Genomic DNA, 144,179 nt, shown 5'->3' with positions numbered 1-144,179 from the left:
GGAAAAACAACAAACAAGCCCACAAAAATTTGCTTTAGCCAAATATAATTGGTTTTATGGGGAATTCCAAAGTTTGCACCAATTCCATCACGCATGTTTTGATCTCACAAATAAAGTGGCTGCCACCCAGAAAAACTCCTTTTTAATATATACATCCATTTGGGCTCTTAAATTGAAGAGTGAAAGCTTTTTAAGGTTTTAGTGAAAAGATTCTGCAGTTATCCAAAAGGGCAGGAGCAGCAGAACTACTGCTTCAAAGCAGCTCTCATAGTTTATATGGTCTTATTTTTGCTTTTGTCTGATATTTCTTTAGCATTCTTGTTTAATATAAATAATGCTTGTGTGTGATACTGATACATTCATTTTCCCAGAACATTATTAAAGTTATGAGTTTAATCAGTTGTAGGAATTACATCATATTTGCTTTCAGTCTGGCAAACTGAGGTAATTTGAAAGGCCATGTTACCAATTAAACAGATTATGTGTAAGGCTTTCTTTAATCACTCTACCAGCAGATCTCAGAGGAGCATTAGGATCTTTCTATTTGAAATTTATAACTATAAAGATGAAAATAATCTACTTAATGCTCGATGCCAGGATTTCCGTATTTCTTCTTCTAGATTAGTTTATGCTACCTTATTTATTTCCACATCACTCGATGCCAAGTGAATGCATAATGTATTGCTCCTCAGTCTTGATGTATCAACGCTGATTTTCTGCCCATCTTTAATTAGATCTGTTGGTCTGGGAGGAGATACATTAGTTAAAAGTTTGTTCAGCTTTAATTGTCACTGAATTAAATACTGGGAGAAGGGAGAAATCTTCCATGAAGCTCAGCCCTGTTAATGTGCAGTGCAGCAGGGCTGAGCAGAGGGGAGGGATTGCCTCACTTGATCTGCTGACAATTCTTTACCTGATGCAGCCCAAGACATCACTACCTTCTTTGCAGGAAGGTGTCCTGGTTTTAGCTGGGATGGAGTTAATTTCTTCTCAGTAGCCGGCACAGTGCTGCATTTTGGATTAAAAATGACTGTGATGTTGATAATACACTGAAGGTTTGGGTTTTGCTAGGTTGTGTTTATCTGAAGTCAAGGGCTTTGTTTATTTGTGTCTCATGCTCTGCCAGTGAGGAGGGACAGCAAGGAGAAGAAACTGAGAGGGAGCACAGCCAGGCAGGGAAACTGGAACTGGGCAAAGGGATAAAATACACCATGAAATGCCTTGTCCAGTACATAAACTGGGAGTGACCTGGAATGAAGGGCTGGGGGAAGGGCAATCTGGGCTCACAAACAGGGTCTGGCACCAGCCAGTGCGTGGTGAGCAATTGTGTTGTGCATTACTCTTTTTTTCCTTTTTTTCTCCTTTGGCTTCAGTTATCAAACTGCTCCTATTTCAGTCTCCAAGCCTTACTTTTGATTCTCCTCTCCATTCCAACGAGGGTGGCTGAGTGAACAGCTGTGTGGTGCTAAATTTCCACCTGGCCTTTAAACCACGACACAAGGGCACATTACTGTCTCATTTACCCGGTTTGCTCATCATTTTCAGTGTTTTGTTTCTGTTGCAATTCCTGGAGAAAATGTGGTCTAAAGGTCAGCTTAAATGCCACCTGGACTGCCAAACAGGTCATCAAGCAACTCCCACAATTAGTAGGAGATGGTCTTTAAAACCTACAAAGTTTTTGGTCTTGTTTTCTCAAGCCATCAGGGAAAAAGAATCTTAATGGTTCAGCCCTAATAATGGAAAGTTACAGACTCACTTCTAAAAAGTGATGATTCTGCATTAGAAGTAAAGCTAATACTTAATTGAGCAAAACTTTTAGCAAAATGAAACAGCTGAATCAGTCTGGAACAATGTAGTGTTGAAACAGGAAGGGAAAAAATCAAAATATTTACATTTGGAAGAAGGAAGCAATTCAAATGTCACTGTGTGAATTTTTGTTTAGAAGATCCTATTATCAAATCAATAGGAGCGAAAAAAAAGAAAAGGAAAAGGGAATAATGGTTTAGATGTAGGTGTGGTCTAAGGCAAAAATTTTACCACAATCTCCAGTTAGCCATCAATCATAAAATGCACACTGCAGTTTGTGGGATTCCGTTTCCTGTTCTCTGCTCACAGTTCTAAAATACTGCCCGCAGCTGCACGAAAATACAAGGTACAGGCTACCCATGTGAGCTACAAAGGACTCTGAACAATGCACCTGGCTGACCATTTCTTTAGTGCACCCTCTTTTCCATAAACTTTATTGGAAATGGCTTTATATTCTAATTCTCATTAAAGAGGAAAATATTGAATAACAACTGAGCCAAGAAAACAAAGAGTCCCCTTGAGGCTTCTCCTTGTTCCAATGATTCTCTTTTTACAGTTACTCTTTTCTGATACCTCAATTAGTCAGATTTTTTTTTTTTCACACATGTGCTGCACCCCTGAGATCTCTTCCATTCATTTTCTTCAAAGTTTTAGGGAAGTGAAAAAAAATTTCAACTTTATGTGCTTTTATGCTGTTCCTGCTATTCTCAAAACTCTTTACCACCTGCTAATGTAAGAGCTGGGTGGTATCCACTCCCTCCACACTTAGTAGATATCTGTGGAAGACATAGCAGATTCTCACTCTAAAAGTCTCTGAAAAATAGTTAGCAAAGGCTGTATTAAAATTTTATCAAAGGGATTGAGAATTCAGTTTGAAAATCAACTCACTTTATTAAAATATTGTGATAATCTAGAATAAAAACATTTTCAAACTATTTTGACTGCTTTTATCTGCTAGGCCTCCAGCAATTTCTCAATTAAATTGTCCTTAAATACTGTTTATGGGAATGTAATGCAGATCAGCTTTTTTCCTGCCAACTATTAAAGCAAGCCACTTCATTCATACAATTCATCTATTCAACTGCAACAGGGATTATTTAATTAAAACTTTTCTCTTTGACTGATTTCTGTGTTTCAGTTCCCTTTCCTTTCCTTCCCCTTTTCTTTATCTCTCTTCAGTTGTTGAATTCACTAAAAAATTATTGCAAGAAATGTCAAACTTAGCGTGTTACTCATTTGAGGACATCATTCATATGGCTTGCTTTACTCTGTGTATTTATGTGTAACATGAGCTCACAGAAATCTCTTATCTTCAACAAGTTGCTCTCGGGTTTTGGACTTCCCATTTCTGTGGTTTGTAGGGCTGAACAGAAAGAACCAAGCAAAAAGAAGTTGAATGACGTCAAGGCTATTTGCTCCCACTGTGAGGAACACCAAGCTGGGGAGGCAATGAACTTGTGAGGTTTCCTGAGGAAACTACCTTGCCATGGCAACCAAAGGCTTTTGAGAGCCCACAGATGAAAAAGTTGGTTCTTGACTTCTGGGCTGTAGCTCCTGTCACCCCTCTCATGCCTCCACACCAAAGCTCTAGATCATGCAGCTCTAGAATTCATGATTAAAAATCTTAGAGGAACCTTTACAATGCCTGCAGCAGGCAAAACCAATAGTGACACACCTGCACAGCAATAACTTTCTCTCGGATTTCCGTGAAGGAATGCAGCAGATGTGGAATCATCAGAACCATGTCACTGCAGTCCTTGCCACCCTGGGAGCCAGCAAGTCCCTTTTCCATGGAGCACTGATAGGAGCACAGAGCTTTAACTAATGGCAGAAAATGTTCTAGATGAAGACAGAGAATGCTCCTGCATTCTCTCAGCAGTCTTTTTGTTTTCACTCCATAAATTCATGAAAGAGCCGTTCATTGTACTGGTGCTGTGCCAAGGAAGAAAGTAATTCATGGTTTTGACCTTCAGTGGATTGGGACCACAATGCTTATGCTAAATCTCTCCTTTGCCATGACTGACCTCAGGAAACACTGAATCTTCACAATTTATTTCCCTGTTTAGTTCAGGCATAGAAAAAATACTGCAGAGTTAAAAATTATTGGTGAAAAGTGTCTCTGTCAGGTCTGATTAAATGGGATTAGATTACTAAAAAGCTGACAGAGGAAGAATAAAGCTTTACACCACATTTCCATTTGCACAGTACAATCTATATTATCTCTTCTGCAACCACAAGCTGTCTGAGCCTCACACTTATGTTGCCCCATATTAACCAGATTTTAATGACTATGCTTGTGCACTTCTGCAACTACAAATTGTTTATGTAAAAATATAAGCTATAAAACCTAAAGGATTACTATCCCAAGGAGGAACACACTATAACGTTCTGGCTACAGATCAGAAGTTCTTTGCCACAGTTGCATTCATATAAAAAAATTTTGTCCTCTGTCCAAAAACCCACCCAGAAACAACAGAGGGCTAAGGTTAAGGGTAGAATTTTTAGCATGTAATAATAGCTTACCACATCTGTTAGACTAGTGGGGTAACTTCCAAAATTCAGATATGCTTTGAATTCCAATGAATAGTATTCAATAGTATGCCAAAATGTTCTTTCAAAAATTACTGCAACTAGGTGGGGGAAAAAAAAAGGCAGCAAAATTTGCACGCAAAACTCCTTCAAATAAACTATATTAAAAATTAGTACAGTTCAAGACTAGAAAGTTCTCCCTTAATAACTCTACAGGAGCACAGTCTGGAAACCAGAAGCCACTATCACTTCTGGCTCATATCCATTGCTGCATCTTTTGATTTATTCCAGGCTGATTTCAGACTGGTAAGCAGCAGGAAGTAGAACTAGCTTTACGTTTTACTCAGTCTCTTTTGCTGTATTTTGGTGATACCTCCACTGCCAGTTTCTTTCAAGCATTCTGTTGCCTCTGTTTTCTACCCAGCACTTGAGCTCCATCACTTCTGCAAGCAGAACTTCCAAAGCAGGACAATTAGGTTTGTGCCCAGCAGGAAACTACAGGCAATTGTACAGGCAGCCCAGGTACAGGCAATGCTCCAAAGGCAGTGGGATTTAGGAGCCAGGCATGCCTTGCTCACCCTCCCTGCTCTGCACCCAGCTGGCACTTCTTAATATTTAAACCTCATGCCTGGCTCTTGGTGCCATGTCTCTTTATATGCAAATACACACTGCTCATCATCGTAACTAAGACTTATTTTCCAGCTCTTATCAGGAAAGGAAAAACAAATCAATAGGCAAAAATATCAATCATGCAATTTCCAAATCCTAACACCACTAAAAATCTGAAAAAATCTATACAGATTTCAGTATTGGCACACAATAACTTATTTTACTATTTTAAAATGGATTTACTTTCGGTTCAAACCTATTCCACTAAAGCCACACTACTTCTTTTTTCTTTGTTTATTTCTGATCATATTCTGAGTCTGCTGCATTCTCCATCTGCCTCAACAATGTCTAAAGAATGGGGTTTGCATATGGCACACATCTCAGTGCCAACAACTGGTACCAGCATGACTCTTATTCCACCATGTTCCTCTTGTCCTCCCCTCGTCTCGTTTCATTTCCCCCAGCAGCTCAACTTCCTCCCTTGTGTTACTATGCTGTGGTGTTGGTGTATAAATATTTGGTTTCTCACTGACTACACCCAGTCTCTGACATGACAAGTAGTTTCTTTAGCACCTATGCTGCTCCCTCTTTTCATCAGCATATTCCCTTTGCTGACTTTCTGTCCACTGGTCAGATTCCTTTGCATTTTATTGTATAGTTATTTGCTTGATTTAGGCTCTTGGTGAGTAAATACTGAGCCTCAAGATCACACAAGTCTTTATTTCTTCCTCAGTTTAAAGTTCATATTTCTCTTTATCATTGCTGAGATTTCTCCTGCTATTGAATTAATGACTATTTTTACTAGGTCAGCCCTTAGGTTTTTATCTATTTTTTTTACATGGCCTGCCACAGAACAGTTCATGATCAGTAATATAACAGGCAGAAGGGCAACATATCAGTTCTCTACGAGTGTTGAGGTTCCTGGCAGAAAAACACTGTGGTGGCAGGAAGTCTCTAAGGCTCAGATATGACCATAGAGTAGCCAGTTCTGATGTTCAGGCTGGTTCATGAACTATAATTTTTAGACATGTGCTCAGTCTTATTTTTTAAGTCTACTTTAAAGCATTTTGCAGTCTCATAGTTATACTTCCTCCAACTTTTTCAGGTCATTAATTCTTATAGTACTTCCTCTGCATCATAATAAATTCTTCTTCTTTGGCATTAGTATGCTCCAGCTTTTGCAGACTCTTATCACTATTCCGTCTGAGCTGTCATTTCACTTTTTCCTTCCAAGTCCAGACAATAATTTTGCTGCCATGCCTTACTCTAGGATTTTTGCTGTTTATGTGAGCCTTACCAAACATGCATTATTAAAAAGTAATGCTGATTTTTTTCCACTGTCTTATTTATGATTTATAGTTTCATTACTGAGTGAAGCCATAGAATTGTAATACTCCTCTCATTTGGATAACTGACTTATGCACTGATTTTTTTTCTCCCAGCTTTAGTCTCCCTGCATTGTTTCTTACAGTGCAGTGCACATTTTGAGGGTGAAGAAAGATCTTTTTCTGTGATGTCTCCATGTCACACATCATTAAATGACACCTTGGTATATTAGGAAGACCACAAGCATTAACCAGAAAAGAACATACAGTGGGCACAGCACAATATCTTGTATGAATCTAGAAAATAAAACACTGGGGTTTCTTTAGTTGACTTCATTTCTTTTCAAATCCTTAACATGGAAAAAGGTACAAAAGGTGGTTTGGTACCTACACGGTACAAAGAATCTTGAACAGTTTGTTACTGTGCAATTATCCAAGGTTTCTAAATTTGCACTTCAAATCTCAAAGGTTGTTCTTATCATGAAGTTCTAAATAATATGTAATAATGACAGCTCAAACAAATATTAGGTATCTTAATGAAAAGTCAACACTGATGAGAGAATATTTCCTTTAGCAGCATTTGACAAAGACCATTTGGCTCAGAAAAACGAGGGCCTATGGGCTTGCATTAACCTCCAACTGCAGTGCTGATTTGCAGATGAAGTGTTCCAAGTTTTTTAATCTCAGGAAAAAAAATTTACAAATAGCAATTAATTTTCCTTTGCAAAGGAGAGAGAGAATATTAGAAAGACTCTCTTTGTCCTTTTCTCACACAACATTTTTGGTCGTGAATTTCCTTGCAGTTCTATTCCTGTGCACCCAAGACCTGGAAGTCACATTCTGAATACTCACCATGAAGTGTGTGGTCGTCAGCTGTGAAAATAAAAATAAAGCATTTCGAATTTATTTTCTGGCACATGAGTCCATCTTTTCCTTCACAGACATGAAAACAGACATTGCACGTGCCTCTCTGTGAATGGGATAGAAGGGCTTAGAAATTCTTCAAAAGCTCTACAGGGAATTTCTACGTGGTGGAGAGTTGGAGTTTTTCCCTTTTTTTTCCCCTTTTTAACAAAGAGGTATTATTTCCACTTACAAGTGGTGACATAGAAGCTCAATAATCTAATCTAATCTAATCTTATCTATGGTTTGATGTGAGCAATAAAATGAGTAGCAGAGAGGAGGTAAAGAGTTCCAGAAAAGAGGGAGAAAAAATACAAAGGAGAAATGTAGAATAAGAGAAGAGGGGAACAATCAAGTGGAGAAAGGACAAAAATCTTTCCAGTGACATTTAACACTGGAGCACTTTTAGGTACAAATAACTGTGCAACAGATACCAGAGCTGTGCACTGTGAGCACTATTGTATATTTGACTTATTTTGGTGTGAGGGTGCACAGCATCCCCTCAAAAAACACTTCAGGTGCTCCAAAGGAAACACTGGCTGCTCGCAGAAATCCTAAGAAACCTGGAGAAGTTCCAAGACTTGCTTTTATCTTTGCCCAACCACCTTTGAAACAAAATCGACCAAAGGAGAATGAAATCTGGTTCATTTCCTCTGCCTGTATGTTTCAGAACATTTTTTCTTCCTCCATTCAAGAATCCAGCATCTAGTTGTTGTTTTGTTTTGTTTCTTGTGAAGTACTCTTAGGTCATGTTATTACCAAGAATGAGAACTAAGAAAATGACAAAGCAGAGCTAAAAGAGAATGACAAATGCTATATAAGAGGTTTAACTAATAGCTCCAGTGTCCTCTTACATCTCTCTTTTTGAAGGATGCCTGGCAGGACTCAATTTCATTTCAACGCTGCAGATCACAAAAAACAATTTATTATAGTAAGGAAAGGGGAAGAAAAGGAAGCGACAAGACTGGCTATGTTGGAAATCGCCTTTTAGTGAGGAAAGAAAATTCTGAAATAAATATGTTTTAAGGTTCAGAGATTGGAAATAAAACACACGTTCCTATAATTTTAGATTATTGCTTGGGTTCCAGGTCAGTCTTATGTAGATAGAGGCATAGTTCCATGTTCTGGTGGCTTAGTAGCTACCACGTATATAGCTCTACCTATTGAAGTCATGTAACTATATCTATTTTAAAAATCATATTTTTAGGTCTGCTAAATTTTGAAATGAATTCTTTTCTGTGTGTTTGCTGCGTAAAGTAAGTAACCTTAGGTTTTGGAAAATTTCAACCAGAATAGCTGTGTTTTTTCAGAGATAACATTTGAAAAATCTGGTGTTTTATTCAATTATCCATACTTCTGAAAATGGTTTTTTCACCCAATTCTTCTAACACCCACATACTTTACAGTCCTGTTACATCAGGAGCATGCCATAATCCACTTCTCTGAGTGCTGCTAAAATTCTAAGAGCAGCTGACTCCCATATTCACCCAATGGCTCTTTGCATGATTAACAAATATTCCACCTCCACAGGGCATGCCCAAGCACAGGGCTAAGCACAACTATCCCCAAAACAGCCACACAAACTCCAGGGAAATAAAGAAGCTGCCAGAGCTAAGGAGAGGACAAGAGTTGACCTACATGCAAGTGAACTGCAAAAAGAAGGATGTGGAAAGACCTGGCAGGGAGAGAAAGCCTGGGCTGACTCAGTAAGGAAGGAGGTCAGAAAACAAGAGGGAGATCACAGCATAGAACAGAAGGAATAGAAAAGCTCATCCCTGTGTTGAAATAAATAAATATTGCAGCTGTGTCCACGCTCATAGCCCTTCTCTGCTGCCAGAAGCCATGTCCCAGTGGAGGTACAGTAAATGCAATCCAGAATAAGGTCGCTGTAGAGCAGTGACTCACTATCAGATCTCACTGTCTGTGTCTCACTGTCACATGCCACTGCCTCATTTTCCCTCCAGCAATGGTCTGGTTACAAGCATCAGCTTACCACAGATAAACAGTTAATGCAAAGACTGTGACAACTCGACTGGAGAAGGAAAGGCTCCAGGGGGACCCCTTAGATGCCTTCCTGCACTTGAAGGGGGTTTATAAAAATAGGGAGTGACACTTTACACAGGCAGATAGCGGCAGGAAAATGTTTATAAATAAAAGAGAGGTTGAGATTTGTTATTAGGAACACGTTCTTGACTCAGAAGGTGGTGAAGCACTGGAGCAGGTTGTCCAGGAAAGTTGTGGATGCCCCATCCCTGGAAGTGTTTGAGGCAAAGCTGGATGGGCTCTGAGCAATCTGGTCTAGTGAAAGGTGTCCCTGCACATGGCTGGGTGTCAGAATTAGATGCTCTCTAAGCTCCCTTCCTACTCAAGCCTTTCTATGATTCTATGAAAATGAGGAAACACCAGTATTCATTGGTGTATATTAATAAATCAGTTAATGCATCAGTTCCTTATAGATGTAAAGGAACTACCTTCACAATTTCACAGCTAATACTTTATTCAGCATGCTTGCTACAAAACACTCTGGGAAGGCAGAAAAGCTGTGAAGTAAAAATGATTACTCTGTTGGTAACACCTATAATCCTCACAGACACTGGGAGGTATACAGCAGTTACACCAAGGGCCTGCAGGAGAAAAAGATGTGCTCAGGATTGAGAATTAAACTGAATTCCATTCTCTGCCTCGTATTTTCTGCCTGAAACTGGAGGAGTGGCTTGATCTCATAATTTATTTTTCTAAAACAAGTGAAGTCTGCATGTTAATTTCTGGGTATCTCAACTGCAGCTCCAGTAAAGAAATCATCTCATTGGCTCACAGCTGCAAGTGAAGTTTGAGAGAGCTATACTCTGAGAGTACAAAATTCAGTTTACTCCTACACATTCTTAAACAAGATTTCCTGCATGTTTCAGATGTGCCAGAACTACTCTGTCTCAAATCAAGCTAATTGTTTCTTTTAATAAAAAAAAACCTCCTGGAGGTGATAAGATTTGCTTGTCTCAGGAGCCCTTTGTGAAGAAGAACTGCTTTTGAAGCATTCAGGCACTATAGAAAAGTACAAGTCCTCTCAAAGCACATCTTGGTCATCAGACACAGCCCTAAACACCAACCATAGGAAAATGAGGCACAAGCAAAATGCTGAAAAGATGCTTGTTAAGTGAGCAGTATTGTGTATGTCATGCAGCAGGCGTCCCTGGGGTCCTGGGAAGGTTAGGAGTGAAGGAAGTATGTAATATACACTGAAAAAGAGAATTGTAATCAGATGTATAAAGAAGCTTAAAAAATGGAAGCACAGATAAACCCATTTCTGCTATTTCCTACTGCTTGAATGCTTGGCTTTGGGACTGTCTTAATGTTCTCTTCAAACTTCATATCTGTAATTATCAGCTTATTTCTGTTAATTTATTCTGTTAATTTCTTTTCTAGTTAATTTCAAATGCTTTCTTGGGATACTTAATGGGGCACCTGGGGTCATTTATTGCCAGGTTAAAGGCAGTGACAGTGAGGAGACCAGAAATAAGCAAGAGGGAGAGCAAGCAGTGAGTTTTAAGCTATGGAGATGTGCATATTCACATATGACTAGTAAGGAGAGAGATTAATAAAGAACAGCCCCAGAATCCTCCATTTTCCCTGGAATTTCTGGATTATTTACCAAGTTCACATTTAAGCAAAAGAACCAATCCCAGTCAAACTGGCTGTGTTCTCCAAGAACCTCTACTGCAAAGACAGAATTGAATGGACACCACTTCCACATGTTGGAGCATCTCTCACCAACAAACTTCATATTTCCTTCATCTAGAATAAAGCAGAGCCTCTTGCTAAGGGGCTGAAACTGCTCTGCCTGCACACACCCATCTCCAAGCAAGCCTAGAAAATTCTGCTGTGATTTTCTCCTCCAAACACCAATTTCACTGTGAGGCACCACTGCAAGGCAGAGCAGCATTCAAATGAAAATGCCACTTTAATACCTCAGCTACAGTATTTTCAGACAGTATCTGGGCTCTTAAAAAAAAAATAAATGCAGCAAACATATTCCTCCTGTACTGCTCGGTGGGAGGAAATCCTTGTTAAAAATATAAACCCATGCATCACTGTGGAAGATTTTCTCCTCCTGCTCCACAGTGGACATTTTGCAGTCCCAACATCCCAAATCAACTGGGGAATGTCCTGATACAACTAGCAGGAATTTTGGTCTTAGAGAGTCATGAGGAGGTGAAGACAGTCGATCACATGTGCCAAGAGAAAAACAGAGAGAGAAACTAAGGAAGGCTCTGTGCACTATTAATAAAAATTTTATCTGATTGCACATCAGCTGATTGTCACTACAGCAGATTGTAACAGAATTACCTTAAGTTGACAGTGGGAAATTACTCCAAACTGGGAAAATCCTGGGTTCTGCAGGTGTTTTAAATGTTTTTCTCCTTAATTAGCAAGCACTAAAGGCAGATCAATCAAGTTACATATAGGTGACAATCACCCAAAACATGAACTAGTAAAGATTCTTCTGATTAATATATAGATGGACTTAAAGAAAAAATATCCTGCAGGACATATATAAAAATTTGAAATTTTCACGGAATGAAAGAATGAAATTAAAGGACCATCTAATGTAATACCTTAAGTGAGCAAAATGCGGCAGTCTAATAGGGAAGAGAAGACCTGGCAACATATATTCTTTCAAGTACCAAGAATCAAGCAATCCACCTATATATCTGTTCTACTTATAGAGCTCAATATTACTGTTCTAATGCCATTTCTAAAGTACTGTTCAAATGAGTAGGATTTCTTTTCTTAATTAAAAATCCTTTTGCATTCCAAGCTGCCAATCCAGCATTATTCATCAGAAATTTAATTAACATAGTAACCTCTAATAGTGAAGTTCATTTTCCTATTAGGTTTACTTTTCATTCTAGCAATATTTCTTTTTTTTCTTTTAGTTTCCTGATCACTATATTCAAAGCACCACCAGTTTTTTCTGTTTCAGAGACCTGAACTTTATTTTAGTGTCCTTCATATTTTATAGTTAATGAATCATGGGATTTTGCTGTTACTTTTTGACTGGCATGAAGTAAACTAACTTAGGATGCTGTTTGGCATTCATATCAGATATACTATATAATTCCTATCTCAACATTAAAACTGCCAAGTAAAATAAAAACCACACTAATTACATTTTCTCCATCCACCAGTTTCACACGGCAATATCTAGTCAAGGCTTATTTTATGGGTACTTATAATGGACAACAATTGCTATTTATTTGGCAGTCCATCATCATCAATTCACTCTAACTGCAGGCTACATTGGAGGATAAATTTGTCACTGCATTACAGCAAATGATTGAAAGCATATTGTTTTCACTACTGTTTATTTCAGATGAATATATGTTAGAATTTAAGGAGGAAGAACATAGTGAAATCTGATCAGAATTCTGGGTCCTGCTCTTAAATGCAAAGAAATGTTCACTGTGTAGTGGCAGCAAGTTAATCACCAGCATTCTGTGTGAAGCTGATTTAATCCTGGCTAAAACCAGATGCCCAGCCAGATGGGCAAAACACATGGAGAACCCTTCTCAGAGTCATGGGCAGGATGCAGAAAGTGAAATTAGAGTCCAGTGTTATTCATCTGCACCCCAAAACTTCACTGTCCATTTTTCAACAGCTCCTTATTCATGGGTGGTGATTGCTACACTTCCATGGCATAAACCTCCTCTTCCCAGTCACACCCTAAGCTGTTTTTCTCACCCAGGAAATAAACCACAAGCAGGTTGCTTTGCTGCTTTTCTGGTTTCAACACTACCTTATTTTGTAATGCATTATATAATTATTGCTCCTTTCTGGCCTGTTCCCGTAACGATTCAAAAAAATAAAAAAATTTCCAAAACAAGTTTATGATTCATTGAGTGGGGGAAAAAAGAGAAAACACGTAGGAAACAAGTGATTGTTTTCTCAAGTGTTAAAGATCTTAACTTGTCTTTTTCCACAGCAAAATATTTTTTTTAAAAGTTTGCTTTGAAGAAATACAAAACCAGCCCCCAGACACATGCATAGACATTTTTGTACCTGCACTCCCTATGCTATTTTTTTTTCCAGGTGTTTTCTGTGTCCTCTTGTAGGCTCCCTTGTTTTTTGGCTTGCATCAGCAGGATTAAAGCCTGTGGTACCCTCCCCATAACAAAACCCAGAGTGATTTAACTCATGCTTTGCTCTTTCAATTGCTCTATGTCCAAACACCAGCTAAATGTGATCAATCGATGCCTAGAAAAATCAAATCTTAAATTATTTGCACGCAAAATTCTGTGGAGGTACTCGACATACAACATTTTAAAGCAAACGTCAATAAACGCAGAAAACAAATTGCAAAAACAAACTTTTATATAAATGTTGGAGCACAGGGGAGACAAGATTTGAGAGAGCTTTATCCAGTGGATTCATATTTTAAGAGCTCCTGGCTGCCAAGACAGCACCTATGTGTTAATGAGGAGCTCTCTGTTGTTATTTTTAATCTTGACTACCTGCAGTTAAATGCCAGGCAGACACCATAGAACTGTGAGCAGCTGCAACTTCTGTTCCAGGTCTCACAGGTGTTTGGTTCGTCTGATTTTGTGTAAAAGCAAACAGAAAAGGATGTTATTTTATTTTTTTAAGGGTCCTAGAATAATGTAAGCGTTTGAAAGGATTATTTAATTTAAAAGTTTATGCTTATTTTGAGATGAAACTGAAGTCCCAAATGCAAGAGCTGCCCTTGCAAGCAGGAAAGTAAAACTAAAGGCAAGCCTGCAAGCTGGGGCATGTTATTTCTTGGGAGCTGGTTATGGGAATGCTGTGAGAGCTGCAGGAATAGCTGAGCAGCTCTGGATTCAGCTGCTCCTGCCTGCTGTGGCACTGAGCACATTCCCACCTGGCAGCTCCACACTCACAGCAGCACAGCAGAGTGCCCGGCACTGCAGGGCTCCAAGCGTGCCCAATGCACTTTTCCAGACATGGAGGACACACTTTTAAAGCAATTTAAATTTAGGGAATCAGCCTTTCTAAGCTACCAAGCCTGGGGAGTTCCCTGCTGTTCCCTTTCCATACTGTAACTCTCACCAGCTTCCAGGCAGTCACGAGCCATTCCACAAGTGCTTAGGCTGAGATTTACCTGAAACTGAGAATTACAGCAAGCACTGCCTGAATTCCCCTTGAGCACACTGTTTTTGTTTTTGCAGGTGTCATGGCTTTGATTTGTCAGTTTAAATCTACTGGGTTTTATATTTTTATATATATATATATATTATATTTATTTATATCTTTATATATATTTTCTATATTTATTATAGATCTATATATTTTAATATATTTATATATTTTAATATATTTGTTATATATTTTTACATATATTTATATATTATATTTATATATTTAAATATAATCTTCTTCCCAGGTGAAACCAGCACAGCAGAATACTCTTTCGTCAGTGAAACAACAAAACAACAACAGCATTCAAAAATCAGTTCCTATATTCTCCTTCCAGCCATTTAAAAACACTTAGAGAAGAAAGTAAACCTAGCCTTGACTCACTCTAATTTTTATATCTTCCAGTTACAAGGGTATGTCATTGTCCATTTGCACACAAATCATATGGGCAGCATGCAGGCAGGACTGTTTTCAATTTACCCAGTGGGATTTGTTTATCTGTTTGTTTACTCTGATTTATATCAAATGACTACTGCAGGCTTAATGTTCTATAAACAAGAAAATCTGTCTTTTCTGTTAAATAGCACACACACATCAGTGTGCTCTCACACAGATAGCTTTCCATTATAAATTTCTCCAATAAAATTATGTATACATAGAAATAGGTACAAAACTGAATTCCTTTATTCTGAGCTCAGGTAAAAAACTTTAGTCAAGAAGTTTCCAAAAATACAGAGAAAATACCTCGGACTGCATAGTTATAATAAAAATAATTTTGAAATAGACAACCACTTATTTTTATCATATCAACATTTAAAGTTCTTTAAAGCTTACTAGCTATGATTTATCTGTTGTGATACAAAGTTGCTTTTTCATAAAGTGTAGTTCTTATAACACAAAAGTATCTGGACTTTTGTCATGGAATTATTCTGCAACAATTTAAAAATTATTTTTCCAAGCGCAAAAAACCTGGAAAAATCCTTTGTGAAAGAGGAGTTCTCTGTTCCTTAAAGGGCATTATTCAATTTACTAAAAAAAATTTAAAAAATAAAATTTACTGTTTGGCTAAATTGTTCTCTTTCCTAGTTAACATGTGCATGAGTAATGCCAGCACATCCTACAAGCCAGGTATTTATCAGGGTATTTTCTGCCACTGAACAGACAGACCCCAACAACTGTCCTTCAGCCTCACATTCTCCAAGCTCACTCAGAAGATAACCAGACACATCTGGAAAAGACAAGACAGTTAAATGACTCAGGGAAAATTATCAGATCTCCAAAAATTGTCTCCCTGATGCAATAAAAATGTCTTGAAAAGAACAAATGAGTCATGTTGCTATAGCAGGAGAGCAGTTTGCGTGGATTGTAGCTATGCAGTGTAATCATGGAAAACTTTGTGGCAGGGGGATAATCATCCTCATGGAACCCATGCAGGCTTTGCTGTTATCTCAGTCGAGCTCCTCACAATCCAAGGCTTCCCTTGGCCTCACTTGTTGTGAGCCACCACACTCAGTATCTGACAAATTCCTTCACTCACACACACGTCATGCTTGGCCAGGATTATTCCAGCCAGGGAGACTGAGAGGGAAGCCACGGTGTGCTGCAATTCCTTTGGCACTTTCAGATGTTTGCTTCTCTGATGCTACACTTAATAAAGAAACACCTGTAGAAAGTGGTGACAATCATTTAGAAGACAACACTTCCACCTTCTCCCATCAAGTATTTCAACTGGAAGAAAGAATATAAGATATTTACACCTTTCTTTTGGCAGGAAACATCACTTCCCACAGAAAAGCAGGTTGCAGGCAGAAGAATTATGTCTATTTTCACAGATAAACGTTTGGCCCCTCTTTTCTCTAAGACCTGAAATGACAGAGCACAGATTCACCATCAGACAGCAAACCCAACAAATGTATGCCTACAGAGAACTAAACCAAAACTGACCCATCCAAACCAGGAGGGATTCAGCTGAAGGCTCTGACTGCCAACAATCTCATTTCAGCTTTGAGAGAGATTAGACCTATGGCTTATATCCTTTGAATGGTTTCTGTTCCCACTACTAAATATCCTCAGAAAGTCCAAGTACAAAATTCACCACGATCTTGAGAGTTAAAAGCGTGACCAGATTTCTTACCATTGATGGGAAATACTGATTTTACTGTTCCACCAAAACCGAAGAGAAAGATGATTTTTATTTAGAGGAAGTAATAACTAATGAGGCATGGCCTTACTCCTGAGCAAGTCCATGTCAGATTTCCTTTCAGAGGAATGCATGCTAAAAACTCCACCCCACTGAGCCAGAATCCTGACTCAAAGGGCAAATGGGCCTCTGAACCCCAGAAGGGAGTTTCTAACCAGGAATTTCAAGTTTTCATATACCTCAAGGAATGACTAAGGTAGAATTCCAAGCACAGAAAGGAAGGCCAGATTTAAGAATTACTTCTCTACTGGCCTCTATAATTCTGCCTCAAACAACCAGACTGACTTCTAGCCCATTTGTCCATGTATTGCAGGATGCTTAAATGTCCAGATGTTCCTTTTTTATCTGAGACTTCTCTCATTAGCTTCCAAGATTTTCAGTAATTTTGACAGCCCAAGAGACTAAGAAATCCTAGGGCATGAATTAGGAATATAACCATTAATACTGGGACAGCTGTGTGCAAAATATATGTGGAAATATGGAATATATGTGGAATATGCAAAATATATGGAAAATCTCTTAGAAAAGCATGTACCAAAGTCTCTTCTTTCTGGAAAAAAGAGTGAATAAACTGACTTGTTTAGTAGCACATATTCTCTCAAAATCTGTAAAGCAGAGTGTTGAAAGTCAGGAGTGACTAATTTGCCCCTTCATAATGTTCAAATGCTGGATGGCAAGAAAAAAATCAACTTCTGCATTCAAAGCCCACCAAACAAGAACCATCAGAATAAAAACATGACAAAAACCTGTATTCTTCCTTCAAGTGTAGCTAACATTTACTCCACAAGATTTCATCGGAGTGAGAATCCTCCTTGCATGCACCTCTGATCCCAGACTGAGGAGCTTTACATGCTGTTCTCATGACAAGTGGATTCTTCTTTATTCCTTTGAGAAGGAAGAAAAATGCCTTTCTGAGCTTTGTCAGCCTTCATGCAGTGGTCTGTTTCCTTCTTCTATATCCACAATTAATGGCAATTTCAGACAAGAAGTCAAATAACATCACTGGAGTGTGCTCTCCTGAGTATGGTCCCATGGCTCTATTTTAAGGCAGCAGAAAACACAATGTATAAGCACACAGACAGCAGCAAATGTTGCATTGTCTGAATTAGCAGATGTCCATGTCTGGAAAGTAGGTGAACTGAGGCAGCACATTTCATCCTGAAAATATGACTTCTGTTTGTTAAAATGCAGTTAGTCCAGCATGACATGAAGTCATTGGGAGGATTAACTCATCTCTATTTCTGTCCCCATGTAATACAGGGCTGCAGTCAACATTTCAAACAGTTACTTTCAAAGGAAATGTGACAAGCATAAAGAGGAACTATTAACCTTCTACTTTTTTTTCTTCTTGATTTCACTCAGTTTGCCATGCCAGGCTGAGTCCTTTACTTTCAGAAGGAAAAAAAATCTTCCATTAAGTCTCCAGAAATGTGTTCAGATTATCAAAACAAAGACCAAAATAGAAGGTCTTAAAAATTACTTTACCAAAGAGATCTCACACTAATTGACCTATGAGTCTGGAGCTGTCAAGAGATTACCTGCTCTGTGTACTGAACAATTTATAGTCTAGATCACTGTGCATTAACACAGCACAATTTGCTGATCTATTAAAAAACCCAAATCTAGATGACAATCCAAATAAGTTTTGGGCAAAAAGACAGGTGTTCCAAAAAGGTTCTGCCATTTAAACAAGTGGCTGTGATAATTCTGTCTTTTCTTATACAAATGCCAGAGATTTAAATAGATAAATTATGGAAAGAAGTGTCACAGTTGAATAGGTTTACTCTGAAAAAGGTGTACTTTAAAGATATAACATGGGCTGAAGTGTGAGCTAGTAACTTGTACAAGGTATGTATTGAAAATGAGAAAGAAGCCCCTGCAGCAGCTGAAAATATCAAACAATATGAAATTGAAAATTCAGTTGCTGAACGCTGAGCTTCATTCTCAGAGTTTGATTCTCAGAGCCTGCTGCATTTAGGGAAATATGGTATTTGTCACCTCTGGAAGAAAATTACACAAGAAATTCCCTGAAGTGGAAAGAAAGGCACGCACCTCCTCAGAACTAATCAGGGGAGTTAGCTATGCAAACAATTTCATTAGTTATCAGACTGCTTTGGATAATTAAGTCTCATGAGCCAGGGTGCAATCACCGGAAAATTCCCTCCCTCTCCCCACCTCTGTGTTTAACTTTGAATAGATCCCTCATGTGTCTTGTTCCCGTTTTACTTTAGCTCATCTGTCATACCACACTACAGAGAACAGGATGCAGAGGTGAGCTGTCATCTCCCAGTCTAAATTCCTCGACCAAAACAAGTGACTGGAACTCCTGTTCTAGTGAACCTAGGCTCTGCATCTGAGTATTCCTGCACTCAGAAAAGACTCCACAGAGATAACTTAACTTACCTCCGTATTCAGAGACTGGGAGCCACAGAAGAAAGCAGAATAGTGGTCTAGGTTCCTGCAGGTGAAGGTGACCCGAGGTTTGGATGGATCCATAGAAGTGACAGCACACCAGATCGTTGCACCAGGCTTTTGGCTGCACCATGGGTGCACAGTGGAAGGCTGCTAACCATTCCCTGGATCAGCACTGGGGAAAAAGAGCTTGGAATGAACAGAGCTTTGCAGTTCTGCAAACAGGCCCAGTTGTCAGAAAAGAAGGGAGGGGAGAGAGCATAAAACAACAACCACAAGCATGGTCAGCTGGGTAGGAGAACACCTGAAGATGCTGCAGGGCTCCTTTGGCCATCATCAAGGCAGCTTGCTGAAAAACTTATTCATCTTGCATCTGCCAACGGGCTCAGGAGAAGGAGGATGTAGGCCTGAATCTCGGGACTGCCATTTTCACATTTCTATTTGAAAATCTATAATTAAAAGTATGTAGATCTTTGTACATCCAAAGGGTCTCTCCCAGGAGATAAGCTAGAGACATTCAGGGTCCAGTGTCTGTAATTTGCTTTTCTTAACAGATGACTTTCTGCAGTCTGAGAAGTTTCATGAGGAATTTAAATAGTTCTGGAGCTATTTCTCCAGGTAAGAACTTTACTGCAAGTAACATGGATTATTTTCTGTATCTTTTCTCTGTACTGACTTCTTGGTCAAAGTGAGACTGTTGCAAGGCAATGTACTCCCTCAGAAATTCATTTAAGCACCCTGAAAAGAGTGGCTTTCCTTAAGAGTTCTCTTCTATACAAATTTATAAAGATGATATCTTTTTTTGAAGCCCTCTAAGGGTTTCAGCAATATTGCATTTACGATTCACCATGATTCTTTGGGAAGTACTGTCTCATCACATAAGACCCATCCAGCAAAATCCTTACAGATGCCAAAACAGAGCAAAGGAAGAAAACTGCCTCAAGGGAAGAAGGTAGGAAAAGAGATATGGGAAAAGAAGATGAGGCAGTCTGGAGAAGAGAACAGTGGTACACACAGCTTGCTGGAACTGGAAAGGTTGGCAACAGGTAGGACAGGTAGATTCTGCAAAGCAATCTGCAAGCAGAGGCCTTATGGCTACTTCCATGGAAATAAAACAGCTACCCAAGAACCATTCTCTGGTTGTACTCAGCAGAAATGTTCCTCTGGCTATCTCCCCCTGACTTCAATGACCCCTGAGTGGAAGATTGAGCTGAGGGCTCTTGCCTTGTTGACCACCACAAGCTGACCCAGCACAGCAGAGCTTCTGTTCCTCCTGGAGTGTGTGAGAACTGCAGAGAGGAGCCTGGTGCTCCCAGGGCAGAGTGCATTGGTGCTGTTAGAAACACGCTGGCAGTCACAACAATTCTGCTGCTGGGACGGGACAGCAATGACAGCACTTTTCTTTCTCAGAAACAGACTGCAAATAATGAATCAGTGAGATGTAGTAACAGATGAAACATATTATTTATGATGCACAATGGAACTTTTCTCAAGAAGATACAGCAGTGTTGACTCTCTCTAACACACTGCTTTTCTTTTCCTTAGCTTATTTACTGCCACAGAAATTAATCTGCTGTTTTAAGGGTAGCAGTTACTTTGGTGGTTTGGCAGTGGATCTAAATGTCAAGGATGGAAATCCTGACATTCTTAAAGTTTAAGATAGTAAATGTATTCTATTATGGGCTGAAGATAAAAAAAAAAAAAAAAAAAAGCCCCGTGGAAAATTCAGGTCACAACAAGAACCAAGTTTCTCCCAAATCTAGGGGAAAGCTATGTTACAGGCTTTGATTCCTGTGTTTTTCTCCCCATACTAGAACTTGAAAACTTATTAGTGATGTATCTGTGTCCTTACTTAATTGCAAATGACTTATTTTCCAGACATCCTTCTCTGCATCACTCCATTATAAGGTAATACAGTAAGTTAGTAGGTGGATTTTTAAAAATTGTTTTAGGTATCAGCAATTCTCTTCCTCCTATGTAATTCTGTTTTCTGTCCCTAGTGCAGGCATATTAAGACAGTTTTCCACACCCTTTGTTGCATTCCAGAAAACAGAGCTTACTTTACAGTAAATTAAACTGAACTTGCTTGATGAAATAGGTGCTAAAGAAAATTTTAACATCAGAACACGAGGGTACGCCTGCTTAAAATTCCAGCAGATTAATAATAAACAGTACACTGTTGAAATGCAGCCTGGAAAGTTACAGCAATTTCCAAAATTCCAGAAAGAATGAATGATACCCCCACTGGAGGTTAATCATTCTACCTTAGGGATGACATAAAATAACATGTATTTAGCTCTTAGAAATGCCTTCCTCCACCCTAGTGTTAATAATTCTGAAAAGATTGTCTTCTGTGTAAAACCTGGATTATGTTTTCTTCCAGTGAGAGCAATTTTATACAAGAATCTGCCATACAAGGTGTTGATACCTGGAGAAGAGATTTGACTCTCTGAAATGTCAGAATTGAATAACATGGCTGGACAAGGTACAGGCAGAAAATCTTTGAAGCACAGTGTTGCCATGGGGAATACACAAGTGGACAACACGAAAGCAAACTTCTTCCTTGGTTCCCCAGACCTGCTGTGCTTCCTACAGTGCCAGCCAGGTCACCTGCACCCCCATTTCTGATATTCATCTCTAGTCTCTGGCACAGGCTTCTTTTCTTGGAAATCCATAACTCTCTCAGCAATCTCCTTCTGGAACTTTCTATCTCAACTGCCTGGGGCATGTACTTCCCCTCCAGACAATTTATCTTCCTTGGAATACAGTGGGAATTGCATTCTCATCTGTTCTAAAAGTCAGACCTAATTACAGATTTAATTACCTAATTCTGAATTACAATAAGGTTAATTAATTGTTAATTCTTATTTGAAATAATCAGCTGGAATGGCAGTGGGGAAAAAAAAATCCATTGTGTGGCATTTTATAGCAATTAATTTGCTTTGGTGTTTAAGATCAAAGGGATTGGTTTGATGATGTTCTTGGTTTAAGACAACAAAGCTGGCGTGTTGCAGTCAGCACCAACATGTGCATGCATCTCTTGCTTTCCTCCCCTGCTGTTCTCCTGCCCCAGTATCAGCCTCCTATTCACTACAGAAATGTTTTATTGTGCACATACAAAGTATTTAAGAGATGCCTAGCTAATTATCCTTCGGTTTTGGAAAGTGATGTATACTGCAAAAAATCTGTATACTTTTAGTGAGATTTTTGCATTTTTTATGTCTAGGTTGAAGGCTTTTACATTTAAGAAAATAAAAAAATTCATACAGAAGAAGTAACTATATATCACATTAATTTAATATGTAAAGCACTTATACTGAGGAGAACTGTTTAATTTTAACTCTTATTTCTACTCTAAATACTTAGTAAAGAAGAGGATTGTCTTCTTGGCTGGATGTGTTCAATATTAGAGCACAATTCTAATTTACTGTTTGCACACATCTTATACAGCTTAGTAGCAGTTATGTGTTTTTCAGTTCCTGATTTTGAAAAATTTCTGTGGTTTTTTTTCATATCATCAGTAAATCATCTGGTAAGCACCTGGTGAGCAGGCAGTCCTTGGAAATCTGGGGTGATACTACGTTTGAAGTTTGGAGTTTCCTGGGCACCTAAAATTAAAACTCAGTCATCTATATGCAGTTAGTTTTGTGCCAAGACTTACTAGACAGAACTTTCCTCCTCTTCAAGTCATGATCCAAATCTCCAAGTTAAAAATAACAGCAATTGATGCTGAAGATTGGATGAGATTTAATCAAAAGTGAAGATGAAAGTGTCTCCTGTTTCTATTCCATTGAAATTCAGTTCGCTGCTATGAAAGATCTGAAGCCTACCAGAACAATAATAAAATCAAGCTGTTTTCTAGCAAATCTTTTGCTATCCAGTTGAGAGTAGCATCCAAAATGACTTCTTACCTTTTACAGAGAAAGTACAAAGGTCCTGTCAAAAAACAAACATTCAATAAAAAAAAAAGTATTCAAGTTTATTTTCTGGGGAAACAAGGAATGGCAAGTCCAAGCCTAACAGTGGTTTCTCTCTGTGCTTTGTGATGTAACTCAGCAATGAGTTTGTTGTTTACATGTAAGCCTCTGTTATTTTACACACCTTTGGGTATCCCACCTGGTCTCCTGAAAAGCAGCTATTGTCCCCTATTCCTGTAGCTTTTTTATTTTTTTTCTTTTTTTAAAACCAGATGTAAAGGGCCACTACAATCACCACATGGCTTGAGGGGGTAAAGAAAAAAATTAAAACAGTAAAAAAAAATTATAAACCGTGCTAGCTTCAACAATGTATCTTATGTATCAGTCGGTGAACTGTCCCTAACAAAGTGATTTGGCAGCAGTCAGAGGAACCCTGCTCTAAAATGTAAAACACATTATATTATGAGTCCTGCTTTAGTGAATCTAAAAGAATTAAACCAGTTTATGGATAGACAAAGGAATTCTTTTGAAGGAGTGGCAAATCCTGCTGGATTACATGAACAGTTTACAAAGGAGGAAATAAAGTCATCTTAATATTTCTCCCTGCTTTACAGGCTTTCAGTACTTAGCTCAAAACAAACCATTCCAAGAGTTTTCTGGCTAGGCAAATGAATACAACAGCTTACACAGATCTATAGAAAACAATCACCAATTCTTGCTTAAAGCCACTGCTTTACTCCTTTTGCAGAACTGTGAAGATAAATATCAACCAGTTTCTGTCACAGTGCTGGTAAGCACAGGAGATAGCTTCAGGGAGAAAAAGCAGGAGCAAGGATTATCCAGAGCCAGAGGGAAGTGGACCTAATGTCTGAAAAGGGACAGCAGCCTGGGCTTACAGAGAAGGCAGCAGGGCTGTGGGGTTTTTGCCATCAGATTCTCAAACCGCCTGAGATTTCAAGACCTACATCTAACAAACATGAACCAAGTGCCTCTAGATCATCTCAATCACAAACAGAATGAGCTAAACACTAGCAACATCCAGACTTCACATTGGTGAAGTAGTGGAGTAATTGTTATTATTTAATAACAATTTGGTTATTAAATAATAATGGTGGTAGTGGTGGAGAAAGTTTTATTATTTAAGATACGTATGGGGCACTGTTGAAATCAGCACAAGGAAAACATAGATCTAGCTCCCTGATTTCTGGGATCTTTAAAGTGTCCCCGAGTAGCTGGACTAGATCATAGAGTCATTTAGTTGGGAAAGAGCCTCAAGAGCATGAAGTCCAAATGTAAACCTATCACTGCCAAGTCCAGCAGTGCCCCATCTACCTGTCTTTTACTGCCTCCAGGGCTGGAGACTCAATCATTTCCCTGGGCAGCCTGTCGCAATGCCTGACAGCACAGATGCAGCTCCAGCCACCACCATGTCCAGGCTCAGCCATCCAGCCAGTTTTAACCCAGGGAACAGCTCAGCTGTCCCAGCCATGGGCAGCCAGCTTCTCCAGGAGGATGCTGTGGGGGACACTGCCAAAGGCTTTACTAAAGCACACGTGGATGACATTCACAGACTTCCCTTCTCCCAGCTAGATGGGTCAATTTGCAATAGAAATTCAGGCTGGTCAAGCAGGACCTGCCTTTCCCAAAGCCCTGCTGGCTGGGCCTGATGCCCTGGGTGTCCTGCATGTGCTGTGTGACCACACTCAGGACACTCTGCTCCGTGACCTTCCCTGGCTCTGAGGTCAGCCTGACACACCTCCACTACCCTGGGTCCTCCTTCCAACCCTTTTTGGTACATGGGTGCCACTTTTGCTGAATTCCAGCCAGCTGGGACCTCCCTGTTTAGTCAGGACTGCTAGTAAATGTTTGAGAGATGCTTCAGCTTTCTGCTGTGTGCTCAGTTGTTTTCTATGTCTTCTCACAGTTTGATTGCTTGAAAAAGGTGAGGGAGCCCCAGGAAACCTGGGACACACGAACACAAAGGGCTTCCTCACGGATATTTCACATTATAACTGGAAGCCAAAGGCAGCTTTTCAAGACGTAGTTGGAGCTGCTATCCTAATCTTTACAGTCTCTTGGCACCTCTGTGGACAGTCCCAGCACTGTTTTTATCTCAAATCTACATTCTCTTTGCATGTTAGCAAGAAAACAGTCACTAAAAGAAGGATAGATAGAAACTCATAAAAATTTTAACTCTTTCTGAGAAAGTTGAGTCTTCACAGGCTTCAAAATAAGTTGAAGATTTCTTTCAAGTTCAAACATGCTTCCATCATAAAAAGGTCTGTTTGCATAAGGATTTCAGAGATAATACAAATTCTTCAGAATTCACGGTGAGGTGAGTCAAGGTTTCCTGGGATTGTCGTAAAAACTGATTATGCATTGCCAGATAAGAAATTCCTCAAATTATTTAAACAGCTGACACATAAGTGACCTCTTACTTTAAAAGTGGTGGTCAGTACTAAAATAATCTTTATGCATATGCTTTATTATTTACATAAATCTACATCTGAAACAAATCTTGTGCAATTTAATATCTTTGGAATGTTCTTCAGAATTCTAACGAAAACATTTTCATGCATAGATATAATTCAGGATTTTGTAAAAATATAATTGTGTTTATAAATGTTTTGGTACACTAAGTCATTAATTCTTTCAGTACACTGAAATTAATTTTAACTGAAGGAAAAAAAAAAAGGAAATTGAGCAAGAAGAAAATTAGATATTGTTCTCACATTGTTGAGAGTCTATTAAAAGGCTCTTTACATTTCAGGTAATCTTTACATCTCCTACTGTTGGTGACAGGGGCACCCACTCCAGAAAACTTACCTAGCAGTTGCAACTCCAAGCAAAGAAAATTGCAATCTATGGTTGTTTAATCTGTTCTTCACTTATGAAACTCCAGCCAAGCATTCTAAATTACCACAAAAATAACGGCAAACCACATGAAAACAATTATTTTTAATACCACAAGAACTTCAGAAGAAACCCCTAAAACTTCCAGAGTCAAAAGAACAAATTCGAGAATTTCTAATTAGAACTTGTGGTTGCTATGGGGAAAAAAAAAAGTCGCTTATAACAAATCCACATTTTTCTGTATTTAATTGATCTAAAAACTGAAAAAAAAAAACCCCAAAACAAACACTCCTCACCCTCCCTCTCTTTGGGTATGCAAGAATACAGAGTTCTTTTGTCACTGAGTTCTCCACAGAGTTACTGTTTTCATGTCTTAATGTCACTTTCTGCCACTAGTTAGGCAAACTCTTGTCCCAGTGGAGCATTACAGCTATTCAGGACGGGAGTCTTGGCTCGTTGGTTGGTTGGTTTTTTGTTTGTTTTGCTTGTTGCTATTTTAGAGATGGCATTTCCTGTGCACATTTCCTGTGGCATTGATGCCACAATTCTGAAATTAAGAGTAAATTGTCAATTAGCCTCCATGACCAGTTTGATTTAAATGGTATACACAGACACACACTACTGAGCTGTATACAGTGCACATGCACAGGAGGACAGTTACCACATCAGACAGCTTAAAAATTAAACTGGACTCATGCTTAGAAAAGCACTGAGAAAAATAATGGCTTAGCCTAGACCTAAATCAGTCCCAATACCATATGTTTTCTAGACTGTTACATTTATCTCTAAGTTAACTACTCTGCAACAATTGCAGGTTTTACTTAGTTAGCTGTCTTTTTATTATTTAACAAAAAAGAGTTTAAAACCTCTTCAAGTGCATTGGACAAATTATTCTCACACAAGACTCTTCCTCCCTGCACAGCCCCCAAATTCTGTGATGAGGTAGGTACAAGAGAAAACTGCTTTCTCACCCAGAGATTGCTTCACAGATTCTTCAGGGCATCTCTCTTAGCCAAGAGTATTTGCTCCCAGCTCTCGTTGCACCTGTCTCATCACTCCTGTTTGAGCAACACATGCAATGTTGCAATTATTGCCTCCAAATATAATCGGGGCAGGTTTCTCTCAGGCCTCCCCCAGTGTTGTACCTGTACACACACAGGGAAACAGGGACGTGAAAGCAGAAATGCTGACGTCTCAGCAGGGGAATTCAGAAGCCTGCCCCTGTTCATCCTGCAGCCAAAACCTGAAAGGCTTTAAGGAACACGGCTGAAAAAGCAGCAGACAGTCTTTACCAGTCCATCTCTGCACACACACAGATTGTACATGGGCCCACACACAGGGAATTATGCATTTCCTTTAAAAAGAAGTCCAAGAAGTAAAAGTCCTTTTCTAAATGCATTATGGAATATTAAAGTTTTGAAGTATTATTTCCTTCAGAGTTTGCCTATGACAATTACACAGTCAGATCATCTGCTTATACTTTATGGCTTAAAGAGATCCAGGCACTACTTGATAATGAATAAAATAGAGATAATGTTACACAAAAAGTGCTGTTCAAATACAGGTGAAAAAGACTCATTTCTTTTGACTTTCTTTCATCTCTTCTACCCTCCACAATAGGGATTGCCTTCAAAATTAAAGATGCCTTCCTGCAATTGCTTCAATGCAGTCATTGGCTAAAGTGCCTCTGTCAGCTCAGACTACGCTTAAAATTTAAGCCATGTGCATAATATTTGAGACAGCCCTGACAAGTGAATTTCAATAATCACTCCTATGAGTATTATTTAATTCAGTAAGAGGGCCTCGACCCTCTGTTTGTGGCTTCTGTCTGCAGCTGTCAGAGAGCATACAAATACATATGGATAGCAGCCAAGGAGGTACCTCAGAGCATGGTTTCAGGTAACTTCACACAACCAGAAGTGTTTCTTCTGCTCCAGCCTGGGAGTCACTCAGAATCATTAGTCCTTCTTACGAGCTTCAGTAAGACACCTGCTTTGAGGACTGTGATAGTTCTAGTAGATTCAAAACATGAATGGACAGAGGAAAGACTCCAAAGTTACCTGAAAAAAGCTGCAATTCCTCTGTATTTGTCAACAGAGAAATGCAAGGCGTTAAAAACCTCTGATGAATTTCCCTGGGCACAACCAATTAACTTCTGAATTGACTCCAAAATAACTGCAAATTAGTTCTCTCTCTAAATACTCTTGGGGGAGGGAGGGTGGAATTTGAATGTTACTTTCGTTTGAATCTGTGCCCTGTTTGTACTCTAAAGGCATAGTAGAATAGGTGCTGTAGAATTCCTTCCTAGTATCCTAGAAGGAGCAAGTAACATACTGCACTCAGAATATCGGGTTGAAATTCCCACTGTAAGCCATAAGTTTCAAACTTCAGATTTTCCTGATCTACCCAGGGATCTGTGGTAGTTCCTGTTCTCCAGGCAAGGAGGAGGAAACAGCATGTTGCTGTCTGCTGAAACCTCCAGAAAGTCAGTGCATGCTGCTAATGCAGACTGGGACATGACACAGCAAGTATAAGCATCTGCATGAGCAAACTGCCTCCTCGGATATGTAAGCTTATAATTTATTTGGCAGAGAAGAAATTAAAGGTGTACCAAAGCTACAAAATAAAACATAATTATTTCTTAAAATAGGAATTAATAGATGGTTAGGTCAATGGAGAGTATCCTTCAATTGCTCAGATCCCTGCAAAGTGAAGTGAAAATTCAGTGAAAAGTGTACTGTAATGCACATCACATAGACAATGCAAAAATCATGAAACTGCAGGAGAGACTGCTGCTCTAACAATTCACTTCATTCTTCATACAACAGAGAGCAGAAATAAAAATGTTCACAGCTGCCCTTTCTTCCTGTCTAGGTGTAAGCCACGAGAAAAGCTTCCAAAGTATAAAAGGGAATCGTCTCTTGTTCTCTTATCTTTTAAGGAGATAAATCGTGGCAGTCATTAACACAGCATGAATCATTTTCCTTAGTACAGGTACTGAACAAACAGAAATGTCCGTCATTTTCCAGCTGGTTATTTTCTCATAATGACACAAATATTTAACTTGACAGGTAGGGCCATTATTATGGAGAAAGGGAAGAACAGTATAGTTATTGTATCTGAACCATTATGTACCATGACACTTACAAGCTGAAACAAAACTGACGTAAAAGTAAAGGAGCACAAACTGAGTTCAAGCAAACAGTGATGGTTTTTCATTGATAAAGATGAAAGATGCAGATTTTGTAAAGTAAACATGCAAAGTAGTCTGTCAAGCTTCCAGTGATTTTCATCCCAGTTTAATCAACACGTGATTTCACTCAAATCCTAAGTTTCTGTTTCTTGGACATGTTTCTACACATCTCTAGCAGGCTACCATGAACATCCTGCTTCACTCAAGCATGACTACAAAGAAAGAAATCCAAGTTTAAAGTTCAAAACTTATATTAAACTAAATAACAGGCTGAAAGACACTTTCAGTTTATCAGGTTTTTTCCTGTTTAATATATTATGGATGTAACTGCTACCCTGGCTTAGAGAAATCTGCTTTCTATGCCTTCAACATTTTAGAGAAAACAGAATAGAATATTACTGCATATGAGTCAGCAGCATGCCCTGGCAGCCAAAAGGGCCAACTGTATGCTGAGGTGCAGGACACAGCATCAAGCTGTATAAAGATAAATTACAGAACTTTTATTTCATAAGGAGTAGATTGCAGGAAGATAAAAATCCCCAGAAGTCCAATATTCTGACATTGCAAATAGGGATTAAAGTGTGACACACAATTCAAGATCTGCCAACAATCACAAAAGTCCAAAATAGCTACCTTTTTTTTTTGTTTGTTTCGATTCATGCCTCCTGTAATGGAAACTGATACAAAGATAGTAAGTATCCTAAAGGCACACATTTCCAGCACTTATGAGTATACTCCATTCTCATGTTTTTTTAAAAATTACTCAAAAAAGTAGTCTTCATTGAATTTCTTGCTTTGGTATGTAAAGAACAGGCTGTCAGAAGACATTTGAAAGAATAAAACACAGAAAGCTAAATTTTTCATCTGTGAAAATTTTACTTTGAGGAAAATCTGCTTCAAAAGCGAGCATACTCATTACTAATTATTCACTTTCTGGCAATTTACCCATTGTTCCTATCCCAAATCATCAAGAAGATACTGAATATTTAATCTGTATGGGCAGGTATTTGTTGTCTCACGTCTGCTGAAGCGGTAGATGTTACCAAAGGGTACATTTCCTCTGAATTAAGGTGACCTGACTGCTATCACATGTCTGAATTCCACACATTTCCTTCACAGCCTTATGACTGACAAATTCTATCTGCTTCAAACAAGAAAGCCGGCAAAGCAGGCAGGTGTAAAGGAACTGCAAGTCAAGTTTGTGTTCGCCTTGCCCGGTTCTGAAGCTCCAAAAGGTTTGTTGAAGCCGGAGAAGCTGCCGTGCCCTCTGGTACAGCACAATGGATGTGAGCACGCATCCCATTCCCAACCCATCCTCTCATACCACAGCGCCTTCCAGTGGCTCCGAGGGCGCAGGAGGAGCACGAGAAGGGATGGCAAAACTGCAGCCAGGCACAGGGACAGCGGCCATGCAGCCCTCACCTGCGGGAGCACCACCCAGGCATGCCGGGGAATGCACAGCACCACTGCAGCAACAAGCCAAAAGCAGGAAATCAGATTTAGAACTGGCCTGAAAAATATCCTGGGCAGAGAAAATGCAGCAAATCACGAGAGCTTCTTATACATCAAGGACAATATACAAATTGGTCTTTTTTTTCCACAGTAATATGAGGGTGACAAACAGCTTTGGAAAAATTGGAAGTCAACCATTTCAAGCTGCAAATGAATCCTCAAGAACCAATTTTTAATATGGTTTATCAGTAAGAAACTCTTGGAAATACAGAATGGTTATGTCCATTCCTGCACAGTAAAGTGTATCTGGTAATCCAAAATCTCTTCCGCCAGTCGAGCTAATAGTTTGTGTAATTTCTGGTATCAGAAGAAGCTAAAAAAGCAAACTCATTTAGCCAAAACTCTCACTTCAGTGTTCAGTAAAGTTTGTCTTGCAAGAGCTGCTAATTTGTTGAGCTGCTGCCGTAATTAATTCCTACAAAGCATTAGGAAAAAGCAGTTGCACAAACCAGAATAAGACAAACTCCCATAATTCTATTGACAATTTATATTCTCATGAGGTCCTGTAAACACAGTAATTTCATACATTTACATGCAATATGTGGTTCCATATTTATATGTAAGAAAGATACCAATCTAATTCTGTTAAAATTAAGTTCAGGCCACTGCACTTGAGCCTCCAAGTTACATTTCCATACATACCAACGATGAAACACTTTTTACTTACATCTACATTCCATCCATGCAAAGAACAGAATTAATCAGCAATTATTCAGTGTGCAAAATTTGACCTTTCATACTGGGACCTCTATGAGAACACTGCTTGCACAATTAAGTTCTGGTTTTTTTTCAAAACTTAAAGGAGGCTTTTAAGAAAGATGGGAACAAACTTTTTAGCAGGGCCTGTTGCAATAGAGAAGGAGTGAGAGCTTAAAATTGAAAGTGGGTAGATTCAAACTAGATATAAGGAAGAATTTTACAGTGAGCGTTGTAAAAGACAGAACAGGATGCCCAGTGAGGCAGAAGAGCCCCCATCTCTGTAAGCATTCAAGGTCAGGGTAGGTGGGGCTCAGAAGACATCTCTGCTCATTGCAGAAGAAACTTGACTAGATGACCTTTAAAGGTCCCTTTCAACCCATATTATTCTATTATTCCCTTTTATAATTCAAATAAAGTTTTATTGAATGTTTTTACAGATGAGATCGACTTTCCTATGCAAACATGTACCATTGCTACTATGTGTTTAAAGAAATGTGGTATGTTAACTTTAAAGTCTTTTAGCTTTACAGTAGGAAACCTGGCTATTACAGAAGACTAAAATCCATGAGTGTTTCACATTAATTCATAAATTAAATAGTTTTAACTGTCCATCTTCAGCTATTTACTCCTCTATACAGAAAAACAACCCTAAGTACATAATAGTTATCTATGTTGTCAAAACAGGAAGCAATCTTCACTGAGTTTAATTTAAGGCCAGTCGCATTGGATTCTCTATATTGGCTTTCAAGGTCTCCAGAAACTTTGAAGCCAGTTCATCATCCACCACTCGACCATCACTCGAGAGAGTCACTGTCATGAGTTGGTGCTGCTCAAGTTTCTCATTCCCTTCTTCATCTTCCACAATCCTGAGCTCTGGTCTTGCTCTGCCCACAGCGAGGATACAGGCCTGAGGAGGGTTTATGACTGCTGTGAAACCACTGATGCCAAACATGCCCAGATTGGAGATACTGAAAAAAAACAGAAAAGAGTTTCAGTAACATCAGGAATTACATATTCCCTACAAGAAATAATCTATATTCAACAACTACTATGATTTAAATCCCCTCCAAGGCAAAACTCATTAAGGTAAAAATAGATCAAATGTTTCTGCAATTAAAAATAATGCACCTTTTCAAAAGTCTCACTTCTTTGCAACAATATGTTGTTGCACTGCACACACTGAAGCCAGAAAGTAAGCCAGCAAAGCAATGTCTTGAAATATATTTTGCCTGTCCCTATTCCAAGCCACATGTCTTTTAGACTGAACCTCACAACTGCAAGTTACAATGGCTGCTGGTAACCACTAAGCCATAAAATCTGGGCATCTAGGTATCACTCAGGCACATGAAAACATCTTCTGCCTGTGTCACCCCCTCTGAAGTGGTATATTGGGAAAGGGCTTGGACTCTTCTGTGACAAGTTGTCTGTGGAGAAAGCTGGCCCACCATCTCTTTCTTTCTGGTGGCAAGAAGTGGAAAAATGATTAAACAGTACAGTCCAACCATCAAATGGCACCACTGCCATGTTCACCACTACACCACGTCCTTAAGTGTCACATCCACCTGCTTTTTGAACACTTCCATGAATGGTGACTCAACCACTTCCCTCGACAACCTGTTGCAATGCTTGACAATCCATTTCATGAAGAATTTTTTCCTGATATCCAATCCAAACTTCCCCTGATGCAACTTGAGGTTATTTCCTCTCCTCCTGTTACATATCACCTGGGAGAAGAAACAAACCCACACCTCACTACAGCTACAGTCCTTTCAGGCAGAAAGAGGGAAGAGTGATATGGTCCCCCCTGAGCCTCCTTTTCTCCAGACTAAACAATCCCAGTTCCCTCAGCTGTTCCTCACAAGACTTGTGCTCCAGACCCTTTACCAGCTCCAGCACCTCAATGTCTTTCTTGTGGAGATGGAACCAAAACTGAACACAGCACTCGAGGTGTGGCCTCACCAGTGCCAAATACAGATTAAATTAACCTCTACCAAAGTAATTGTTTCCCCCTGACACAAGACACTCAGTCTAGGTTTGGCCCTCAGAATTATCACATGGAGTTTCATCCTAAACAGAGTAAGATTTTAAAAGAAAAGCATTAAAAGACAGTGGAATAGCTCAGGATAAAACAGTTCTGAACAGTCTGCATGTATTAAATGCTGCCAGAGTTTTACCTAAAAGATCCTCCCTGGTACTCTTCTGGTAACAGTTTTCCATCTCTGGCCTTCTTTGCTAGAGCCTAAAGAAGAAAACAGGCAGAGAAAAAGAGAGAAATTAGTGTGTTCTAATAGACTAATTGTTTCTATTTCAGTAAGACATTTTAAGTACCATACAGACATTAAGTCAGCAAAAGTCCCTGCTTTTGGATTTAGGGAAGCACCTCAGCCATACTGTTGTTGTATCTGCAGTGATTTGGCAACAGGACTAGGACACAAAATTTTCCCACCAATACTGGCTGCTCAATAAAAGCTGTTCTCTCACCTTACAAATATTGTTCCAGTTTTTACAATGGAACTGCCATTCTCCCTGGTGGTTTCGCATTATCTTGCAAAATACTGATGAGAAATTCACAGTATTCCTATCGTATTTGTTTAAAGAAACTGACATGTACCATTTCAGAACTTTCTACCAGATTGAAGGAATTTATTTCTCCCAGTTAAACATTCAACTACCTTTAGAAGGGTGCCTTTAAGGCCACTCCTGTGATCTCCATTTCATTTATGAGACTTTCCTTTAAAATTCAACAGAAGAAATATATTCAAATACTGCTCAAGAAGTCCATACTATGTTCCAAGATTGCAGAATTGCACAAAACTTTAAAATTCATAGTAAGCATGTCAAAGTTACAAGGATACACTGAGCTTTATTTTAGGCTTTTTCTCATCCCCTGAATAATTAGTGAAGACAATAGCCATGGGAACAGCATTCAAACAACAGGGTCAATATAAGCGTGATGCATTTGTGCAATTGCATTACTTGAATGATGAAAATACAGTGCCAGGATGCACATGACCTGGAAAGAAGTCAAAATTAACATGCAGCAGAAGGGGATATATAAGCAACGACACAAAGAAAGTGCCTGCAAAACTACAGGGAGACTGAAACTCTGACAACTACAGGGAAGTAGCTGCAGTTCCAGTGTGTGCCTCCCCCTTGTGCATGGCAGGTACTCATTTATTTCAGTAATTCAGTGAAGAAGTTGAAAAACAAAATGGTGCTGGTGTGGACATCTATGTCACACACAATCCACTTGAAAGGCAAGGGGAATGCTCACTATCATGGCCCCATTGAGTGTAACACAAGCTGCATTTCCACCATGGGAACTGCAGGACATTGATTTGTGGTAAGAGAGGTTTGTCAATACCACATACTATTACAGGTATTGTGGATGATAATGAAAACACAACATTGAACAATGCTTTTCCTCTTGTCATTCCATCACTAACCCTCCAACAACCTCAGCTGACCTTCCTCCTAAACTGCCTACTAGTGTAAGGAATTGTTTTCACAACATATTCAGCATAAAGTAACCAATATGAACTGGAAAAAAATCTTAAAAACACCCATTTATGAATGTTTTGTGGTATGATCCATCTTTTTCTGCTATAACTTTTTGGCCATTCCTCTCTGTCAACACAGACTATGATGGTTTCTGTAATTTTACACAAAAGGCAAGAATTCACAAAGTGCAGTGGTGTCTAGCTTGGGGACAGTTTCATGCCCTAGGATCTGCTTCCATTGCATTCCTCAGATACTGCAGGCCTTCGATTAGCACTCATTAAATGACAAAAAAAAAATACCTGTGTTGGGACACTTAATCATTCATTATACTTTTGCCTGCCAAAAACCACTCCTTTATCTGGCAACAACTGTCACATATCACTCTGACTGGCACCTGGTCTATGCAAAATACTGCTCATTAGTCTGAGGAGTTTAATGTTACATCCTTAATTGAACTGCATATTGAAGTAAAAATGCAGACAGAAATATGTTCCATAATGTAACTGCAAAGACAGTAAAAAACCCAGACAAAAAATTTTCACAAAAAACCCAAAATCTCAAACCCCAAGACTAGAAATACTAATGGAATTAGCATTAAAGCAGGCTTCTCTTGAGATTAAAGAAACACAATTATATTAAATTGCAAAAGCAGTCTAGCCACCATTTGACTAAATAACATGTTATTGTCGATTAAAAATGAAGAGAGTTGCAAAATTAGTAAGAATTTTCAAGTGTAAGTAATGCTGAAACTGCTTTAGATCTACTGCCTTTGTTATTACTGATGTGTATCTGGGTCATGCTACATTTTCTGCTACAGAAAACCATCCAGCTGCTCTATTCCTCAGCTTGCTGCACATTTCAGACCCACCTTTGCAGAGGCAGCAATTTCCTGGATTCCCTTGGCAGCAGCATCTTTGATGATGGGCGTAATGAGCCCTCGGTCGGTTGCCACGGCAATGGAGATGTCAATGGACTGCAGCCGCCTGCAGGCTTCCCCATCCCACGTTACATTCACATCTGGCATTTGCTAAAACAGACACACAATAGGAAAAAAAAACCAAAAAAAACCAACAAAACAGCTGTTAGAAGAATAACAGTGCAATCAGTTGTTAAGACAAAGGAAATTCCTTTAAGATACATAGCTACACACAGGCATCCGCCAAATAAATTAGCTTGCATTGATTTTATTTTTATTTACTTTGCCAAAAAGCATGGAATGTATGCACCAGAAACTAAAAATGGCAGGACAGACAGAAGTTCGTGTTGATAGGGAAAAAAACCCCAAATTACTACAAATTTCTTCACTGATACCACCATATGATGGCCAGCATGTAGAGCTTCAAAGCAGTGCAACTTCTCCCACAGAATAAATCATAGGATGCTGAATTTTATAGCATGGAAAAGGATATCCTACTACACCTGCATGTTGTTTTTCAGTGGTACCTCAAGCATGATTCTCAACAAATAAAATATGCTGCAGATACACTCACTGTTATTCAGATGTTCTAAAATGCATCAGGTTTTTTTTGTGGGTGGACTAAGTTAAAATTGAGATATTTGCTTATATTTATTTCAGTTTTTTTAGTTTAATGAAGTGAACAAGGCATTCCAGAACAAAGTATGGGAGGGATGCACTATCAAAAGTGACTCTACTGTCTATCTAAAGTAACTGCACTCCTAGGAAGTATGGTGGTACTCTGAGTTCCTATTCTTCAATACCAGAATGCATAGTGTAAAAAAAAAAAAAAAAAAAAAAAAAAAGAGAAAAAGAAGAGAGAAAAGAATAAAAAAGTATGCAGTATTCTTTTTTTGCAAGCTAAATAAGCTTCTAGAAGTCCCCATGGTTTATACAGTTGTAAGATGCCCTCAAGTGGGTGCTGTACAAGTATAACTCTTTATAGAAAGGAATTCAAAAGAGATGGTAGGGACACCATTTGTCACTTCAACAATGAAAGATTTCTTTTTAAATTACAGCTGCCATAGGAGCTGTTGTTATGAAGCCCAACCACTTGAGGATATCAGCCTGGAAGTTTTTCTTCCTCCATCCTTCTCCCTCTTTGTTCCAGAAAGGAGAATGGCTCTACTGGGCTGTCACCTGGTGAGACCACTGGCACATTTCACAAAATCCTGGCTTGTCAAATGGCAAGACCAAGCTGAAACACAGAACCCATAGCTGGACTTGTGATATCCTAAGTGAAGGAGAAATACAGCATGTTCAAGAATCAATACAAGCAGTATCCTGAGGTGTGTGCCAAACCATCATAAACCATCAAAACAGTGGCAGTCAGCTCGTTAAAGCAAGAACACTACATTTTTCACTGTTCAGAAACAAAATAGTAACAAAATATTCTCTGAAGAATGCCCAGAAAAATGTCAATGACACTGCCTCATTTTAAACTTGATGTATTTGCACCACTCAATTTCAGGTGGGGAAATGCAGGTAGAAGCGGGTTTTCTTTTTTTAAAGCAGTTGCCCACATCTTTTCCTGAAATACTGACAGAAAGCTTGATCTCAAACTTGTTTCCTGATACACCAAGTTAAATATGTTGTTTTGTTTTTTTTAATGTATTATTTTAATAGTCAAACAAATGCTAGCATAGATGTCCAACAAAGCAATAGGGTAGAAGAATTTTATTGATTACTTCCATATGAACACAATATTATTATCACCTCAAAAACTAACAAACCCCTTGGAAGACAAATCACAAAACCTCTTGCTCTCTGTCTCCTCTTCCTTTCACCTGCTCTCTGGTACAGATATAAGTTATCCACACTCACAGCAGTTCATGTTAAACTCTGGGTGCCACCATTTCCTCACAAAAGGTTTCATTAGGCCACTAAAAGAAGTTTCTTGTTAAGTAGATGTCTAATAAAAGCAGAGCACACATATTTAGCTCCTCCTTTTGTTTTTGGCATTAACTTGCAGTTTTTTCCAGTTTAAATAAGGCCTCAAATTTCTCTCAGGCACTTGCTTATGAACTTGAATAGAATCATGTCTATTTTCTGTCCAAATTGCAATTATACATTAAGCTATACCTAAGCTATATCTCTTAAAATTATACATTAATATTTAGTACATGTTCGGCTAGAAATCCATTAAGTTTTTCAGTCCAGTGTTCTCTTATTTCCATACATCCATAGGAATAGTACCCCAACTTAAACATAACTTTCTCTCTCAACTTTTAAATAGTTCAAATTATCCTCACAAATGAGAAAAACAGCTCTCACATCCTTTCCAATGTTTTTGTATTATTGTGAGGTAATCCAAGCAATGAGAATTCCTAGCAATGAGCAAAGAGTGGTTGCCAGAAGAATTTTTATTTCAAAGTAGGCATCACTGAATGTGCCACCAGAATACACATGGTTAGTCTGCTGACAAAGCAACTACTGCAATTTGCAGATGTTAACTGCAGTAATCAGATCTTCACTAACAACTTCTCACTTTCAAAGTTCACAGCATAGACAGTGAAGAGAATTTACCTGGAAACCTAAAAAAACCTGACAATAAGCAATACAGAATTACCAGCTTTACTGTAATCCCAGTCATATCCTCCACATAGACTCACAAAATACTTCTCTTGTCTCCTTGGCAGTTTACTATTAAAATGTATTTTTAAAGTCAATTATTTTCTTACCTTCAGAGTAACTGCTGTTGCCTTGATAATAAAATCATTTACAGATACTTTAATGTCATCTGCAAAAGGAAACAGAAGAATTAAAAAAAAAAAAGAGTAACAGTCATTGCTCGTAAGATTTGCTTTATCAGCATTTGTGTGATAACAAGATTCCAGTGATTCAGCAGATTTATTTCTTTGGAGCATTAACAGAAAGCCAATTTATCTTCAAACTCCAATAATAAAAGCAAGAAAACTTTTTCCCCCTTGGGACAAAAAGCATATCCATCAAGAAAAATCTCATGCAGAGATACTCAGGAGAGTTTCAGGAGACTGAAACTGGTAACTAAAATCAGGAGTGGCAGCAGAAGCAGGGATAATAGATACAAAGCAGATTAGGCCATAAGATTACTCTGAAATGCATGACATTTACACAATATTAACCTCACCATTCTCACAATTTAAAAAAAAAAAAAAAACTACATTACCCTTCCACCACCGTCACTACTGTCAGCAAAACTGATCAAGCAGCAGAATTACTTAATTTTCAAATCTGTTTTATGGCATGTAACACATATACCTTTAGAAATATTTTTGCAAGGGAAAATAATTTATAGATAATGATATCAAGTGAAACATTCTGAAGTCACCACAAATTTAAAGGAGTGAACCAAGTATCCACTTACCACATAACTGGCCTGCAACATTTGCCATGATTAGTAATCTATGTATAAGAAGAGAAACAGCATCCAACAGAACATAATGGAACTTACAATTACTATGCTGCACTGACAGAATTTCACATCAGACAAACCTGCACCTTGGTCATCAAATATACACTGTTTACATTCTACATTCCTAACCCTTGGCAAAAATGTCACTGTCCAATAGTAGAGCAGGAATAGTTAAATGAGCCACATCTGATAACATTTTACCCTGCATCACTGAAATTTATAGTAGTAGAAAATATTGTAATTTCCACCAGAGGAAACAAAAATCTACCAGGACAAGCTTTGCAATTCAATTTCATGCAAAGACATATGGCTTTTCCACCTCTGCATTTAAAAGAAATCTTCATTAAGAATCAACAACAGGATAGGTGTGAAAAATTTTGAATATTCCTAAGATCCTTTTTGGTTCATTCCTTATGAACTGCTGCTGTTTAAAGAAAATATCAGCATCAGAATGTGTCTTTGACATTCACTTGTGAATAAGATACCATTGGTAAAAATAACAGGTAGAAAAATGACCTGAGTACTACTGCATTAAAAATTAGTCACTCAAAACTCCAGTGGAAAGAAAAGCAGCTCCTGTATCACCTAGGAAATGTGAATATACTGATCAAATTTAATTTTAGACCACACAAACAGATAAACAAGCATGGGCTAATCACTAGTACAGAACAGTTGGCCTCAGTTTCTCAATCAGTAAAGCAATAAAAATGTAAATTAAAATTATTATGCCATGTTATTCTGAATGCAGAGCTGACATGGCTTAGGAAAGCTACTATTTGAACCTATAAGCTTTCAAACCATGACATCACTCATGAAGCCCAAAATTCTTCATTCTTCATTCTTGTGATAGTGAGGTAATGAGGAGAAACATCTCCAAACCGAACTATTGAGAACAAACGACACAAATGGTACCAGAAAAAAGAACTAATGGAAAAACACTGAAAAGAATCCACATGAAATTGCTTATATACTTTTCTCTTGTGCAGACAGCTATAATCTCCCATGAATGTCTTCAGTCTTTAGAACTAATCTGTGGTCTTAAAAAAAAAAAAAAAGCATAGCAGGAGAAAAACCATCCTGTTGTTTTTTCACTCTGTGAAATAACACACCTTCAGATTTTTTTACCAAGTTACAGACTTAGCAACAGCCTAGGAGGTGCATGTCTGCATCACCAAACAGAGCATCACTACTTGCTTATGCAGCCTGATCACTGTGCAAAATAAGACTTCAGAGTGATGTGTGAGTTGCCAAAGTAACACCTCTGTCTTCCTGTATCCTGACAAGGTGCCCAGTTCAACAATTTCCAGGAACTACAGCTTGAGTCCAACATACAGAATACTAAAAAAAATTATTTGAATGCATAGTGGTCTACCTATACAAAACCTACACCTTCTGGGAAAGTTTATGTAAACAGGACAAATTATATATTAGCATAACCACACTAGTATTACCACATATTCAAGTAAATCAGACTACTAACCTTTGGCCAATTCTTTCCTTAATTTCAAAACAGCATCAATGGCACAGTCAGCAGCAGCATATGCATGAGGTATGGTGGTTTTAGACTCTGTTAACCTCTTAGCAATAACTCTTCGGATGTTGCTAGCTGGGATTTCTGTGAATGTGCCCTGAAAGAAATCACATGCTGTGTATTAAATGGCAGGACAGCAAACACACTTCCCCTTTGCTGGAGGTACTCCAGCATTTCTGCATTATCAGCAGTGACTCCTGTCCACATCAACTACCCCCTACACACCCAAAATGATACATTCCAACTACAATCCAACATTCAATTCATATGGCAAAGACCATTGAGTGTTCTTGTCTATTCCTATCAACTGGGATCAACACAACAGTTTTTACAGAATAATTCCACTTTACAGTACAGAATTAATCTTGTTTGAAAAAAAAAATCCAAATGCTGAGGTATTTATTTTCAGCCAGAGTATATGAGCACTATTCTATCTTCCAGGCTTGGCATATTGCTCAGATCATGCTTTGCTCCATTGAAATTATAAAAACAGTTCCTTGGTAAACTACTGCTTTTTCAATTCCCTGTGTAGTTCCTTAAGACAGGCTTTACTGCATCTTTTCTGCTATTATTCTCTCTCCTTCAGATATATCCAATAATGTTTCAATGGCCAATTTCTTCCTAGAAGCAGGTCAACTTGCAAGAAATCTCTTAAAATATTAGTCACTAAAGAAAGCAGGAAGATAAATGATTCTGTAAAACATTATTTTGTATACTTAATCTTTAGCACACATCCCCTGAACATAAAAGGATTCACAGAATCCTTAGTGCATATTCAATAGGACTCAACACACAAATTGCAATACGTATGTTTTGGGGCAATCAGGGAAATGTTTTATTCTGTAATGGATCTAAGTCTGAGCTTTTGAGTTCTTTGTTTGGCTCTTTGTACAGTGCAAAAAAAAAAAAAAAGAAAAGCAGCATTTTCTGAATATTATGAACTGTAGCTTCATTGTAAACTTCAGCCTAAAAAGAGATATCAAATTTAGTTCTAGAGCCAGAAAATGTTTTTCACAAAAGCTTTTCAATTTCTACTAATGTATATTCCAGCCAAGGGCATTTATTCTTTAAGTTCGATTTTTTTTATTTTTTCTGGTATTTCTAACATTTCAATTTAAGATAGAAACTTATTTAGGTGCCAGAGTTTGCACAATTACTCTCCAAGGCAACCAAGAAAACCTTTCCTTCCTCAATTCTTGATAACTCATTAATGGACACTTAGATCTGGCAGAAAGGCAAACAAATCAAGTACAGTAAAAATAAATCATAATTCTAGTTTCTCCAAGGCCCGCAATATAAATTTTTTCATCACTTCAATTTGCAAGCTACACAAAATAGTATGCAGACAATCATTTCAAGGATTCACAATTTTAATTGCATTATCTTAGAATCACTAAAACCTGCACATCACTGAGCTTGACATCTGGGTGACCTTAGTTTCCTTCCTCTCTCCAGATGTAGAAATCTCAGAGCTACTGAAGCAGCTCAGCTGCAGCAATGCTGAAATCTTAGCAGAAGTGTTACCAGTGCAGCAGGCTGTCCTGGGGTGGAAACTGCTGGAATTGCTGGCCTGGGATAAGAAGGCATGGCTGTTGCTGGTGAAGGAGAAGGCACTGCAGCAGGAGCTGGAGAAACCACAGGTTTCAATTCACTGGGTTTACCTTTCTGCTTCTCTTGCAGAAGTTTGAGAGCATCCCTGGTGATTAAACACAGAGAAATATTAACAACAAGGAAACTATCTAACAATTACCAAAGTATTACTATTACATCACTTATTCTATTTAATTTGCCACTTCTGTACATTTAAATTTCTGTTGTCAAACCAAACATTAGGAAGGCGATTATTATTAAATGATTGCAATTTTTTGTTGCCTTTGTGGTATTTTTAGAGTAAAACCCCGTTAATTTCCATGGATAAAGGGCCTGAATATGCAGTAACAGAAAATATTTGTGTTAAAGAAGCATAAAAATCATGATCAGTGAGCATGCAAAATGATTTCTGAATTGCATTAACAATTGTTCTAAATAAGAGTACATTTATTCAGGCTATAAAGTCTCAAGTAAAAGCTGTTTCATCTGTTATGTTTGAAATAATCTGAATTTAATGTAATTACTTAGTGCTAAGTGAAAATTAAGTAGCACATTTATCACTCATTTCTCTGCACCTTTCTGACATGAATTTTCAGAGTCAGGCACAGATGTTATAGAGGCCCATACCTCCTAACACCACACTGGAGAAACAAAGCATTCTCCAAGGATTTTTTACTAATATTTTACTAATACAAAGGTTTTGAAACACAAGCCATAAATACTAAACGAAGCCATCTAATTTCAGTAGATTACTACATGAGAGACTCTTCTTGAGTGACAGCCAAAAGTTTGTTACTAAATTTTTCTAAAAAGAACAAAATCTCAGGACATTTTGCATTCTTAGTTCTTCCTAAAAAGTAGCACTCCAGAAACAAGAACTGAAAATCAAAAAGCTCTACATAATGCCTTTTACAATTGCTGACTTGCTTCAATTTATTCTTACCTTCAACACATACTTCAACAAATGATATTGAAAAGAAAAAAGTGAATGAGCTCAAGATAAAACTTCTTCTTATTAAAAGCTGTTACTTGTTTTCCCAAATTAACATGCTAGTCAAAATTTGTTTTAAAATTAAATGTTTAGTATTTGATACAACTACTGTACCAGGAGAAAAAAAAACCAGATTTGATAGAATAAAAATCATTCCCATGACAATTTGAGACATAAAAAGTACTGCATGACATAATGCAAGCTTTTTGGTTAACATATTAGAAGCTACCAAAAAGTTGTTAAGGGTTTTCACTTGGCAGTCATAGGAGACACCATCTGGTTTTGGTGGTTTTTAGTGTGTTAATTGGAAAATATATTGCCAAAATTGAGCTGATTTGCAGATTAAAAGATTCACTCAAGACCTTCTGAAACTAACTTGTATTGTACAAAAGACACATATATAAAAATCAAAGTTCACATCTATTTGTTATACATACATATGAACAGAGATTCCCCCATCAATTCCAGATTATTTAACAGGTTAAGAAAAACAGGTACAGCAATGCTATGACTGTCATGGCAAGCCTGAATGCAAGGAGAGTTAGAAGAGGCATCAAAGCAAACAAAATTAAACAGGTTTAAGTACAAGTCAGGTAAAAAGATATTTTATCACAACTGGAAAAGGAAGGGTTGGTCACATCTTTCCTACAACTCTATTAACTTCTATCAACATGGGTCAGTAACAGAGAAAGAAGAGAGGTAACAAACATGAAAGAGCAGCCTGCTTTGCAGAAAAGATAGGGGAGTTTAGTAAGCATTTATTAAACAAAAATATGCTTTACCAAACTATTATTATTAGAAATATGCAGATTCTGACAACACTCTTACACTTCAGTCTACCATTACTACAGAAGTGTGTAGTCTTTTCACTCCATGCTAGCCAAAATCCAAAGAATGATGAAAGCAAACTGAGTATTTTGTGTCCAAAATATACTTTTCATAATATAGACAGGTTACACAGACACCTAAGAACCATCAAGGATCCAAGAGTGCAATGAGAGATGCTTGGATTGACACAAGCTTCCTGTGGTGACAGTTACTATTACCAAGTGGTACCCAACCCCATATTCCCTTTTCACATGTTTACACCTATTTACTCAAAATTCATAGATTTCCTGGAAGAAGGCAAAAGGTTAGCAGAGATTCAGGCCACATCAGAAACTCCCAGCTATCAGACTTACTGCTCTGTCATTATAGAAGGAACTCCCACCTCCCACATGGCAGCTAACAAAGAGATCCCAAGGTCAGTTCATGTTCAATAAATGCACATTTAATTCCATTTCCAGAAAAACAGCACTCCATGTGTGTGCTGTGCCTTCTCTGCAAGCTGAAAATGCCTGAGCAGCTCAGAGATCCCAAGACACACTAACTTCAAAACAGCTGGGAGCAAAATAGCCTCAGAAAAACACAGTTCTCAGTAACCAGCCTTTTCATGGCTGCATTTATAAATCCCTAGACCACTATGAAATAGAATGGGAAAGGGCAGTATTAGCTGAAACAATCAATTTTTTGTACTGGCACACCAATTTTCTAGGACATTTTTGATGAAAATTATATTAGGTTTTCTAAGAGGATATTACTTAGAAATAACAAATTAAAAAACCCTGCCCCTCCATTTAAAAAAAAAAATAAAATCACACACGAAACCAACAACAACAAAAAAGGCAGGAAAGATAAAAGTAATTCAACCTTGAACAGACACGTAAGAGAAATATAAATAAATAAAAGTATACAGATAAATAAAATAAAGTATTGCTCTACTAAGGGAGAGGGTCATGACAGAGAATGCCAGCTGGAAGTTCCAACTGCTGTTCCAAGCTTTACAGTGAATTGAATTTCAAGACAGAAAGTTGGGTGAAGGAATCTTGCTTGCTTACATAACTCGCTATCTTTCTTCCTTGTAATCTGGTGAGTGCAGCAAAGGAAATATTTCCCTGAATATCTGCAGCAGCTCTCTATAAAAATCTGCATATTTCATTTCAAACTGAATATAATAGACTCTGTAGGCATCTGAAAGATTAACCCCATTTCAAAAGAATGGTTAAAAACCCTCAGACATTCCTCATCTTAAATTGGCATTTAATAGTCAAATGTTTTGTACGAAGAAAAACAGTTTTAAAAAGAAATTATTTTGCTAGATAATTCTCATAACTACAGAAAAATCTTTGCTACATCTCCATGACAACAAGGAAATGTTAATTTGTTAGCTCAAAGTCCTAGAGGGTTTCCACCTGCCATAGCCTCGTTACACACCATAAATTACCATTACACTTACATAATTAAGAAAGAACTGTCTCTGATGATTTGCTGTTACATAGCACATTCCATCTATTCAATTCCTTATTACATCTCAACTCAGCCAAAGGTCATAAGAACAAAAAAAAAAAAAGGAAAGCTTTGAATAAACTGTCTGCCACTTTTCTGGCTCCAGTTCCAAGTTACCCTGACCTGGTCCTGGCTTGGAAATAAAATAATAGCAGCCAACAAAGTGTGTGTAAGTGAATGATAGTATGTGTCAAAAGGAATAATTTACTGAGAACAAAAAGAGTTATTTCTGCCAAAATCCTCACTACCAATAACATACATTCTCGTGTGAAGAGAATGCATGATTTCAAGGCTAAATACACTGCATCTACCACATTTTTTACACTCAACTTTCTCAAAGTCTTGAGTGCCAATTGGAATACTCAGAAAGGTATAAAAAACCACTATATCATAACAAACCACAGCTTTGCAAACAAACATTCTTTAAATGTTTCTTCCTAACAAACATCATAGAGAGGAAAAAGAAAAACATGAGAAAAACAGAAATCTGAAATTTCTTACTGTTACACTTCATTGCTCCTCCCAGCCTAATAAAAATAGGAAAAAATTAAATCCTGACAGGTTTCAGAAGAGAACTGCAGCAAAAAAAAATAAGATAATGGACTCCCTGAAGAAAAGGAGTTGAAGGCCACTGGTATTTTATTTTGGGTCTGTATGCATCTTGGGAAGCAAAACTCTTGAGATCCATAATGGTAGCTAACAGTGGTGCTTAGGAAGCAATAGGCACCATGAGGCTGAGCTGCAGGAAATGTGACAGCAGTACCACATAGCTAAGATGGGACTTAAGAAATACAAACATATTTTTTGGGTTTTTTTCCTAATTAAAGGCTTCTTCAAATACTTCCTAAACCATTCTCCCTATCTTTCCAACAGATTTTTCAAATTTAACTAAACCCATCCATAGCAATACATGGAACAAAGACACGGCTTTTTTAATAAACAAATTTTAATCTAATGGAAGTTGCTCTAGTATCAAAAGTTGTAGGTTTACCAAATTATCTACATACTCTTTAGTGAAGATTCCTCGAGGCCCAGTAGGTGTAACATTGCTTGGATCTAGTCCATGTGTCTCCAGAATGTTGCGAGCTGCAGGACTTAAACGAACCCTGAAGAAAAAATGGGAAAAAATAATAAATTATTTAAATAGCAAGATTAATTTATTTCATTAATGTACATCATGATAAACTGCATTTCTCTCTGGTCAGCTACAAAGCACAGTACATTGGTACAGAGTACCCAGTGCATTTTAATGATTTGTTTTCTGATATGAGGAGAAAAGCCAACATCTAGAGAAAATGTTTCAGAATTCTTAGATACAAAGCAACAACATGCTCATAAAAGAATAAATACTTGCTTTCAAGTCTTTCCATAAAATCTCCTATTCATTATTTCCTAAAGGAGACTATATTTGCATGACATTGAATTTTAAGAATGGTCCATTAAGCCCTTGCCAAAAAACCCCATGTCATAAATGATCATTTGTTTCCAAACAGGCTGATACATCTCTAAGAGTTGCAGTGAAATAGAACTTCTGATGTTCTTAGGTACTAAAATGAAAGACATAATCCTTTCAAGGATCCTTTTGTGGATCATCCCCCTACTACAGGTAATGCCTGGGCAATGACCTCAGTTGTCTTCCACTTGCATGACAAAAGCCTAAATGCTGGCAGCACTTAGAACACGACAAACCAGACAGAAACGGTAATGAGGTTTGGGGGGGAAAAAAAAAAAAGCACAAATAAGGAGCAATACCTCCACACGATGTATCCTGAGACACAAAGTGATTTGAATTATTGTTACCTGACTAACACTCTGGAGCTGACCACTGCTCCAAGATGTTTGCAATGCTTAGAATACCAACAGATCCAAACCAAACTAACAAAGAGCACATAAACCGACTGGTTTAATGTTTTCAGAACAGTGGAGTGCAAAAAGCTTAGAGTAATTTTTTTTCTAATATCAAAAATGCAAGAGCTTGGAAGGATTTCCGAGTGTGCCATTTTTGTTCATTTTTTCTCCTCAAATAAATAGAAAACAAGTAATAGGTACACCTAACATCTGATGCATAAGTACTATTGTCCATCCTGTATTAGCACAATTTCTTCTCAACTATAAGCTTAGAATCCTTCATAATTTAATTGCAGGACAGAATAAAAGCACATTTAATTACAGTAACATTATGTTGTTTGAATTGGTTTACAGAGCTTATGAGCAAAGAAATAGTCCAGGCCTGCAAGGTTTATCACCTCACTCATACTGAAGCACTCTCAAACTAACAGCCTACTACTGGGTAAAAAGAGACAAAAATATTTCTTGGTTTAGTTCTACTGATCTAATGAAGAGTCCTCTTTCACAACAAACATAGAAACTTACTGCAATTTCCCAGGTTGATGTTGCAGTTTAGGAGGGGCTGAAACCGCAGGAGCTGCAGGAGCTGGGGCAGGTGCAGGTGGAGCCACAGGAGATGGAGCACCAGCATCAGCTGGTATTTCAACCTGCTTCCAGTCCTGTCCTTCCTCTACCAGCAGGCCAATTAGTGAGCCCAAGCGAACATTTTTGCTTCCTTCTTCTACCTAAATTAAGAACATTAAGTTACATATTACATTGTCTGCTCTAATATGACTAAAGCCAGTAGATGTCAAAGTTTCAGGCATATTAATGACAATTCATCAGTAAGATATATCCCATTTTACTGCTACTTTTAATAAAATATTTCAAGACTGAAATTAATTATAATTGCTATTATAAGGAGAGGAACATTAAATTATGCCCCAAATCCCATACACCCAAAGTTAGCACTCAGAAATCAAAGTAACTTTTTATACACACAGCCTTTGCAGCTCAGAACTAGAATAGATGAAAAATTGTTACAATTTTGCTTTTTATCCCCCGGATTTTTGAGTCACTGCTACATTTTCATTACTGACAATAAAAACAAACCTCTGCATAAACCTCAATGAACCCTAGAATCTCAGATGCAGAAAAAGGTGAAGTAAGTAGAAGGACTTGATATTTCTGGGATGAGAGCCTGGACACAAGCCAAGAGTGTGGATTTGCAGCCCAGAAAGGCAAAGGCAAAGGCAAGAGTGTGGTCAGCAGGGTGAGGGAGATGATTCTGCTCCTCTACTCCACTTTTGTGAGACCACAGCTGGAGTGCTGTGTCCAGGTCTGGGGTCCTCAACAAGACATGGACCTGTTCAGGGTGGGTCCAGAGGAGGGCTACCAAGATGGCCAGAGGGCTCCTGAGGTTTGGATCTCCAGGTGCTCTCAGCACCCACTCGTCAAGTTATTTTCTTTCATGAACCAAGCAGCGAATAGTTGCTACAAAGTTATTTATTGCAGAAGCACATCAGTCTCAAAAGCAGAAGGAAAGCAAAGAAATGGCCAAAGCACATGGCATAAAAAGCAAGTGGCAAAAAGCAATGGCATAAAGCACCAGCTCTCCCTTATGTGTGTTCTTTTATAGAAACCTCCCAACTAGCTAAGACACAAACTCTGACCACTACTTCTTAACCTGTTAGAATTCTAGTTTCTTAGCATGCCAGGCTATGTATAAACTACATACATGGCCTATCTTGTTCTAACTGAAAAATGTAAGCAATATTCTTAACTATAACTCTATTATGTCTGAAGCCAGGTTCTTGGAGCCTCTATGGAAACACTAGTATCTAAAACATTCAACCTTCACTAGAACTCGAACTTCTACACTGATATCTAAGACCTTTTACTTACTAAAACCACTTAAAACTTACTCCATCTACTCACTCATTCCATCTACTTACTTGCTTATACTAAAACTTAAACTTATACCTCTATTTTATGTGTGTGTGGCTTAACATCCTTCAATCCATCCAAAGGCTTTAATTCAATCCCTACACTGATTTCTCTCTGAAGAATTCAGAGAGACCCCTGACTTACTGACTCCAACAGGGCTGAAGCATTTCTCCTAACAAAGACAGACTGAGAGAGCTGGGGTTGCTCAGCCTGCAGAAGAGAAGGCTCTGGAGAGACATTAGAGCAGCCTCCAGTACTTACAAGGGTCTTACAAAAGGGAGGGAGACGGTCTTTTTATACAGGCAGGAAAAGGGGCAATGGTTTAACCATCAAAGAGGGCAGGTTTAGATTAGAGAGAAATGCTTTACTCCAAGGTGGTAAAGACTGGAACCCTGTAAGGGTTGTGGATGCCCTGTTCCTGGAAGCATTCAGGGCCAGGCTGGATGGGGCCCTGTGCAACCTGATCTAGTGATTGGCATCCCTGGTACAAGATGATCTTTAAAGGCCCTTACAACCCAAAACATTATATGGTTCTATGTAGCCAAGAAGGGTCAAAAAAACCCCTAGCTTTGCTGACAAACCAACAAAACACAGGTGACCATGACAGGGAAAAAAAACTGGAGATAAAGTGAACAAAGAAGTAGAATTCCCTTGGGGCTTTTGCCACTGCAGCATAGTGCTTTAGTCATTAACAAATATATACTAAAGTAAATGTTTATGGGAAGAATGGGAAGAAAAAGAGACAGAACTTATGCTGGCTCATTCTGTGGTAGATTTTTTTATACAAAGTGGTTTCCACACCAATTTCTCAGTTAGGTCATGAATGAGAAAATGGTGAGATACTAATATTAAGGAAACCTTCCTGTCTGACTGTCCAAGAGCCACTCTGGCAATCACAGTCCCACCACGTGAGCAGGGACCAAAGCCCCTTTAGAGTGGCTGGCTCCAGTGACCCCATGAGCCTCATCTGGCCCCCACACCCAGACAGGGCTTCCTCACCAGGCTGATCCTGGATTTCCCATAGCAGAATCTCACACATGGATCCCTAAAGCAATTTTAATTGTGGCCCAGTAACACAAAACCAGCTCTAGCTGGTGCCTCTGGAAAGGGAGCCTGAACAAAGCAATCCCTGTGCTTCCCTACCCTCAGTCTGTGCTGCTGATAGTCTGGGACAGTCCTCCTGCAGAGCCCTTGGCTCCTGCTGTGTCCCCGTGTCTGGTCCCTGTGCCCTTTGCTGTGCCAAGGGTCAGCACCAGGTCACAGCCCCCTCCTTGTCTGGGGCTCCCACCAAATCTCCCAGCCAGGGCAAACCTGCAGCTCCCACTGCAGCTCCCACCACATCTCCCAGCCAGGGCAAACCTGCAGCTCCCACTGCAGCTCCCACCACATCTCCCAGCCAGGGCAAACCTGCAGCTCCCACTGCAGCTCCCACCACATCTCCCAGCCAGGGCAAACCTGCAGCTCCCACTGCAGCTGCACATCCAGTACCTGCTCCAAGTGTATCCCTCAACAATTAATTACAGTTCTTAAACTATCATTCATCATCTGTTTTATTCCAAATTGAACTGTGAAGTATTTTAGGAAAAAAAAAAAAAAAAAAAGAAAATCAGTGTTAAATTAAGAAGCAACTCTACTGAAAGAATAATCATCATTCTGAAATTACCCTTCTAATACTTCATTCAGTTATTTAATCTTTTACTGCATTTTACACTGAATCAAATGTGATCATTATAAGACTTATGCAGATAGAGAAGAAATATATATGCATGAGTTTCTATTTTACTGTTAGCCTGCTCTTCCTAAACCATACATAGGTTTTACAGTCAAGAAAAACTAAGAAGGGTTACAGAAGTTGAATTAATTTAACCTAATGAACCTCCTATCTTTAAATGTAAAACTCAAAGCAGTAAGCAGACAGTGTGCCCGTTTGACTCAAATTTTCCATACTGAACTCCACCAAGATGATTCAGAATTGTAGCTGGCATCAAAAGAAACAACATTTTTGTCTCATTTCTTTTAGGAAGTGAGTGAAATTCAGCCAGATGCTAGCTCAGATACACAAAACATTGTTTAATTCCCATCCACTACATCACATGTGAAACTTCTGAGTGGCCCTTGGAAAGACAATCTTTTCAATAAGTAATTATCCCATCCACAAACCTGACACAGCTCATTTTCTAAGCCTTACAAAAACATCTACTGAACACCTATATACAGAGCAGAAATATCCACCCAGATGCTGCAGAAAGACAAAAAGAATCACACCTGAGCTAGGGAAAAAAAGAGAAAAAAATCGGAACATTTCTATCTTATTGCTCTCTTGTTATTTTAGTTTCTGAAATATCAGGTTTTTTCTGTATTTTTTTAGGAGACTGGAATAAAAGCCTGTCTATTCTGTACTCTAATTCTTAGGCTCATCATTTCTAGATTCCAAGGATTAAAAGAAGTTATTAAAAATTGGGTTTGCATAATGATCTGTTCACGTTACTCCAATAAAGCTGCCTCTCTTCCCTTATTCTCAAAGACATTATAGTTATTTTCTACCTCCTGGCATCTCCTTCTCAGGTTTAGCTCTTAGCTTTGGATTGTTACTGGATGATATGGATATAACTAAGGCTGAATGTCACTGCTCCATGACACTGATATCATGTAGCTGCTGGAAAGTGTGGCTTTGATCTATCAAAAAACGTGCCACGAGAGCAACACACACAGAGAAATTCTGAAATTTACAGTGCATTTGAAATACAAGACAGGAAACAAAAAAACCCCACAGCTTCCGAAATACTAATGTTACTTGAAGTCATCATGAATTACTATTAAAAAAAAACCAGCAAATTTCAAAATTTTTAATATCTCTCTAGGATTAATTCTTTAATACTTTTGACAGAGAGAATCCCCGTATCTCCCCCTCACGTTATCTAACAAAGCAGTTTCTGCAAATGCAGAGTAAGTTGCCCAAGCTTTTGTCAAGGCTATTAGGAGCAAACTGACATTCAGAAACATTCAAAACTGAAGAAGAGAGATTTAAAAATAGTGAAAGCAATTAATTAAATAACGGCATGGAGACTAAACACAGATTAAAAAACACATCCAATGTGAGACTTCATCCTGGCATAGCAGAACAGATCCTCTGAAACTTATTAAATGTGTTGTTCCATAGCTGAACACAAATTTAGCAACACAAAAGAAGGAAATAGATTTTAAAAACTCTTGTCTATATACACTAGTGCTCAAATGCAAGTTATGCTGTAGAAATTGAACACTAATGACAGTTTTTGTAAGCCCTGAGAGAGTTCATTTACAGCTGAGTTCCATCTTACATCCCCTCTCCTCCCTACCCCAGCCCATCTCTCTTGAGACTTTCACTTTTGCAAAGGATGTTGCCTTTGCTTATACGAAAAAGGAAGATCCCAAACAGAACATCACTTCTCCAATGCTGCCACACAGGAAACCACTCTCCCTTTTCTGTTTTTGCAAAGGATAACTGTGCCAATACATTCTGATGTAAGAAAATGCAGCTGTAGCAGAGATAGGAAGTCTAATATACCAATCCAAAAAGCTTTTATAAAAGCAGCAGAAACACGTGTCTCACTGTGCCTAGGACAGAATTTTCTCATGGCTCCAGGAACCAGTTTGTGCCCATGCCAGTTCTGCTGTTTCCTAAGTAGCTGGATTGCAATTAATACCAGTATGCCTAATTTGTATGATTATGTGATCCATACCTCATGAGTAGATATTCCCAAATGAGACCTCCCTAACCAAATGACATAATATTTACTGAAAGTACACATCTCTCATATTTTTATTCATTTTATTCTAAACTCTTGCATTTCATCCTGTTGTTTAATTACTGTGGAGGGAGAGAAGGAACAGCTGAAACTGCTTCAGAAAATTTCCCACTCATCCCAGTTTTTGTTCTTTATATTAAGCTTAATCAATTTAAATTAGAGGAAATTATTGACTCCAAGAACTGTTCTCTGGGTCAGCCCATCTTGTACAACATTCCACCTTGAATGACTAGCACAGGACAATCTAGCACAGAAATGACACATCCTGGGTAAAGTACCACCCAAAATTCCATTCCAATTCCAATTGATTGTTAATTGCTTTCCTGCAACTCTTTATGGACATAACTCACCAGGTGTTAAGACATACAAAATAACTTAATCAGGTTAAGTAAAAAATCCATTAACTACATACAGAATCATGTACCAATAGTCTGGTACACACATGGCAAAAATAGAGCAATTATTTCCCCCCAGGAATGCAAGCAAGTGCATTTTTCTGAATGCTGAACAGAAGTTTAGTTATCTAAACTAGTTTTTGAGGCAATATGCTAAGCAACAGTCTGAAGTTATATCACCCTACTGAGAAATGCAGGATTCCTACCAGGATTTTAGCCAATATGCCTTCATCACTTGATTCCATGGCAACCACTGCTTTGTCTGTTTCAATTTCACACAGCACATCTCCAACACTCACTGTGTCACCTGCAAAACACAACAGAACTTCAGAATACTTACCTTAATTTCCTTTCAGATTTTTTTAACCATGGAAGACAGATATTCACCGTATAATATGGTAATTCTGGATCCTTCAATATATTTTATAGCGAGTTGATCTCCCATCATGACTTATTGTATCTTTCCAAATAAAATCCCCAAGATTCAAGAACCACAAACTGCTTTGGCAGAACACTGACATGCTCCAAGAATTGATGTTTACAGGAGGCTTTCCAAGAGGAAGTACAAATTTATTTCCAGAACCCTATATTCAGTAGCACTGCCATGAATAAAATACTGAGCCTTCCATATTCACTGCTAGCCACCAGTCAGAGCAAGCTATCTAATACTGCTTGGGACAACGGTACACAGTTCTGTAACTGGTGTCTACACTATTAAAGACATTGAAATTCCTGAGATTTTTATTTGAATGTCTTTGGGAAAGCACAGCTGCAAGATTGTTTAATCTCCTATACGGTTCAGACAGGTTTTTTTTAAACATTCATTCATACTTACTTTGTGAAATAAAAATACACACAAGTGCTATAAATTGCCTTTGCTACATTACACAAATCCAAGATTAATTCTGAAGCATACTCTTCTTCTGCTTTTGAAGAATCTCTGTATCTGCTAGCAGATGATAAAGATATTATGTATCTGGATTATTTCAACAAATCAATACTAACTAGATGCCTAACATTAAAACTGACATTGCATTAAAAACTGTGAGGTAGTTGAATGTTTTGGCTTCCTACAAAATACAGCTTTTATTCCTTACAGAGACGACACATACAAGCCTAAAACATGCCTACAATTTTATATGAAGTAAAATTTTAATATTTCCCCATTACCAGAAATGCTGCAACAGCATTAGATGTCTAAGCATTTAGCTTAACTACTGATTAACTACTCTATTATGCTTAAGGAGCAGAATTAAAACCTAGTGCAGGTTATCACCTACATTTAGGCAAGAGACAACATTATTAAAAAAAAATAAATTTCCCCTTTCAGGACTACATGAACTAGAAAGGGAAAATGAGGTGTTGTAGCTCATTTGTGTTGAATGAAAACATCAAAAGCTCAGTGACCTACATAGTTTTATAAGTCATAAACATTCCTATTACAGAAATTGGTGGAGAAATATACTTCATCTTTTTAATGTAATAATCTAACAGCCACATTCCCGTTTGCAATAACTAGAGCATGAACAGTTTATAAGAGGAAGTCAAAACTCCAGGCTCTATATGAGTGTTTTAATCTCACTGGATCATTAATTCAAGTAGGCCATATATCAGATCATTAGGCAAGTACTTCTCAGCTGTTCAGAAATCAAATTGTTGGGCAAATTGTGTAATTTCCAGAGCTAAGATTGGCAAGCAGAAAGGAGGCTAACTCTGTATCCTAATCTGCATTCTGCACCATTATGAAAAAATCTCAGAGTGAAGTGCTCAGAGCTCAGCAGCAGCACCTCCAGCAGGGGAAGCCACCAAAGACAAACACCTGCATCCCTGTGTTTGTCACACATCACATCTCAGCTTGGCTATCTGAGGCTGTCCACAGAAAACTGAGTGTTGTCTTGCACAGGGAGAGCAAGAGGGAAAATCTTTAGAGAACTTTAGAGAAGTTTCCACTTTTTTTTTGTTTTCCTTTCATTGCTGCAGCCATAAACTTACCACAAATTTGAAAGGCAATTGAATAAATGCAGTATAAAACTTCATAAGAATTCATTTCACTGCAGCATTCAAGTCCTGTGAGTGTTTCAGCACCCAAGTGCAATACAAGGACTACTTTCATTAGAGATTGCAATATTTGTGATAGCTCTTAACTGATGCCCAGTTTGATGTCAACTACAAATGAGCTTTCCTAACAATTAGGATTGGAAAGAGCACTTCTGCAAAGCATATCTTTGTTCTTACACTATACACTGAGAGAGCAGTACTTGCAACAAAAGTTGCCTGAACCAGAGCTCTCTAAGATTATATATAACACCCTTGAAAATTTTTGGGTGAGGTTCAGGTTTGTTTGTTTTTTGATATTTTGCTTCTTAATTTGTTTTTGGTTTGGTTTTAATGGTTAAATTGCCATAGCTAAGCTGAATGGTTAGAATCTCTGCTGAAGCAGAGTCTCCTTTTCCAGGAGATCCAATTGGCATCCAAAACCCTTAGTGCTCTGTCCAACTACAGACAGACAAGTATCCAAATCACAAGACACTAACTGCATTTCTTAATATTGCAAATAAAATCAGAGTTGACTGAACACAGATACTGAAGTCCCTGGAGCTGATGTCTCAAAAGGTAGCAGAGTTACACTGCGTGTGGAAGCTGCCAGCAATGTTGTATCTTCTGTTTTCTGCCCACATTAACAAGAGGATTTTGGCCTCCTGGGCTGTCAGTCTACCATCTTTCATCAACATTAAATTCATACATAATAAATAGAAGTTTTTAGAAACGTAGTTTTATCTCTGTGAAAATGACTTTATTACCCACAGGAATCAACATGAAACCGCATTAACAATGAGAAGGAAAAGTAAAGCTATCAGTTAAATTCGGCTCTTTCCCTTCTGTGGCAGTGAAATTATCTGTCCATCCTGTGAAACCATAAAATGAAAACACTTGACATTTACACAAAGAACAGAAAGATTATCAAAATAGTATTATACTGACCCCTTCTGGTTAAACAGTGGAAAAAACATTTCACATGCAAGCAGCTTGCTTCTGTCAACTGCTTAAAAAGATTTATTTTCTTGGACAATTCAATTGCCAAACGTTTATATTCAGCAATAACACTACTTTTACATGGCAAACACTCCAAACAATCAAGTAGTTAAGAGCATCCCTTACAGAGAGGCGTGTAAGCATTAAATCACTATTTTCTTCAAAATTTATCTTTTTTTAAATATTGTCTTTATGTTTGCTGCCCAGGCTCTTAGAGGAAACAAAAGTATTGATAGGAACTAATTATGGTCACAGGTATGGCCACTAAGACAAAACACTATATTTGGGTTTGGTCTCCTTTCTAAATAGAGAACTAAAATAATTTTCTTTCAAAGGCTAATCGTCAATTAAGATTTGATTTTAATTTCATTAAAATAGGTGTGAAGCTTTCTTTTGTGTTAGGGTGGAAGGCTAGTGGAAAGACAAAAAAGCCCCCATTGTATTGCTTTTACATTCTAACACTTTTTTATGAGGAAAGTGGATTCATTCACATTGGGGAGCCAACTGGAATCTACTCAACTTCAACCATGCTCTCTCTGCTTTCTCTTGCAATTTTGAATGCTGTAATTACTGTAAAACAGGCTACTGTTTATATTTAGTGTTTTACAATTATTGGCAACTAACAAATAAAAGAAGGACTTTGGATCATTCTTTTCTCTTTGCATCATCCTGAACTTTACTAACTGAAGCTTCAAGTTTCAAGAACACCGGCGCAAATTTTTTTTAATAGACATGAACTTCTGAATTGTTCCAGTAAATTCTGAAAAAATTTCATGAGTGAAAGGTCCAATCCACTACTGGAGCAAGAAGCTGTCTTCCAGCCACCTCTCAAAATGTACTGAAAATGCAGGAAAGCAAAGTTCTCCAGGAACACAACAATGGAAGCTGTATCAACCCTTGAAAGGACAAGCCAAAGGAAAAGGCTTACCTAGGCACAATAGGCAAAACGTGTTTAGCTATGCACATTGTGTCTGTCAAACATAATAAGCTTTAAGATATTTCCTTTTCTCCAGATGTATTCATCTCTTTAGCAAATCTAAAAATGCCTGTGAACAAGATATATTCCTACTGCTATCCTAAACCCTGCAATGTGTCCTATACCAACAGCTACCTAGAATCCAAAACTACAGTCAAAATTCAGGTTTAATATAAAATTGAAGAAGAGACAGGGTAGGATTAAACAGGACAAACATCTCCTGACAGAACAGGAACTGCTGACTCTTCTACAGATCATTTTTTATTTACATATAACCTACATGAAAAAAGAACTCGACAGACTTTTTAACCCAGTTGCTCCAAAATATTTTAACAGAAGCAAATAATTGTCAGAGCACAGAGTTCAGGCTTTTTTGGGATGAGTAGGTTGGTTTTCAGTTTGGGTTCTTTTAGGGAAAAAATTCCCCATTTGGTACTAGGGTTGTGAAAGTAATTTAAATTTCTCTCAGTTTTAACTGTAGACTATAATTAAGATATTTAAAAAGATATTCAAAAATACCATATTTTTCATGGTATTCCATAACACAACAGAATAATGAGAGAGAGATTCTCCCCAGAGTCAATGGCTCTCAGACTTCCAAAGCTACTGAGCAGCATGACAACACTGGGAATTAAAAACAGCAACACATTCACACCCTGGAACAGCCTAATGGAAATTTTTCAAAAATATTACCAATGCAAGCTTTTGGAAGACAATTATGGAAAAAACATTTCAAAATGAACAATTTCAAAGCAGGTATAGTTCATGATGACAGCATCCGTACACCAAACATTTTGCTTCAAAATACTGATGTATAACCAGGAAGAATTATCTTATTTTTACAGAATAGGTTTACATAGCTGAAAAATTACAAAAAATGTGACCACAGAAAATGCTATCTTACCTTCCTTTTTTAACCATTTCACAATGTTTCCTTCTTCCATTGTTGGAGATAGTGCAGGCATAAAAATTTTAATACCAGGTGTACCTGCAAAACAAGCATGTGGTATCTCAAATGAGTACTTTTTCAGTGTAACTTTTCTCTCAGTTAATTGCTTAACACAAATGAAACTAAAAGTGCATGAATCTGAAAGATAACGGAACAAAAGATTCACTGTGTTGCTCTTTTTTTAAAGCTTACATACAACCATGCCCAGCAAAGAGCTCAAAGGAAAAATTTCCATTACAAGAGAAATAGAAATTCACAAACCCTGAATTCCTAGACCTGAAGTTTTGTTGATCATCTCAAAATCCACTAAAAGCACTACATCCTCCTATCTCCTGTCCTCCTTCTCCTCCTTGACTCAGGCTGTGGAATTTTTTCAAGATTCAAGCATATCTTTTAAATAAAGCCTTTGTGATCCTAATATTCCAGACACTGATGATCTACCTCTTCCACTGATAAACTTTTGAAATATTTATTTATCCTTTTTACTAGAAAACTCTATCTACTTTGCAGAAATGGCTTGATTTCAAGTTTCAGTGATTTCATCTTGGTTCAGTAAACCCATATGCAGAAGCAGCACTGTGTAACAGCAGGTGTGTGCCATGTTAGTGGAATTCTTCTGAGGGCAGAGCTCAGGATACAGTCCTTGGCTTCACAGCAAATTACACCTCTTGGCATCTGATCCTCTATACCAAAGAGGAGTATTCTGACATTAATATGAGAGATACTACCTTTCTGTACTTTTAAATATAGTTATGATGCAAAAAAAAGGCATCTTTTTAGATCAGTTTTGGAAAAGCAGCTTTCCAGTACCCGATTTTTGAGGTTCTTTCTTGAACTGTGATGCCTGAACTTGTGTTCATTTACAGAACAGAAATAGACACATAGAAGGTACATTGTATACAATGGCAAGGCTCATTTCTGCTTCATTGTCCCAGCATTAAGGATTGTTACCATTCAATAGGAAACAACACTACATTTCTCCTAGTTGCTGTATTGCTTGGAGTAGTCAGAAACAGCTAAAAAAACCTCATAGAAAAGAATAATTTTTTAGGTTTTTTTTCCTTATTATATGCTTTTCAGCCCAAAATTCTTCTCGTTTTCTTCCTTGCCCCCTTTTTTTTTTTTCTTTTCCAGAAGCTGTGCTAAGGCACATGGAGAACAGGGAGGTGATTCAGGACAGCCACAACAGCTTCACCAAGGCATGTCCTGCCTGACCAACCTAGTGGCTTTATATGATAGAATGACACCAGCAAATACAGAAGGGCTATGGATGTCACCCCTCTGGACTAAGAACATTGTTCTCTGTAAATTGATGAATTTGATGGGTAGACTGTTCCATGGGTGAGGAATGGGTTGGATCCAGAGGGTAGTGGTCACCATCTCAATGCCCCCACGGCCATTGGTGACTCTGAGAAGTACTGGCAGATGAAAAGCTGTCATGTGGCAGGTTAAGGCTCACAGCCCAGAAAGCAAACACAGCCTGGGACACATAAAAATCAGCGTGGCCAGCTGGTCAAGGGCAGTTCTGCCTCTCTAGTCTGATGAGGTCCCACCTAGAGAAATGCACCCAGCTCCTGAATCCTCAGCACAGGAAAGACATGGATGTGTTAGAGGGGGTCCAGAGGACAGCCATAAAAATGATGAGGGAGGGAGCACCTCTTGTATGAAAAAAGATCAAGAGAACTGGGGTTGTCGGAGGAGAGAAGGTTCCAGGGAGACCTTACAGCAGTCTTTCAATAGCTACTAAAAAGAGCTTCTAAGAGAGATGGGGACAGGCCTCCTAATTGAGCCAATAGCAGTGGAACAAGGGGTAATGGTTTGAATCGAGAGAGGGAGGATTTAAACTGGGTGAAAGGAAGATATTTACAATGACAGAGATGAAACACAGAACACAGAAACAGGCTGCTCAGAGTGGTGGTGGACACCCCAGCACTGGGACCTAGCAAGGTCAGGTTGGATGGGGTTCTGAGCAGCCTGGTCTATTTGAAGATATCCCTGCTCATTGCAGGGGGGTGGACTAGATGACCTTTAAAGGTCCCTTCCAACCCAAACCACTCCATAATTTTTCTTTTAAATGTGAAATGGAAACACTGTAGCAAACCCCTAATGACCTAAGCAGCCATCAATGATCCTGACATTTTAAAATGCACCAAGAACAGAAAGCGAGTTAGTTATTCCCTAAAGCCCCCAAGATAGCAACACAATCAGGGTCATGCAAACCCAAACACTGGAGTTTTGTGGAAATGAGCTCAATTGCATGGCTGACATTCCCAGAAGACTGCATGAGCAAATACACCTTTTTTTTTTTGTCTCAGTCTTTCCATGGTAGTTTAAGTTTAATATTACTCATTATTGTGATATTTAGAAATGTATCCAGACAACGTTCCTTGTAACACTCAATTCCCATCTGAATTACCTCCATGCACTTTCTTGAAAAAGTTTCTTGCAACCTCTCATCTAGGACTAATATACAGAAAAATGAACCACGTTATGTATGTGAATGCTTATCCGTGTTCATTTACCAAATAAATTTTTGTAGTCTTTGAAGTATGACTGACAAATTAAAGTATGAGTTAACAATTGTCTTATACTATACATATACTCAAAAATAGTTTTTCAGTAACAGCAAGTAGAAAACATTACACATTATAGGATGCAAAGAAGTGTTCTCAGTTTCATCAGTCTAACTTGGCAAGTCTGGCTTTGACAATCAAAAACTTATTTTGAAGCCATATCCCACAAATATCTAGGATTATTGAGAACTAGTGGACAGACGTCACTTTAAAAAGTGAAAATAATCCACATTTTTAATGAGAAAAAAATTAATTTTTGAACATGGTGGTTCAAATTTCTCTTCCAGAAAGAGCTACTTGATCCATTTCCCAGAATATGCTTCATACTTTGGCACAAACACAAAACTGAGCAACAAATTTGTGCCACTGTAACACTTTCCCTTCAGTGTTATGAGCAACTACCACAAAACATACAATCCATTCTGGTCCTTTTATCAAGTTAGAAGATAAACTCCAAAAGCAAGTAGCCATGAAATGGACAAGTAAATAAATAAAATTGGATACAAAGAAGAACACAAGACCTTGTGCATCCATTTAATGCTTATGCCCAGAGAAGTTCACACCTCTAACATAAAGAGGTCATTCTGTTCTTTCTGTTTTCTCTTTTTCTTCTTTCTCTGTGACCGACAAACTAAGAATTCCATTCTGAATTAATTGTTTTAATTATGCAAAACAACTTTTCCTCTATCAGCACCACGAAAAAGGACAGAAACATAGTAAGAAACAAAAAATTCATGTGACATGAAAAACTAGATCCACATGAACCAATACTTCAAATAGCAGCTTTTTCAGAAACAGAAAAGCAGAGAATTAAACATAATGCTAAAATAAAATTTACTTCTATTTACACTGTCAGACTAGGAACCAACAGTGAGTTTTATGTCCAAATGAGCTGTATTTTACCAGAGAAGTTATGACTTCTCATCTTTAATTTTAGAGGTAACAACAAATTTAAGATAACTGGTGTCACCAAAATACACACCACCTTGAAAAGCTGTAAGTACACTACAAGGGTTGAATGAGGAAAGCTTGAATGATTTAAAGGTGTGATCTATCCACCCTAACACTTTAGAGCTTACTGTAAGGAATTAAAAGATTTTAGTCATTTGCATATCCAAATTTAGAAATTTAACTCCAGCTCAAAATAAAATACACAATAGATTGTCCGGGATGAGTGTAGACAAGAGGTACTTAAGAAGTTAAATAATAAAACTAATTTAGGAGTAGCTTATCCTACATTATATTATATTTGCCTTCTATTGTATGTAGAAAGAAGCAAGCTTTATCTAATGAAATTTGGAAACAAATAACATTTATTTCAAGAAAGGGATAGACTTCCCTGTATCACACACAGCAAGTTTTACAAAGGAAAATATTTTCATACTGCAAAGCAGCAAAGGCAACCACTGCTGGAAGGAAGGGAATGTCGAGGTCTAAACCACAATGATTAAACTGTCTCTGAACTGCTACTGAGTTTTATTACACGAGGTTAATGAAAGCTCACTTTTTTGTAAGTGCACTTAAACTCCAAAGAGTTCAGGTATTTCATGCTCAGCATCACACCAGGACCTCATAACAACGCACCTGACCATTGTTTAAATGTTTTACAAGTTGCAACTTACAGAGCAAGTAGGGAAAGATCACATTTCATTTCAGGATCCATAAACTCTTCCCACATCTCTTAGAGACAGAGGAAAACATGAAAGGGTAAATGATCTGCCTGATACTCCTGAAATACACATCTTGAAAGGGTGTTGTCATAACCTCACACCTTGACTTCTATGTAAGAAAGGATGCTAGACGTGCAATTAATAAACTCCATTTTTCCATCAAAAAAAACCAAACGGAATTACATAAAAGATACATCACACACCGTTCTCCCGTTATTTGAAACATTACCAGGAGAATAAGATGACAGAAACGTGGTGGAATTGCTAAACATGGACCAAAAATAAGAGAAGTTCACGGAGGACTGTGTCCCGCGGGACGGAGCCCTGTCCCTGAGCAGCGGCATTAACAGCACGGGAGGGACCGACCGTGACCCTCATTCCCTCTCCCTGTGCAGCTGCAAGGGAGGACGTAGAGCAGGGTGAAGGAAAAGTGGTTTGGATTTTTTTTTTTCTGCCCACCTTCGCATTATCCCGCTCTGATTCTAACTGGCAATAACCGCAATCAACACCCCCAAATAGAGTCTGCTCTGCCCACGACAGTAATCGACTAGTGGTCTCTCCCTGTCCTCATCTCACTGCATGAACCTTCTGCTCTATTTTCTCTCCCCCGCCCAGCTGCGGAGGGGAGCTGCAGAGGAGCTCCGCTGAGTGCCTGACATCCAGCCAGGGTCAACCCTCTGTCCGCAGCAGATCCCCGCAGACATACCTACAGCACGGCACCCGCCCGCCACTCACCCAGCAGATCCCGGGTGCCGTGCAGGTGCCTCCAGCCTGCCCGGGCGGGCAGGGAGAGCCCCGCGCCCAGCGCCGAGCGCCCGGCCCGCAGCACCCGCAGCAGCCGCTCCCCGCCGCCGCTCAGCCATAGGGACGCCGCCATCTTGCCCCCCACCCCCCGACCGCGCCGGGGCTGCCCCGCTGACTGCCTGAACTGAAATAACCCGGCACGCCCCCTGCGCCGGGGGAGCGCTTCAGCGAGCCCCCGTGCCCCGCCTGCCCCTTCCGCGGCACCTGCCGTGGGATTGGCCGTCTCGATCGCCCCATGCTCGGGCAAATACAACCTGACGGGCACCCGCGCCCAGCCTGGCTGTTTATCCCCGGGGTTCACCCGCATCTCCTCTAGTCACTGCCGGCTCCCGGCCCGAGGGGAGGGCAGCGGCCTCTCCATCCCGCCCGCCGGGGCTCGGGTCGGTGCCCGCGGCCGGGGTATGCCCGGCGCTCCGCAGGCGCCCGCGCGGCCGCCAAAGAAGCCCCCGAGCAAGGACCCCGCGCTGGCCTTGCCATGGCGGCCGCCGGCGGGGACGCGGTGCAGGTAACGAGGGCCGGGGGGCGGCGGGGCCCCGCCACCGCTCCGACAGCTCCCCGCCATCGCGGGGACTGAGGCTGTTCTTGAACCTTGGTAATTAGCCAGCAGCTTCGCAGTTGCTAATTATAGGGAGGCCACGGGAGTACTGGTGGACGGCAGGTTGACTGTGAGCTGGCAGCGTGCCCTGGCGGCCAGGAGGAAACTCAGCCAGCAAGAATCCTGGCGGACTCAGTGTCCAGCATTCCAAGAGCAATGTTCTTAAGCTAAAGCACAAGTTCTCAACACGGGGATGAACTTCTTTGCTTTGAGGCTGGCAGAGCACTGGAATAGGCTGCGTAAGGGATGGTGGAGTCTCCCTCTCTGGAAACATTCAAAACCCACGTGGAGGTTTTCCTGTGTCACCTGCTTTAGGTGACCCTGCCTTGGCAGGGGGATTGCACTGGATTACCTCCAAAGGTCTCTCCCAACCCTAACTGTTCTGTGATCCTATGTAAACTCGTAAAAAATGTAAATTTAATACAGTTTCCAGAATGTTGCCAGCTGTCTGGCTGCATCTCCAGGACTCATGGCTTTTTTTATATTAACTGGGGTTGTTCAGGTTTGTTTTGTGATTTGGCTTCTTTTGTTTAGTTTTTGGTTTTTTTAATTGGTCTTTGTTTGGGGTTTTATGTATCATCACAGCCAGAACATGAGCTGGCAGTGCTGTGCTTCATCAAGCACAATAAACACTGAGCACATGGAAGCATCTCCTGGACAAGGCTCAGAACACCTCTCCAGTTTGTATGTGGTGAGAGACCAGCCCAGTCTTCAAAACCAGCAGGGACATGAGAGGTATCAGCAGCCTACATAATGTGGCCTGTCAGGGTCATCATAAATGAAACAAAACAAAGCAAAAAAAAAGAGCAGCAGATTGAGTTGTCATAATAACATAAAACACTGTGACAGAGGTGAAAGGGAAGACCTGCATGTCCATGGTCTTTGGTAAGAGAGAACAAATCTTGTGACTCACTGTCATTGGGGGTTATAAAGATGAGGTTAGAGTAGGAGATTCCAAAAGTCAAACGTGCCCCAGGCTGCCATCCCCAGTAATTCACCTTCCCAGTGTCCTGCCTCATGCTGCTGTTCCATGCTGCCTCCCACCCTTAGTTCTGCAAGTCCCACAGCAGCTGAAGCACTTCTGTCTAAACATTTCAGCAAAGCCATTGGCACCAAGCAAGCAGCTGCCTACCATTTCTGCTGTGTGCTGCTTTTGCTTTTTTGTTATTCTGTGGGTGTTGACAAAATACTCCCCCCTAATGTGGATTCTTGCTGCTAAACAAAATATTTTTCTTGGAAATGTTATTGGATGGGTGTTAGTGACTGATGTGAGCAGTAGAGCAGCTAATCATTTGTTATTTAAAAAAAAACTTTAAGCTTCTAGTTGCTGCAATAAAAGTAATCCTATAAAAAAGGCACACCATAAAAGCAGCTGTTTTACTGTGGTAATGTCGGTAGAAATCTTACCTCTGACACTAGAGATACCTTTGGTTAATATATGGATACAGATATTACTGTAATAAAAATGGAATATTAAAAAAAATAAGATTTTTTTCCTTTCAAAGAAATATTAAAATGGTGTAATTTGCCTTCTGACTAAACTGCATGTAAAGTAACTTTGAGTTGTAAAAATGTAAGAATGCAAAATTCATAAAATAATTTGCATATATTTTCTGTGGTATTTTTTGAGTGCTGTTTAAAAATATATATTGACTAATAAAGTCTGTTCTACTGAAATTTGTAAATCAAGCAAAATAAACCTACAGAAAAACTGATTCAATAAGAAAACTATTAGTCAAGCTTTTAAAAATGGATAATGTTAGATGCACTTATTTTCCCTTTTTTTGTGCAATAGTCCGTAACATAATCCTGCTGGTGTAATATGCACGGGCCAGTGCACTCAAATAAATTTTAGATGAGACCTTTCCTGTGAAAGATAGTCAGACATGCCCCTTATTTGGGGGTTTTGTTTGTTTCAAGCTGTGATGTCCCTGGCAGAGCATAAAGGGCATTATGTAAACATGTAATTATTTTGTAATTGAAGTTCATTAGCATAAATTAAACCATTTTGCTTCAGTATGAAAGTACTAATCCTTTAAGCTCAGTTTGAGAGTTTGAATTCTTAGGTCTGAGGTGTTTCTGATGTTTTTTCATTGATTTATTTAATTTCTTTTTAGGATGGGTTACATCCAAGGAATCTTATCCCAGAGCTTTGTAGACTGTTTTATGGTTTGGGCTGGGTAACAGGAACTGGTGGAGGAATCAGCTTGAAACATGGGTGAGTAATGATGAAAGAGAAATAATGTGGTGAGAGAAAGGCTGGCTGTGTTTAGTATTTGGTGAGGGCATTTCAGTTCCATGAGAAATGTTTGCAAGTTGAGAGTGAGCAAGAAGTTAGAGGGGGAAATGAACAAATTTAACCAATAGGAGAGAGGTGAATAGTCTGAATTAATCATTGCAGACCCTTCAATGGACAGAGACAACTTCAGGGAGTGACCTTATCCTGTCCTTTTCCTACCTTTGTTTAAGGTAGATGAATTGTCTTTAAAGAACAATGTGTTCCCCCTTTTTCATTTCATTGGCTATGGAATTTAGAATGGGTTACATCAGGCTTTCAAATGCCTGTGGTTAAATAAGATCATTCTCAGCCTGGACATTTTGCAGGCCAGATATTTCCTCTAAGAAGGAAATTACTGTTCTACTGAGGTGATTTCTAAGAAGACAAATGCTTTACATATAATTAAAGCACAACAGGTAACAACAACAATTTTTGGTCTCTATCTCCTGCAAAGAAGCACTGCTTTGTGGTTTAATTTGCTTGTCTCCCACCTATTCATAATCCCCAATCCTTTTAGTGGAAGCAGAGCTCCTCTCAGTGGCCACTGAAAAAAAGATAAGTCCTCATTCTGCAAAAAGCCTTGCACAGTGCCTGCAATTCTGTACCCAGTCACAAGGCTGTGACACAACCTTGAAAGAATCTGACCTCTCATTTTTCTAGTATACTCTTGCATGCATGCACAACCATCCATTGCTACTCAAATATGTATATTATATATATGTATATATATATATATATATATATATATATATATATATATATATGTGTGTGTGTGTGAATAAAAGACCCTGAATGCTCATAGTTGTGCTGTTTGGACTTCATGCAGGTCATTTCAACTCCCTGCTTGATTTTGCATGCAAAGCAACAGCAGTAATAATAATGAGATGAATGAACAGAGAATAAATTCTTGTTTTTAAAGTTGTCTGTGGGAAGATCTTTTTAGCACTAATTTGCCATCAGCAACTCCTGTTGGTTGTGGCAAGACAAATGGCATTATCAGAGAATGCACTAATATAGTTTTCCTTAGTATTTCTGTAGCTTCTTTACCTGGCATTGTTAGAAAGGAAAATGTAAAAGAAGAGTTGAAATTTGATTCAAATATAGCAACTGTTTTTACCAGCTAATCTTAATCAGCCTTACTCACTGTGATGTTCATATCAACTATCAAGAAAAAAAAAAGCCAAAATGCCAATTGGACTTGGCATAGCATATTAAAAATGGATGTAGAATTCTTTGTGAGGTATCTTGTATTTGAAGACTTTGTCATCAGATTTTCTCTTTCTGGTTAAGTTCTAAAAAAGAAAAATATCTGATTTAAGAAAAATTGTGTGTCTCATAAGTAACTGAATTTACCACTTAATTTCTCATCTTCCTCATGCAAATGAATCAAGACTAAATTAATGCAATGCCAGCAGCGTTAATTCATGAATGTCAAAAATTGCAAATACGATAAAATCACATTCCTCTGTGCTTCACAGACATCTTACCACAGAACAACGAGGTCTCCCCTGAGCCTCCTTTTCTCCAGGCTGAACACCTCCACTCCCTCAGCTGCTCCTCACAGGACTTGTGCTCCAGAGCCTTCAGCAGCTCCAATACTCTTATCCAGAACTGCAAACATCCATGATCCATAGGAAATGGATCTGTAACTTGCCTAATTATTCACTAGATGTCTCTGTGCTCCTGAATTTAGTATGTGACTGCTGAAGCCAAACAGTGATTGCAATTCAGAGAGAGATTCTAGTTGGGGGTTTTGTGCTAATGAGGAAAATAATGCAAGAAGTGATGCACTTCTATTTAAATTTCTATCATTTAATTGCACTGAATTAGTGCTATCTCTTTATCAACACAAATAAACATGGAACTGCACTAGAAACTTAACCTGCACAGTTGAAAAAAAAGTATTTACCATGTTGAATGTTCCAGATAATTATTACTGTTTATAGATAGTTTATGGAATTTTATGTAATGGTTTTGTCACCTGCTTTATCACAGATCAGTATCTGCTTGTAATTTCTTATTTAATTTTTATTCTGAATTCCAGAAATTTGAGTTCCTGGAGGCAGAGGCTGTTTTTCTTTGTTGGAAAAATAAGGCTGCACTTCTTACATGTGTTTTTAGGTATCTGTCAGGTTGAAAGCAGGGTTTTGTACCCCTGCAAGTTAGAGATTTTATTTGCTTTTGCACAGTTCGGTTGTATTTTGAAAACTATCTACCTGTCAATGTATGGAAAGAGCAAGAAAGGTTTTTAATTGTGAGGGTCCAGATTTGGTATTTCCTTTTCAGTGGCTCAAGAGCTCAAATGCCTGTACAGTGGAACAGTCGTTGCTCAGCTGTGCTTACTGACTTTTCTCATCTGTTCCCAGGGATGAAATCTACATTGCTCCTTCAGGAGTCCAAAAGGAAAGAATACAGGTGTGTTAAACTGTGCTTTTACCTCCGAGCTCATCCTGAGACAGATGAAAGTGCCTTTGTTTAGAGTTTCATTTTTCCTTATGTGAAGTTACAAATTTGTTATACTGTTGATTACTGCTGATTCCTGAAACAACTGATGATTTCTCCCAGCACTCCACTATCACAGCCAGCCAGTATGTGTTTCAGTGGCCAATGTAGACTAGTCTTGACTTTCTCCTTGCTTTAAGTTAACACAAAGCAGTGTGAGAGTGGACTCCAGTCCAGCTTTATTCTTTGTCTGGTTTGGTTGGCTTTACCTGTCTGGCTACAGTTTCAAGTTACACACATAAATAGACACTAACACCTCATCACTGTTTATTTTCATTTGAGTGATTGCAAATATTTGTCTTGATATTCTCAGTAAATAACTGGGCTCTCCCCATGAAAAGGTGACCTTGTCTATCTGTCTGCTTTCCAAAAAGCCCCAAAATATAAGAGGAGGGGAGAATGGTAAATGATACCTATTTTATGACAGTATGGAACTCCCCCAGAATAATGCATGGAAAGGATTTGTCATAAATCTGAGGATAAATACAGTGAGGAGAGAAAGGAATTTCTTCACTGATAGAAACTTGAGGTCTCACAGCAGTGTTTTCTGGGGATGTGGAGAAGTAAGGAGGCAAAGGTATGTAAGATAACCACAATGGTCTGGTCTGTGCTTGCAGTAACAGAGGATTAAGCAGAGTCAGTGAAGAAATCTCCTGCAATTGTGTTTTCTGCTGATTTTTAAAATAACATTAAAATTTTATTACTGTCCTGAACAATTCTTTGTACTATTATGAATAGCTAATTGATGCAAAGGTAACATTTATGTAAGCTATTAAAAGCAAAGTTTAAAAGAAATAGTTCTACAAGTTAAATGTATTATTTTTAAGTTTAACTCGTGTAGTTTGTTGGTTCTTTTAAGTAGGGGAGGAAAAGTACAGCTACATTTCTTATTTTGAATCAGTTACTACCTTTCCTTTTGATCTGTTGTTGTTGTTACTGAGCTTTCCGAGAAAATTGTAGTTTTACAAATACGTGCATGGTATCAGTCTGAGGAAAAAGAGTACTTAATTTCCATTACACCATGTTGGTAAGTACTATTAGAAGCTGGAATAAACGTGGAGCATTACTGTGCTTTTACAAAGTTAAAATTACATTCTGTATTAAATACGTGGTTTGCATATATTTGTTTATATAAAGGGAAAACAAAACTGAGGTCAAATATCAAATAAAACTATCACAGATCAAAATAATTTCTTCTTTCTTACAGCCAGAAGACATGTTTGTTTGTGACATGAATGAGCAGGACATCAGTGGTCCTCCACTGCACAAGAAACTAAAGAAAAGTCAGTGCACACCTCTTTTTATGAATGCCTACACCATGAGAGGTATGTAGCAATGTTTGCAGTTCAGCAGTGACTGAAACACTGTGTATGTACATCCAAAATTGCTGTTCAGTACCATAATTCTTATACATAGAAGTTACAGTGAAATAAACATGGAACTATAAAATAAATTGATTTGCAAAGGTACATGTACAGTGGGATATAACCCATAGTAACATCCTGTCAGTATCACTTGCAGTTTAATCTTCTCTTGTAGCTATGCCTGTGATCATTTCAGCACTGATTTTTAGTGCACAATATTGGTAGATTGCAGGGGAAGCCTGGGATTACAGCAGTTTCATATCAGTGGTTTTGCCAATTCAGCTAGTACTGTTTAAATCCTTTTGCATCCGTTGGCTGAGATTAACAGTTATAAATTAGGAATAGGTAAAAACAGTATGAAACTTTTCTTTTGCAGGTAGACAGTCAGTAGATAGTAATAGAGAGCTTTTGATATTGTGTAAAATTTACATCTGTTGTTTTAGAAAGGATTTAGGGAGTCTCTTCTGCTCTTCCTGCACAAGCATCTTACATGTGTACTCAATGAATAGCAACATTGCATCTTTATAAGTAGATTATAATTATTGTCTGCCTAGCTTTCCATCATGACACAATAAGATAATGATTGTTTTGTCAGAGAATCAGCAGATAATTGAAGAAAACATAAAAAGAAAGTAAAAGGCTTTAAACTTCCATTTCACAAATAAATTTGGGAATTCTTTATAACCTCAGAACTCTGATAAAATTAAGAGTGTCTCAATCATTGCAGTATGTAAAGAATTGTACAAGTAGTGTCTCCTGGAATTTGTCACTAACTAAAAGTTAACACAAGTGTCCTAAAACAATCCATAATTATCCCTTATATGTGAGTAATTGCCTCATACCTTCATTTAGTTAGGTGTGTATTTTTTCCTCTCATACAGTAAATCACCATTTGCTAAGATGCCTAATCAAAGGAAATTAATCAAGTATGTAAATAAAATTTTCTTAATAGGTAAATTTTAAAATTAATTCTAAATTTCCTTTTTCTGTTCTTAGGGGCAGGAGCAGTGATCCATACACATTCCAAGGCTGCTGTTATGGCTACCCTTCTTTACCCAGGGAGTGAGTTCTCTATTACCCATCAGGAGATGATAAAAGGAATCCAGAAATGTACTTCAGGAGGCTATTACAGGTACTTCTTTATATTTAGGAGAAGAGGCATATTTGATCATTTATTTTCAGCAATTTAAATACAAGTCATTTGAGTTATATACTTGAAAGTGTAGAATATAAAGTATTAGAAATAAGAAGTAAAAAGACCTCTGGAATGAATGAGTCACCACTGGCTTTCTGTAGGATCTGAAGCCTGTGGAAGAGATCTGAGATAAAATCTTGTAATGCCAAGGCTGCTGTGGTCTGTTGAGCTACAGGAAGAAGCCAAATAAAGAGCTACATCCTGAGATGTTACCACAGCTGTACAACATTCAGCTGAAACTGGAGCCAGGCAGCACCAGGTTGGATTGATAGCATGTACAAACTACATTTGGGTGGACTTCACATATCACTGCCTGTGCTAGTTTGGGGCATGTTAAGAGAATAGAGGATTTCAGATTTACTTGACAGAGTTTGAAAGAAAATTCAGAATAAACAGCTCATTAAAGATAATGTTATTACTTTTCAAGGATGAGCTCTGAGGTAAGTGCTGAGTTATTCCAAATTATGTGTGATGGCTTGTTTTGAGGTCTCCACCCACAGAGTGTTGAATTGGGATCTGCAAACAACATTTATATAACATGTGACAAGGAGATGAGAAATTGAAATGCTAAATTCTTTCCACTTTTTGATGTTAATTTTTGTATCTAACTATTGCCCTTTGGCAAGGGAGCAAGCCATATGTGATTTTACGCCCAGGCATATTTTATTCCATTTTGGTTGACTTGGCAACTTTACTTTCTTGTCACCATTAGCATGTGCATTTTTAATGTGGTAAAATACAAGCTCTTGTATTGAATTGTCTAACAGCACTGGTTTTTTTAAATCCACAACAATTTTTTAATAGATGCATTTTGAACTCTCAAGCACTCCTACACCTTAGTCAGGAAACATTGTATTTAATGGGTTACATAGCTCCAAGTTTTCCTGTGTCATTCTATTAATTTACCAGAAATCCTCAAGAAGTCAAAGCTCCAGGATGAATATGGCTCATAAGCACTAGACTGATTCCACTGGCTTGCCTCACACAAGTCTCCCCATTGAATTAAAAGGAAAATTGGACCTTGGATTCAAAATACAAAATGAGACTTTTCACAAAAGGGATTGCATGTTGTTTCTAGTTACATAAATCTTCTCTGGAAGCTGTCCAGGAAAATGCTACAGATAGAATAATCAGAAGTATATGTTGGCCTAAATATGACTCCAGTGATCCCAGACTAGTTTTACCTTTGATTTCCATAGAAGGAGAATTAGATCAGTAGTAAACAGCTTTGAAAGTCAGACTATCACAAAGTATTTTACATCAAGGTTTCACCAAATGTAGGCTACTTACATTTCAATTAAAAAAAGAGAGCTATTGAGTATTTAGCTCATTCAGAGTTTTGACATTTTTTAGATATTAGTTCCTGATAGAAAGCTTTAGGAATCAGTTATGATATTTATAGCAGCTTCCAAGCTCAAGCAGAAAGCAGAACCTAGGAAGCCAATCCATTAACTCATTTAGCCTCATTAGTAACAAAAACTCCGAGTGTAATTTTAGTGATCAGAATTTATAAGAGTCAAAGTAAAGCTTCAAATGCCACTTCACTTTCTTCATTCACTATTTTTATAGCCTTCCTTAAGGAAAGCATCAGCATTGAGAACTGTAAGGGATGAGACTTTATCTTCTGAATATTTGATTTAAAATACAAGTTGTTGGTGTCGGGTTTTTTTGCTTTCTTTGTGTGTTTTACGAAAGAAAGTACTACTAGCATCCACTCATGAAATATCTATGTGATCTCAATGATAAATCTGAACCTGAACTGGGGACTTATTAAAACTATTTAAACAAGTTTCTGCTAGTGTTAATTAAGGTTCACACAATGCCAAATATCCCAGTCCTCCTTCAGAAGAAACTCTTAGGCAAGTTCCACTGAGTAACGTGCATCATCTTGTCTTTGGAACTGGGGTTCTCAGGCTCTCTCAAGATCACATGTAGCCCACCAATGACTCCATCACAGAGAATTTACTTTTCATGTGTTGACTCTACCTTCTATTTATATGCCTTAGCAGGACAATCTTCCAGGGGCTTTTTGGACTACCTAAATTAATTTTTTCTGCTCTCCAGCAAACAGCTTCATTTCCTTCTTCATGATATGATTCTTTTAAATAATTTAGTCTGAGGTAAAGCTTGTAGATGATGCCAGTACAGGATGAAAAGTTTGAAAAAGTTGTAAAGGGACCCAACTACAAAGTGATATGGCAATAAACAGCTACACCTAATAGATTAAAGTGTTGTTTTCTTTTTGTGCCTCGAGTGTAGCTCAGGTATTGCCAGCGTAATATGTGTTTGGGAGTGAGACATGTTCCTGAGAATTCCTGTGCTACAGCATGACTCACAAGAGAAGAGCAATAAAATCTAGTGCTGAGAATTTAACATTTTACACGGTCAGAGGATAATCTCTTTCTTAGGGATAAGTTTTATGCATCCAAGCACAGAGATATTTTTTAAATACATAAACATGGCTTTTTTTAATAGATATCACGATACACTAGTGGTTCCTATTATTGAGAATACACCAGAAGAGAAGGATCTCAAGGAGAGAATGGCACGTGCAATGGAAAAATACCCAGACTCTTGTGCTGTCTTGGTCAGACGTCATGGTGTTTATGTATGGGGAGAGACATGGGAAAAAGCCAAAACCATGTGAGTACAATTCAGGAATATGCTATCTCTTGCCTTAAGATGTTCATGAACTTAATGCTATGTATATTTCCAAGGCCTCTCTGCATGTATGGGGAACTTTTGGGAATGGATTCATCCATGATTCTGTTGCTTGATTTTCCTTTCATATCAGTGCTGGCTGATAGGGTTGCCAACATTTTCCTTTCAGACAAGTCAACAAGTCCCTCCTCATATAAAACACACAGGTTATCTCTGCTTTTATATGACACCTGCCAGTACTGTTTGTCTAGCCCTCCCTAGTCCCATTTTTGGAATTTAACTCATCTGCTGATGGAAATGCAGCAAATCAATATTATGTAGCAAAATGGCACTTTCCATTCCACAACATTGGAAATAAACAATAATAGAGCTGTCCAGTCAGCCTGTCATCTTGGTGATAAAATCTTAAGGAAGGAAAATACTAATTTTCATAAAACATGGTAAGACTTGAGCTTTACTTACATCGCATTTTTTCCCTATTTATTTTAGGTGTGAATGTTATGACTACTTGTTTGATATCGCAGTGCAGATGAAGCAGCACGGGCTAGATCCTTCAAAACATCCAGTGGAAGAAAATGGGATCTTGTAAATGTCAACAACATTTATACTCAGGTGTGAACTTACCTGTAAGGATGATCTGTTTGAAGGGAGAGACTAGAGATGACACAATCACTTCAGTCTGCTTTCACACTCAGGAAACTTCATTATTTGAATTCATCTTCTCCCAGTCTGCTCCATTACCACTGCAGTTGTGTCTATGCCTGAAATAGCGCTCCTTTTCCACAAAATGAAATAAAAAATATATGTATTAATAGCTAGATATGTCTGTTGCATATTTAGTACCAATGTACAGCATGGAGTGTGATTTCTTTTTAAAACAAAACAATATCAAGCATTCCCAGAAAAGGTAAAAAAGGCAGAGCCTAGGGAGCTGATCTGTACAGAGATGTCTGAACACCCACATTTGTTCTGCTTGCAGGATCAGGTATGATTTCAGACCATCTCAGTGATATTACTGATTGTATGGTGGGTTGGCTGGAGGTTTTAGGGGGTTAGGTTTTTTCCTTCAACAGACTTGGTTGGTTTGAGTTTCACTGGGAAGTGTCACCTGTTTACCTCATGCAGGAAATCATTTTGACTTTCTGGTTTTTTACTGTAGCAATGATGAGTTTTGACAATTTTCATAAGAAATTCTTGAAGCTAAAGCCCATAGATAACATGATCAGGGTGTACTTTACATGAAGGGTACCTGGAACAATTCTCACATAAGTTATGTACAACTTGGTATGGCAAAACGCAGTGGTAGCATAACATTTCAGACTTGGGAATTACAAGTTTAAAGGTACCAGTACTGAGATGACAAAGGAATTTCATGAGCAAAGCAGTGGTGTAATTAAACAGGATAGGCTAATGACAAATGCTTGCTCAGGCAGCATGACCCCACAACAGCCAGGGACGTGGCTCCTCAGCCTTTATGCCCACCCTAGAGAGGAAGCAGTGGGACAGGGGTTTGCTGTCAGGGAGTCTCTGCTGTAGCAGGTATGTGGGGTGCTGCCCCTGCCTACAGTGATGGAGACGTGCCCAGGGCTGCCTCATGGCCCCTGACAGCCATTCTGGAATCACTCCCAGCCCCCCAGCTCTGTGACACCCTCCCCCTGCTGCTGTCACGAGGCCCCGCCCCCCCACCACACTGCCAGGGGTGTCATGTGACCCCACACCCAGCCACGTGATTGCTGGGGTGTCACTTGGCTCCGCCCCTCAGGCCATGTGACTTCTAGGGTGTCACATGGCCCTGCCCCTCTGCCACGTGACTTCCGGGTGTCATGTGGCTTCACACCCCAGGCACGTGACTGCTGGGGTGTCACATGGCTCCGCCCCTCTGCCACATGACTTTCTGGGTGTCACGTGGCTTCATCCTGGGTACGTGACTGCTGGGGTGTCACCTGGCCCCGCCCCTCTGCCACGTGGCTTCCTGGTGTCATGTGGCTCCACCCCCAGGCACATGACTGCCGGGGGTGTCACGTGGCCCCGCCCCCCCCGGGCATGTAACTGTCCATGACTTTCGCGGGTGTCACATGGCTCTGCCCCTCTGCCACATCACTTCCGGGTGTCATGTGGCTTCACACCCCAGGCATGTGACTGCCAGGGTGTCACATGACTCCGCCCCTCTGCCACATGACTTCCGGGTGTCATGTGGCTCCACCCCCAGGCATGGGACTGCCAGAGTGTCACATGGCCCCGCCCCTCTGCCATGTGACTTCCAAGTGTTACATGGCTTCACCCCAGGCACGTGACTGCTGGGGGTGTCACATGGCCCCTCCCCTCTGCCACATGACTTCCAGGTGAACGTGGCTCCACCCCTCTGGCCACGTGACTGCCAGGGTGTCGCATGGTTCTGTCCCCGCCCCTCCCTCCGGCCACAGGGCGCTGGACATGAAAGGTATCCCATTTCCATGGGAAACAAACCTCACCCCTCCAGGTTCCTGATAGCAGTATGGAGGAGGCGTTTGGCACTCCAGAGACAGCCAGGGGTCAAGGTGGTGACAGCTTTCGTCTGGGAGAAATCCTTTGCTGTTCCAAATTTTAGCATGCAGAAACCCAGGCCCAAGGCCCTGGACACAAATGGTGGCATGGGAAATGCCCCTGGCATTGATATTCCTTTGCCTATTGATTATGACAAGTTTTAGAATATTTTTTTGCTTTTACTTTGTTCCTCCTGTAGAGATTTCTTCCATGATGATGGCAGTTCCAGCTTTCACCCCACACTATTGAAGCCAGAAGAGGGTGCTGATTCTCAGCTGATTGACAAATGGCAGCAGGAACTTTTAACTATTAAACACACCCAAGAAGAAAAGGAGAGTTTAAAAAAACCCAACTACTGAGCGATCACTGCAATTTACAAGTCCTGTCGAATGCCACAGTAGGAGGAATGAAAATTCAGATGCAAAAATACTTTGAAAAACTTTGGAGAACTAAAGTCACATTTTGGTTTTGTGCCTCAAAAATTCGTATTTCAACAACCTGCATTTGTTGATCCTGCTCTAATGCTACATCATTTAACTTGAAATAAGTCTCCATTTCTGAAAGTTATCGTAGCTTTTATTCTTAGGGAAAAAAATTGAGGACAACCCCTTAATGAGAAGTTAATAAAAGTTTAAAGTGTTGTTTGAACTCTTGATTCCTTCATACCATGTTTGTGTTTATGGATTTTTTTAAATTTCTTTTTTTAAATTAAGCCTGTAGCATATGTATTTTTAAATTCTCCTATTTGTCATTATAATGAAAGGAAATTTTATAGCATGTATTTTGTATTTGTTACTGAGGGACTGCTCTGGGTCTTACCTCTTTAAATTCCTTCACTTTGGATAACAGCTTTTTATGACCTCTGCTTAGCCCCCCCGAAGGCAGATCTAATCCAACTGCTCATTAAAATACAGTCTCACATAATTATGACACTTAATGTCTTCTTTCAAAATCTTCTGGAATGGCCCCCTGGTGGCATCAGTGTAAGCCTCGACTGACCAACTTTCTATAATTGAGTACTGAGACCTCAGTCCCGAGGGTGAACTGAGGCAGGCTAAGTGCCAGCTGACCCTGCTTTCTGCTGGGGACCATGCATTCCCACCACTTCCCCTTCCATCATCTCTGGCACTTTCTTTGAGCTTCCATGAGGTGAATTAACTCTTCAACCTAAAATAAAACCATTGTGGGAGTGGAGGAAAAAAAAAAAAGTTTCAATTATTTCCTACTAAGCCACTGGTAAAAACATTGAATCCAATCAAAGGTGAGTCCAAAGAGAGCCAGAACCAGGGGAAGAGGAGATGGCTGATGCCAGAGATTGCAGGCACCACTTCCCCCTTTTCCTGGGGATGACAATTAAGATCAGTATTTTGGATTCTTAGGCACGTTTGCCCTTCCCTCTTGTACGTAGCTCTGTACCTGCAGTGTGCAACCTTTAACCCTTAGGGGGTTAAATAGCCTTGGTTATTGTGAAATAATGATTATCACTAAGTAACTGCGGGTTGTTGGCTATTTGTTTACTGATATGTTTTTTTCATTATTAGACACTTGTTTGTCAGTGGCAAATACTTTGCAGTGATTCCACATCTTCTGAGTTTATGTGGATTGCAGTAAGAGCCTGTGTAAAAATGCTATTTTTTAGACCACAGAGTGACTTTGGACAGGCTGCTTCACTTAAGCATAAAGTACCTCTGAAGTGTGTTCAAGACTTGAGAGGTGCAACTCACCTGAAGGGAAAGCAGACTGTCATTCTCTTAGCTTTTCTTCTCTGTGGACGTACTAATAAAAATATTTCTTCATGTGACAATCCCATTAGTCTTGAAATCTAGTTGCCATCTATTCATTGTGGCCTTCAATTCTTTATTTAAACTGCCTGATTTTTGCGAAAAATAACATCTGAAGATGATTTCAGAATAGCTGATAATTGTATCATTTCATGATACTGATGTTTTGTAAGGATAAAGAACATTTTACATTTGATGGGTTTTTTTGCATATATAATGATAAACCATAAAAGAACACTCACAAGGAAAGGTATTTTTTTGCCAGCTATATTCCTCTGGGGTTGTGTTAGTTAAAATGTTTGCTTTCTCATGCAGCTACAATTTGCCACTCTGTAAATCATCCCATTTCTACAACAGTAGTTAAGTTCTTTCATACAGAATTCTTAGCTGCTCAGAGTCCCATTCAGTGATTTGGGAATGAGTGAAATGCACCCTTCTCATGTGAACCCTCATCAAAGAAATTAATGCCTCCACAGCTCTGGTGGCTTCATAACTGTGTGAAATGATTTCTGTTTCCTCAAGTGCTCAGAAAGCTCTTGCAGTTCAGCTCCAGTTATGTAGAACAAAAATAGGAGAACATCTCATACGATTCAAAGCTTCTGAACTCACGTAATTTTTAAGTCTATCTCTTTTCCTGATGTGAATAGTAGGCTTATTAGCCAGCTAGGTATTTTTCTATGTTTGCAGCAAAGACTTGATCTCCACTGAAGCTGATTATCTAGGTTCAGTATCACCAGATAGGCTTATGGCAAAATGACATAATTCCCATCTAAATGGCTCATCCAAAAAGCTAAGTAAGTTCCAACGTTTCTCAATAAAAGTAACATCCTAGCAAACATCCTGCTTGCTTTCCAAGAAGGAAATAAAACTGCAGAATACAGGATCTTGAAATGTTAAAGAGATAGAACTCTTAACTTACCATAAGCAGTTATGATGCCAATATGTGTTCTGTCGTGAATGCTGTAATGCTTGAACAATTGGCATCCTCTTCAACTCTGAAATTATAATTTAAAAATTAACAATAAAAAATCCCACTGACTAGTAGGACATTACAAATAAACCAGTAGCCTTCCTCTAAATTGTTTTTTGCCACGCATTTTGCCAAACAGGTCTGTAACAGTTTTTTGCTATTTTTACAGAAGATGGCAAATTGGAAAAAAAAGATATCTGGAACACTCTAGATGGATTAGTCTCATACTGAGGAGTAGAAGAAAATACATAGTTTTATATTAATCCTTCCTGAATTCAAAATTGTTTAAAAAAACGTCTGAAAATGCTTCATTTTCCAAGCCACTTTGTATTTAAGTTTTGTTCTAAGGGGAGGTGAACCCTTGCAGGCTTTGGTCTGGTTTTGTTTTGCTACCTGTTAGATAAAACAGGAGTTGTGCCTTACAGACCCAAGTTGTGTCCAAGGACAGCCCTCTGAGCTGAGGCAGACTTGTAACAGTGTGTAGAGGAGCCTGTGATTGCACTTTGCAGCCAAACTGATCTAAGCCTTCGTGGGTCTGGACATTTGCTTAAATTTCAAGTCAGCTTAATGTTAACGGCTTGATGTTACTCCAGAAGAATGCTACCTGACCTGATTTTTAAAAGAGCAAATTTCTAAGTCCCTGAGTCTCAAAAAGAGCTCTCAGGTATTTATCGTGGTACTGCTGAAGGTTTTGCTGCATATACTGGATGGTAAATAAAATCTGGATTTTGGTTGACTTGATTAGCACAGTGTTGTATTTCTGCTGAATGGGAGCACAAGGGTTTCAGCATATACTGGCTGAAATTGCAAAATTTGTTGAGGTGAAACCTCTAGTGGGACCACAGCCATTGCCTATTTCTTAGGATTTTAATCTATTAGATTCAAAAGCAATACCAAATATTAAATTTTTATTTTTTTCTATAGTCTTCAGACTTCATCTAGCATCTGCTAGTTTTTGCTGGAGCAGTCAAAAAAAAAAGCAGTGACTGCCTAATGCTCAGTACAAAAGATGGATTGAGCATGTTTGTCTGGATGGGCAATCATGGAAGCTCATATACTCTGAGTAGCACTGACAAACACTCTCTCTGTACTTACATATGTGTGTTGGGTTTTTTAACTCTAAGATGCTGTGCTGTTGGACTAGCAAGTTTCTCCCATCTACAACAGATAAAATTACAGGTTAATCACCAGAAACCAGATCTACAGGAATTTATTTAAGTAGTTGAGCGTAAATTCTCGCTCCTTAATGAGCCTCAGATTAGCTTCAATTTCTCTAATGATAATTTCTGGTTATTACAAACAGAATACACTGGATATAGAAGAAAGAATAGGTCTTATGTTTAAAACAAAGAGCTGGATGTCTAGATTTTGTGGCTGATTGAACTGTTACCTTAAGGTCATGCCTTGAACAGTTCACTTTGATGGGAGTTTCAAAAGACCTTGAATGAATCAGATACTACCCTAAATCCCATTGGATAATCAGGGGATTAATTTCGATAGGCTGCCCTCTTAACTTCAAGGATGTAGCTGTCTTTATTTCAATCAGGAGTAAAAAAGGATAAAACAGAGGGGGTCACCTTGAGTACAAGCTGTCAACTTACCACTGCTCTATCCCAGTTTGATATCGAATACCTAACTAGTATTTTTTTCCCATACTAGAAACTTGTAGTCTCTCGAGTTAAGAAAAAGATTACATAACTTGATTTCACCTAGAAGGAATTTACAAACCTGAGAAATCAGGAACTGAGCTGTCCTGCTTACTCACATGTACATTAAGAGTCCCAAAAGTAACACGGCACAATTTTTGTGACTCCAATTTCTCCCTTCCCAAAGGATACCAGCTCTCTGTCTTTCCAGATGGAACCTGTGTTTTATAACGTCCTTTTTTAGTTCTCCAGACAAGGCAGGTTACCCTGAGAGCACTGCAATGAGGAACAACACGTGTGAATGACGACTGTGCCTTACCTGGGCTCAGCAGCTTGCTGGGCACTTAACACCAATGATTCCATTTCTTTTGTCTTTATGCTTTGTCTCATTTCCGTGTTTTATTCGCTTTGAATCAATCCTGCTTTTCTGTAAGATTTTCTTCCTTCTGGTGTTTTCCTTAGAATCTTTGAAACCAAATGTAAACTTAGCACCATTTGCATTCTGGTTGAACTTTCAAACCCGGGAATATTTTTGTGTTAGCAAACATCTCTTTCCTGATTCATCTGCTACATCCCTGACACATCTGGGCATGTCCTGTTATTGTCTGTTTGCAAAATTTTGGTACTTAAAACAGTTAATATGCCTTTTGTATCTCAGACACACTAGAATTTTGCAAGCGAGTGTCTGTTGATTGCAAGAGCATATGAGCAAGTATGAGACTAATTTCCTGTTAAGGAGTCGCTACATTAAAAGGATATTTGCATAATCATAGTCCAAGATAATGTAGGGAAAACCCCTGAGATCATTCTGCTGCCAGGATTAAGCCAAGCCCAACATGTAATTTATTTGAATGCATGAAAGCTGCTTCTTATCGTTCACTTCTATCTCAAGTCTCCAAGCACTTTAGTTGGCAGCAGCAGGCTCTAACTCCTCCTGGGTAATTCATTATCCTCAACAACTTTTAAAAGGGTTATTTTAAGTTTAACTTAACAGTCCCTGCAACTTAATTAATACAATAAAAAAATTATTCCTTTTATGATTTCTGTCACGTGTTCTAAATCAAGCTGCAGCATCTTCTTGGGTCATCATTTTATTTAATGCTCTCACCTTCATGTTATGATAAATTCAGAAATACTGCATGCACCACAAAAACGGGTTCAGGACTACACCTATGAAAAACATAGGCAAAACCAATGAGATTTCTTAATGCAGGTACTTTTTTCAACTTGTATATAAATAAAGAAGTGTCCACATAGGAATTTAGCAGAAGGGCCTCAAAAGAAAGTACATTAGCTAGGAAAAATCAAGGCACCTAGCAGTGCTGTTTCTGAACAGATTAATACTTAGGGCTAGAGGTTCCTGATTTTCATTTTAAATTCAGCTGCATGCTTGAAGTTTTATTTGGAGAATCTCATTGTCAACCTAAAGACTTTCACGTGGTACTTGCTGCATGCTTAGAGGCTTATGGCTAGAGTGCTGTAATGGTACCTGAAAGGTTGGGGGTTTTTGGGTGGTTTTTTTTTTGTTTTTTTTTTTGCTCTGCTTGGAAAAGTAAGTTATTTGAACCCAGAAGTCCAATTTGCCTTTTTTGGGAAAAAAAAAAAAAAAGAAAAAAAAAAAAAAGAAAAAAAAAAAAAGGCAAAGAAATCCCAAGGCTGCTGGCATGGTTGAAACAAATGGGGGTACAAAGAGATGTGTAGGTGTAGCAAGAGGGCAGCTGCTGTTTCTGAAAAGCAGCAGAAGGAGGAGAGCCCATTCAGGAGCATTTCAGGGACAGCTCAGGCTACCAAGCCTCCAGCCATAGCACAAGAGGAGAGCAACGTTTCAAGCGAGGAAAGAGCACACATTATGATAACAAATTATTTAATTGTAGGAAAGACTAGAAGAGAGAATATAATTAAGGTCTCAGACACCTAAATAAAAAAAATATCTAGTAGCAGTGGTAGCAACATTAGCAGATAAGCACGATTAAACAAATAGCATGATGAGCACTGTCCATTTCAGTTTAAACACTAATAAAACACTTCTACTCTACTAGAAAATTGTACCATGATTTACTATGATTAAAACAGCACAGCTCTAGTAGCCTGAATATTTCAATATTGTTAATAAAAGAGTTGTATACTAACTTACATTAAGATGTATTGTCCTGTTTGAACCTTCTAGCCCTCAGTAAGGAAGATTATTATATATGAAAAAGAAGGTCTAGACTTTTGAAGTAGCTCTTACAGCACAGATTCCTACTCAATTTTTGAAAAGGTAAAAGCAAAACTGTCCAATACTGAAAATTAGAGACCAATTCCATTCAAACCAGAAGAGAACAAAGGCTGATCAAGTAGACAATAAGTGTAACCTGAGTGTAACCCTCGGTGCAACTCGAAACTCACATTGCACAAAAGGAATTACCAAAGAAAATGAAATGACAATACATTGCAACCTGTTCCCATAGGGAGACAACGGGCTGAAGACAGTCATCCCTACTATATTTAATGTCTCTCCATAAAATACAGCCTATGTTTAACTCTGTCTTAAGAAAGGTTCCCAAGCTGAAACACTGAGACCAAAATTGTGGCATGATGCCATATAGCAGCATTATGCAAGACATGAGTTTTCCCTTATCATCTTCCCGTGCATTTGGAAATCTATGCAGAAATCAATATGAAGAAATTTATCAGCAGACTTAATCTCTGGAGGGAAAAAAATTTCCGAAACTACTTTGCTTTTTTCCTTTATTATTAGTGATAGGCATTCACAGCTTCACTTCCAGAAATCCTCCAAGGCTCTGCAGCGTTCCAATCTGCTTTACTAGTCTCTGATTTATTTTTTTTTCCCCTCATATCATATCCAGAATTGATCCTAACAACAGTGGGGACAGTTTTACAAAGATTTCTTCATAGAAGAAGTGCCCACACATGAGAACTGCTTTAGGAATACAGAATATTCATACATAGTAAAAAAAAATTCCACCATGAGCACAAGATTGCTGAACAGAGGAGTAGGGTACAGGTGAACAGGAAGGGGCATGCTAAAAGCCATAAGTAACTAGTGTTAAAACCTCAGAAAATCAAAGTAATATCGCAGGGATCACTAAAATGCTGTTATCCAGCAGAGGATACTGTTAAAAATGCTGTTATCCAGGAGAGATTAAAGCCAGGATAGTTTCTTAAGCTGTATTTTTATACCTTGCCACCTCTGCACTGAAAATGTACTTTTGGATATAACTAATTCATTAGATGGACTAATTCTGTCTATAGAGAAAATTATCACAATTTTCTCTGCCTTTTATATTGACTAGAAAAACTAAAGCATTAAAAAGGCTAAGATCAGGTCAGAGATAATTTCACCAGGATAAAGAATAATGCAAGCAACTGAAGACTTCCTTGCAGAACTCCTGCAGGCCCTCCTTGAGGGGCTGAGCACAGTGATTTCGGGAGCAGAAGATATGACACTTCCTCAGGATTTGCAGATATCCTTGGGAATTAACTTCTGTTACCCAAACAGGCTCTTAGGATTAGCTAAAATATTTAGTTAATTCATCTTCAAGAGCACAAGAGGGGTATAAAATCACAACATCCTCCTCCAAACTATAACTTCAATGCTTGACTTCCTAGAGGAACTCTAAGTTCCTGTTGTGCTTTAATCCCAGACTAAGCCTCACATGGCTACTTGCTGACTGGTGAGCAGGGGAGGAGAATCAGGATGCTTCAGATGCTTCCTTATGCATCTTTCAAGCATTTACAGCTTGGAAGTGCTGTCCAAAAAAAGGACTAGGTTTCTGATACCTGTAACGAACTGCCTTGTAAAAATTTTGTATTCAAAGGTAGAAGAAAATTTACATTTTTAAAATGCAGGCTGTGTGTGAAGTAAAATAAGGAACCAGTAGCACACAACAAGAACAAGAGTAGGTCTTTAATCTTGAGCCATATCTGGGTGTTAGACTGAACAGAGCAGAATAGCAGCCTCCTCCTATTTGAGAAATCTCAACCTGGAATCCATTCCTAAAGGTGGATGACTAAGCACTATCTTTGAATAAAATGTAACCAAGGATTTTGTTTTTCCTGAGGAGAAGGAAGTACCAGTTCCATCAAGTTGTATCCAAGGCAGTTATTCAGAATTATGAAAACCTGGTACTCTTTTGTGATGAGTAGGTACAACCAAGTTCCTCTCATCTCAGGACGAGAGCTAAAACTTTAGTTATTTTAAATTTGGTGGGAGCATTCTCATTCCTTTTGGCTGAAAACGCTGTGGAATTATTCACTGGCTCAGTAGGACACCTCAAGCAACCAATAGTTCATTTACATGGGACAGGGGAGTCTTGAATTCTGTTCTGTGTTTAGTTTATAGACAGATGCTTGACTCTCTGTCCCACTTGTGTTGGTGCTCTTTTAGCTGGAGCTAGAGGAAGATGAGTAAGCAGAAGGAAGCTAAAGCACTGTCACTCAGCAAAGCTTTTTTTGAAGACCCTCCAGCAGCAGAAGGAATCACAGTGTACTCTATTCTGGAGCTTTGTGGATGAGTGTCATTTATATGAAATGGAATTGTAAAAGCTTCTTTTCTGTGTCAGTTAGAAAAAAACATTTCATTCAGAGCCTGACCCAGATGTGCTCACACCCTCCAAAGACATATCAAGATTTTGGGTCCTGAAAGGGTTTAGCTTTTGATGTATGTGCTTGGTTATTCAAGGCTTTTGATTATAGTACACAATTCCAGAAGGAATTCAGATGGAATTAGAATGGAAAGAACCTATGGATTAAATATCTCTAATAAAAATACCTAAGAAGCTTGAGAAAACTCCTTGATCTTGAAATGAAGGTTTGAATAGGCACTTTAGAATAAATCTAAAGAAATGAGCAATTACAGATTCTAGGCCACCCTTTCAACAAAAACCTCTTTTGCTTTCCATGTTTCTTATAATCTTCCTTTGGTCCAATCATTCATCTCAGCAAATTTTTCATTTTTCAAATTAGTAACCTTTAATAAACACACCCCTGTAATTTGCATTGATAATCCTTTTCCCTAGAAGAGTGGGTGTTGCTGCAGGAACATGTCCAGAAGTTGCTCTCCAACCAGTTACTACTCAAAAAAACACTGTGCCAGTAGCTATTATGACTCAATAATAGATTGAAATCTCTTGTTATGTGTTAATATGGGATAACAACTCCCTTAGAATTTCCATTAATAATGAAGCATCTTAACAAAATACAGACAGAAAAACAGCTGCTGTGAACTTGCAGTAGAAACTATTCCTGCAAGATCTCTGTATCACATTAGCACTCAAGACACTGAATTCCAATCTTCCAGACACCCAGGAAAAAAGATATCAGGCCCAATTCAACTGCTGACGTGTGAGAATGAGTAAATGCACTTTCAAGATAATGCAGTAACACAGATATACGGTGCCTTTGTGAATGTGGCAATGTTACAGTGTTAAATACTGCATTGTTCTGACTAGAAAGGGGTTAAGTTCACCAGAAATAAAAGCAGAAGAAGCCCCTTTGTGTGGTATGAAAGGAAAGGAGTTTGTTTTACCTGTGTAACAGCATCACTGTAACTGGTGGAGTCTTCTAATCTAAAAGAAGTAGTTTAATACTGGTAAGGTTTTTTTTGGAATACAAGCATAGATTTAGGGTTTGAATAAGCATCCTCTTATTCATACCCTACTTTATTTTATTGGGACCCTTATGTAGACTGAACATGGTTCTTTCTGTTAACATGCAACCATAAATGCTAAAATCCTCTAAGAAAACCTATTCATTCAAAACTTCTTTTGAGAGAATTGACAAAATATGATTCTTTAATTTTTAGAAAGCCTAAAGATCAAATTTTCTCTCTTATAAGCCAAATATTCATTTTCATGTTAGAAACTTCAAATCTAATTATTAGATCTATTGACTATTTCATTTCCACTGCCAAAAAGGAAGCTGATTCTATCTTGCTCTCAGAACTAGAAGTTGAGGTTTGGAGAGTTAATGTCACCTAGAGTAAGAGGACGATAGTCCTTTTGCTTTGTAAATGAGGTAGAGCATAAATTTCAACGTGTAACTCAAAAAACCTGTCCTCAACCAAATCATTTGCCACACAAGGACCACAAATCTAAGAAGACTGTTTGATCTTCATTTATACATGTCAATCAAGTACCTCATTTCTTCCTCCTTTTCTCCCAGTTGTGCACCTTTCCCCATTGCCCTACAGCAGTACATGGGTAAAATTAAACAAGGATACTCACTCTATTTTTTTCCATTTATTTTTAAATAAGTTATGATAAAAAGTTGTCAGTAATGTTTAGAGAGGTAGTGGGAGTAACATTTTCTTGCTGTGTTAGCTTGGGATTTTTTGTGCAAAACTTCCTCCAAAATGCCATTTAAAAATGTTTAAATACCAGTCAGTTACCTGATTACTTGAAAATGGCAACCACTGAACATGTTATCTTAAGTTAAACATCCAAGTTATTGCCATTGCTGATAGAGTCACAGAATAGTTACCACCAAATAATTAATTTTAGTGCAGGTTTTTTCCACAGCAACTGTGCAATTAACCTGTGTGTCTAGTGTTATTTCAAGATGGGTGTACTGTTCAGCTTGCCTGAGTTATGCAATACAGGTGTTCTGCATTTGATGAAACATCCTGTAACCTGAGATCATTGCTACTGAATGGCTGGAAAGGTATCCACTCAGCAAAGTGGCCAGGTGTTAGTGCTGTTCACTCTGGAAAGGTACAAAAGAGAAAAGAAAGTGTACATAGAGGGTGTGGTTAAATAAAAAAAAATACTGATAGCCTTGTATGAGTGGAACTAATCTGCTTTTCTGGATTTTCCTAAGGCTTTTGATACTGCCCCTCGCAGTATCCTTCCTGACAACTTGTCCAGCTGTGGGGTGAGTGGGTGTGCTGGGACAACATCTGGCTGAAGGGCAGGGCCCACAGGGTTGTAGTGAGTGGGGCTTCATCTGCCTGGCAGCATTCCTTGGGGTCCAGCCCTAGGGCCAGGCTTGCTCCCAGTTTGTGTCCGTGGTCTGGATGCAGGAGTTGAACACACCAGGTTTGCCTGGCACCACCAAACTGGGAGGTGCTGTGGACTGGCTTGAAGGACAAGAGGCCTTGCAGAGGGATCTGGATAGATTGGAGCATTAGGGTACCATTAGTGGGATGAGATTTATCGAGCACAAATGTTGGATCCTGCACCTGGGAGGGAGGAACACCGAGCACAAGTATAAATTGGTAGAAGCATGGCTGGAGAGCAGCAGGGATCTGGGGGTGCTGGGTGGCAGCAGCTCAGCAGAAGTCAGCAGTGTGCCCTGACAGCCCAGAGGTTAAATTCCATTCTGAGGTGCATCAAAAAGCATCCCCAGGTGGTCAAAAGAGGTCATCAACCCACTGTATTCAGCTTTGGTGCAGCCTCACTTTGCTCACTGTGGGCAGTTCTGGGCCCCACAATTTAAGAAGGATGTGAAAGTACTTGGATGTATCCAAAGAAGGGCAGAAATGCTGATGAAAAGGCTGGAAGGGATGTGCTACAGAAAGGAGGCCGAGTCTTTGGCTTTGTCTAGTGGAGAAAAGGAAGCTGAGCTGTGGCCTCCTTGGTCTTTACAGCTTCTTAAGAAGGGGATGTGAGAGGCAGGTGCTGATCTGTTCTCTTTGGTATGGAGTAATGGGACAGATGGGACAGGTTCAAAGCTGTCTAAAGGGAGAGAAACCCTTACCTGACACTGCAAAACATTTCTTTACTGGGAGGGTGCTCAAATACTGGAACAGGCTTTCTAAAGGATTGGTCAGTGCCTCAAACCTGTCAGTGTTTCAGAGGCATGTGGGACTTTCCCTAATAATACAGGCACTTTCCCTAACAGCAGGTTTAAACTTCTGGTCAGCCCTGAAAGTGGTCAGGCAGTTAGACTAGATGATCACTGTAGGTCCCTTCCAACTGAAATTATTCTATTCTATTCTATTCTATTCTATTCTATTCTATTCTATTCTATTCTATTTTATTAATCTCAACCCAAAAACCATCTGGTTTCCTTTCATGGGTTAGGCCAAGACACTGACTGGCCAGAGCCTTGTTTTCCTTATCTGTGAAAAGAGGATAAAATTCCTTTCTGCTATGCTTTGTAGATTGTGGCCAGTATAATATGCCCTCGTGGTAGAAGGTCAGTTGTGGTCAACTGAGGTTGCTTAAGTTCAGTTAATAAATAAATACAATACTGGGGGAAAGGGAGAGGAATATGGAAGAGAGAATAAAGGGGGGAAAAAAAAAAAAAGAAAGAAGGAAAATGGAACCCTATTGAAAAAATCAAAAGGACAAAGACTTTAGATGCCAAGGGAACATTAAGAAACACACACATGAAGAAAACACTAGGAAAAATATAGGGTGAAAAACTTAGAACAAGAGTGTCTAAAGGGCAGAAAAACAGTAGAGCTTAGAAAAACATTTACTTTATAAAAATATTTGATAACAGAAAAAAACAGTGGCTCTGTGATGAAACAATGAGCACTCTGTGGCACACCATCCTTTTTTCCCCACGCTGGAAAAACAAGTTTCCTTCCTCTGTAATTGGTTGCATTCCTCTGTGATACAGCCACAAATCTTGGACCCTTCTGAGATGAGAGCTCCACAGTGCAGAGACTCCCAGAGAGCTGAGTAGATGAACCCAAGGTATTTGCAGAGAAGGGCTACTAAAGGAAGTTGCCCCGAGGGCTAGTAACTTTAGCACTAATTAAAGTGTCTGTTAGCAGATTTGTGGTTCCAGTCTCCCACAGCATGTCCAGAGTTGACTTTCAGAGTTTATTTCTGTGTAGGTAGAGCAGCTAACACATCACTCCTGATCCCCTGGAGCAAAGACAATTACTTTCCTTCCTTTTCCCTCTCTATGGAAACTTCTAAAGTTGAATGGAGTCTAGGCTTCTGTTGGTGTTCTCTAATTGACCTGTAGCAGCCCAGGTACTACTAACAAACATCAGCCAGCCATGACTGAAGTGATTGGGGTTGACTTTCATTCTTAACCTTCGTGTTGATGTTGACTCAGCTCATTCACCCTTCCTCATGCATGGCAAGCTTCATGCTATGCTAAAAACAAGCATAAAACCAGGGAGATGCTACCAGTTCCCAAGGCAGGGAATGGCCACGGGCTGAGAGCTGTAGGAAGAGTGCTTAAAGATGGGAGAAATATCTTCCATGCCTGGCTGAGAATTATTTACAAGTTTGGCATTGAAATATCTCAATCTTAACAGGATCCTATTGATTTTGATAGAAACCTGATGGTTATCCAGAGAAGACAGGTTTAGGAATTTTTAGAGGGTTGTCTTTTGGTTTTTATTTTGGGGGGAAAGGGGAGGGAGGTGAAGCTTGTTATTTGGAGGGTGGAAGAGCAGGGGGCAAGAGGATGATTAAATAAAAAGAAGAATCTTGCTTTGCAGAAGAAAACCCTAGAGTATTTGCTAGTATTCCGCCTCCCATGATGCTGCATTATTTTCGGAAAATTACATTAATGTTTTCCAACATGACTTCTGCTTTTATTTTCTTACATCTCCTTTCACATATCCTATACCTCTGTGAATTCACAAGCATTTCTTGGTGCAACAGCTACACATGTGGGACACATACAAACCCTACTCATATGTTTTGGGTCAGAAAAGTGATCCAGTGAGACAGTGTCTGTAACAGGTTTCTTAAGGCAGAAGCCCAGTTTCAGAGTATAGAAGTTCAGCAAAAATTACTTTGTTTTATCCCTGGGCATGGCTAATCAATGGCCTGGGAGCAATGTCTGGGCCCTGACTTTTTTGCCAGGTCCTACAAGACTGTGAGATGGAGTGATCAGGCCAGCTGATTTAGAAATCCTGATATATGAGGTGGGGAAGGATGAACACTGGGTGTTGAAGGGTTTACCTAGTTTCTGCTGCACTGTGCAAATACATCAATATCTTGCTCCCTTTTACCAGTCTAAGGAGAAAAGTGACACCCAAGCATTAGGAAAGTGACTGTTCCCAATTTGTGCAAACAATTACTAGAAGCAGTCCCTAAAACTGGGATACTCATGCACAGCATGCATGTATTTTTCATACAGGGCAAATATATAAAGGAATTATTCCTTACCTGACCTAGGGAAATACCACTCCCACTCTGCACACAATTACATCTTTTATGTTCTGCATGAAAGAATATACTGCAAATGAATCTTAGTACAAAGTTTAAATAAAGAATTGCCAAGTAATAATTAACTCAGTCTGTCATTTATTATGATTAGGCACTAAGGTAAGGTCAGTTTCCTTTAATGCTTTTCAAAGAATGTACTCATTTTAGAACAGGTATGACCAGTTACACAGACTTCTCAAAAGACATAGTGTTCTCCTCCTGGCTGCTGATGCCCTGGGTATTCATTTTCATTGCCAGTTTTGATTTAATTATCAATATCACAGCCATGTTGACATGCTAAAAGCCCAGTCACACAGAAATGACCCAGCACTTTCACCTGTAAGCTCTCCTGTAAGGTTTAACTCAATGAAACACTTTTCAGAGCAGGACAAGCCATGCTGTTATGGCCCCAGTGTGAGGAGTCTCAGGGTACACTTTATTCCTAAACTCTGGTAATGTAGGAGGCTCTTTGGGCACAGGTGGTCAACCAGAAAACCAGTAAGACAAAATATCTTGCAGTGGAAATACTTTTTGTTCTAACTTCCTAGTCTGGATGGTGTTTTGAGAGCAAGCTGTACAGACTTACACATGCACAGTTCCACAAATCTGCTAACATTCCTCCATGTTAGTGGGCAGGATTTGTCTGGTGCTGAGATTCTGTTGTGGCACCCCAGTGCACTGCACATCACTTACTAATGAAGTCTTATTTTGAGATTTTTGGGTTAGAGATAATGATAATCTCACAAAGTTATTATTTACTGTTTATATTACAGTTGCACCTAGAAACCCCAAATGAAAGGACTCCATTTAATGAGGTATTTTGCAAACAATAATAAGAAGGAGTTCCTGCATCACAGATCTAACAGGGTTCTTATCAGACAGGATAAAAGCAATGGATGAAAGAGATGAACAAGGTGGGAGTGGATTGGAAAGGCTGTTTTACAGCTGTAAAGCAAACAGGCTTCACTACAGCTCACTGCTTGCCTAACTGATGGGAGTGGTTCCTGAGCATCACAGCAGAAAAAGGTTTTGAGGAGGGATTTAGAGGAGGATAAGGCATAAGGCTTTATGGATTTTGGCAAGGACTGGTTTCCACTGCAGCAGAGAAAAGATTTAATACTTTTGCTTATCACTGAAAGAAGCACAACTGCTTAAGAAGTTGCACTAGGTGACCATCCCTCACTTTAAAATTAATTAACTGCTATAACGTATGGTGAAAGATGATTTTTCTAATTGACTCAAGCCCATTTGACATCTATAAACTGGAAAACAGTTTTAATTTTCATCTCCTGTGAGTACATATAATTATATCCTCTCTTTGTTGTTTATCCTGAGGTTGATCATGTTCCAGCAGGGCTCAAGTCCAGAGAGCATAACTGTATGTTGAAAAGCAAATTGCACAATAACCATTGTCATAGAGACTTAAATGGAATATTATGAGATTTGTTATAATCTCGTATGGCTTTAGAGGATATTTTAAACAAAATAAAAACTGTTTTGTGAAATAGAAAATATGACCACATTTCACAAAAATCTCAAGCCTTTTCCATTGTGGGTTGAACAATATTGCTTCTTTCCCATTTACTTCTATGCTTTCATTGGATGCAACCAGTGTTAAATACAGTTATTTGGGAGTATGGAATAACGTTTTATTCCCAATGCTATCTGACTTCCATTACATTAAAATAAATATCTAAATTCAAATCAAGCTGCAAACCCTTTCTTGCCCTCCGTGCCCCACTCACACTGGCTGTGTGGGTCCCTGGATGCTGCTCTAGGTTTGGCTGTGCCTTCATTTGCTCCCCATCCCTGGCAGGAGCCTCTCTCTGCTGCCAGTCAGGAACTTTCACTCAGCCACTCACCCTTAACCACATACTTAAATCCAGACCAGATTTGTTGCTTCAGTTCCCTGCACTGGTGTAGCTCAGTGAATAATGAAGCATGATGCTGGTCAAGCTTTCAAGCAGGTGAGTAAAAAAATTTGTATGTAAATCTCTTCTCCCTTGCTCTTTAATTACATCTAATCTGTTTGTTTTGATTTCCCCCCCTCCTGTATTCCCTGCTGCTTAGCTTCTGTCCTCAATCTGCAAGGCATTTTTCAATTGATTAATGACTTACCCATACAATATGTCCCCATGCTAACTCCAGTCATTTTCTGCACCGTGGGCTCATGCCCTAAGTTTGGTCATTTCCTAACTTTCATGTGCTTACTAAGACAAATACAGATCCTTTGATGGACTAAAATAACCTGCTAAATCATCTCTAAATCACCCCTTGCTACCCAGTCAACCTCTCAAGCACCCCATTACTTTTGCTACACAGTTCCAACAATTAATTCTCCTGTTTTTTTCTAGGCCTCAGTCACACTCTTTTCACTGACACCTATAAAATCTTATTTCAGGAAACAGGAAAATTAACCACAATCTCTATTTATTTACATCTACATAAAATAAATCCTTGCTGGAATTGTTAAAGCACCTGGCACAGATTTAGAAACATAATTACAATATCATAGAATCAGTCAAAACACCAGCTGCTCTTTCTCTCCTGTATCTCTTCCATCAGCTACATATCATTCATTATTTAGTGAGAAGATTCAGTACAGATTAAAACTCATCCTAAACCATATCTATTATGCAATCATATCTTTACCTTGCTGCTATAGTTAAGCATCTCTTGGATAATCTTTGAAGAGAAGCTATGGGGAATAAGCAAACAAATAACTTCTCAAAACAAAGCATTAATGTTTTCTGTCATGTAGCTTGCATCACTGCACCCCTGGCACAATAAATTCTGCCACCTCTATTGCTCAGAAACTACTTTAAGGTAATTTTGAGAAATGCATTGAAGAAGTCTACTCTTCTCACCATGTTGAAAAGCAGAGAATTAATCATCCACATAAGATCTAAAATAATTCCTACTATATACTATTATCTGATAGATAGCAAAAAGGATTTCCAAAGGTCAACAGAGAGGTGGAATGCAGAATTAAATACTGATTAGTCAGGATAGCTCTGGTAGTTGAAACAAGAGCAAGTTAACCACCTAGTCCTGTAAATAATTACTGCTCATGTAAATTTAACACCTGTGAGTACAGCAAGGGAAGCATATATTCAGAAAAATGGCCCATGTCAACATACATGGATGAAAAAGAACTCAGCAGTGTTCTTCCATACAGTCTGGCAGCAATCAGCCTCTGCTCATGTACCATTTGGGAGTATAATGCAGCAGGTAGCCTTCGAGTTTCACCTAGAACACTTCCAGGCCAGCCAAGATATCCCTGCTGATCCAATCTGAATTTGTACCACATTTCGTTTTGTCTGGTATGTCTTCAGAAATGCAGGGAAGCCACACGATTTTAATTGTCAGTTAAATACACAGGAATGTGTATCCTGCACGTTCACTTTAGATGCTCTCCAGAGGATAGGAGGCTGGAAAAGAATGCCCAGGTTAACATTTGCACTGTCAGGATGGAAAACAGGCATGATGTGTTGTGTCAAAATGTATACCTGAAAAACCTGAGTGTAATCCAGAAACTGTAATAAATTAGCTACACTAAATTAGATTAATAAAGCCATTGTAGGTCATACTTAAAACCAGCTTTTTGTGAAATATTGGATACATCCCACTACACATGTTCTTACTGTTTCTTTTATCAGAAAAAAAGCTTATTCTGCAGTGGGATTAGTTATGGAACTTACTTGTAAAACACTTTCCAAATTATCTAACCATTCTCTGCATCAGCACAAAATTTTGCTCTATTTTCTTCCCCTTTGCTGGTGGAAAAGGCTATGCAAACATTTCTGACTAACATTAATAAATCCTTGAAACCTCGATTCAACTAGAGATTGGAGTGAGAAAGTCTGTCCAGGTCTGCAGCTGGACCATACACTCTGGGTCATCTCAAGAGACTGAGAAATTTCACTGATTGCTTGGCTGGCTGTTTTATTTTCCTCTACAATTTAGCCACATCCCTACAAAATCCAGGATTCCCCTCCACCCTTATTTTTTTTTAAGTCAGCTAAAAAACTAATAAATATCTGTCAGCAAGCAGTTCATCACACAGCAATGAGAAGCTTTGGTATATCAAAGGGTAAGAGATCATAGAACAGGCATTTGTCTAAAATGTAGCCAGATTTTCCAAAGAGCTCAAAGATAATTTTTTCAGGTGCTCAGGATCCACCTCCATAGGCAAATTTTCAGAAGTGCTCAAAGCCATGTGTGCCACAAGTCTTTAAGAACATGGTATGTTGATTTGGTTCTTTAGACAAAGCCAAGTTTTTGAAAACCCTGTCCCCTTTGAAATATTTTTGCTAACGGCTATTCCAGTATCCCTAAGTTATTATTTTGGATTCTATGCGTATCTGTACATCTCCACAAAAGAATCTTATTGTCAACCTGATATTTTGTTAAATGAAAAATAAACACATTTGCTTTAGAACATAACTCTTTCATTTTGTTATTTTTGAAACAGTTTCCTAGGCAGCCTTTGTATGAAATACGTCATCCTTGAGTTTTGGAAACTTTTTATCATAAAGACATATCATTTTTCCCTTGCAATAATTTATAAAGCATGCATTCTATTTTGTTCCTTCTACAGATATAGCTGTTCCTAAACTAATGCCCATTTTCCCCACTAAAGTATTGTGGCATTTATGTTTTAGTTAAATTATTCTGTTGGTGTATGGGGCACTACAACTATATTTCACAAAACCCTTAACTCTGAATAAAATATGGAAAAAGGCCTCAGAAAAGAGTGCTGACTGTTGTAGTTCTCAACAAGAAAATTCAAGAAGCTGGAAGAAAAACAGATTAGAACTTGAGAAAGGGTCAAGTGGAAGATGCTACACTTACACAGACGTGTTCAACTCAACAGAAAGAGAATGGGGAATATAATTTTTGGAGGAAGGGAATCTACCACAGTCTAGGCTGCACTCGAGTGTGCTGCCACGACCAAAAAAAAGAGAGACTGACATCACCCTTGGATGTGTGAAGCAGAGCACAGCCTGACAGACACATTAAATACCTGTTCTCAGTGTTTGTAAGACTCTAGCTGGAATACTGAGTTTATGGAACTGATACACCCACTGCAATGAATGTGGCATCTGGAAGTGACATAGAGGAGAGCAAGAAGAGGCAGGGGTCTTCAAAAGACTGCAAGAACTACGGGTTTTTAGCCAGAAAAGTTCCAATAAATGTGTGCTACACTTGCTGTTGCAGAAAGGACAGGTATCCATTTATCAGCGACACATCCATCTGGGAACAGCACAATTCCCTGGTGATAATCAAGTCTGCCAGAACTCTGAGACACAGCAACACATTTCAGGGAAGGAACCAGTAGGTGACCTTATTATCCAGTGCCAGTGGAGATTAAAAAGAGGAGGTTTGCACTGGTGAGATGGAGCAGGAAAAGGCTCAGCTCCTGTTCAGCTGTAGGAATGCAGAGAAAACAGAGGAGCACTGAGCAGGAATGGCAGTTTGGTGACAGTCTGTTGTACACCAGGCTCTGAAAGCAAATCCTCTTAGAAGATGTCACCAAGGGCATCTTATGTCAATATCATGACAGGAAAGAAGAGTATTCCCTGTAGGAAATTCCACTCTCCACACCAATAATGCAGAAAGACTGCACAGTGTGACAACCATGGTCATGTAATGTCAAGTATTTTATTAGAAACTTATCAACATTTTACGAAATTACTCTCATAATTATAAGACTGAATTTGAAGTGTTTTAACACAAGCATTTTATGTATGCTTTGTTAAGATGTTACTGCAAAGACTTTTTTTCCCCCAGGTTTAACATTTAAACGAATTGTCAGTGAAATGGAAAGAAAGAGGGAAGGTAACTTGACAACATCCTGCTGACCCAAAACTGAAGAAGTCTATTCTACCTTTCAAAGCTCATGAGACGATTTTTGACTGCTGTTTCTGCTCAAACATAAAATGATTCCTAGGAGACTCTCAAATACAAGATTATTTTCTGGCTGTGTGCAAAGGAAAAAATATTTCAATGACAAAGTGGAGCATCCATACAGGTCACTGAGAAAGGCTGGGGAACGTGTGGGTTTGAGGGCTTTTGAGACCCACCTGGGCAAACCTTCCACAACATGGTCTGCTTTCATTCTCTGTGATGGAGGCCAGACCAGGAACCTCCTGGGATCCCTCCCCACTCTTGTCCTGATCCTATGAATTCACCTTTCCTCGAGGTTACCAGCTTTGGAGGTGACTTTTCTTCTAACTACAAAAGAAACCCATCTGCAAGAGAATGCTTGATGGGTCAGTGGGTACCACGAGGGCCCTGTCTGGGGTGAGAATTTTGGGAATAACCATCTCTGCACACAAGAGTGTCCAGGCACAGACACTTGTGTGGACACAGGGCAGTGACCAGAGGCTGCCTTCAAGCTTGGAGTCTCTCCACAGCCACAGCATCCATGGTGCAGATAGACTTCAATGGAAGATTAAAAGAAATACTTGTGTATTGCTTGGCTCAGAACACCCAGGAAGGAGAGGAGCTATCCTGAATTGCCTGTGGGAATTTATGACTAGGAGCAATGGGGGTAAAGTCAGGTAAAGAAAAACAGTTTGAACATCAGTAAAATTTCCTAACTGTGAGTGTTATTAGACTGGAATAATCTCCCCTAAGGGAAGCAATAAAACCAACATCATTTGCATCTTTGCAAACTAGACCAGACAAAGCACTGGGAAACATACTGTGGGGAATAATCCTGTAAAATGATTGCACTAATTTTTCTCATCTATTCTTTCTTCATAGGATTGCTTCATACATAGAATGTGCCATATTCTTTTTCCTGCTACTTTATTCCCTTTCCTGTGGGTTGAGTAAAAAACCCTGAAGGAAATTATACCATTCTAACCAAAAAGTAACATATTAAGACAATTTGCATTTTTATTAAAAAAAGACATATTTTATCTTTAAAATATAACCAGTGATAGACACAAGAGCATAATCTCTAGGATAATGACACACTTCAGTACACTAGGCAATTAGGTTTGCCTTTAATTATTTATAGTTTGACATGCTGCTCATACAAATACTCTGTGTAACAGGAGGAAGTCAGTTTGACCTTAATTATTGCCTGTAAATAATTCCTGAATTGTAACTAAGTAGTGCCTTTTAAAATGTAATTATTATAATACCAGAGTTACAGAGCTCATTGATTTATAATTACTTAATTGTTTCTACCCATTAAACCACAGCTGTGATAGGTTCATCTTGCCTACATGCACTGGCCTGGAAACTGAGGAGTTATGGCCAAGAACTTGGACTAATGTTATCTCCCACAGTGAAATGGCTGAACAATCATTCCAGTCTGGTCAAGGTTAGTCGAGGTCATCAGATGGCTGAGAGATCGTGGGCAATGAGCTGGGCACTTCAGTACACATCCTTCAGAATAACAATGAGGGCAGAAGGAAATACAAAATATCCGTATCTCCAGGGTGCTGAGCTCTCACCAGGTAAATCAGACAAAAAACTAATTCTTTGTGACTGATTTTACATTTTTGGGCTCATAATGCATAGTGAGCTATTGGGCACGCTGCTAACTGTGCTGCTGGGAAACAGGAAACCCAAAAATTAAGTCTTTTTTTTTCTCCACCTATCAACTCAGGTTATCTGGGTGTTTGCACATTTCTGTGGAAGGGAGAGACTCATTTTGCTTCTCATGACATGCACTTTAGCCCTGTAAGGGCACTTCACAGAGAGAGTTCAACCCACAGTGCTGTGATTCAACCCCAGCCAGGCACTAAACCCCTCACAGCTGCTGAGTCCTGTGCTATCAGCAGCGTTTCCAGCACAAATCCAAACTTAACCCCGTGCTGGATACCATGAAGAAAATTAACTCTATCCCAGCCAAACCCACACACACAATCCTCTTGTCTTTAGTACATTTAATTCTTTGTGTACCACTGTCTGGTAATTACCATTTAAACCACTCTGTTGCATTACATGTGTTTCTCTGAGAGGAAAAAAAAAAATTAATAATGAAGCATTTTAAAGTAATCAGCATGACACACTTCCACTTGCATTGTAAACCTCATCCCCCAGAGGAATGGAAATGCCAACACGTTTCTCAGATGTCAGTTCTGAGAAAGTAAAGATCCACATTCTACCAAAAAGGTCTACTATATTTTGCTCAAAATTGAGTGGTATTTAGAAATAGCCTGTGTAGATTTTAAAAGCATTAAAATTTTGATTTAGTTCAAGTAAGCCTTGGTTCAAATCTTTTGCTGTCTTATGGTACAGTCAAAACCAGCAGCTAAGATTAGTGTGTGAATTCTGTGTGCTATAGGAGTAGACCCTAGAAGGAGTGTTAGAAGTGTGATCTGACCACTCAAATAACCATTCACAAAGCAAGAATAGGAGATTATGTATGTGTCTCAGTATTAATACATTCTTAATGCATTTCTTAGAAATGCAATGCATATTGAAAGCCTGAGAAAACCTATTCTGTGTTAAAGAGCACAGAACACAAAAGTTCAGAACCACTAAAGAAGTTCCTTCTATGAATTTCTTTGGAGTATGCCCAAGACCCTGAAGCTGAGAATGAAGATTTTTGTGCAAGCTGCAGAGATACTTTAGGGATTAAAGCAATTAACCCTTTAAGAATGTGTTCCAGTCTCAGGCTTTTCTAGTCTGTACAGTGTGCAGGAAAAAAAAAAATACCAGCATGGTTCATCTCAATTTCTGCATGCCTAAAAAAAGGAATATTAATCATGTAGGTTCACCAGTCAGGTTACATCTAAATTCCCCATGGTAAATGAGACTAAAGAAATGCAAACTATTTTAGTGCTGTACAATCCAGATGTAGTGATAATGCCTTAGTTGTTATTACATTCCACAGCAATTAGGGAATTGTGGAAGAATCCTAAATCTATAGGAAGAAAATCAGATTGCCTCAAAGTGTGGTCCTGTCCCATCATGTGACTGAAAGTGTAGGATTAAAGGAATCACTATCTCAGTGTTTCTTGTGCGCTTTTTAGTTGATAATTGAAGGCAGTCTTTTTTTCAACTGTCAGTTATGCAATTACAACACAGGTTCTTGCCCTCCTGTTCCCTTCCCAGTCATCCAGGCTTTGCAGCCAAGCCCTGCTCTCAGTTCTACCTGCAGAGACCTATTCCTGTCAGTCTGCCTGTGATAGACCAACAATAGGAAAAGAATAACTTGCTTAAATGTTAGAGCCATCCATTCCCAAGTGTTGAGTCCTTGAAAATGTGATAAGTTTCTCTTATCTATTCTGCTTTTTCAGATACAGCGTGTGGAAGCAGCATACATTCAGAAGCCCTGTGGTTTGAGTACAGGCACAGAGATACCTCAAAAACCACAATCAGAGATTACTCCTTGATACTAAAAAACAACCAAAACCCCAATACACCAACACACAGGGACTGTAAGCACTCAAATAAAACTTTCCAGGTCCACGGTAAACCCTTATACTGGGATAAGGTAAATGAATAAAACCACCCCCAACTATTCCTAATTGAAGTCATTGGTTAATTCATTCCATGATTTTTTTCCCCCTGGTAAACTAAAGGGACATAGCAGTGGGGCATTCTCCAGTTCTGGTATCTATCCCTGCTCCAATATTTAATGTATTTCTAGGAAAGCCTTTGTGCTTCTCCATCACCCTGCCTGACAAGGAGAAAACCCATCTTCACTCCATGTAGGCACACAGGTGTAACATCCTGCACCATCTGTACTAACTGCTGATGTGGAAAAACCACAAATGTATCGAAACTGTCCCCTGATGATGGTCAGGCACATCCTTAAGGAGCACTCTTCCCTAGGAGGGAATCAGGCAGAGGGAACAGCTGAAGGGATGTCCACAAGTGCAGCCAGAACAGCCAGTAAGACCACGTCACACAGTTCTAAGCTTGTACATCACATGTCCTAAAGAGACCTGCTCTTTCAAATTCACCTGCACAGGCTTGCTCTCTTCTCCTCCAGTACTGCATGAACTCACCCAAGTTCTCAAAAGCATTACCTATGTAGAAAAACAACCTGCACACAAGAAGTTACTAAGAAAACAATTTGAATTATAATAGTACCAACAAGGTAGGGCTTTCGTTTTTTTAAGCTTTTGTGTACATTAAAAAAGGACAGCTTCTACAGGAAAAAAAAGAGTGTGATCAAAGAATAAGATTAACCTTGATAATTGACAGTCTTACTTGAGGACTCCTAAAACCAAAGAAATAGAGACAGCTCCCTCCATGTCTCACTTTATCCTCTCAGATGGGAGGTTCTGTGGGTATAATGCCCTTTTCACACAGAGCCTGTTAGTACACAGTCTAACACACTTTTTACCCTCTTCTAATTGAGATCTGTAAGTAGTGAAATACAGATTTAAGTATACCTCTTTCCACCCACAGCCCTTTTCTGTCAGCTTGAGGGAGCACCAAGAACTGTCAAAACAGACACCTTGGATTAGCACAGAAGCCATACGTGCTGACATGTGTAATGTAAGCAGATTGTCCCACTTTTCCACCCACTGAATTCTTGTTGCTAATCTAATTAATACCCTCTGATTATTTCAGATGGTCACTTGGCAAGTGACAGCAAAGATAAAAGGCTGAGGCATGTTGTGACATGTACCTGGGTTTTATCTGCCCCATTTCCAACACACTTTTCATTTTGTGTTTCTCTCCTCCTCTATCACCCTTGTTACTGCTGGCCTCTTGCAAACACGGCACCTCTGCTTCCCAGGTTTTGGGAGCATTGAGACAATGCTGGTTGAGTTGGAAAGCAAATACATCCTTTTGTGTTCCCTACGTTTTTCAGTTTATCACCTCTGTTCTCCTATGTGTCCCCTCCCTTTTTTGCATCCCTTTTCACCTCACCAATACTGCCTGGTCCTCATTTTGCCTGCAGGCTTCTCATGCAGCCCTTGCAAACCCAGGCACCACCCGCTGGCACAGTGCTGGACTGGAGGTGAGGAATCCGTGGAGCAGGAGGACAGCCCTCACCTCATCCTGGACATCCTGCAGGATGAGTACTGGAAGATACAAGGGGGAAAGCAAACCAAGAGGATGCAGGTGTGGTACAAGGTACAATATTTGCTCGTTATATGTTTGGCCATATTTATGCATTCCAGGAGCAAATAGGAGGCACTGAAGGGGCAGGATGGTGGCTCCTTTGCCAAGCACAAAGAGGATATGTTCTTATGTTTTCCCCTCCTCATTATCCTATTCCTTCATCTCAGACTGAGGCTAAACAAAACATGAACAGCTACGGTAAAACAAGAAGGGAAACTACCGGACTTTTTAGAGCGCGATTATTTGGATTTTTTTTATTCACCATTGACATATTTTCAGTAATAAGATGCACATATACACATACAAAAGAGGTCTCTTTCCAAGAGGAATGATATAGCAAAACTCTGATTGTAATTCAAGAATTGAAGCTAAGTAGTATGCACATCTCACAGAAGAGGCTCTTTTGTGACATTCTGTTACAAGGGAAACAAGAAAAGCTGCACAGACACAAAAGCAAACGAGAGCATCTCTGCAGGATGGATCAGTTCACGGAAAACTGAGGGTGCACCAAAGGGGGTCAGTGGATCAGAGTACTTTGAATGCAAACGTGGTGGCTGTCAACCTTTTATATCCACTGTTCTTGCACTCCTTACAAGTGACTCATCTGCATTCAGAAAGAACTGCCCACATCACTAACACTGTTCTTATAAAACATCCGATTCAAATTCCATTTTACTCGGCTGGAAAATAAATAAGGAAACTGTGGAGACATCCCAAAAAGTTAAGCGTCCACTAAATGAGTGCAGAGTTTTGTATTTTTTAAACCTGAATTTCCCATGGCAAGAAAACAGACATAGTATGACTAATAAGGTTTGTATGAAAACATAGCCCTTGTATGATAAAAAGTTCTCTCTATATTTAAAGAGGAATAGTACAGCTGTGTATTTTATTTTATGCAAACTCTACTAGAGTAGAGCAGAATTCCTTAACAAAAAGGCTCAAGAGTTAAACTGCACAAAGCCCAATATTTCACAAAGGCCCCGTTATGTTGGAACAATTTAACATGCTTCTGGCAATAAATACAATAATTGCATTCAGAAAAATAAAGACAGGGGCCCCTGAATTCTTCATCAGCATAGGTCTTTTACCAGCTCAAAACAATTCCCTCGTTATTTGCTCCATCCCATTTTCTCTTTCGGAAAGCACTAGAGGGCATCATCCCCTACCCAATCCTGCCTGCAGACCAGGTCAGATCTGCCATACCCTGCTCTCCCTCCACGAGCTGTGCTGCTCTCTGTAGGAGTTCCTTCTGCAGAGCTCTGGAGACTCGGATTCCCGTTGTTCCCACAGCCCTGGCAGAGGAGATGCTGCAGGGGCACAATGAAAATGCTCTACTTCGGGTTACAGCAGAGAGGAGAATTCTTAAAAATGGCACTGCTCAACAGAACAGACCTGTCCATCAACTTCCTTCACTTCTTTGTGGGAGAATTTGTAAAAATACTCACATGACTTTTCCAAACTGCCCTGGCCATTTGGAAAGACAAAGTGCTGAGTAGAATATGTAGCTTTATAAGACCCAGGGCAGGAATCATCTCCCACAGATTCACCACGGATATGTCTACGGTGCAGTACTCCTAACACAAACCAGCTCCCATTTTTCCACAAAGCCTCTTCCAGTGAACACAAGAGTTGAAAGATCTGGGTGTTGCATGAACTAAAAACATAGGGGAGAAGGTCCATCAGCCCCATTCTTTACTTATCCTTTTCTCTCTTACATTCTGTGCTTCCTAAAAAGTCCTGCAGGGTATCATCTCCACAGCTTTGAATTTTTAACCATAAGCACAACCCCCACTGTCCCAGAATCCTTAATAACATCACTACTTGGACAGCTTTCCTGGTGGTACAGCATGCACGTACAGCCTGGGATTTAGGGAGATTCTGATCCCCTGACTCTCACTGCAGACAGTGCTACACACACTCACAAACCCTCACCAGGGTGAAACCCAGGTCCAGGCTGCCCCCATTACCACCCCATGTCTCAGTCCCACAGCCTGGGTGTGGTGTGGGTGTGACAGGGCCATGGGACCCAGGTTCCCCTGTCTGCACAGGGATGGCACAGGAGCACCTGCTGCTCAGCTCAGTGCAGGGCAGAAGAGTTTTTGTCAGTGTGAGACCTCACTGCTGGCATTTTCCAAATTAATACCTTCTGTGAGTGGAAAGCTGTAATATCTTGAGAGAGGTCTTCATCCATCAAAGGACTTGGAAGGAAGATCCCCTTTTTTTCAGGAAATTATGGAGTTCAGAGAGGCTGTGGACTAGTGACACATTGGCATATGGAATGCAAAATACACCTGTCTCACCAGGGTCTTCCAAGAGCAGCTTTGGACCACCTCCAAAGCCTGGAGCAGCACAAAAAGCACCTGAATTTCCAGTGTTGGAAACACCTGCTATACAAGAAGCAGGCCCATGGGTCATAAAGAGTTTGTTGCATTTTGATTTTCACCTGGGATTTTCCCTTCAAAGGGTGGGTACGTGGAGCTGTTCTATCCATGCTGACTCCCAAGCACATACTTCAGTTTAGAGAGAATAAATGAGCAGTAGGGGAATAAAACCCCTGCCCTGCCATGAGCCACAACGGGCAAGAGAGCAGCTTTATCAAGTTGTTTACCAAAATAGATCGAATGTTGGAAGTACAAGAGGAGCTGGAGGGGACAATGATGTCCATCACTAAAATTGTGGAGGAGCAGTACTGTAAAAGGCAAGTAAGGTATGTAGGGATGAAAAGAAGAATGGGGAAACATTGGAACTACATCCCAAGCAAAGAGGCAAAACATTCAGACTGAGGCACAAATTATCTCATCAGCTTCATTGTCCAAAGGTTGGAAAAGATAACGCTTTTGTGTTAGAAAAAATCAATAATCTGCACTCAGGTGGGAGTTGCTCACAGTTTTGGGTCTCATAAACTTCAAACGTGGCTAAATACCTCTGTGAACATTTCATGTAACTTTCTGGGGTGAAAATTACCAATGTATTCATGGAACATCAAGGAAAAAAGACACGTTAGAGTAAAAACCTATTGTTTTTTCTGTATGTACTGAGAGGCAAAGGTTTCTGTGGACTGGAAAGAGTGGCTCCCACCTTTCTGTGTACACACAATGGGAGGACACTTGGTGAGCATTATTCACTAAAGCAGCCTCAGTCATTCTAACAGAAACCCACCCATTCCCAGATCTATACTGCTTACTCACAAGCCAGCATTCAGATATGCAAATAACAGCATATTGTTATCAGCAGTTTGTCCAATAATATTTCCTTTGTTTCATCAAAAAGGCGTATCAGTTTTGTGCAGTTGGCTGTGAATATGCAAAGAGGAATTTGAAAAAGCAAGACCAGCCAGAACAGCAGCCTCTGCCAGTCTGATTGCAGGCATGGCTGATGTCAGACCATGCCTCAGAAGGTTGGGGTGCTGATGACTTGTTGATGTGTTTGACATTATGCAGCTATCTCCGAGCAGGTATTTTCACAGCAAGTGTTGTTTCCATAGATGTTTCCCTATTACTCATGAGCTGGAAGTTACAAGGGGAAAATTTTGAAAACAAGATAAAAGCTCAAGGGGACAGAGAAGAAGAGTGAGAAAGTTTGTCTCAACCCTCACGTTACTTAGTCCAAAACACAGAAATGTGAAATACCATGTCCTTGGTCACAGGCCTGTTAAAAAATCAGAAATACTGGACACATCTTCTTAGCTACAGTAATAGAACCATTGAATGGCTTCAAATGTCATCTAGACCAACCCCCTGCAATGAACAGGGAAAAGTAATTTGTTTATATTCATGTATACATAATCAGCTGCAGCCCTTGAAAAGAAGTTAAAACATATTCAAAAAAGAGGAGAGAATTTGAAGTAATAGATCTAACTAAATTATCCTGAAATAATCCGGCTAGTTTATCTTCTTTGGGTTTTTTCCCCCTGTCTTTCTTCTGGAGATTTGCAAGACAATTTTTAGAGCCTAATTAACTTTTTGCATGAAGATGAAGTCCTTTCATTTTGGAGAAGCAATCACGTTTAATCTGCAGACACTAGCCATTATAACAAATCTGTCTGTCCACTGTAACAGCAGGATTATGAAAAAAATAAATGGAAAGTGACATTCACATTAGCCTGAGAGTGTTTCTGGCAGTCATCAACTGGCTTTTCGAGTTACAATGACTTTAACCCATCATCACTTTTTCATTACAAGTGCCTGAGCTGTGGAGGAGGTTAGGCTGCCAAGTGGCTTTTTCAGGCATTTATTACGGCAGTAATGTTTGTGTTTGAAATGATCAAGCCCCTTGTGAGTGAATTGCTGTCTCAAACACGGAGTTTCACGCTGTCAGCTGTGTGGGGTGGTTTTAGAGTCAATGTATTTCAGGCACAGAGCAGAGCAGAGGCGATTGCAAACAGAGGGATGATGAACACATTTTGGGCTGCACACCCAAAGAACTTCGTTCCAGGAACGAAGGTGCTGGGAAAAATGTCCTCACAAGGGACTTTGCATAAAACAAAAATGTGTGTGTCTGGATGAGAAGGCAACTGAGCAAGAATACCAGTGCAGTGAAATGTCTAAGAAAGGGGGCAGGGGGTGAATGGAGGAAGGTGGACGGGGGAAGAATAAGTTCTCTGTAGATAAAAGGATTAAGAACTATGGAAAATATTTCCATAACCATGCCAAAGAAAAAGAGATACATTGTTGTATTTTGCACTTCAGCCAGAAGTGCAATCAGTGCTTTGCAGAACACACGCAGAAATATGGCTGCCTAGGAGAGTATGTGTTCTGGGGTGATTCATATCAGCTAAATAAAGGTAATTAAAGATATAAAGGACTGAAGCAGTAAAAACAGGACTGAGCTATTTAACCAAGTGTGACAGCTTTGCATGACTGATTATTCATGAACTACTCCTAGGCAGTTAAGAAACCTAAAATGTGATTCATTATCTCTAGAAAGAAAACAAGCTATTTATTAAGAAATCTAACTTCACGGTGCTCCTAAATCTAGTATAAATATTTGAATTTCTGTCCATAAAGTTTCTGAAAAACATGAATAACCCCTTCACCCATTCACATTTGTATACATACATCTATTTCTTAGCTGACAGTTAGCAGGTAGGCATGAATATATGCAATGCAAATGCATATCCCAAAAGCCTTATGCAATTAGTTATTATTTCTACCTGGTTCTTACCATGTATTTTTATGGAGATCAAGTCCATCAGCTAAGGAATGCTAAATCATCAGGCCTTTATAAAAGAGAAATGATCCACCATATTATCCTCTGCTCAGGCTGAAAGCTCTACTCTTCCCAGGTTTGTAATTGTACAGCACACTAAATTATGATCATAAACTGTATTAAAAACTCTTCATTAACTCTTCACATGCAGTCATTTCAGCTCATTTACTTCATTAGTTAGCTGCTAATACTGAGGGCACTGAAAGCACAGGTATGTGAGGGGGTTAATGTGAGAGCCACTACAAAACTATGAATTACCAGTTCATTGCACAGCACCTAGAAAATCCCTAATTACAGCTCACAAGCTCATAATGAACCAAACATATATAATTCTATGGAATGATCTGTTAACAAAAAAAAGCTTATACTAATTCTTGTTTATTCATCTGAGCATCACAGCAGGATAACAGATAAAGTGCTAATTTGCATGTCATTTAGGCTTTTTGCTATTTTATTTTTTTTTTTAAATTTCCCCTGCACTTTCTGCTGCTAAGCATGGCTATTTCTCTTGGTTTGTTGGGATTTTTTAACTGATGAGGTACAGTACATAAATATATATTATAAAGAGTCATGCCATTATAAGCATGCTTTATTACGAGCCTGCCTTAAATTAAACATAAAACAAACACCAGGAAATTGTTATCAAAGGTATTTGCTATCAAATAATGTTGCTTGACTATTGAGTGCTGTAATTGGAAATTGCTACAGTTGCCAGTGCATTTGCAGTTGAAATATTTAGGTGTTATAGAGAAGGGATTTTCCTGGACTGTCCACCTCAATCAAACAGTAAATTTCTTAGGCTGGCTTAAAGCAGTATTTCTTTCAGGGTAAAATAATGGCACAGCTTCTCCAGGATCACTTTTGGAATTACTGCATTTTAGTGAGGTTTTCCTTCAACCTATGCTACTCGTATTGAAGAATAAAAATAAGATATTTTATAAAAACACCCAAAAAAACCCCAACCCTACCTCTAAACCTCCTTCATATTGATTCCTACTGTGGTTTTCCAGCTCGTTTTTCTGCTTTAGTATTTCGTTAATAATTTATAGTACTATTTCTAATATTCCTAGGTTTGTTCTATTTTGATTACAACTACAGAGTTTCCAGGAACAAAGCAAAGCTTATATTGAAACAATACTTTATGTCATATGAATATGGAAATTAGTTTTTTAAATGGAGTGGGCTTTTACAAGGTTGCTGTTATATCTGACTCCACTGCAGCCTTACTCACTTTCCTTTGCTGCCAATTAATACTTGCAGCTAAAAGAAAAGGACAGATTTTGCAAGGAATCTGCAATGTGATATTCAGCTTTCTCTCCTTTCACTCACTGAAGTTTTGTTTCTCTTACTATAGCCTGAGGATAAATAGTCATAATAACGGCATGTTTTCTCATTTTCCTCATGGAAATTTTGTGGAATTTAATGTCTAACCTTTCTGTAAAAATTTTAAAACCCCTATGCATCTCTGCTACAGCAATATGTCTCTTTAAGGATCATTAGGGTGAATTACAACATCCTGTGGGGGGGGTGAAATCTATGTATGACTTGAAAATATTTTTACTGGACTTTGCACGATTTCCTCCTTTCGTCTGCTCAAGATGACTTATCCACAGAGATTAAATGCAGTTTTGGATCTATGTCCTTGAATGTACTAACAGCTGTAACACAGTGTAAATCAAATAAAAGCAGATCCACTTCAAGAAAAACATGCATAGTTATGCAAAACATAAATTAATGTTATGCTTATAGGATCAGATACTTGTGGGGGTTGTCTATGCTGCCTGTCTTTTTGTGAAGGTTTGAAAAGTCTGGAGACAAATGTAGCCAACACCAAGGACGGTATCTGTGGTTTCTTGTGGTACCTGTCACTGGACAACAGAACATCCTGTTTTCTGAGCACCTGCTCTGCATTATCCTCCAAAGGTGCTTTGTTTCAAGAGACCTTTGTAATGCCAGAACAATTAGCCTCAGTGTTTTCATACTGCAACATCGTCAGCCCAGGAGAGGAAGATACACCATGCAAATGATGACCTGAGGACCTGGGAATTTAATATGCAAAAACACCACATGCAAAGTTCAGTGGGTAGAGATCCCTGTAATATGTATGAGTGCTGGGTTTAGAGCAAGATGGAGTGATCTTACTGGAATAAATCATTGCCTAAGTGTGGAACATCCTTCTCTGATCCTCTGGATTCAGACAGCCTGGGCTCTGAACATGCAACGCTGACCCCAAAATTACTGTGTGGATAGTCACAAATATTCTGGAAGACAGCCAGTGGTCTGGGTTTTAGCTGGAGTCAAGGCATTTAGTCCATATGACAGAAGTGTTTTCATTGCATGATAAAAAGTGTTTGTGGCATCTAATAAGCTCATTATCAGGTTCATGTAGGCACTCACTGCTGTTGTTATTCTTGTGGTTAATAGTAGCAGTGCTAATAACAATCTGCCAGTCTTAGTAGAGACTGAGATTTGGGGGGGCGGGGGCGGGGGGAAAAAGGCAGAACAAGCCTCATAGAATTTACGCTGGAAATGAAATTTCAAAATCTATTTATTTATCTGAGGGGTCATGTGTCGCTGCCACACACAGTTTTAGGGCAGAGTACCATAAAACAAAAGCAAAAAAGCGGCTTGTTTGTCTTTATCAGCATATGACCTGGAGAGCATACAGAGCTGACACTCTGCCTTTTCACTGCTCTGTTGCAGGGCAATAACAGACAGACAGACAGGTGTGGCAGCCCATCATGCTGTTAATCTCTTTTATCAGCCCATCATGAATGCAGAGAGCTCATGAATCAGAGTCCAAAGGGTGGATGTGAGAGAATTATCTTGCTGCTACCTGGAGAAATGGAGGTGGCGTTTCTCCTGTAAGCAGGACCATTTAATCCACACTGGTCCCTGCCCTCCAGAGTGCAGGGGCCTCCTTGGCCGGGGAAAAAGAAGGAGCAGAATAAATTCAGCACTGCTAGGACAAGGAGCTATCCACTTAGTAGGGGAAAAGAATCTCAAATTCCCATCATAAAGGCAAACCCCACAGTGCTGCACGCTCAGCTAAAGAGGCAGCCTTCAGCCTGGGGTGCCAAAGGGCCAGGTGGTTTTGTCAGCCCTGCTTTTGTGGGACTGCAAAGCCCATTCAGTTTGCAGATCCCGCCACTGTGTCCCTGCAGGCAAACTAAACCCTGCAGTCCCCAGGACCACCGGACTCCCTCTCCCCATGGAGATTTCTAGTGGGGAGCAGCCCAGCCTAAAACATGCTGGGAACTGCTGGAAGAGTGTGCCAGGGCTGTTGTGAAAGTGTAATGGCATAAACAAGCAAGCAAGGAGTGTTTCTTCACTGTTCAATTTAGCAGCTCAGATATAACCACAGAGGCCATACATAGTTAGTTCCCATCAGAGCTTCCCAGAATGATCATGTCCAAGTGCCAGCTCTGTGCAGAACAAATCCACCTCTGCTGACACCTCATTCTTTCCCGTAGAATTATAGGAATTTGTTCACATATCAAATATTGCTTGCTTGAAGTGTCCCAGTTCTTGAGACTTTACTGGAAATATCAGCTGGGAAAGAGACCAGATACTGTAAAATCTTTCATAATTCTCTCCCCCAGCCTGGGCTAGATGAGTTTTCTGAAAGGCTCCAGACAAAATCTTAACTTTTTGCTTTTTAATCATCACTCTTTTGCTTCAGCTTGAAATTAAAACCAAAAAGAAAAAAAAAGTTTGCTTTTTGAAACAGATGAATACATAATGCTTGAATGAGTAAAGAAAAAGGGGATTTTTCTTTTAACCGACTTGCCAAAATTAATTTTGCAGTGAAATTATTCTTCCCTCAATTCTGTCTTTCCTTCTTCAATTGAACTTACACTGAAATAACACTCTTAATCCCCAAGAAGCATCAATATTTTTGCTGTAAAGCATTGCACAACTTGTGGTATGGACTAATGCCATGCATTAGCCATGAAGCAAGGTTTGACGTAGCTAAAGAACATCAAGTACAATACCACGTTTTATCAAAACCAAACAGCAGAACAATGCACACAAGGCTCTCACAAATATACCAGACCCATCAGATTTCAAGCTGATAAAGTCAATACAGAGAAGAAATATAGGGTACAGTCTGTCTTCATTAACACAGAAATAGGCACAGCAGTTCCACTCTCCCTCTGCAGCATGCTCTTAACTCAACAGACAGGGGGGGATCAGCTTCTTACACTGAAATATTGGGAGTCTGGAACTCAGAGATCTGTGTTTTTCCACCAGAGCTCACATCCCTCAGAAATGCCCTGGAAGGGACATGCCCTCCCCCAGGCACACAGACCAGGCAGCGTTTTGGTTTGGTGGCAGCACAAGGGACTGAGCTCTATCCCCATCCCTGCCTGCAGCTGAAAGGGAGGCACCCACACAGTTAATCAGCCAGCTGGCAGAGCCTTAACATCCATCCCATGGCCTACTCTGCTTGAATGGGAATATGTTAAAAAAGAACGTGGCGTGCCCCACAGTGAAAAGGGGGAGAGCAGGAGAGGCTGAGCCCTGGCCATGGGGGTTGAAGCACGCAGGCATCCCTCCTCTTCTTCCTGCACTGGCTGGCAGCACCAGGAGCACCCAGGACACTGGGGGTGCATCCTCAGGGCGTACAGGAGGCAGCACAGTGGGGCAGACCCCAGCTGCTTTCACCCAGAGCTTGCAAGGCCATGGTTAATTGCCCAGGGGTTTATTCCATTTCCCAGGAAGGTTTGGCTGCTGGCCACACACACATAATTCTAGTGCCACCAGTACCTGAGCACACTGCAGGGAAACCACCTTGGGTGCATCTGCATGCCCACCTGGCACACTCTCTTATCACACAGGTTGTCTACCTTGACAAGATAGGTGCATAATTGTCCACGTGCCTTTCATTGCCCAGCACAGAGGCAAAAGGTCTGATCAGATGTTTCAGTTCGTCTGTCAGGGTGACAAGCAGCACCATGCAAAATTGTGCAAGTCAGTTCCAAACACCAGAAACAACATCACCCTTAAAACAGAGATCCACCTAATGATGTAAGAGGCAAACCCTGCTAATTAAGGAGCTACAACAGCCCTGGGCAGCAGGTGAAAAACCACAGGGGATGGATTTCTGCTGCCCTGTGCTCTGTGCACAGGCAGTTCAGCAGAGCAGCTGTGCTAATTTTGTGGCCACCTTGCTTCCACAAAAGCCTGTACCCAGCCTGGCTGCTCAGGATGACCCAGGGCACCTCAACACCCTGTCCTGAGTCATACCTGAGCTGAACTTGTTGGCTCTGACATGGGGAAGCCCCAGGACACCACAATCATTTTCTTAAAAACACAGCTCTTACCAGCATCCCAGTGCTCCTCACTCACTTTTTCTGTTCGTTTTTGGGGAGATGTATGAGATGCACATTGCAGAGGGCCCGACTGCCCTGCATAAACCAGCACAGTCCATGCTGGGGTACAGCATCCCTTTGGTGGATCCCACAGGGTTTGAGTTACACTCCCTAGAGCCCCATCTTCATGGTTTGCATTCTGGTTCATGCCTATGGTGAGGGCTCAGAGGGAGCTGGGATGGAAGGAAAAGCATTGACTCCCAACACTGAAGCTCAAATAACTCAGCATTGACATGTGTAATAAAAGAAACAAACATCCTCAGTGATAGGTACATGGTGGTTGGAAAAGTTAAGAAGAGAGTGAAGTGCTAAGGTGAAGATAATTAAAGAAGCAAACACTGCTAAAACTCATGTTATAACTAGTTTACAGTAGAGCCAGGGTTTTTCTTAATCCAATAAATATCCTAATTTAGACACCAATTCAAACCTCATTTAATGAGATGTATGGAAATACTGCAAAAAGAGCCTGTCAGTGCTCCTGACTTTGGAGAGTTTGAAAGTTATACTGCAGGAGTGATTTTACCCACCATGTTTTCTCTTTCAATTTCTCTTTCTGAAGCCAGATAACACAAAAGATAAGTTCAAATGTTTTTAAAAGGAAGCGTTTCTAAACCCTTATTTCATTTGTTGTGGGTGAAGATCTAGTCTCCCTGAGCAGGTTTGCTCTATGAAGCAACCAAGATTAATTATTTTCTCAAGTCTCATTCTAAGGGACTGGGAATGGACATTTTTTTCATTAAAGAAGAAATGCACAGAGACCATAGGCTGCTCTGATTCATGGCTGGTGTATGTTATGGCTTGGGTTGACATGAAGCCATTGTAACTAAACATTGTAAACTAAATAGGGCCCATAAATGGAAAATGTTTAAAAGGCCGTTACATAACTAAATAAATGGGCTGAAAATCTTGTCTGCATGCCTCTCCCACACACATTAGCTGGGGATGATGGTTTCACCTGAGATTGAATCTCATCTGTTGCCGCTATATGCACTGCCAGGCTACAGCAAATATTACTAATCACATCTAATTATTTTTTAAAGAACCGTGGAGGAAAACAAACACAATCAGATAAACTGACTCCTTTTGCAACTTCACCAAGTTTGCTCCAGCATCATTACACGTAACATAGACAAGAAAATGTCAGATATAAAGAAAATTACCTTTTTTATGTAGAGAAACTGGAGGGGACACATAGCAGGGCACAAAGCTTTGCCTCCCAGCCACTTGGCTTAGCACCCAAATTTCAAGGTAACCATTGGGTTATGCCAGCAGCCACCACTAGAGAAGTCAAGCATTTTGCAGCCCACATGGAAGGAAGTGCTGGGTCAGAGCACAAGGGACTGAGAAAGAAAGCCATCAGCTATGCCTTCTGCCCAAAGCTGTGCCCTGTCACCTCTGGGTGACTACAGCCTGCAAACCAAGGGAAACAAAGCCACTGCAGGAAAATCCTGCAGCTACTTTTGGCTACCTGATCCAAAACAATCACAGCACTGCTGAGCAAGCACTGGGGGAGAGGGACAAGCTTGTGTGACCTACAGGGACTCTGCCATGGGACCAGCAAGTGCCCAGCCTCCAGCAGGCACTGCCTCACTGCTGGGATATTGTTCAGAGGCATTGGAAAGGCCACAGAGATACTCGTGTTATTCCTGGGCAGCTCCACAGTGACCTGCACTTGCTTTCCCAAATCTTTCCTCCAAGCCTTTCAAAAGCACTGCTTTGCTGGTATTTTCTTGGGAAAAATCTCTCAAACACTTGATCACCGATGTTTATTTATAAAATTCTTCCACTGCTTCAACTACCTAAAAAATTTCACCTATCTGCCAGGTTTTTTTTGTTTAGACTGTGTATACTTTGTGTACGATGAACAGAAATGTATTGGATTAACAGAGACAAGCCACAGGAATGTTCTCATCCTGGTGCAGCCTGTGTGGCCTGGGACAGCCCCTGTTCTCCCTGTGCCAACGTGCAGATCTGCCCTCACAAAAAGATGCTGCTCTTCTTAGGCCAGGCTCAGTTAAGTGATGGGTGCTGTGATGATGGTTGTGAGGTGCTCAGTTACCAACAAGTCCTGTTTTGGGATGTTTTTTTGCTTTGAGTATCCAAGTGCATTGCCTGGCATCTCTGTGCACCCCTTCTTGTCAGCTTCTGGGAAGGGTTTAATGTTTCTCCATCAGTTGTGATGACTGATTCTCCATGTGCCTCTGCAACTTCACTTTATAGCAACAGAGTAAATCTGTTATCAGCTAATAATTAAATAAATATTGATCTAAAGTGCTTAATATGAATGCAAATAGCTGTTTGTGAAGATTTCTCCCATAACCAACTTGTAATTGCTCTTAATTTTTATTTTTCCTGACACCTTCATTTCACTGACAAATTCAAGTGAAATCCAGACTGAAAAGCTGTATCACATCCTAGATTCTGTAAATAATCCAGAAAACTGAAAGTGAGAGAAGTTCCCAGTTTCTGTGCCACAGTAATTTTACAAAGTTCTCAAAACATGGCTGAACTACTTGGTATGGCAAGAGGCAATCCTATTGATTCATGGTTAACAAATTGCCCTCTTTCCAGACAATCAAGATCAAAGTGTGTTTTCACTAGAAATTTAAAACCTTGGGGGTGTGTTGGATAACTGAGCAGTGAGTAATTGGGATATGGAATCTTTCATCTGCAGCAGTCAACTCCTATCCACAACTCATGTTAAGAATGACTAAAACCTCTTGGTGGATGGTGCCCGTGCAGGACCATCATCCCTGGAGCACAAAGCTGGTGCCCAACAGGACTGCCACCTCCAGACCATCTCTCCAGCCCTCCTCCTGTATCCTGCAGTTGAGAAAGGGTGAGGCAGGAGCTGATTTTAAAATGACAATAAAATCTACAGAGAATAGCAAGGAAAATGCTACCTTAGCAGTTTCTGGAAATAAAACATTTCATGCCAAAATATCATGACTGCTGCTGGTCTCGAGCAGGGGAGGACAGAGCTATTCACAAGCTATAGATTTTTTTTTCCCAGAATGATGGAAACATTCAGAGAGTCTTCAAGCTGTGAGTATCATAACTACAAACAGATCCTTCTACCATCTTTCCTACATTGCTGAAATCAACAGTCTACCCATGAAGTGAAACAGCAGTTCTTTGAGAAATTACATATTTATGATAGCTCTGCTTTCTTTTATATTTTACTTTTCATTGACCTTTTAGAATTTCTGTAACTTTTTTCCCCCACGAATGAGCATATGCAAATTAATTTCTGCTCTATTTCCCTCATTAGTAATATCTTACTCTACAGGCTTGTGTATTTAAATCCACACCTATAGCATAGCTTGTGGTGAAGATGCCAACTCTTGTTTCACATATATTTAATTTCCTGGGATGAAATGCTGATTCAAGTAGACTTAATAAAGAAGTAACTCATTTAAGCATGGAAATGAAGCTGTTGCATGTGAGAGATCTTCTCCAGTCATCTCACCAGTGCATACCAATGGTGCAGTTTAATCTCTACATCTTTTGTTTGGTCTGATTAGGCATATCCCAACTCCTATTAGGCATCAGGAAGAGAGCAAGTTAACCTCAGAAGATAGCAGCATGAGACTCAGTCCTTGCTTCCTGATATATCCAAGCCCAACATAGTTTCATGTAGCTGAGGACGACAGTACCAAGTGCCCAATCCATTTTGCTGTGGTGTGGCAAATGCAGTAAGACATTTCCTTCTTGTTAACTCTTGGGTCATCGTCTGTCTTTTGATTTTGCACTGGAATTCCCCAAATGCCAAGGTAGAGAAAGCCTTGTTCTAGGTAATGGAATTAACTTAGTAGTGCTAAGTAAATTAGTCATTAGAACTTATCTGTTGTTGCTACAACCTGATCTGATCTGACACCACAGGCAGCATAGGCTTGCTCTTTCTTTGCATAGGATTTTTTCTCTTCCTGCATGTCGTGCAGAGTGTGCTGCTGACCTGCAATGTTTGTCTGCTGACTCTCCCAACACAGGCACTGCACATCCTGCATGTCCCAAATCCACATGCAAACACTAAAACTGTCCATTCACTACAGACAATCCTCAGATAACTGATCTTAGTAGGCTGCAGCCGGCCTTTTGTTACTACCTTCCTACATAGCAATTATCACTCAGCTTAGAAGATTGACATTAATGCATTTTCTTTCTATCAGCTGCATTTTGGATGGCTAGATCTCCTTTCCTTGGTGCTTTGTTGATAGTGAAATGGAAGTTCAGTGTTAAGATTTCTCAGCTTTTCTCTTTAGCCCAAGAACTCAACTGAAGACTAAAACTGGAGAATGAAACTGTTGAAAAAGAGATGATCTAAACATGAATGAAAAAAAAATAGCACAAGTCTTTCAACTTGTTCTGTTTCTTTTGAAAAAGATTCCACATATTCACCTTTCACTGGATGGCTACTGTTGGTCAACAAGAAGAATGAGATTGGCTAAAAGCTTCACTTTCATGAAACAAAAGCCAACTAGCTAAGCTGATTAACTGGATGGATGATCTTTCCTGTCAAACCAGAATTGTCTACATTACCTTTCATTTTTTAAGGTTAAGAATTTCATTTTTTCTGACAAATAAACAAAACCCATTCAACCTTATTTTCTAACACTTTCAGCAAAAGCATTTCACTAGAAATGAGAGTGCTTCATGGCAGCCAAATTAAAGGAAAGGACAATCCCAGTGCAGAGCAGCTGCTTGTATCTGGCTGATGCATTTGCATTCAGGATCTATTCATATGTCATTGAGGAAGTTGATTCAGCTCAAGTCTACACAGGCATGTACATAAGCATCTCAAAAACACCAGCTAGAGACTGGCACTCTTTTGTGTATATAAATGGTGTGAGGATTATTCTGTTTCTGATAAAAATGTTTTGAAGAGAGGATTGAAAGCGATTTTAGGATACTACACCAGAATGTTGTTACAGAAATATAGAAGTTGTGTTATAGGCATACAGGAAACTTTTTATTGCATCTTTTTGTTGATAGGAGGACAGTTATCTGCAGCACATGATGCTGCCAGTGTAGCAGTATAGACCAATCTAGGTTAATACTCCCCAAGTCTAATAAGAACAACAACCTCTCCATTTCTTTTAACATTTGAACTTTTATTATCACTCACATTCAGGGAAACAGTACACAGTAAACAATTACCTAGCAGGTTAGAAAGGTGAGGCTCAAACATGACTCAGAGTAGATCATTGTGAGCTGTTCTCCCACTTGTCCTCTGCAGCCAGTTTGAATACTGCACATATTTGAATTTAAAAGGTTTGTCCAGATGCTACTCTTCTGTCCAAGAAATGCCGGTAATTTCTTGTGAAATAGAGGAGAAAAGTGGCCAAATACAACAGTGAAATCCTAACAAAAGCCAACTTTATGAACTGTCAATGCATGTAGCTTGGTCAGAAGATTTTGAAAAATATTTTCTTCATGGAGACATTTGTGTTTCATCGATGCTTTCATAATTCATGAAGACGTATTGCAGAGTCATAAAAAGCCAAGATGGAAAAGATCTAAGATGATGCCAGTTCATCCCTCACCCAAAAGAAAGATCATCTGCCCTTATGTAATTCCCTAAGATGTTGGTCTGACTTGTTCTTGCAAATGTCTGCTGTTGGGATTCCTATCCACACCATCACAAATCCCTTGTGTACATGTAACCCAAATTTCATTCATTATAGTTTTGGCTTGTTATTTCTCATTCTGTCTCACTAGTAATGGAGGAAGATTTCTCTTTTTTTCCTCATAACTCTTTACATGTTTGAAGACTGCTACCATCCTTCTGTAAAACAACCCTGGTTTTCCAAACTTTCTCCATAAAACATCTTTATTTACTTCCAGTCTTTCTTGCTACACTACGAGGCAACTTGTTTTATTTGATTTTTATTTTTTTTTAATTTTAAAAGAAGTACAGTGTCCAGTGCTGAGCATGTTGCTGTATCTAAAGCCAGTCCCACTTCTGCTGAGCAGGCTGGAAGGGCAGTGTTGTTATCTCCCAGCTGTCACACCTATTTATATGTTCTCACCTGTTTTCTCACAGTAGCATGGCACTGCCAACTCCTTTATAACTGGTGTTCCACTGCAACACTGCATTCCTTCTTTTTACAAAACAACCATCCAATAAGTCATTTACCACCTCATATTTGTGCAACTTGCATATTTGTGCAACATATTGAGCCACTGCCCTTGCTTTTGTTTGTCTGGAATGGCCTTTTACTTATTTACTTATCACTTCTCTAGTGTATCATCATTGTTCTGAATTTTCATCCTTTCCTTCAAAGGCCTGGCTGGTATGACCGACAAACTCAGCAAACTGACTCTGTTTTTTAATAAGCAAAGTCATTAATGAACATACTGAATAGTACTTGGCCCATGAAAGATCACAGTGGAGTCACATTTAATTCAACTTAGTTTGACAGTGAATCACTAATAGCCACTCCTGGAGTACAATTTTGCAACTAGTTTGAGCACAGTTCAGAGTAATTTCATTAGGATCCTTTTTCCATACTCTGTTTATGAAAGTATCTATGAAGCAGTGAAAAGCCTAGCATGTTCTCTCTCCTATTTATAAAGAAATGTCAGCCTGTCACACTAACACAGTATAAAAGTGGTTGAGATTGTGCTTGGAAATCCATTGTGGCTTTACAGGTGTTTTGCAAATAGAGTATAGGTAGCAATTTTGGAGAAGCTGAAGTTACACTTTCTGACCTACATTTCACTTGGTCCTCTTCTCCTCACCATCCCCTTTTACAGTACAGTTTTGGTATTTACCTTTTCCTGTTTACCACAGCTCTTATTTTCTTTTTTGAACACACTGTTAACAACTCAGTGATCGCCTTAAACACCTTCCTAAACCATTTAAATTGATTTTGGAAAGACGTGCTGATGTGAAACCTTCAGTTCATATTCTTTTAGCATTCCATTCTGAGGTGTCATTTCTCTTTTTTCTGATTTTAATTTGTGTGGGCATGCTGATCAGGAGTCCTACGAAATTTCTAGTGGGAAAGTTTCAAAAGGCTCTCACTAGTCAGACAGGTACAGAGAAAAAAAGAAAAGTAAAAAATCTATTCCAAATTTAAAAATAACTCTTTTTTTTATATTGTAGTATATTTTTAAAAAATTTTCAAGATATTTTTAAAAAATACTATGTTAAAATTTTAGAAGTTATAAGTCAGGTCTGCTTTTATTTGTAACATGCCTTCTGGACAAAAAAATAAGCATAAAACCAACCCTACACACAAACCACTGTGACTAATTAAAGAACCTAGTATTTCTTTCCCGGTTTTTCCCTGAGACATGCATCAAGAAAAACCTACTAGTAGAAATTTTCCGCTTTCATACTATGCTCAGTACCTAGGTTATACTTCTACATGGTGAAATAAAGCTGACAGGCCCAGAGTAGAGTTGAAAATTTATGAGCAAAAAAGTCCAGAGACCATTACCAGAGCTGTCTCATCTGTGGGTTATAGTGGCTCCCTATGGCAAACTATTGCTTTCCCCTCATTAGAGCAGAAAATAAAGCTGTATAATACAGCAAAAGGCATTGCAGAAATGGTCTTTTGAAACATATCATACTCCACAACTAATTCAGGGAGAACAGGTGTTGCAGCTGCATCTCCCACATACACATTTGTCATAAACCAGCTTTGTGCTTCAGCTGCAATCACCTGAAGCACTGAGAAAGATTTGTGTCTGAATACAACATGGCACAGTGAGGAACTGCAAAGTCTCTGTCTGAAATGGTTGACACCATCCACTACAAGATCCCTCCAAGTGACCAAAACCAAAACAGTTCATTTTATATTCCTGTGCACACAGCAAAGTCCCTTAATAAGTAAACACACAGCACTTCACAGAGGCATCAGCACACCACCCTGTTTATCAAAAGCAGAATTTAGGAGGAATACATTTACAATTGTACTAAAGGAAAGAAGAATGTAGCCCCCAACTCCATTATCTCAAAATAATAGCCAGAGAAAAAAAAAAGCAGACTTTGCTGGTGAGAAAATGAGAGGACACATCCTGAAGTGATTTGCAAGTTTGGACTCCATATATAGGACAATTTCTCTGGGAACCCACTCATGTATGAACACCTGTGTGACACATGGCTCATGGGTACATTTCCACATCCAGGTAATAATCCAGGTCATAGGATTTCTGCTTTATTTGGTAGATAAGAAACAACATTCTCCAGAACATCTCTGGATAACAAAACCTGAACTCTCTCCATGCTATCCCTTTCCACTGCTGTGCATGTACCTGCCTTTTCACCAGGACATAGCAGGAAAGGGAGGATGGGCACTCTTACTGCAGTACCTTGGCCAGCTATAAAGAGATCCACCTTCTGCTACCCAAACATTTGGATCATAGACCTCTTAGTACCTCAAGCTCCTTAAATAGGATATTAAAGGATACTTGTAGCTGACTTGCTTCAAATAAGCCCATAAACGTACCCAGATCCTGTTTTCTTTCCTAACTTTTCCTGGAAGGAAGCAGCAGCATCTGCTGCTCCCAGGGCAGTTCCCAGCTGCCCTTGTCCAGCCCCAGAGGCAGAGAAGCATTGCTATGCCTCCACATCACCTCTGTGCCCATGCTCTTGTGTGCAGAACAGATGTCTGGACACCACACCCAAACCCAAATGTGGAGTTGCTGCTCAGCATTAGGTAGGAGATGCATTTTTCTGCTTTGCTCCTTTGGGCAGATGTGTAAGCCCTGGGAATAATCTAGCCAAAATAAATTAATTGTCTGCAACCAAGTCTTTGCAGGCGTGTGATGATCCACTCTACTTGTGGTTTCTTAGGTTTTTTTTTCAACCAAGCATTTTCAGTGGGCTGAGGAAACTTCTTTCCTCATGGGAAACTGGCAGAGGAACTGAGCTCTGTGGGTAGATTACAGAGTACTTAAAAAAAATTGTATTTACTAGCATATCAGGTGAACACAAATAGCACAATTCCAAAAGTTTGAAACTGAAAAAATACATAACAGGTCACAGCTATCCTATCTCTCTGCTGGCACCAGATTGTTATCTGCAGTTTATTTTCCATCTTGGTTTTTCATGGGATAGGAGATTGCTCACTGCCTCTGAAAATCAGGCCCTACTGGTGCTCAGAGATGGGGCCTCAACCACTTCCCTTAGGAGAGATGAGGTAATTGTTCTCAGATATTAATAGGCAAATGTAGCATCCAGAGTTCAAAAGGACTTGATGCATCACACTGCAATTTCAGTCGTGACAGTTATAATAGTTTTTAATTCTGATTGTGCACTGCAGCACAGTGAGCATGGAGCAGCTCTGCAGACCAAGCACCTCCAGTTACTCAACCTGCCCTTCAGAAGGACAAGTTGCACAATCAAGGAGCTATTCTCAAAATTCACCTTTGCAGTTTCTCCTTTTTAAAATTATACCCCACCACTTATATCTCTTTATCTTGGTGATACAAATAAAAAACACCAACCCCCCCAAACCCATTTATCAGCAGTTTTGATCCCCTTTTTTCCCTTATTCCCCAGGCATGGATGCCAGAGTTTCAGAGATCCTTGTGACTCATATGACCTCCTCACCATCCTGTGAGGACACTCACTAGCAGGAGGTATCTTTCTCAAATGAATGTTATTGACTCCCCAGAAAACTCAGCTGTGTTGCTTGGCAGAGGAAGTTTGCAATACCCCTGGATTGCCACATTTTGTGTTAAGAGAGTTTCATGCCCCAATCTCACTGGTCTCACTAGAGATTTGTGCTTTGCTAAGCACACACAAAAAAACTCTTAAGGCCAGAGAAACGTGATCACAAAAGTAAAACACAAAATTATCTCATTAACATACAAAATTAAAGAAAGGTATTGCTAATTTATATATTTATACACATCCTAGGTTCTCACACACATGCACAGGAAGCTTCTCCATGAAGTAGGTGACCACTTGAGTTTTCACAAATTGGCTTCCACTGATCTACCTGAAAGAGTTGCTAAAGGGGTAGGAAGTCATCTCCCACTCCTGCTCCTCGGACTGCAGGTTTCCAATTGCTCCCGTGAATCGGGACTAATGATCCTGTGGCCTCAGCATATGGAGATCTAACAAAAACACTTTTTCATTTCAGAATAACTTCTGGATCTGGCAGTGCTGCTATGAACACTGGGCAGCAAACAGGCACAGAGAAAGGAGCCAAGGGAGCCAGAGCTGCCCTTCCAGCAGGATTCCAAGGCAGCTGGAGCAGGCTGTGACTGCTATCTGCAATCAACCTCAAGGTGCTTCACATGCTGGCTGAGCTGGGACATATGCTTGTGATAGGGCTCAGTTTCCAGCCTTGCCTTCCTCCAAGCTGAGGAAAGGCTTGCTGCTTTATACACCCTTTTTAGGGTGGGGGGATCTGCTTAAAGCCTCTGTGTAAGGCTGTAAGGTCCTCAGTAACTCTTAACCTTGATATCCAAACAAAATATCATTTTTAATAGCTCTCCCACAGTGTTGCTGGCTTTTACAGTGTGACTTCTTTTTCTGAAACATAAAGAGTCTTTAAAAATGCTGATGACCCTTGGGCGTAGCTGCATGGAGTTATTATCTTGTGAAACCATTTATTTAAGGTGACAGCAAAGCTTATTAGCTGGCTTTGTTCTTAACCTGAGTATAAACAAATGGGTTATCCATGCATAGTGAATTAAATTCTTTCTACACACCAGAAAAAAAAAAAAAAAAAAGATGTTTTTAACATCACCACATAATTTTTCATTGTATGTGTATTTAAAAATTACATCAGATGAAAAGTCTGGGGACGTAGGAGGGCAAAGCGTGTGTGTGTCTTACAGCTGGCAGCAAAGTAAAAAACTGGATTACCTTTATCATCTAACTCTAAACTTTCTTGAAAGTAAATACAACTTTTATTAACCCTTCACCTCCACACCTACTGGAAAACTAAAAAGTGTCCATAAGAAAAATGTCAGATTTGCATGACAGCTGCTGGGTATGCCATGTGTCCCCACAGAGTGCCCTTCTCCATGAAATGCCTCCTGGCATGCCAGTGATTTCAGTCTGAACACGCTGAAATGTTTCACTCATGAACTATAAAATACTGAAAAATATTGGTTTGGCATGAATAACTGGTGAATCATCGACATTTGTAATTGTTTGGGGATATGGAGGTAGTCTTGGCTTATTTGTATTCTGATTTCACATGAGAACATTGATATGAAACAGCAGTAATTGAATCTGATAAGCTCTGGTGAGCCTTTCCCCAGGAGAGGAGGTACGATTTAGAGAGAGATATAGGAGTACAGAGGGAATTCTAGAAGGATGCAACTCTAGAGAGTTGCAGGTTGCCTCACATGACAACTCATAGATTTTATATACTCCTAAAATGAGTGATCATCATCTCAGGCAAAGCTAATTACCTGAGACATTACGATTATATCTGCTATGAGCAGGATGAAATTAATGTGATCTCTCCTCTTATTTTTTTTAATTAATTGTCTGTCTATTTAAGCCTTCTTTGAAAATATAGGGATCTTGGACAGCATAAGATTCCAGCCAGTGAGTATTTGGTGGTGAATGTTGCTTCTCCTTCTGTCAGTGTTTGGGCACAGGCTTCATGGGGTGACTGTGCTGAGAAGCACCATAGTCCAGAGGAGGCTGGGCAAGATCAGACCTGTGGTGTGAGCCTCCATCCTCTCCGAAGTTCAGTGACTCCCTAAGACAGCCCCTGGTTACAGATTTGGGTTGCACTGCTGAATTTCCCCACCCTGGCAAATTAACATCCTATAAAGAGGTGAACTACAGCCAAAGGGTTTGGTCCTAGCCCATGGAAGCCGACTCAGAGGACAAACACTTTACATCCCCTTCCAGGGAAAGAGCAGTTTCCACACGTACAGCCAGTGAGGTTACAACCACACCGCTTGGGGAAAGGGGATGTGAGAATAAAGTGGAGACAGAAGCTGACAAATAGAGAGCAAAACTAGCAAGACTTGAAGAAGGGACAGTCGCCTCTCCCAGATCACTGCAGTATCTCCAGCTGACAGCTGTGTCTTAGCATCCTCATGGGAGCATCACCTCCAGGAACTTCAGCAGTGCCAGTAATCCTCTGACCTTTCTGCAGCACTCACTAAAGCATTCGGGATGCATTCTTAAAAGTCCTCAGCCCACACCGTTCCCTAGTGAGCTGTGAAGTACAATAATCCCCTTGCCACACAATGCTGAAGGCTGCATTATTGTCCAAAGCTTTCAAAACACAGGCAGGAGATTTAGAAAGCAGTTTTTAAGGTGTTGTATCCAGCCTCTCAACATAGTCAGGTATAAGATGGAGGCTTTCACAATCTTCATGCTCTGAAGATCTCTTCACCACTCCTACAGAGAGGCTGGGAGGCTCCTGTGCAAAATTCACAAGATGTGTCACTGATACTGGTATTTATGTCCAGCTTCTCATTTGGTTCCCAGGGACAGTATAAATGCTATAAATATAAGGAACCAAAAATTTAGGAAGAAGAAGCTACAGTTTGCCTTTTTGCTTTGAAATACCTGCTACAACAATACAGATCATCCATCTCCTTCCTCATTCCCTGTGTTGAGATTGAATCTTATTGTTGAATTTCAAACCAAGATGAAAGCAAAGAAGGTATCACACCATACTGAATACAGGGGGGAGAAATTCTGCAGCAAATAATGATTCCGTCATTTTTCATAATTAATTTTTTGTTAGGTACACAAGATGATGCAGTACACACAGGAATATTACTATAATTTCTTGTTCTTCTGAAAGTTATAATTAAACTTGTAAACACTAATTTATGTTTAATTTTTGCAACCAACCTCTGATGGAAAGACTATATATAGACTGACTTGGATGTTATTACATTTTTTTGCACATACACTCTTTGTATTTCCACACAGAACTTTTCGTACATTAAAACCTGGTCATTGACTCAATCTCTTCCTCCTGCTTTGTTTCTTTCCCTATTATTTTCTCTAACACTCAGGTGACTGAAGGAGCTAAATATCTGGGGAAAATTCTTGGCTTGCACACAGTTTAGGACTTAGACTGCATTGTGCAAAGCTTCATTGGCAAGGGAGAAAATAGCAAAAATCCAGATAGATAACCTAGTTTCAAATTATTGTAACTAACCCTTTTATTGGGAACTATTAGTATTGGTAACTCTTAATCACCTTTTTTTTTTTTTGCTAGTACCAGATTTCACTTACCTGAAGCAATTCTCACTTGATGCAGGCATGCACCCAAATTTATATCATGCTAAGATATAGGTAGACTCTGCTTACAGCACTCCTCTTATTTATTCTCAATCTACATAGGATTTGTGAACTGAATTTTGCCTTGAATTTTTATTTTATGTGGCCTTAGACTGCAGCTGAAAGCTGAAGTTTTCCTTGATTTTAAGCGACAAGCAAAGAAGAGTTTTGGTTTGCTTGGGGTTTTTGGTTTGTTTTTGTCGTTTGTTTGGTTTTGGGGGGTTTTTTGGGGGAGAGGGGGTGGGAATTTATTAAGTGTGCACTTATTTGCGTGTTTCCAAACAATATTCTCATCTGTGTTTATCTCAAATATTGGCCTCAGCTTGCTTGAAACAAAGCCTCAACCATTTACTAGAAAACCAGCTGTGCTTATTTAAATCTCAGTCTTAAATCTAGTTCCAATTCCTTCTGAAACCTAGCTTGGGACTCCCAAGTTCTCAAACTATGACCACTCTTTTGGGACATCGATTCTGCATGCCAAACACGGTTTGTGCCTGTGTTCAAAATTCAAACGCATTTTCCTATTTATGTGGACATAACATTAGAGCCCCTTTGAAATTACAGGTTCAAATACAGGCTGATTCAACATAGACTGAACACTTCCAGAGCCACCATCCTCAAACACCCAAATGCATCATTTCAAAGGCGGGGGAACCACTCACTTGCTTAAAATTATGCACATTTGCAGATTATAGAGCGTGATGGTGTGACTTGTCCTGTTGCAGCGAAGCTCCTGACGGAGATTCCAGCCCAGCTCCAGATGTGCTGGCACAGCTGCAGGCTCAGCTCTCCGTGCCAGACTGGCCAGCCAGGGACACCCAGCAGGGCACTACAGGGGCTACAATCTCAGATCTGATGTGAATCTCAGCCACTGCCCCCAAACTGCAAATGCCACAGGAGTCTGCCTCGGCCTGCTTTTAATTGTAGGCGTTTTCACTTTTTTACCTCAAGCTGCAGAGTAAATGAGGAGAGATGTCCCTTTTTTGCAGCCATCTCTTAGATGGAAAAATAACATGAAGGACAGGATTTCATTGTTTTAGCTGCTTTGATTCAGTAAAGGAAATGCTCAGTGTGAGTAATGGCATCCTTAATCAGCCTAGCCCTTGCACACACTTCAAAATACCTTGAAGTTAAATCAGTGCTGAAGTAAGGCCTTTGTTAAGTTTAGCAGCCAAACAAGAAAGGCAATCTAGCTGTGTTGACATAATCCATTATTTCAGTGAGACCTGTGAGACATAAAAGAGGTTTGGAAACTCAGTATCTTCACAATAGATCAAGTATTCAACATATTAGTAAATTTAAGCTTTTGGATTTTGTTGTAGTCCAAGCAGTCCTTTGCTGTATTTATTGCTGAAAGCATCAGTATTGAAATATTCTTCAGTACTGAAAGAATTCACATTAGTCACTTCCAATCACAAGACATACAAAAGGGAAGATAAACATTAATCAAATAAGTTCTTTCATGAGTGTTTTATTTGAATTTATATCATATTCACAAAAATAGAAACAGTCTTTAGAACCATTTTGTGAATACATTGTCTCCAAGCTGAGATTTACAGTGGCAATAGTGAAATATCTAACTTGGATTGGTTTCCACACGTAGACATTGAAGACGATGCTGTGAGAAGCAAGCAGGAATTATGCAATGTGCTGCAGAAAGAAAGATGAAAATATAACTAAACATTTTAATGTCTATGTAGTTCAACAGCCTACATACAGTTTCTCAGGATGTTTTTAGAGCAAGTTGCTCTAATTCTGTGCAGAAAATATTGAGAGTGCTCATGCCAACCCTTTGACATTGTGATTTGCATGTAACTGTATAAATACAATATACTTTCCTATCTAGAACTTTATACATATGAAAAATTATGGTACAATAAAAATCTATACACATGGTGCTACCAGTTCAGCAGCTGCTAACTTAAAGAATACATCTAAAAATATGATTGCTCAGCCTCTGAAATACAAAATAAAAGAGCAATCAGAAATGCTTTTTGTTTAAATAGCAATTTACATAAAAATTCATCTCTTCATTTTCTCCGTTTGCGTGGGTCTGGTAAAAAGACTCTCTTTGGTTGGTTGCATCTGTCCTTGGCAAGAACTGTAGTTTTAAACAGTCCTTTGTGTTTGTCTTAGACAAAGGTTAATATATTTGTAAAACAGAGTAAATGTTGGCTGGCTTCTATTCCAACTTTGTGCTATTGTAATGCTGAATGGCAAGTACCTACTACTCTGCAAAGTTCTGCAGGGTGGAAACAGAAACTTGCATGATTTCCACGTGCTGAAAGATGTGACAGTGGAAGACCATTTATACTGCACCCCAAGGTAAACCACTCTCTCAATTTATACAGTATGCTTCTAAGTACAGTTTTATCTTTCAAAACCTTTAAAAGCAGGTTTAGCTGCTGCTCAGCAATCAAGTGGTGACACACATATATCACAGGTTCATTTTATCTCCCAAGAAATTTTGTGAGAGATCGGGTAGAAAGCAAATTCATGAAATATTACAATCCATTGCTATAAGATATATGTTAACCTGAGATAAGGTACAGCTACATTACAGATTTGTGATGGTACCATTTATCTCAGATTTTCACCCAAGGTGTGGAGGTGGTGTGAAGAGCATAGAGCAAAAGGCTACAAATAACCATCAGGCAGGGGGAAGAAATGGTGTTAGGAGCAAAGTGAAAGTGCTCTTCTCATCTGGTTGTCTGATTCTTGTTATATGAACTACAAAATAATGGTAAAGGAAGTGAAATGTAGCAAATTCAGCTAAAAAAGGAAATTATTGGGTTGCACAAAAGCAAGCAAGGCTAGCACAGACAGTAAAAAAAAAAAAACAAAGAGAGATAGACTGAGAGAAAAAATGCTTTGAAGTACACAGGCTTATTATTTGATTTGTAAATAAGATGAAGCTCTCTCCACCCAGGTTATGAAAAGTAAAAATTGTCATGTATGGGTAATTGATGGTGACAGCTCTGGCATACACACTGTAGGAGGTGGTGTTATTGTTAACATGCCCTACATGTGTAGATAACAAGTTAGGCTCTCATGTTTGCCTACAAATTGTTGCTAAGCACATTTCATACCCTTCATATTGATACTTCTGTTGTCTCTTGGTTTCATCTCTATTTCCTTTTAAGACAAACAAAAACTGAATATCCTGCAACCTCCAGCTGTATCTTGCTATATTTCAAGCTAATATGGATTCAAACTCAGAGGATGCCTCAGGAAATAGATATTGGATGGATTTAATATTCTTAATTTCCCTTTTTTGTTGTTGTTTTTCTTTTTCTTTTTTTTTTAATCTTGGACTTCTCAGTCCCTGTTATTGTTTTCCAAATTCCCCATCCCTGAAAAAGTGATTTGAAATTGATGTTGGTTTCACCTCTGTTAACATCACCAAGACAATCCTGTTTCTCGACTCCCACATCTCACGTACTCAGTGACCTGGTGAAGTGCTGCCTCCTCTAGTTTTTATTTCCCTACGTTCTGCATATGCTCAGTGCCAGCAGAAAGCATCTGTAAGTTGGAAAAAGGAAAAGCTGCCAATGAATGCTCAGTGTCTGCATAGCGCTGCTAGAGGTGAACCCAAAATACTGACCCAGATATGAATGTCCTTAAAATCTCTGTGTCTTAATGCTGATGAGGTTTTTCCTCCAACTAAGAATCCCAAGCACAACTGACAAATGCAAGTACAGTATAGGGTTAGACTTAAGGAAAGCAAAGGGAACTAATATTTTACACACAGTTTAGCTTTGCATTTCTCAAAGGTTTTTATGAAAGTATCTGTCCAAGTGAGACTTGACCTTCCAGGAGGACCACACAGCTTGAAACAACTGCTTGCTCATGCCAAGGGATTAATAAACGTTCTGCTTGCCCACCTCCTCACTCCTGCTCCATATGGCACAGGTTTGAAAGCTTTAATTAGAAGTGCAAGAGGGTGAGAGGATTATTAACATTCCTACTGGGAAACCAGTGCCTTTTAATAAGTTTGCCTAGTCAGAAAACAGACTTCCTTCAACAGCTTTTGGTCCTCAAGATTGACACTCTCCCAGCAGTTCACCCCAAAGATATTAGTTAACAAAAAACAGCTTTTTTTCCTGGGGTGAGCTGAAATCTCTTTGGAGGTTAGGCAAGACACTGAGTATCAGGTAAGGTCTGGTCCTAAATGTCGGCCCACAAAAGAAGGTCTCAGTGGTGGAGGTAGCATGGGTTCTCCAAATAAATGCTGACAGTCGCCTTGCAGAGCCACTATTCTAGTGGCTGGGATAAGCCAGCTGAAGAGGAACCCACTGTCTAATTCAAGAAAAGCAGCTGAAAGCCAGCAAAGTATTAAAACACTCAGAAATCAGAGGAGGGAAGGAACAAGTGGTATTGGCCAAGGAAAGCTATAAACCATCTGACTATGGAAGAAGGCTACTTGGCTCAGAGATGCTTTACTGTTTCTTCCACTTTTTGTTGCCTTCCAAAGTGGATTATCATACTCCCTAAATGCCCTAATATTTAGCTCCTTCCCTTTCTTTACATGACTCATAAATCACATTATGCCTGTATGATTTAAAAAAAAAAAGAGGAAAACTTCACAAGAAGGGAAAAATAATCATAATTCTATAATGTTAACTTATATCACAGAAAACTGTGTACATTTTTTCCCCATACAGGACATACTTCAAATAAAATAATTTTAACACCAATAATGATAATGTTCTTTCTTCCCGACAGAAGTAGAATTGTTTTTTCACCCCAGTTTGGTACATAAATATAAGAAAATAGTCTTTGAATATTTACATCCATGTGTTTTAAATGTTATTTCTTGATATATTTAATTTTCATTTTCTCTCCAACCACGGGCATTCTTTCCAAATTTATATACTAATCTCCGACCATCCACGCGCTCAAGGATTTCTCTTTTGTAATAGTATCTGTTAAAATAAAAGCAGAAAAAGATATGAGTAAATTCACCTATGGTCCTAAAAGGCCACTGCCAACTAGACAATCCCTTAGCTAACTTAAAAGGTCTTTATTTTCTATTGAGATATATATATTTATAATATCTAAGGTCATTATAATTGAATGACAGAGAAGGAAAAATGGATATTTTCTTTTTCCTTTAGATTAATCAGCTTCTGAGTTTTAATTTCACTATGTTTCAGGTCAAAGCATATTGCCAGATTTATCACACACTCTTACGAGATTTCATTGGGGTTTTTTTCCAGATAAGCCAGGATCTGAAAATCAGATCAGGAAAGAACCTCAGCATCCATTTAAAAATACATTTTGAAGTTTCAGAGATTATGGGAAAAGTCTCAAAATGTTAAAGAGGAAAGAAAATCCTAACACCTATTTTAAGGCAATGGATGTGAAGTATGCCTAGTTTCTGAATGCTGCTGGAAATAACAAGGTCTCCAGCCATTACTAGGCCATTTAAACATTCTCAGGTTTCTGCAACTATATTCCCTTCCTACACTCGTTGTTTGGATGGAGCAAAACAGAATTTATATATATATATATATATAAACAATTATTTATATATATATATATATAATATAATCTACAGAAACAAGAGAAGAATATAATGCTACAGAGAGATTGTCAAAGAAAGCAACTGCTGCTGTTTGCAAATAATTCTTAAAAGTCAGACAAATTCTCTATCCATTTGGGCTGTGTATGTGCCACAGTCTTCCTCAGCAACATCGAGCTCACCTCATAGCCCGGCTGAGTTTCTCGTAAGTCATGCTGCTGTTGTTTTTCTTCTTTCCCCACAGCTGAGCCACAGCTTCAGATTTTAAAAATCTGAAGACACCTTCTGACCGATCTTCCCACTTGATTAATCCTGGGTTTTTCTCAGGATTGAGAAGAATATCTCGAATAAATTCCCAAAGATGAGTTCCTCGAGGGTCTGAAAAAGGAAAGAGGGCAGGAAGAAGTGTCTCAAGAGTTCTCTGGCCAATGCTTGCAATTTTTATGTCATCTACAGAGGGTGAACACTCGGGCCATACTTTCTGTAACAGAAGACCCCCACCTCAGAGATATGCAGGTGGAAAACACTGGCAGCCTTTCGACTGCAGGTAAGCATCAGCCTCAGGCAGTCTGAGCCCTCTGGCAGGCAGGTAGGAGCCCCAGCAACCAGGGGAAGCAGAGTCCAAACCACCCACTCCTTTCTTCTGCCTTTGGCACTGTTTCTGCCTAAAGAGAACATGTTTAAGCCTTCCCCTCATCTCATTTGCCCATTTCTCCTCATCCCTGTCTACAGCACAGCATGTAACCTGATATTATTGTGGGGCACATGAAGCAGCTGAGATTACTGTGAAGCAGGCACCGAACCTCCATGCATTTAAAGGACAGACAGAAGGCACGGGAGGTGAACTGCCATTCTGCATGAATGAATAAGTAAGAAGGTGTAGAGTGGATAGAAGGACAGTGACAAAATTGGCCAGCCAAAATTGTATGTAAAAAGGGAACCAAAAAGTTTGACTATGGTGTAGAAAAGATGAAAACAGATCTCCAAGCTCAACAGGTAGACCTCTCAGTTTAAGAACAAATACATCTCATAGTTACTATAAAGATAGCACCAGAAAGTCCAGGTCAAGAAAAAAAAAATCTATCAAGTCAGATGAAGTAGTTTACAAATGAAGAATAACAAACACAGTGACAAGGTGAGCCAGAAAGACAGCAGTCCTTTGGTCTGATTTCAAAAGCAGGCAATTAGACCAAATTAAGAAGGAAACAAGCTAATCAAAGATGTGAAGGTGACTTGAAAATGGTATACAGTGCAGTGTAAGTAGAATTAGGTTTCAGTCAATGAGTCCAATATTTTTCTTTCTTATTATAATTGTTTTCTGGACCCATTAAAATGTGGTGGACCTAGCCTATCTGGACATCAGTAACTTATGGTCGTGATACGGAGCAGTACTGAAGAAACTGGCAATTAAGGGGATTAGCCCAGATTGCCAATGTGACCTGTTTTGCATGCCCAGGCTGTGACTGAGATGTTAGAATCACGGAATACCTCAATTTGGAAAGGACCTGTAAAAATCAAGTCTTACTCCCTGCTCCTCACAGGACATCCTAGAACTAAACCACATGACTAAGAGCATTGTCCAGACACTGCTTGAACTCTGTCAAGCTTGGTGCTGTGACTGCTTTCCTGGAGAGCCTGCTCCAGTGACTGACCACTCTCTGGGTGAAGAACCTTCTCTATCGTGCAGTCTAAACTTTTCCTGGCACACTTTCGTTTCCTCATGTGCTGTCACTAGACAGCACCTCCTCCTCCACTGCCTTCCCTGAGGAAGCTGGAGACTGGGATGTGTCAACCTTCAGCCTTCTCTTCTCCAAGCTGAACAAGCTGACAGACCTCAGTTCTTCACAGGTCTTTCTTCAGACCAATCCTGTCTAATCCTTTCATGAACAACCTTTTTATACACATACACACACACAAAAAAAAAAAAAAAAAAAAAAAAACAAAAACGAAAAGAACCCACAAAAACAAAACCCACCCACATATCTGTGTACAGACATAAAGTTCAGGAGTTCTGCTGGGGCAAAGTGACAGAACAAGAGTAAGAAGAGTCAGGAAGAGACATAATCTGGAGGTCATATTGAAACAGGATGAACTCAAATACCACAAAATGCAGTGAAAGACCAATACTAAGCTTTCCTATTATAATCAGGGAATTAAACAGGATGGAAAAGACATACATAGGATATTTGCAACATTAAAAAATCTCGGTAAAGTACATTAATGGAACTATGTACAGAAATCATAACTGTGGTAGGCTGTCTTTCAGAGTCAGGTTGAATAAAAACCAGCAGAAAATGTAGGTGAGGGTAGTGGAAAGACTGTCACATCAGGGGCTAAGAAGGTGGCAAGACTGAGGCACAGGTGCTTGCTTGTGATGTTGTGTGAGAGAAGTTCTGCAAGATGCTGAGCAGGGTCTGTGGTGTGTGCTGCACCTGGCAGGCACAGGCACGAGCATGACTCTGCCCACGCACAGGCCCTCCTGATTTAATCCTGAGTCCTCCTCATCATTCCTATACTCCACTCCACCAGCCCAGCTCAACAGGGCAGAGGAAGCTGGTTTCTGGTTGCTTCCCCCATAGGCCCGCACTGATAAAAACAACTTGAAAAATTTAACAATACTGAGTCCAAAAATGATGTAAACAAGCATACCAGACAGTCAGATTTTTTCAGAATTCAATCACAATAATGATGTTCAAAATGCTTCCTCTTCCCTCCCAAATAGTATCTGATTTTCATTTGTTTCTTTTTCCTTCAATCAACTAACCAACCATTATAAGCGTGGATGTTGACTTACTGTGCTTCTTGGTGTGGGACTTTGGGGTATGATCTTGTGATTTTTTTGCATCTGAAGAGTCTGCAGAGAAGGAAAATGAAGCATATTTGTAAATTTGATTAAAGGCTTTCCATTGACTGGCAGGTTGAAAGAAATAAAACCACAAAAAAGAACAAATATCTCTTCTAAAGATAATCACTTTTCGGAAGGTAATCTAAGTAAGGAGGGAGAGTTTTGTTTTCTGTACTACATTTTAATCAGCACACTTCTCAAAGAGACCATTGATGAATAAAGAATGAACGCAGAGGTAAACATTTGGCTTTTGAAAGCTAAATTTGATTAACAAATAGCTCACCTCATGTTGTGTGTGAGAGAGAGAAAAATAGGATGATCACATCTGTAAAAGGAATCCTGAATTGTCCCATTATCTTAGTCTTTGCTGAAGCACGTATCTTTGGGGGCTTATTTGTTTCTGAAGAGATGATCTAATGGGAAATGTATGTGCTGGTACCAATGCACAGAACACCTACCTGACTAAAACATAATGAACTGGCAAAGCACTGTTGTTTAGGGGGGCAGGGTGGGGGAAAGGGGCTGAGCTGGTAGGAGTTTTTGGCAGCAGGACAAGCATATATTTTTCTGTGGCTCAGAGCCATAGGAACAAGCCATTTCTCATCAATGGTACTTTATCACCTGCAGCCAGCCAGAGGAGGAATAGAGTTTCTGGCACAAGCATTTCTTCAGAAATGAAAAAAAAAGAAGTTCCGCCTGTTCATGACTGTAACCTACCTCGCAGTCTGCACGTTCAGCCCTCCCGCCCCCAAACCACCGCAGCCTGGCTCTGCTCTTGTACTTAATGAATAGCTTTCATCTGATTGCTCCAAGTCTCGCAAAATCTGTGGGATAGACCTGAGAGGGAGCCCCTTCTGTGTTTGCTTTTCAGCATACCTTGTCCCTGAATCCCATAAAGCAAAGCTTAAGGTCCCACGCATGTTTTCCCAGCTTCTATGAATGCACAATTATCATACTTTTCATGGAAACCAGGCATTTGCATGGGAAAATGACTCACAGGAAATATTTATTTGCATAGAAACTTGTCAGATTTGCACAAGCTACTGCAATAACTGCATGTGAAAAGGTAGATGCAAAGTTATTCACACACTTGCTTTATTCATACATAACTGGAAACATAAACTGAACAAGACCGTGGGGTTAGGCCTAACCTCTGCTATTCTAAGTCTGATAAATTACTGTCCTTGACCCCCAAGCAGCAAACGTGCTCTGAGTCATTTTGCCTTCCCACTCTCAAAGAGCAGGAACTAGCCTGAACCTCACTCAGCTTGGAGGGGGGTGTGGTGTGGGGGAAGTAAAATGAGGCTTATATCACTGCCTTTCCTCAGATTATGATTCCCCATAGGTTATTAAAAGCCTGTGGGAACTCCAGGTAACGACTGCAGGACCCAGCTCTTTATTTGCCCTCATATAAATCCTTCTCATTTTAAAATCCCACAATTCGCTTGCAAATGTTTGTTATGCTCCACTTAGCTGGAAATGTATTCTTGGAAGTCCAGTTGCCTTCTGCCTAGTGATTTATTCTGGATTTCAGCTGTGTAAATAGCCTCCTGCTCTGCCACAGCTCCTACGTGGAGACTGGTTTCAAACATGCCATGTTAGGAGGCTGGGGCCTGACAGATGAAAAGAGTTATGATGCAGTTTCAACAAAGCCGTCTTGCAAAACTTTTGACAAAAGGTTACACATTATTTGCATATGATTCAGGAATGAGCCATTTTTTTACGGGATATACAAATTTAGTTTTTACAGGAGGCTGTGCCCTTGGCGTGCCACCCTAGCTCTAGGCTGGAGCAGTCAGCAGATAAACAGACCGTGCCAGGATCTGGACAGATCCCCAGCCCCGTCAGAGAGCCCTGAAATCCTGGTAGACATCTTGTGAGAGTGGGTGGAGGTCATGGAGAAAGCAAACAGGGTGGTTGGTTGGGGTTTTTTAAGGTTTGGTGGTTTTCTTCTTCTGGTCAAATTTTCTCAGTGTCTTTATTTCATTTTTTTTTTTAACTCGTAGCCGAGCGCATTAGTATAAAGTGCACGTCACTCGGCAAATCCAGCTGGGGAGGCTGGAGCAGCAGAGGATGGCAGGCCCGGGCGCTGGGGCAACTGCCCACACGCAGAAACAACAGCAGCGTGCTCTCCTTTCTCATCCTTCCTCTGCTGAACAGCCTCCTAGAAAGAGCCCGCCTCTCCCTCTCCCCTTTTACTCCTTTCCCGGTGCCTCGCTCTCTGTCCCAGCTCCGTGCCGGGCCAGCCGCCGAGACAAGGCCCGCGGGCCCTTCCGTGCACACACAGCGCGATCCCCGCTGCGAGCCCACACGGCGCTCACAGGCGGCTCTACAGCCGGCAGGCTTGCTCTGCCTCTGCCCCTCAGCAGGCGGGATGGAGCTCTCCCTCACGGAACGGAGGGGGGTTCCGTGGGCGCCCCAAAGCCCTTGTGCCAGCACGTCTGGGCACAGGGCTTGGTGTGTGCCCTGCAGCTTGGCCAGGACAGCCCGAGCCTGGCCCCACAGCCAGCGCTCTGCTCAGCAGGGATCAGCTCTCTGGGGAACACGGAGCATGGCTGGCCCCACAGCCAGGCTCTGCTCAGCAGGGATCAGCTCAATGGAAACACGGAGCATGGCTGGCCCCACAGCCAGCGCCCTGCTCAGCAGGGATCAGCTCAATGGGAAACACGGAGCATGGCTGGCCCCACAGCCAGCACCCTGCTCAGCAGGGATCAGCTCAATGGAAACACGGAGCATGGCTGGCCCCAAAGGCAGCGCCCTGCTCAGCAGGGATCAGCTCAATGGAAACACGGAGCATGGCTGGCCCCACAGCCAGCGCCCTGCTCAGCAGGGATCAGCTCAATGGGAAACACGGAGCATGGCTGGCCCCAAAGGCAGCACCGTGCTCAGCAGGGATCAGCTCTCCAGGGAACACGGGCACTGCTGTGGAGCTTGGGGCACTGGCTTGCCCCGTGTGCTGCATCACAGAAAAGCACAGTTTAGCTGGAATGTCTTGTCTCTCTGACACTAATGTTTACCCCTTTGACTCAGCCACTTTAAAAGATAGGTGGAGATTACAGATTATTTGATCGTCTTTCTCTTGACAGAGAGAAGACAGAAGCATTTCTTTAAAGAAAGCTATTGTAATAATGACAGCTAATAAATCTGTCAGAATCATCATTGCTTAGTTTAAAATTAGTGGAGGCTCAGATGCAATCTTAGAACAGAAGACCACAGAGACTATTTATTACATGTCGGTAGCTCTACGACAAGTGACAAACAATTAAAAATATAATTACAAGTTTCTTACCAGAAGATTGGTGACTAGGTGTCATCATGGAAATCTGAGCACGACAGAATGTTTTACTGTCCAATAACTCTGGGAATTAAAAAGAAGACGTTTAAACTAATAGCCGCAGACAACAATAAAGCCATCTCAGAATGCATGAAGTATTGTGATGTTAGTTACCTACTGTGCTACCATAGCCACTGTCATACAGATAATTCTCTTCTTTCCAGGACACCATTAACGATGGATCTGAAGGACCAAAAGGAAAACTGGATCATTAAAAGAACATTTTTTAGCACAGAGCTAAATATTGAGCACTGAAAGAATTTAAAATGTGAGGGGAAAAACAAAAATAAAAAAGCTGTCAAGGGAACCAAGAAGTGAAGGGGCTATGTACAAAATTATTTCCTTTCACTCAAATTATGCATGGAGTTTTGCGTATTCAGGCAAATGTATATACACAAAGCACTAACTCTTAGAAATAATGTAGTATGCTCTTCCTTTTCCAGACTAGTATATCATTTATGCCTGGCCTTGGAGGAGGTTTCCTATGCCAGATCAACTCTAATTCTACCCAGTCCAGTCCTGAATTCTCAGCCCCTGATGATTATGACAGTGCGTTGGAGCCACAGAGATGAAAGTGTTCTCAAATATCTAGTAAAACAGAAGGATGCTTATGATGAGTATTTATTTCTATAATGGTAGAACTCGAAAGTCCTCTCTGAAACACAGCTTCATGTTTAAGCACATAGTGAGAAACATCAAAGCGTCATCCTAGATGAAGGGCCATTTTATTCCAGGCACACCAAGTCCCCATCCTTAACCTAAAAATCACCTTCATGATTAAAGAGGAATAATTTTTAGTGACCTTCTGGTCATATGGATCAATATAAGCAGAACAGAAGTATTGTCTTTACGACCTGTACACTAATCTGGAAATTACTTCCTTCAGAGTGCATTTTTAAGGTCAGAAACCTTAAAAATCTCCTTTTCTTTTGAAACCAGGTCAGAAGGGATGAGATATACGGTTCAAATCGAGGTTAAACCTAATTTTTTTCATGTTCATATAAATGAAATCAAAAAACCCAAAATGAGTTACAGCTAAATAATCATGTTTGGCCAAGTTACCACTTATGACATAGGAATTTAGCAGGCATGCTAACTAATAGCTGCATGTTTGGGCACCCAGAGCTTGCGTTCCTACAATAGCACACACCCTTTGCTTGCTTGGACACCTGATCTGCCTAATGTTGCCTCTGAAAACAGGTCTTACCCAGCCAGAACATGGGGACAGTGTTCACCTTCCCATTTTGGCCTTTTTCAGTGCCCGTGTCTCTGCAGCTGTGGTGGTTTGCTGCAGTGAGTGGGGCTTCCCCTCAAAACCACCAGCCCTGTCCCTGCTGCCTCACAAGGAGTAACTTTCCCAGGAGCCCTAATCCACAGTTCCTGCTCCCCCACATGCAGAAACTTAACCCACTCCCACTGGCCACGGCTGGCATCACCAGAGCCCCACCAGGCCACTCCTGATTCAGCACATCCAGGAGAACCATCCGTCAGTAAGTCCTTCCCCAGATGTGCAGCTGAGGTACTTTGCCCTCATCTCTAGTAGGAGGAGGAAATAATATTATACCAGGATCTCATAAATCAGGACTTAAAGGATTACTGGAGTTACCTCTATGGAAAGCAGCAAGGCTGCTTCATGCACATCTCCTGTACCACGCAGGCACAGGCCAGGAGTGGATTGCAGATTGCAATCCCTGCCTGCTGCAAGGACAATGTGGGTAATGTTCCTGGCTGGAGAGGGCTCCAGCAGGTTAGCTGGATAAACATGCTGACACTATTTGTTGGAGACAACATGCAACAGATGTGTATTTGTTCTGCCAGCAGATATCAAAACGTGGCCCATGGGCACACCCACATACAATGAGGCTGGGACTAGTGGGATAGAGAGCGTGTGGATATGGACAGGCATGATCTGGCAAAGGAACAAGGAAAATAATTGTGCCTGAAGAGGACGGTTGAATCAAGCTGAAGTTCTTTTCTCAGTTAAACAAAGCCCTGGGAGGAAAGGGATCTAGCTATAAACACACTCTGAAAAAGAACTGCAACAGCAAAATGCAGATTTGAGCAAACCAAACTACTGCCTGAATTTCAGTTTTGTTGAAACTTTTGAAGAAATTAAAATGTTACATTTTGTTTTCTCTCCAAGCTGTTTGGTTTTTTTTAATCTCCTCATGTTTCAAACATTAACAGCACTTCACAACAAAATATTTTTTCTTCCTTTCTCTCTTCCTTTTTTATTTACTGGAGCATATTGTTAAAATAGTTGTTTTGAAATCTGCTGAATGAAGCATAGAATGAAGTCCTCTACATGGAGCACCTCGAACAATTTCAGCTCTGAACATCAGTGTGGACTGCTGATACTGCAGAGGTGTCCCAGGAAAAGTGGCCCCGTGTATGTGATATTACCTGAAACTTCAGAAGTAGGCACTGACTGACATTTGTATTACTTCTTTAATTCTGCATGATGCATTTTCCATTTTATTCAAGGCCTCTTTCATTTGTCTCCCTTGGAAGAGAGGTCCCCCCTTTTCAAAGGACAATTTACCTAACTGCTACTCACCTGTTTGCTCTGTCTTCACAATGACATTATGAGATTGGTACATGTCACTTCCACACTGACCTGCAAGAAAGCAAATTGGCAGATGGGAGCTATGAGAATGAGCACAGAGGAATCAAATGTATTAGCTCCAAGCAGCAACTTCTACACCTGAGCCAGAGGGTTGATTTTGGAACGGGAGCCATACCCTCTCCTCTTCATCCTTTAAGATTTCGGCCTTAAGTCATATCCAAGAAATTTAGCAGTAAAGTAAATGAGCTATATGCAGAATAGCAAACATAGTAAATATAATTTGCCAGGCAGGCTTCTGGGGAACATAAATGACTTCTGAAGATCTCAAAATTCAGACCAATGTACATGTGTCTCTCTCTAATATCTATTTACCATTCCATTTTAGGTGCTGGAGGTTGCTGTAAAGCAGTTGTCCTGCTGTCCCAGCTGCCTGAGTGAATTCCTGCAGGCTCATACTACACAGATGTTCCCCGTTGATATCAAACTCCTGGAAAGGTATGCAGTTGGCATCCAGTTGGTTTGTATCAAGGAGGTGCTGCAGCCACTCCCAGACTTGAAACTTAGTCCAGTACTGCGGGTGTATTTCATGCCACTGGGTTCCATAGAAGCTACTGGATACTGGAAAAGAAAAAAAAATATTTATTGTCTCTGATAGCATAATAGTCATCAACGGTAAGATCTATAGCCAAATTGCATGTCTTGGAAGTCTACAGGTATAGATGCTTTTCTCAGTCCTTAGCAGTGGCTCAGTAGCTATTGCTGGAGAAGATATTGTGAGGGTTTTGGCCTCAGTTTTCCAACTAAAAATTGGGCATTACTTCATTACACATCTCTTGGCTGACTCATTTGCAGGAATTACCTTATTAATGTTGCCTAAATACACCAAAATTCTCTGAGAATGCATCAGAAAATGATGGAAAAGCCTTGAAAAACTCTCATAAGGCGACGTGGAAACTTTATTCGAATAAGAACTTCGTAGGGGCTAAGTATGAATTGTGGGGTTAGAAAAAGGAAGGTTAAAAGCACTCTGCTTTTACTGCTCCACATAAAAGCCTGTCATTGTGGGCCATGGTTTCATGACAGAGTTGGCATTCTGATGGTGCAGATTATTGCTGTAGTCACATACAGTTGTTTCTGAATGTAGTTGTAAAACTCATTTTTGGTTATGGAAGCTGCCTAATTTTCTTGTTAGAATGTCTGAGTCTTTTCTTGGCAATCTCAAACTGCTCTTGGTTGTATGCCATTGCACGACAATATTTTGCATGTGCAAATGGAAGAAATTGTACATGGGATGGGATCATTATGTAAGATAAGAGCAAAGGCAGGATTGCTTTGGTCTGTCCTCACAGAGTTCAGTGCAATTTATTCCCTGGGAAAGGAGGAAAATGGACTATGCCAGACAGAGGTGATGGTGAGATAAAATGTTCACAGTGCAAGAAAGGTTTAAGGCTGAGGGAATGAGAGATTACAGGAGGAGAGACTGCCATGGCCTAGCTCTGCAGTGACCCCACTCCAGGATGTGGCACCAGTCTGTTTCCAGGCTCCTCTAGAAAAGACTTAACCACACAGTGAGAAATACTGACAACAGTGGATATTGCTAGAGGACCACAAGCACCAGAATTGGCACTTTTTAGGAAATCACCTTAACTCAGGCGCACTAGACCTCAGGTCTCCTCAGCTGGGGAACAGGACACAGTTTCCAGGTAACACAAAAACAATCTCCAGAGTTATTTAGCTTTCTTTATCAATATTAGCCAACAAGATTTGTGTAAGTAACTTAGGGAGTTTGCAGGACTGTTCCTCATCCTCCTGTTGAAGGATTTGGGGAATGAGTGGGAAAATTATTAAAAGTGTGGTATGTCAGAGAAAAAGGGTTTGCTGGTGCTATCAAATATCCCCTGAAAAGGAGGTTGATTTTTATTCTTATCGCTTCAGAAGAGTAAAGTGATTTCAAAGGCCACTAGAATCCTAACGTTAGCAAAGATACTTTAGTGAGAGGAGAAAGTAGCTTAGGTAAAAGTAAGTGAATTGGTGAATTACTGCACAGACTGGTCTGAGCTTTGAGCTTCCTGTCCCTCTAAAACATAAGTGAATCCTGAGGATTTTCAGCCTGGAAATTTAATATAGACCCCCACTATTTCCCTCCCTGAAATCCCGTGAAAGAGTGAAACTCAGATATTCGTATTTTCCTGTATGCCACTGTTATAGACAAAGAACATTTATGTACCTGTTATAGACAGGTACATTTATTAAGCACATGTTGTTGTATTCCTGGGTATTTAGAAATTACACATAAAAAAGAGTAAATAAACATTTCATTAAGTGGGAACTTTAAGTGTAATTTTTGTTGTAGTACTATTTGGATCAGAAGGACAAGAGCAGCATGTGATTGTCCGCTTAGATTTTAAGTTTTACCTGTCCATTGAATAATGAGAAGAATTCTAAAATTATGTGAAGCATCTATAGAGATATAGGTTTATATATGTTTTTCATACTGAGAGAATATATATGAATACATTTTAATATACACAGATATATAATCACAAAACATATAAGAAGGAAAAAAGAGAAAAGATCACAAGCTATCTAGTGCTCTAATGCCAGTCTAATTAGAAAGCTATCTAATAATTTGAGCTAAAAAAGCAAATACAGCAAAGGAGCAAAAATACTGTTCTCCTGGAAAGCCAGAGGGTTGATTAGCATTAAACAGTAACGTTGGTTCAAAGGAAGCACAAGGGGTAAAGGCACGAGAGAAAGAATTCTGGACTGAGAAGAGAGAACTTCTGGCACTTTCAACACCATTAAATTTTAAGAAAGAGAGGAAATGAACAATAAACTGGTCCCTTTTGCAGGTTCAACTTTGTAAAAATGAAGTAGCAAATGAAAATTTTTCTTACCAGAAGTGAAACTCCAGTAAATTAGTACTACTGAAAAATAGTACTCATACATGCTTAAAGGTATAGCAGGCCCTTTCCCCCAGCCTCCCAAAAAAGAATACAGCTCAGAGCAGCTGAATTCCTCCTACCATTACATGTGGAATATCCATCTGTCCAGGAAGGCTGCTGGTGGAGTAGATTGCTGCTGGAATTGATACTCATCCTGCCAGCTCCTTCCAAAATCATGATCTGTAAGTGAATCAAACAGCTTGCTTAGTGAGCGGTGTCTAGTCCAAGAGGTAAATAGCAAAAAAAAAAAAAAAAAATCCACTGAAGGTAAAGCAAGGAGGCCAATTCCATCTGTAGACGAAGATACAACTGAAATCAAGAACATGTTGACACAACCCCTTTTCCACTGCCACAAAATCTCCTTATGATAAACATTACCATGATTAATTTGCATACGCAAGAAGCAAGTTTCTACAGCTGCCCATCCATAAATGAATAATCTGTAATCAGAAAAGAAGCCGAATGAAAAGACAAGGCTCCTGACAGAGCAATACATGAAAACTGCCAAGCTTTGAGAAATTAAATACTAAATAGTTTTACTTTTTTTTTCCTGCTTTAAAGAGAAATATGATTTAAACATGTTCTTCCTTTTTCTTTAAGAGAGAGAAAGGACTTTCCAATAATTGCAAATGAAACTATACAGTAGAATACAAGCCATGCTCAGAAAATCCCTCACACAAAAGGATACACATAATGTTACAGGGAGGTAGCCTTACAGGGAATATCTTGTCAGCTGACCCAGTTTCTTATCTGATCTGTGTCAGCAGTGTCTATAACACTTCTTGGTAACAAATATCACAGATCATACATTTCAACCCAACAAAAAAATCTGATGGTCAAAGATCATGTAAATGAGACAGCCATTGTTGTAACAGAATCAATATTTTGGAGTGACACCACCCCCAAGACAGCATTCCCTCTTTTAAGCGAGCTTTCCTTTCCGTGTATCTTAGCATTAGCACCATGAGTAAAATTGTGCTTTACTTTTTTATACTTTAAAAATACCCTACTTGTATGACAGTCTAGAAAAATGTTACATTTATCCCATGCTTAATCATTCCAATGAAAGTACACAAAATTCCCCAGTGATGG

The 144,179-nt window shown here is 39.6% G+C and overlaps 3 protein-coding genes and 1 long non-coding RNA gene across 7 annotated transcripts; 1 reads left to right on the top strand and 3 right to left on the bottom strand.

The window, feature by feature from the left end:
* Nucleotides 1-30,582: 30,582 nt before the first annotated feature.
* Nucleotides 30,583-63,489, bottom strand: PDHX (pyruvate dehydrogenase complex component X). Of its 3 annotated transcripts, none has more exons than XM_014873549.2 (11): nucleotides 63,309-63,489; nucleotides 58,286-58,369; nucleotides 53,579-53,679; nucleotides 47,789-47,988; nucleotides 46,423-46,521; nucleotides 42,034-42,205; nucleotides 40,459-40,606; nucleotides 38,266-38,324; nucleotides 35,498-35,656; nucleotides 33,303-33,367; nucleotides 30,583-32,096 (listed from the first exon to the last, which is right to left on the bottom strand). In XM_014873549.2, the coding sequence occupies exons 1-11, from the start codon at nucleotides 63,448-63,450 to the stop codon at nucleotides 31,832-31,834; spliced, it is 1,494 nt and encodes a 497-aa protein (XP_014729035.2). In that variant the 5' UTR covers nucleotides 63,451-63,489; the 3' UTR covers nucleotides 30,583-31,831. The 3 variants fall into 3 exon arrangements, with proteins under 3 accessions (XP_014729035.2, XP_088022902.1, XP_088022903.1); XM_088166776.1 differs by having other exon boundaries at nucleotides 63,280-63,315; XM_088166777.1 differs by lacking the exon at nucleotides 63,309-63,489 and adding an exon at nucleotides 62,526-62,578.
* Nucleotides 63,490-63,617: 128 nt separating this feature from the next.
* On the top strand, nucleotides 63,618-74,790 carry APIP (APAF1 interacting protein). 2 transcript variants are annotated; one of them, XM_088166778.1, is made up of 8 exons: nucleotides 63,839-63,882; nucleotides 64,558-64,663; nucleotides 66,090-66,190; nucleotides 68,617-68,665; nucleotides 69,960-70,077; nucleotides 71,113-71,248; nucleotides 73,787-73,954; nucleotides 74,462-74,790. In XM_088166778.1, exons 2-8 carry the CDS (start codon nucleotides 64,565-64,567, stop codon nucleotides 74,559-74,561), a joined length of 771 nt encoding a protein of 256 aa, XP_088022904.1. In that variant the 5' UTR covers nucleotides 63,839-63,882; nucleotides 64,558-64,564; the 3' UTR covers nucleotides 74,562-74,790. The 2 variants fall into 2 exon arrangements, with proteins under 2 accessions (XP_014729125.2, XP_088022904.1); XM_014873639.2 differs by lacking the exon at nucleotides 64,558-64,663 and having other exon boundaries at nucleotides 63,618-63,882.
* A 4,422-nt stretch (nucleotides 74,791-79,212) lies between these two features.
* Nucleotides 79,213-107,293, bottom strand: LOC148223291 (uncharacterized). Its single transcript, XR_015804405.1, has 3 exons — nucleotides 107,226-107,293; nucleotides 80,342-80,404; nucleotides 79,213-79,271 (listed from the first exon to the last, which is right to left on the bottom strand). It is a non-coding gene; the product is annotated as an uncharacterized LOC148223291 (long non-coding RNA).
* A 23,172-nt stretch (nucleotides 107,294-130,465) lies between these two features.
* Nucleotides 130,466-143,267, bottom strand: EHF (ETS homologous factor). Its single transcript, XM_088166596.1, has 7 exons — nucleotides 143,168-143,267; nucleotides 140,515-140,760; nucleotides 140,134-140,193; nucleotides 137,691-137,759; nucleotides 134,192-134,251; nucleotides 131,580-131,775; nucleotides 130,466-130,798 (listed from the first exon to the last, which is right to left on the bottom strand). Exons 1-7 carry the CDS (start codon nucleotides 143,262-143,264, stop codon nucleotides 130,699-130,701), a joined length of 828 nt encoding a protein of 275 aa, XP_088022722.1. The 5' UTR covers nucleotides 143,265-143,267; the 3' UTR covers nucleotides 130,466-130,698.
* Nucleotides 143,268-144,179: the final 912 nt, after the last annotated feature.

This window comes from Sturnus vulgaris, chromosome 6 (genome assembly GCF_052056855.1).
Source record: "Sturnus vulgaris isolate bStuVul1 chromosome 6, bStuVul1.hap1, whole genome shotgun sequence".
Lineage (NCBI taxonomy): Eukaryota > Metazoa > Chordata > Aves > Passeriformes > Sturnidae > Sturnus > Sturnus vulgaris.
The sequence above is the reverse complement of the archived record's forward strand: the minus strand, read 5'-3'. Positions and strand labels throughout refer to the sequence as shown.

Excerpts from the sequence above, each read along its gene's own strand:
- APIP (XM_088166778.1), top strand. The coding sequence starts at position 64,565 with ATGAGCTGGCAGTGCTGTGCTTCATCAAGCACAATAAACACTGAGCAC. Across the intron at positions 66,191-68,616 it reads GGAATCAGCTTGAAACATGG|GGATGAAATCTACATTGCTC; the intron begins GTGAGTAATGAT and ends ATCTGTTCCCAG. Across the intron at positions 68,666-69,959 it reads TCCAAAAGGAAAGAATACAG|CCAGAAGACATGTTTGTTTG; the intron begins GTGTGTTAAACT and ends TCTTTCTTACAG.
- PDHX (XM_014873549.2), bottom strand. The coding sequence starts at position 63,450 with ATGGCGGCGTCCCTATGGCTGAGCGGCGGCGGGGAGCGGCTGCTGCGG. Across the intron at positions 47,989-53,578 it reads GCATATTGGCTAAAATCCTG|GTAGAAGAAGGAAGCAAAAA; the intron begins GTAGGAATCCTG and ends TTCTTAATTTAG. Across the intron at positions 33,368-35,497 it reads AAATTGCTGCCTCTGCAAAG|GCTCTAGCAAAGAAGGCCAG; the intron begins GTGGGTCTGAAA and ends TTTCTTCTTTAG.
- EHF (XM_088166596.1), bottom strand. The coding sequence starts at position 143,264 with ATGATTTTGGAAGGAGCTGGCAGGATGAGTATCAATTCCAGCAGCAAT. Across the intron at positions 134,252-137,690 it reads TGGCTATGGTAGCACAGTAG|ACTCTTCAGATGCAAAAAAA; the intron begins GTAACTAACATC and ends CCTTCTCTGCAG. Across the intron at positions 130,799-131,579 it reads AAACTCAGCCGGGCTATGAG|ATACTATTACAAAAGAGAAA; the intron begins GTGAGCTCGATG and ends TTATTTTAACAG.